The following is a 141,745-nucleotide window of genomic DNA, read 5'->3' as shown; positions in this document are numbered from 1 at the left end:
GTTATGTTTCCTGTTACTTTTACTTTTGCGTTGTTTCTTCTCTTTGTTTCATTGACATTTATTAGCTTGATCTTTCTTCTTTTTCTCTCTCCTTTTTTGGGCCATTCTCTATGCTTTTCTCCTACTATTCTTTAATATAAAAATTTTTTAAATGTATTTAAAATTATATTTCTCTCTCTCTCTCTCTTTTTTGAGAGAGAGAGAGATTGAGAGCTTGAGGGGGAGAGAGGCAGAGGGAGAGAGAATCTTAAGCTGAGCATAGAGCCCGATGCGGGGCTCAATCCCATGACCCTGAGACCATGGGAGCTGAAATCAAGAGTCTCACGCTCAACCGACTAAGTCACCCAGGTGCCCCCAAAATTATATTTCTTTAAAAAATTTTTTTTAATGTTTATTATTTTTGAGAGAGACAGAGAGAGAGAGAGAGAGAGCAAGCAGGGAAGGGGCAGAGAGAGAGGGAGACACAGAATCCGAAGCAGGCTCCAGTCTCTGAGCTGTCAGCACAGAGCCCGACACGGGGCTCGAACTCACAGACTGTGAGATCATGACCTGAGCTGTAGTCGGCCTCCCAACCGACTGAGCCACCCAGGCACCCCATATTTCTAATAAAAATGTCAAAAAACTTTAAGTATCTATAATCTCCAAGCAAGATTTGCCCTTAAGAATGATATAGTGTTCCTTAAACCCACACTTAAAAAGCACTATTAAGTAAACATATAAGATTAATTTTGCATTATTATTAATTGTCACTGTATGTATCTTATATTTCAAGAATCCTTTTTAAGAGATTGCACAATTTCACACCCACATTGCCAGCCACTGGTTAGAATTAACTATAAGCTAAACAGTTCGGAAAGAAAACCAATAAAATGTACCTGAGCTATTAAAAAAAAAAAAAAAAGCTTACCAGGTTTAAGTTCTTATAGACCACATTTTAAAAAGTTTTTGTCTTGAGTAGATACTTCTTTGAATCCCTGTTGAAAAGAATGTTTATATATTTTGAGAGAGCGCGTGCACCAGCAGGGGAAGGGCTAGAGAGAATCCCAAGCACGGATTCCACACCTAGCGTGGAGCCTGACATAGGACTCGATCTCATGAACCGTTGCGAGATCGTGACCCGAGCCAAAATCAAGAGTTGGATGCTCAACTGACTGAGTCACACTGAGTCACTTTTTCAGAAGGGATATATTGGTGGCCCAGGTCTGGAATTTTCTCTTTTCTTCTCATATGAATATTCTGCTGGGTATCCTAGCATCACTGTCCTTTCTCCTCAGACCCTTGAACGTTTTCTCACACTCAGTGTGGTAAATGAGATGTCCAATGACAAGTCGTTCTTCTTTCCCTTGTCGGTAACTTGTTTTCTCTTTCTGGAAATGTTGATCTATTTTCCCTGTAATTCTGGTTCTCAAATTCCTAGTCCAACAGCAGCGTTACCGGATGTTGAAATGGAAGTTTTGGCCACGCCCTAAGCAATAGACGTCAGGTACCCAGATACGGATGGGAAGCGGGAGACCTGCTCCCCTGCGGGATTTGCAGGGGAGTGCTTTTGCCTGGGCCAAGAGAACTCAGGGGAGCAATCCTGTGATTAAAGATCTTTGGAGAGCCCATGTAAAGACCCAAGAAAGGACGTCAGCTTGAACTCCCGCCAGGCCTGGAGAGCGTGAGGGCAGCTCCTGACGGTACGGTCAGGTAACAGCTTTCCTGCTCCCCTTACTTCTCTTTTCTCACCTCCACCCCTGGGCCCGAAGGAGCCAAAGTCAGAGTAATAAGGTTGGTAGAGAGGAGAAAACGGAGAACGCATTGGTCAGGCATCCATCTGTGGCTGTACCAAGGCATCTCTGGGCCATCCCTGTGGATGGAGGGAAGACGTGATGTCCGCACCCGTTCAGTGTTAGAGGAGAGAATCTGCCTATGTCTGCCCCCAGCAGAGGATGCTCCCCCCATTTCTCTAGGCATAGCTAGTCTTTTTTTTTTTTAATTTTTTTTAATGTTTATTTATTTTTGAGACAGAGAGAGACAGAGCATGAGCAGGGAAGGGGCAGAGAGACAGGGAGACACAGAATGTGAAGCAGGCTCCAGGCTGTCAGCACAGAGCCCGACGCGGGGCTCGAACTCACGAACTGTGAGATCATGACCTGAGCCGGAGTCAGACGCTTAATCGACTGAGCCACCCGGGCGCCCCTAGGCATAGCTAGTCTGAATTCCTGCCCTAGTAGAGCCAGGGAAACCAGTGAGTCACTTCCTGATGAGGGAGTGGGATGAGGGCTCACATGGCTGTTTTTTGGATGGTACAGGGGAGGGGGGCTCTGGAAGCTAGAGAATTTGGGGAAAGGTAATTTCACATGAAGGTTAGAAGGCATAGTTCCACTATTCGGCATTTATCCAAGAGAAATGAAAAATGTGTCCATGCAAAAACTCGTGCATGAATGTTTATAGCAGTATTCTTCTTTTTTTTTAATGTTTTATTTATGTTTCAGAGAGACAGAGACAGAGTGCAAGCAGAGGAGGGGCAGAGAGAGAGAGAGAGAGAGAGAGAGAGACAGAATCCGAAGCAGGCTCCAGGCTCTGACCTGTCAGCATAGAGCCCGATGCGGGGCTCAAACCCACGAACCGTGATAACATGACCTGAGCTGAAGTCAGACGCTAAACCCACTGAGCCACCACCCAGGTGTCCCTATAGCAGTATTATTCTTAATGCCCAAAAAGTGGGTACAGCTGAAATGTCTGTGAACTGATGAGCAGGCAAACAAGACAATATATTTATACATGAATATTACTCAGCAATAAAAAGCAACGAAGCCTGGTACATGCTACAGCATGGATGAACTATGAAAACATGCCAAATGAAAGAAGCCAGTCACAAAAGACTGGACGTTTTATGACTCCATTTATGTGAAATGTCCGTAATAGGCAAATCAGTAGCGACAAAAAGATTAGTGGCTGGGGTTTGGGGGCAAATAGGGAGTGACAGCTAATGGGTATGGAATTTCTTTAGGAATGATGCAAATGTCATGAAATCAGATACTGCCAATGGTCGTACAACTCTGTGGCTATTAAAAACCACTGCGCTGTATGCTTCAAACAGATGACTTTCAGGGTGTATGAAGTAGATCTCAATAAAGCTGTAAAAAAATCTACATATGGTGAGATGCAGAAACAAACAAACAAAACCCCCAACACAAGAAAGTGTAAGATTAAGTAAGGCATGGGGAAGGTACCAGGTAGCTTTTGGACGTGGTGGGTGTGAAGAATGGGCAGGGCAATCCTAGGTGGCATCGCCCTGCTTTCAGATGGCAGAGTTAGGGGCAGGGCCTTCCAGATGTCACGAAGGGTCTTGCCTGCCTCTCTAGGACTATGGTGGATGCCTCACAGAGAGTCCCTGACAAGGGCCTGGGGACAGGAGGTCCAGCAGATGTCCTCTGCTCTGGGGATTCCTCCTTACCACAAGGGGGAGGTTCTTGAATTGGCACTTTGAAGATTAAAGAATGAACCCAAGAAAAGAACAACAAAAGCCCCACCGAGGCGTCAATATTTTGCAGTGTCTGCCCAGCCCACAGCAATCCCCATGGCTCAGTCCTTCCCGCCCTCTACCTACCAGGAGGCCCCCAGAAGCCAGGCTTACTAATGGACCCCCCTGGCAACAGTTACCTGGCCCAGCCTGTCGCCAAAAGCTTCTCAGTGGACACGAGGAGGGAGGGAGGCGCTGGGTTGCAACACCAGATGGGTCTGGGCAACTCTCATTGATGCAGCCCGTGACTTTCCCTCCAAGAAGGGCCCAGGCCAGTCAACACCGGCTTGGGTAGGGGTCGCTTGGCAGACACAATCCTGACCCTGCAGTCTCAGCTGCCTGACGCGGTGTCTTCCCACTTCTAGGTCGGGCAAGATGACTGTAAACCCGGGAAGGTAGAACCTAAGCACGGAAATCATGAGGAACTGAGAAACCCACATTATCAACGTCAAAGAAACTTCAGTTAAAGACTAAATACAGGTGCAGTAGGGAGGTTAGGGATCATTCGGATCGGATTTGTCTGTTTTGAAGATGTTTGAAGCATTTTTTAATGAAGATTTTATTTTCAAGTAATCTCTACACCCAATGTGGGGCTCGAACTTACAACCCCGAGATCAAGAGCCACATGCCCCATTGATTGAGCCAGCCAGGTGCCCCGATGTTTGAAGCATTTAAGAGCACTGGAATATTAAGAGGGGTGTGATTTTTAACTAGATGTTTAAGAGGATTTGAGAACTATTATAATCAGCTTTTCAAAATTTTTATTTATTTTTGAGAGCAAGAGAGAGCGTGAGTGGGAGAAGGGCCGAGAGAGAGGGAGACAGAGGATCCTAAGTGGGCTCCAGGCTCTGAGCTGTCAGCACAGAGCCCGACGTGGGGCTTGAACTCACACGCGATGAGATCATGACCTGAACCAAAGTCAGATGCTTAACCGACTGAGCCACCCAGGCACCCCAAGGTCTGAGTACTTTTTTTTTTAATTTTAATTTTTTTATTAAAAATTTTTTTAACGTTTATTTATTATTGAGAGACAGAGAGAGACAGAGCATGAGCAGGGGAGGGGCAGACAGAGGAGGAGACACAGAATCCGAAACAGGCTCCAGGCTCTGAGCTGTTAGCACAGAGCCCAACGCGGGGCTCAAACCCACAAACCGCGAGATCATGACCTGAGCCAAAGTCGGATGCTTAACCGACTGAGCCACCCAGGCACCCCAAGGTCTGAGTACTTTTTTTTAATTTTAATTTTTTTTTTAAATTTTTTTTTTTCAACGTTTATTTATTTTTGGGACAGAGAGAGACAGAGCATGAACGGGGGAGGGGCAGAGAGAGAGGGAGACACAGAATCGGAAACAGGCTCCAGGCTCTGAGCCATGAGCCCAGAGCCTGACGCGGGGCTCGAACTCACGGACCGCGAGATCGTGACCTGGCTGAAGTCGGACGCTTAACCAACTGCGCCACCCAGGCGCCCCTTAATTTTAATTTTTTTATTAAAAATTTTTTTAACGTTTATTTATTATTGAGAGACAGAGAGAGACAGAGCATGAGCAGGGGAGGGGCAGACAGAGGAGGAGACACAGAATCCGAAACAGGCTCCAGGCTCTGAGCTGTTAGCACAGAGCCCAACGCGGGGCTCAAACCCACAAACCGCGAGATCATGACCTGAGCCAAAGTCGGATGCTTAACCGACTGAGCCACCCAGGCGCCCGGTCTGAGTTTTTTAAGCTGGAAACTTGAAACCTGTTTCTTCCCCAAATTAATATTTCCATGCAATTACCATAAACCAATATTGCAATAAAGGATAGTCTTTACTAAAAAGATGTATATAATTAATGAATATATATATATATATATATATATATATATAATAAATGAGTATAATCAAAGTTCAAGAGAATTTGATACATTTCCAAGTTTTGACTGAATAGTTGCATAAGGATGTTCAAATGTTTTTGGAACTTTTGGTTAAGAAATTTACAAGTTTAATGCATTTGATCATGAAATGTATAAAGAACAAAACGGCATTTATCGTCTACATCAGGCACTGTTCTAAGCATCTTAAATGTATGAATTCATTTATGCCTCACCACAAAAGGTATGAGGTAGGAGCTATTATTCTCCCCATAGTATGGATGATAAAACTGAGGCACACAGAGGTTGAGAAATCCAGCCAAGGGCCTGTGGACATACAAGTGGCAGAAACAGATACAAACCGGGCAGTCGGGTTCTGGCTGAGCCTCATGCTTAACCATGAAGCTCTGGAGGCTGCCAGATCGTGAAGATCGTGCAACACCATCGACTAACAACCTGTTCCCCTAAGCTGGTGGGAAGTGGCTACTCTTATTTACAAATGAGTCTTAACTGAGACCATTGAAGTGGGTGAATGATACACAGCAACCCTCAAAACATTCACGTCTTGTGCCCCTTCGAGAAGGCTTGGTGGGGGCTTCCAGCCTGGGTACCCGAAGTCAGGGGGAATATCTGAAATACCTCACAAGTGGTAGGTCGAAGGGCAGGCGAGGTCAGGACGCGTTGGTGGTGTCTCACTCCTGGCTGGCGGTGTCCTTTGAGGTCTTGTGCCCTAGCACTGCCCCCCTCTTCCCATTTGGCTTTTCTCTAGTTCTCTGCCCTGATTGGCCCCTCTGCAGTGTTCAGGAACCTGGTTTCTGATGGGCACGTGTCTGTGGCCAAAATGTGGCACCTGCTACTTGGCAGCTGTAACTCCTCTCGCCTTTCTCATTAAAATTCATTTCAATTACAGAGGAAATACATGCTCGGTGCAACTAAGTCAGACAATAACAGAAGTGTAAAAAAATAAAAGGTAAGACCCCAACGGAAGACCTACATCTTTAATAATCTTGTCTACACTTACAACACTCACTTGTTTTACAAAATTGGGATCATACTAATTTCATAATGTACAAATTCTTTATTTTTTAAAGTTTATTTATTTTGAGAGAGGGAGAGCGAGAGGGGAAGGGGCAGAGAGAGAGAGAGAGAGAGAGAGAATCCCAAGTAGGCTCTGTGCTGTCAGCACAGAACCCGACGTGGGGCTCGAACTCACGAACTGGTACATCATGACCTGAGTCGAAATCAAGAGTTGGATGCTTAACTGAGCCACCAAGCCACCCCCAAATTCTCTATTAACTTAATAATATATTGTGGGCATTTTTCCAAATGAGTAGTCACTTCCTCACTCTTTTACAGGCTTCATAGTATCCCATCTGTGTTTAAAACAGCAAGGTCCAAAAGAAATATAATGTGAGCCACACATGCAATTTAAAATTTTCTAGTAGCTACATTGAAATAAAGGAAATGAAACGAGTGGTATTGATTTTAATACTCTGTTGTACTTAACCCAGTAGGTCCGAAATATTTTCACTTCAACATGTAAACAATATATCATCATTGAGATTTTTTTTACATTATTTAAAAATACTCTTTGAAATACAGCGTGTATTTTACACTAACAGCATGTGTGAAAAAGTCACATTTCACGTGCCGGGTAGCCACACGTGGCCAGTGGCTATCGTACTGGATGGCATAGACTTCAACCATAATTTATTTAACTGTGTGTCTGCTGATGAAGACAGAGATTGCTTCCAATGTTTGCTATTGTAAGCAATGCTACCATGAACATTCTTATGCTTATCACGTTACACACGCATGTGATTATTTCTGGTAGGATAGATTTATAGAAGCGAGGTTTCTAGGTCAGAGAGTTTATGCATTTTATAGTATAATAGATATAGCTAAATTACTCTCTAATAAGGCTAAACTAATTTATACTTCCAGCAACAGTACATAAGAATGATCATTTCCCCACATTCCTGCCAAATTGGATGGCATTCCTTTTTTAAAAATTCTCATTTCTCTCTGCCCTTTTGCATCTGTATGCTAGCACACTGCATTGCATCATGAAGGGGAGACCATTTCAAAGCTGGATTTTTTTTTTTCTATTGGCTGCCACTATCAGCCAGATAGAAGATGTGTCTGGCTGTGTAGGTGAAAGAAAACCCAGTATACATTGGCTCAAATAAATCATCTTTTTTTTTCTCATGTAAAAAGAAGTATGGAACAAGGTGGCCGCTCATAGTGGTTGACCCAATGATCACTGAAAACTTCAAAGTTTTTTCTTCTGTCTTTCTAATTTAATATTCTTAGCTGGTGGGCTTTTCTCTCTTCGTGGTTGTCATCTTATGGTCACAAAGTGGCTGCCACCACTCCAGACGAATGTCTGTGTCCCAGGAAGGAAGGAAGGGGAGGTAGATGGCACTAGCTACTTCTTACCCAGCCACACTTGGTAGGATTCCAGACCTTCAAGAATCTGTGAGGTAAAAATGTTCTTGTTTCAAGCCCCTAAGTTTTGGGGCAACTTGTTATGCAGCAACGGATAGCTAACAGAGTGCTCTTGGAAGACCATCTCTTTCCGAGCTACCGACTCCCATCTCTGTATCATTTTCTTGCCCTTAAAAAACTCACTCCTTTTCACTCAACTATAGGGCAAGGGCAGCTGTGGTTGAAAGGGAAAGGTAATTTACAGCCATTCAGAGAGCAGAGAAGCCCTGGGCAAACGTTCCCCATCTTTTCACGCTTTCTGATGAGTTTCTTGGGATTTCATCTCAGAAGAGAGGCCAGGGAAGGAGATACTTTGATCTCCACATGGACTCAGGTTTCTGTGAAGAACACTCCTGGCCTCCCTCTGCACCCCTCACTGATTCTGCCCCAAGGGAGGTGAGACTCGATTGGTGCACCATGCCTCACCCAGCCTCCTCTGGGCTTTCTGGACTCCGTAGGCCTGCCTGCAGGGAGAGTGCAGGGGGTGGTATAGCTTCCCAAAAGCCTCTGCCCACAAACAGAAAGGGAAATTCAGATCAGAGGGAGCATATGAGACAGTCCTCTGGGTGGCTCATCTCAGCCATGCCCTCCAATTGGACTCGATGAGTAAGTAAGCTGGTTTGATCTATCTCGGTGTCTAAGTTCTCATTGGTTCCAAGTCACGAGGGAAGGAGAGGTTCTGTTTGTTGTTTCCACCTCGAATATATATATCCGAATATACACATATATACATATATATATATGTTCATACACACACATATATATATTCAAAGACACTGCACTGCACTTTTTATGAAGATATAAAACAAGTTTTATATAAGGGAAGGATCAGGCAACTGGGTCATTGTGGGTGTGTGGTGTGAGGCCAGTTGGGACAGAGGTTGCAACATGTCTTGGTTCAACCTGTGTCCCCGATATTGAGGGCAACTGAACGAGTGTGTCTGCACCCATTCGTCCCTCTGATGTATCAAGGACAGTGAATCCTGGGTCCCCCCTTCCAGCTCATCCTTCCCTTCTCTGGGCAGATCTCCCATGGGCCTGGGGGGCTGGGCTTTGACCCCACCTCCCTTCCCTGCAGGGAGGACAAGGACTCAGTGAGGCTCTGACCCCACAGGGAGGGTCTTGACTCCTGCATAGCACCTGCCGGCCACAGCCCCGCTTGGGACCTCACGTGGAGGGTGTGGAGCAGCGTCCCCCCCACCCCCGAAGCTGCACCGGCCCCTGCTGCTTCCCGGCATCCCCGATCTCTGTTCAATGCGTGATTTTTTACGATCGATCTTATATCCGGCACAATCAGATTTATGGCTCCTGCATCTTATGAAATTACACAGATGTTGCTTCTCTCCAGGACAGTAAAAGGCAATAACATTCTTGCAGATTTCGACAGCAGGCAATTCAATAAAGGGCCATGTATATTTTATAAGTACAATAAAGACAAGGCTCTCTGCCCGCACTGCGGCCCGCCAGGACCCAGAGCTGCACTGGGCGGCCTCCCGCACCCCCCCTTCCTGTCTGTTTGTCGATCAGGTCTCTCCCACTGCCACATGGGGGACCGGGGAGATTTATCCCCTTTCTGATCCATTATTTAAGTTTGGCTCCAGGGACCCTGCAATGGGGGCTGTTTAAAATTTAAAGGTGTTTGTGGAACTTAATACTTTCCTCCTCCTGATTTGCACTATAAAATTTTATCTATATTTTTGTTGCCCCATAAAACGTTTCTATCTTATCGGGATGGCTTGTCCTTTTACGGGCAAAGCCATAAATACCTGATGAGGTGAGGGTTGGTGGAAGGTCTCATAGAGGAGTCCTAGGGGGAGACAGGAGAAGACAGCCTTCCCCTGATCTGTCACAGACACCTTGGGTGGCCGGAGGCCGGGGAGGGGGCTGGGCACCATACTTTTCGGAGGCTCGATTTCTTCACCTGTACAGTAGGGAGAACCATGGCACTCACCGGATAGGGCTGTTGCAAGGATTTGGGGACACGTGGCACCAGGAGTGTTTGCTGGGTGCCGGCCACAGCATGTGCAAAGGCCCAGAGCTGTGAAGAGTGGAGGGAAGGGGCTCCATCTCCAGGGCAGGATTGCAAGGTGCCAGGCCAGGCTGGGAGCAAATACCTGTGGCCAGCTCAGCATTCACTCACCTCTCTGTGCCTCGGTGTCCTCATTTATACCATCGAGGTCCCTGCCTCACGGCAGTGCTGTGTGGATTAATGACTTAATTCCTGCAAAATGACTACCTTGGTGCCCTGCACACAGTAACCACTTGGCGAGAGTCAGGTGTGGCTTTTGGTATTTTTACAGGCAGGGCAGGCAGTGGGGCAAGGCAGGCGACGTGCCCAGGGCACAAATTGCAAGGAGGCCTCGCTCTCAGAGGTGTGCAGGTGCAGGGTTAGCACCCGAGAGCGAGGCCTCCTTACATCTTGTGCCCTACATGCCTCCCTTGCCTGCCCTAGCCCTGGCCCTGCTACCGAGGCCTCTTCCGTGGAGACAGGTATGCAGACATGGCTGAGCGAAAGCAGACCCTTGGATGACGGTGGCGGGGGAGCAGTGTTCACCGTCAGTGGGAGCAACACCTTCCAGAGCTCTAGGCCTTGCTGGAACGAGATGAACGACTTTTGGTGTTCCCCAGGCCAAGCCAGGCTGGAGCTTTCAGCTGATACTCACCGATGCCTGCTCTGTGCCAGGTACTTCCTGGGCAAGTCAGCCCTAAACTCCACCCTCAAGGAGCACCCGGACAAGTTGTAGGGACGGACACAGACAGGCGTGGGCAGGGATCAGGGGCTGCGGTGGGCACACGGGAGCGGAGGGGCTTCTTTGGGTGAGGATGTGAGATGAGTCGGTAGAGGCTTCTCAAAGGAGGTCTCCTGAGCTGGACCAAGAAGGACGAGGAGGAGTTTGCCAAAGCGAGAAGGGCACTCCTCCCAGGGAGGGCAACGCGAGCCCAGGCTCGGAGTGTGAAATGCGTGATTGAGAGGTACCAAGATGGGAGGTCAGTGTCTGGGTGGGGAACCTTGTTCCTTGAAACTTCTGGTTACAACAGAGACCTCAGCTGACATCAGCAGGAGCTCTGGAGCCGGGATGGCCCCCAGGGCCACTCCAGGAGGAGGCAAGGAGGCCAGACCTTGTACTTCTGTGCCAAGCAGTCACTGGACCGCCCTCCCAAGGCGAGGAGGAAGGTCCATCAGCCAACGGTGATTTCGGGGCATGAGTTTAGTGTGAGCCGTCAGCAGGCAACACTCCTAGCAGCTGAGGGAGTGAACGCCCTGGTCCTGGGGGGATCTCAGGAGCTCACCACAGCCTCTAGGACACCAGCCTCACCCTGTCAGGGGAAAGGGCTGGGTGCCCGTCCCAACAGAAATACAGACCTGCCACATCATATTCACTGGGATGTCTACTATCCATAAAACCAGAAAAATAGCATGCATGGCTGAGGGTGTGGAGAAGCGGTGGTAAAATACACACAGCATAGGCTTTATCATCTTAACAATTTCTAAAGCACACAGTTCAGTGACGTTAAGTACATTCATAGCGCAAACGGGTTGTAGTTGGTGGGAATGCAAAGCGCTGCGGCTCCTCAAAGAATTAGAATAGAATTACCACGTGATCCAGCCATCCCGCTTCCGGGTATACATCCAAGTGAATCGAAAGCAGAGACTCCGAGAGATAATTGTACGTCATGTTCATAGTAGCATTACTCACAGTAACCAGAAGGTGGGAGCTATCCACGTGTCTACTGATGGATGAGTGGATACATATATATAACAGGATATCATTCAACCTTAGAAAGGCAAGAAAGGGGCGCCCGGGTGGCTCAGTCGGTTAAGTGTCTGACTTCAGCTCAGGTCATGATCTTGTGGTTTGTGAGTTTGAGCCCCGTGTCGGGCTCTCTGCCATCAGCCCAGAGCCCCCTTCAGATCCTCTGTCTCCCCCGCTCTCTCTCTGCCCCTTCCCTGCTCACGTGTGTACTCTCTCTCTCTTTCAAAAACAAATAAACATTGGGGCGCCTGGGTGGCGCAGTCGGTTAAGCGTCCGACTTCAGCCAGGTCACGATCTCACGGTCTGTGAGTTCGAGCCCCGCGTCGGGCTCTGGGCTGATGGCTCGGAGCCTGGAGCCTGTTTCCGATTCTGTGTCTCCCTCTCTCTCTGCCCCTCCCCCGTTCATGCTCTGTCTCTCTCTGTCCCAAAAATAAATAAACGTTGAAAAAAAAATTAAAAAAAAAACAAATAAACATTAAAAAAATAAAATTAATAAATTTTTAAAAATCCACAGGCGTCTTGGTGGCTCAGTCAATTAAGCATCTGACTTTTGATTTCGACTCCAGTCATGATTTCACAGTTCATGGGTTCAAGCCCTGCTTTGGACTCTGCTTATGATTCTCTCTCTCTCTCTCTCTCTCTCTCTGCCCCTCCCCTGCTTATGCACACACTCTCTTTCAAAATAAATAAACTTTAAAAATTAAAAAAAAGATTCCAGAACTAGAGGTTATAGGACAAGGAGTGCTCTGGGCCATCCCTCTTCTGGGCATGTGGTCTTTGTGAGAGCTGCTATTTTGTGCAAGGTCATCCTAACCCCTGGAGCTCAGAGAATGGCCAACAGGTGGGTGCTGTGTCACTTGGGTCCTCAGGGAAGCAGGAGCTGAGAGGGTTAGGAATGCAAATGGTCCTTTGGGGAGTAAGCCCCGGGAAGGGAGCCGGGAGGAGGAAGGAGGCATGGGAAGGGGACCACTGATTGTGGTTTGGGCCTGACACAGGCTGTGTCCCCAGCCAAAAGCTCTGGGACAAAGGCTGTCAGTTGGAGGAGTCCCATGTTGGATCCTTCTACCACAATCTTGCGGGCCGCAGTCGTTGGCTGGTGCCACCTCAAGAAGAACATGACCTTGGCTCAAAAGCTGAGGCAGACTTGAAAGAATTAACAGCTGGAGGCTGGCAGCTGACTTCCTTCCCCCCAGCTGGGCAGTGAGTTCTTCCTTGAAGGGGATTTCTGAGCAGGGCATCTCCACGTCTTCACAGCTGTCTACCCACTCTGTCCTATCCTAGGACTTAGGATCTCGGATCTAGAGTCAGGCTCTCTGGACAGCCAGAGCTGTGACACGGCCAACTCTGGAGCCCTTGGTGGCCACGTTCTGTCACGCGGACGTAAGGGTTGAGGGCAGGGGAGGCAGGTTTGTGGAGGGAGAGGGGGTGAAGCAGGGGTGCAGAGAGAAGAAACAACGAGATGGAGAGAGAAGCCCACAGCACTCGTTTCCTGGTGCCAACTTTAAGGCTTAGCTGCCCTGCCCTCCCCCAGCCTGGTAGTTCACCATGTTCTTTCCCAAGATTTTGCTGTCCCTCCTTTTGTTTAAACCAGTCATTAAAATTTTTTTAAGGTTTTATTTTGTTTTTGAGAGAGAGAGAGACAGAATGTAAGCAGGGGAGGGGCAGAGAGAGAGGGAGACACAGAAGCCCAAGCACGCTCCAGGCTCTAAGCCATCCGCACAGAGCCCAATGCGGGGCTCGAACTCACAAACCGCAAGATCATGACCTGAGCCAAAGTCGGATGCTCAACCGACTGAGCCACCCAGGCGCCCCTAATGTTTATTATTTCTGAGAGAGAGAGAAAGAGCGTGAGCAGGAGAGGGGCAGAGAGAGAGGGAATCCGAAGCAGGCTCCAGGCTCCAAGCCATCAGCACAGAGCCTGACATGGGGCTCGAACTCACGAACCATGAGATCATGACCTGAGGCGAAGTCGGACGCTTAACTGACCGGGCCAACGAGGTGCCCCTAAACCAGGCATTTAAGAAAAATCACTATAACCCAGACATTTAGCCAATCCAGGGAGGATTTGCCAGGGCTGGAGGAAGGGGAGGAGGAAGAGAGTCAAGAGGAGGAAAATACGGAAGAGCTGTGGCTGATGGCTGTCCTGCCCCTCCGCAGGCATCTCTGGGGATTCATTGCGACCTTTCTCAGACTGTGGATGATCCTTCCCGGATTCTGGGTGCTGACAAGTGAAGACACAGATCGGACTGTCCCAGAGCCTTTCCAGGGCTCCCCGACTTGAGCCATTAGGGTCACATTTTTGCTGCATTCTCACTGGTCAGTGGGCCAGGAGGCCTGTTTCTCTGGCAAAAACTAACTGGGCACTGACCCTCACCATCCCTCATCAACCCCTGGAGATGACAGAATAGGATTTGTAAAACTGAAAAAGAAGAGTACTCGAAAGCAATGCAGAGAATGTTCTGAGCCATGGAACCCCAGGACGGTCACCCAGCTGGATTCCATTGGCCAGAGCCCGTCACCAGGCCAGCCCAAGACCAGCAGTCACAAGGATGGGGAATGAGGCTCCGCTTCGTGGTGGAAGGAGCTGCAGGGTCACATGCAAGAGATTTCTGCCCTCGTATTTTTTCTTTTCCATTTACCGTGCCGTGGCAGATTGCAAACACAGTAGGTTGCCCACCTTAGATGCCTGCCTCTTCTTATCCCCATGCTACAGATGAGGAAACTGAGAGTCAGAGAGTTTCAGTGATTTCCTCAGGGTCCCACTGCCAGCGAAGAAGTGAGTAAGGATGTGGGACTGGGACGTAGTCTAATTTCAAAACTCTTGTGTCCTCAATGTTAGCAAAAGGCGAGAGGTGGAGAATCACTCCGCCCCTGTGAGGTGGGTCACTCACTGGCAAAGGCTGTGGCCCTCACAGGGAGCGGGAACGCAGAATTCCAGGGGAACTTGACCCTTTCTAGGCTCCTGCGTTTTCTTAGTGGGCACTTAATTTCCAAAGGAAATCTCTTTAGGAAAACCCTAACTTTGTGTTAGATGAACTCAAAGGCAAGGAGCTTTTGCTTCATACAGAGAACATGTGGAGCTTTGAGAGGTCCAGGACAGACGAATGCAAGGGGGCAGGAGGACCAGGGTGTGTGGCACAGAGAAAAGGAAGTAGGAGGGGAGACCAAGGTGTCGGAAGAAGGGTGATTTTGAGAGAGGAAGAAAGGTAGCTTGGTGATAGACAGATAGATAGATAGATACGGATGTAGAGTCACAGAGAAGCATTTAAGTGAAGATGGAAATTGTGCAAAGGATAGAGTGTGAATTGAGAGAGAAAACAGAAAAGCAAAGTGAGAAGAGAAAATTATTAAGAAACAGAGGCACAGAAATACAGAAAACAGCAATCGATGGACGGAGAGAAGGAATTTAACATAAAGGTACAGAGCCGAATGCAAGAGAGAGACATCAAGAAAGGAGGAGAGAGAGAGAGAGATGGGGGAGAAAGAAAGAAAATGTCACAATAAGAAAGAACAGAACAGGTGGAAACCAAAAGTAATGAAGACATAGGCAGAGAGAGGGAGGGAGGAAGGGGGGGGAGAGAGAGAGAGAGAGAGAGGGAGGGAGGGACACAGAGACAGGAATGACAGGAGAGGGCAAGGAGACAGACAGGAGGGAAAGAAGGCTGCCCAAGGAGGAGGCGGATGTTGGGAATTGCCCTCCCTCTGCTGTCTGCAGGGAGGCTGACACCAAGGGGCGGCGACTCCCCCTCCACTGGGGACGACCCGCCCCTGCCACTGCAGCCCCGAAGCCCCCTACCCCCACCCCCGCGGTACCAAGAAATCAAAGACAGGAGGTATTTGGGTGCAAGTATCCCTCATTCTGAACAGAACCATTAATGTATTCTAAAAAGCTTTTTAGCTGTGGCCTGCTCTGCATGTTATTAATTTCTTTATTACAGATCTTGTTATTTTCAGAGGTCCCCGGGGACCCATTAACAACAGGTTTTTATGGGAAAGAAGTCGGTTAAAGTGGTGGGAATAACTGCTCCTCAGCCCTGAGTCAGTAATCGGAGTTGCACCGAGGATAATGTAGGCTGTTTTAATTTCCAAAATAGCAACAGTTCAGACATTTAATTGCAGTTTTATGCCCTTTTTTCATGCTGCCGAGTGTAAAATATGTGACCAGTAATATATAACGGCTAACCACTGCGCCCCAGCCTGCCCCAGCTTCCTGGTCTCTCCTGGAGAGGGACGCAGGGAGGAAGGAAAGAAAGAAGGGAAGTGGGAGGAAAGGAGGGGGAAAGAGCGAAAAAAGTCCCTCGGTGGCTTTGCCGGAGCTCGAACCACTATACGGACTCAGTTCTGCCTCTCCCCTCACATCCTCCCCGACCCTTTCTCCCTTTCTCAGTGCCCTTGATTCGAAAACTTCGTACTCCACCATCCCTCCCCCATTTTTTCTCTGCCGTTTCTACCTTCCCCACAGGTTGTGAGCACCTGGCCCAGGTGACCACAGGTGACCAAGTGCGATAGGGTGATAGGGCTGGCCTCTGTCACAAGTTCCCCTTCCCTCCCTCCCCCGACCCGTGACCTACAAACTCCCAAGGAAACGCACCAATGAAAGTGCACGGATGGCACGCACCAGTGACATCCCTTTGTGCCTTTTCCTGGGTAGGCCACCCTGACCCCCAGTAAAGGCACGGGCCACCGATCCTTGCTGTCCTGACTCCCCACCTGCTTGGTTGGGCCCGCTGCCCTGGGCTTTGTCTCTCTAGGACCCATGGGGTCCTAGTGTCTTACACTTTGTTTTCCTGAGCCTCTCCTGTGTCCCCTCTTGCGGCCACCCCCAACTGACCATCCCCTAAAAGAACACAGAACAATCTCTTAACGTGGCAACAGATGGAAGCCTTTTCTGAGTGAACCCCACGAGTCTGTCGGGGGCTGGTGTATGGAGACCAGGCAGCTGGCTCAGCGATGAGCACCCCGCTGGCCACCGTGAGGTCTGGAGAGTTGAAAAGCTGCTTGTCTGGTGGGTGACACCAGCCCGCATTTCTTCTCTGATCCCTTCCTCCCTTGGGGGCCAGGAAAACCTTGTCATGCGTGAGCTCCGGGAAAGCTGACATGGCACTAGAGGGCAAAGCCCAAAGCAGGTGGGGCACGTGGTGCAGATTTATTGAGCCAACGACCAGGATTTCCCTTTCCCCCTTTAGTTCCTGCCATCCTGGCACCCGCAAGTGGAGTGTGAGCTTCCCTCCTTGGATACCGCTTTACTCTCTCTGCGAACAAGGTGCATCACGTGAGCAACAGGCAATTCATCAAAGTTCTTGATTTTACCCAACCCCAGCTGTGGGGGTTCGTGCCTCGGCTTTGCGTTAACTCTCTTCTCTGAGAACTGCCCCTGGATTTCCAGGGGAGGGCATCCGGCTGTGTTTTACCAGGAGGCTCGTGTCCCTTGGGCATAGCTAACTGGACCAGGTATGGACACATGACCCAAGGTGAGATCTTCACAGAGCAAAGGAGTCTCAATCGATGGCTGAAATGATACCTTGCTTAAATTTTTTTAATGTTTATTTATTTTTGAGAGAGAGAAAGAGAGCGAGCGAGCAGGGGAGGGGCAGAGAGAGAGGGAGACACAGAATCAAAGCAGGCTCCAGGCTCTGAGCTGTCAGCACAGAGCCCAATGCGGGGCTCGAACTCTTAAACCGCAAGATCATGACCTGAGCCAAGGTCGGACGCTCAACTGACTGAGCCACTCAGACGCCCCTAGAATTATAACTTAGACACTGTAAACTGTAAACTTAGAAACTGTAGAACCATAATATTGCTTGTGCTGGAATGTTCTATTGTTAACTTGGGTAAGCTACGAACTACCTCTCCCAGAATCCCTTTCCAGAGTAGAGTTGTCTGAAAGAGGAATTTGGAAGTGGAAATGCAGTAGCTGCTGTTATTCTATGATGGTCTTTGTGGTCAAATATAGTGATGACAGATGCTGAGGTATCCAGGCGATCATGTTACTTTTGTCCTATATTCTCTTAACATGGAGTATAACACTGATTGATTTTCATATGTTGAACCAATCTGTATTCCTACGATAAATCCCACTTGGTCACGGCATATAATGTTTCAGTTGATGAATTTTTAAGTTGATGAATTTGGTTTCCTAGTATTTTGTTAAGGATTTTTACACATATGTGCCTAATGGATATTGGTCGATAGTTTTTCTTTTCGTGTGATGTTTGTTTGGTTTTGGTATCATGATAATTACTAGCTTCACAGAAAGAGTGAGAAACACTTTCTCCTCTTCTATTTTTTGGAAGAGTCTGTGAAGGATCTGTGTTAATTCTTTAAAAGTTCAGTAGAATTCACCGGTGAAGCCATCTGCTTCTAGGCTTTTCTTTGTGGAAAGTTTTTGATTACTAATGGTTTTTTTGATTACTAATGGTTACTGGTGACAAGTCTATCAAGTTATTCAACTTAAAAAACAAAAAAGCCAGTGTCAATAGTTCGTCTTTCTAGATGTGTGTCCATTTCATTTAGGAATTATTTAATTTGCTCATAGTATTCCTTTATAATCTTTCTTATTTCTACAAGGTCAATAGGGCTATCTCCTCTTTAACTTCTGATTTTTGTAATGTGAGTCTTCTCTGGGAATGAGACTTTGAAGGACACCAACCCATTCTGCCCCTTCTAACGGCTACCAGCTTTTTACAGTAGTCACAGTAAAAGGGCTAATGCAGAGCCAGGAAGAGGGGAGATGAGAAGAGCGAACGTTAAAATGCCATAAAGCTTGCTGTTCCTACTGAGGTGCTGCTATTGGCTTGAAAAAAATAATAATAAATGCTTCCCAGATTGCTGCAAACCTTTGGTTAATTTCCCGAGTTCTGAAAAAGTTGTTTCTGACAATTCTTGCCAGTGTTTTCATTACTTTTATGGCAGAGGGAATTTTCAGAGGTCCTTACATTGCCATTTTTGCTGACGTCATTCCTCCTTTTTCTTAGAGGTACATAAAATAATAGTGTTTCTTACAATTGTTGACATCTTAGATTTGATAAAATATGGTAAGCCTTAGCTGTAAAACACAGCTAATGAACTAATGGGAGAGTTAAGGATAAGGTGACACTAAATGCTACACAATAAAAAAAAATAGGTGATGGGGTTGATATATAAATTAAATGTCTTAGTCCTTACATTGTTGTGGAAAATGATAGAGATACTGATTATTAACCGATAAAAAGGAAAACAGAAAAAAGGCAGGAAGAAAGAACAAAGAAAAACCAGGTGAAGAAACACATACAGACACAAAATAGATGTTATAAATAATTACAAATAAAATAATAATCACAATAAATGTAAATAAATTAAATTCATCCATTAAAAGATATTTTAATTTTTCAGATTGGTTTAAAAATTCAGCTGTATACCCTATTTATAAGAGACACACCTAAAAAAGTGAAGTAGGTTGTAGTAAATGTATAGATAGAAATATACAGTAAGTTATAAGTAAATACTAACCAGAAAGGAGCTGGTATAACAATGTTGATACGAAACCAAGTAAGCTTTAAAGAACAATATTAAGAAAAGTGGGTGATATTTATAATGAAAAGAACAACTTTCTAGGAAAAGATAATACTGAACTTGATACAGCCTAGAATTCATTAAGCAAAAATTGACAAGTCCCCAGTTATAGGAGATTTAAACACATTTGAGATGGAAGAAGGAAAAAAAAAAAAACTAGTAAGAATAAAGAAGATATAGAAGGGGCACCTGGGTGGCTCAGTCGGTTGAGCATCTGACTTCAGCTCAGGTCATGTTCTCACTGTTCGTAAGTTCAATCCCCACATCGCTCACTGCTGTTGGCCTGTCAGTGAAGAGCCCACTTCAGATCCCCTGTCCCCCTTTCTCTGCGCCTCCCCCATGTGTGTTCTCCCCAAAATAAATAAATATTAAAAAAAGAAGATATAGAAAATTGGAAAATAGCATTGATAAGCTTGATATAAAGAACCCCTGTAGAATTCTGAATGTAGCAAATGGAGATATATAGTCTCTTCATGCATATGAGGAATGTTTATAAATATCAACCCATTCTAGCACATAAAATTGTTATTTCACAAAAAATAACAGAGAAACACTATCACACAGACCTCATAAAATTAGAATTTAATAATAAAGGCTAGCTAGAGTGGGGAAACATCTCTAAATAATTCTGGATTAAAGAAGAGATTATAACACCAATTACAAATATTTATAACTGAACATTTTTTAAAAAACATTTTTAATGTTTATTTCTGAGAAAGAGAGACAGACAGAGTGTGAGTGGGGGAGGGGAGGAGCAGAGAGAGAGAGAGAGAGAGAGAGAATACCTGAAGCAAGCTCCAGGCTCTGAGCTGTCAGCACAGAGCCTCACATGGGGCTTGAACCCATGAACCATGAGATCATGACATGAGCTGCAGTTGGAAGCTTAACGGACTGAGCCACCTAGACGCCCCTAACTGAGCAATTAAAACTCTACACATCAAAACTTGTAGGTTGTGTTAAAGTGGAAATTAGAAAATTATAGCCTTAAGATAACTTGAACCAAACTTTCAACGCAAGAAGATTAAAAGAAATAAACTAGAACAAAGAAGCAACAAAAGTTAGCAACAAAATCAAAAGTTGATTCTTTGAAAGGACTAATAAAATAGATAACCTCTGGTAAGGTTAATGAAGAGAAAAAAGAAATTTTTAAAAAAGGGACATAAGTACAGACACAATAGAGATGAAAAGGATCATAAGGCAATACTTTGAATAACTCTATGCTAATACATTTAAAAACTTATATGGAATAGATATGTTTTATATATCTAAAATTGATCAATATTAGCTTCAGAAAAAAAATAGAAAGAACAAATAGATCTATAACCACTTAAGAATTTGACTACAATGAACACATCAGAACTTGGACATTTTTTCAGATGAATTTTACCAAAATTTCAAGAAACAGGTAATGCCTGTCTTGAACTGTTTCATGAACAGAAAGGGAATAAAGCTTCATTTCCATCTCCTTTTCTGTGGCTGAGATGACCTTGATGTCAGAATTGGAAAAAATAGTATACAGAAAGGAAAACAATAGGCCAGTCTCACTTAAGAACATAGATGTAAAAATCCTTTAAAAAAGTTGGTAAAATGAAGGGTGCCTGGGTGGCTCAGTCAGTTAAGCCTATGACTCTTGATTTTGGTTCAAGTCATGATCTCATGGTTCGTGAGTTCAAGTCCCACATTGGGCTCTGTGCTGAAAGTGTGGATCTTGCTTGGTTCTCTCTCTCTCTCTCTCTCTCTCTCTCTCCCTCCCTCCCTCCCTCCCTCCCCCTCCCCACTTTTCTTTCTCTCTCAAAATAAATAAATTTTTTAAAAAGTTATCAAAATGAATCCTAAGTTTTACACTAAAAACACACCAAGATGACATTAAATTTATTATAGGAAGACAATGATGGTTTAGTATTAGTAAATCTATTGGTGCAGTTCACCACATTAACAGATTAAAAATAAAATCATTTTAAATTTCAATAGATGGAAACAAACCATTTGAAATAATAGTAAAATAATTAAACTCTTAGAAAGCTATTAATATAAGAAAAATTTTTTTAAATTTTTTAATGTTTATTTATTATTGAGAGACAGAGAGAGAGACAGAACATGAGCAGGGGAGGGGAAGAGAGAGGAGGAGACACAGAATCCAAAGCAGGCTCCAGGCTCCAAGCTCTCAGCACAGAGCCCAACATAGGGCTCGAACTCATGAGATTATGACCTGAGCCGAAGTCGGATGCTCAACCAACTGAGCCACCCAGGCACCCCAAGAAAAAATTTTTTAACCTACCTTTGAAATATTAGAGGCAATCCCTTTAATTTTGTACTGAAAAGAAACATGTGCAGCACCAATTATATCGTCCATAAAAAAATCATTAATAAGCTGTACTTCATTAAAATTGAAAACTGCTCTATGAAAGACAAAAATCAAGAGAATTGTAAAAACATACCACAGGTTGGGAGAAAACATTTACAAGAGAAGTATTTGATAAAGACTGTTATCCAAAATATACAAATAACTCTTAAAACTCAACAATAAGAAGACAAACATCCCAATTTAAAGAATGGGCAAAAGACCCGAAGAGATACTTCGCTAAAGAAGATACCTAGATGTCCAATCAACATGTGAAAAGATGTCCCACATTATATATCATCAGGGAAATGCAAATTCAAACAACAATGAGCTATCACTACACACCCATAAAAATGGCAAACATCCTGAACACCGACAACATAAAGTGCTGGCGAGGATATTGAGCAACAGGAACTAATTCGTTGCTGGTGGGAATGCAAAATAATACAGCAACTTTGGAAGACAGTTTGGCAGTTTCTTAAGAGAACTAAACATACTCTTACCACATGACCGAGCAATCACACTCCTTGGTATTTACTCAAAGGAGTTGAAAACTTATGTCCACACAAAAACCTGCACAGGGATGTTTGTAGCAGCTTTATTCATAATTGCTAAAACATGGAAGCAACCAAAATGTATTTCGGTAGGCGAATGGATAAATCAACTATTCCAGGCAATGGAATAGTATCCAGTGCTAAAAAGGAATGAACCATCAAACCATGAAAAGTCATGGTAGAACCCTAAGCACACATTGCTAGGTGAAAGAAGCCAATCTGAAAAGGCTACATGCTGTATGTCTTCAACCATACGATGTTCTAGAAAAGGGAAACTATGGAGACAATAAAAAGAAGAGTGGTTTCCAGGGGTGCAGAGAAGGAGAGATTTTTAGGGCAGTGAAAATAGTCTGTATGCTATTGTCATGATGATAATAGATCTGAACCCACAGAATGCCTGTATAACACCAAGAGTGAACTAGCCTAAGGTAAGCTATTGACTTTGGATGATTATGATGTGTCGATGTAGCTTCATCTTTGGTTAAAAAAAAAAAAGTTCCATTCTGGTGAATAAATGTTGACAATGGGGAGGCTATTCATGTGTGGGGACAAGGAGTATAAGGGAAATCTCTGTACCTCACTCCTAATTTTGTTGTAAAGGCAAAACTGCTCTAAAAAAATTGTCTGTTTAAAAAAATTGTTTTTTTAAAAAAAGAAATACATGGGAAAAAGAAAATAAAGAAAGACACTGAACTTGATACAGCCTAGAATGGTAAAGGTAATATAGGTAATGGTAAAGGTAATAAGAAAGGTAAGAATACATTCAACATTATTCATGAAAAAAATACATATATCTATTAAGCTAAGCACTGGACGATACAGAAGCAAGGAAAACAAAGTTCCTGTTCTTAGAGAGCCTACATTCTAGTGGAGGAGGCAGACAAAAACAAACCAATAATGTGTAATATGTTAATCCTAAAAAGAGAAATAATGTAGGGTAAAGGGGATAAAGAAAACTGTGTGTATATGCATGTGTGTGTTATTTTAATAGGGATGGAGAAGGCCTCACTGATTCCATGCTAGTTTAAAAAGACCTGAACTTCATGAAGGAGTGAACCAGGTTGGATAAAGTAGCTCTAGTCAGTGGGAATAGCAAGTAAAAACATCTTTTATATGATTTTTATGTAGAAAATTCAAAAAAATATACACCATTAGAACTAATAAGAGAATTTAGCAAGGTTGCCAGATACAAGATAAATATATTGAAAAACCACTTGGGTTTCTATGCAATAGCAGCTACCATTTAAGACACAGAATGTGAAAAAGCAAAAGACTTCATTTACAACAGCAACAAAATCAGCATAACTATGACTAAATGTAACAGAAGATGCATAAGACCTATGTAAAAAATGAATTATAGGGGCGCCTGGGTGGCGCAGTCGGTTAAGCGTCCGACTTCAGCCAGGTCACGATCTCGCGGTCCGTGAGTTCGAGCCCCGCGTCGGGCTCTGGGCTGATGGCTCAGAGCCTGGAGCCTGTTTCCGATTCTGTGTCTCCCTCTCTCTCTGCCCCTCCCCCGTTCATGCTCAGTCTCTCTCTGTCCCAAAAATAAATAAACGTTGGAAAAAAAATTTTAAAAAATGAATTATATACCTTTTTTGATCTAATAAAATTGAATCAAATAACATCTAATATCATCTAATAAATAATATCTAAATAAATGGATTATGTTTATAAATGGAAATACTCGGTATTGTAAAGATAGCAAGCTTCCATATATTGATGTTGAAATTAAATGGAATTCCAACCAAAGACACAGCAGTTTTTAAAGAAACTTGGTAAACTGAAGAGTGACAAGGGCATAGTGAGGTACTTAGCCATACTGCATTAGGGTGACAGTAGCTAAAACAAACAAACTTCAACAACTTTGTTTGTTTAAATAAATCCCAAATGGATTTTTCTGATCAGTGGATATCTCTCCTACAAGCAGCAAGTTGTGGACCCTGGCGTATTCCATTTTTGGTTCCCATCTTTCAAGGTCACCATGCATATTTGCATCAAGCTGGTGGAAAAGGAAAGAGAATGAGGGATGATGCAGCGAAGTTTTTGTAAGCAATGCCTAGAAATGGTGTACATTGTTTCCATTCACATCACTGGCCAGAACTCACTCATGTGGCCACACCTGCTGCCAGGGAGGCTGTGAGATCGAGGCCATCTGCAGTCCCAAGAACAACAGGGAACAGGTAGAGTGAAAAGCTAGCCAGTCTCTGTCATACCTGCCATATCCAAGACTTCATATACAGACAAAATCATCGAAACTATGTGGAGTGGCATAGGGATAAACAAATAGATCAATAGAACAGGAAGCAGAGCCCAGAAACTGAATTACACATGTATGGAAAATCTCTTCATGACAGTGACAGTTTCACAAATCAGTGGGAAAGTGAGGAGCCATGTAATAAATGGCGCTGGGACAACTGGCCATCTGGACAAGAGCCAATATAAAATAATATGTATGGAAGGCCAGACATAAAAACCTAGGTGACTTGAGATCCTAAACATAAAAGAGCAAAGACTTTAAAATAATTAGAAGAAAGTATCAGAGAATATCTTATGGTTTCATTTAGGTAAAGATTTCTTGAACATGGGAAAGACAGAGAGGGAGGGGAGGAAACACCGACCACGAAGGAAAAGACTGATAAATTTGACTCTCCTTTCTGCTTCATTATTTTACTTGTTTATTACTGAGCCCAGACCACTAACATCCTCAGTATAAAATTTTTCGAACCACAAGTAAGAGAAAACATTCTCAAAGTAAAAAACTGTAAAGGGTTATATTCAGGTTACATACAGAACTTCAACAAGATGAAGGCAAATGACCAGCAGAAGAGTAGAAAAAGGACAACTAATATGCAAAGGAGAAGACGGAATTTCCTATAAAAGAAAGGCACAGATGGGGGTGCCTGGGTGGCTCAGTCGGTTAAGCGTCCGACTTAAGCTCAGGTCATGATCTCACACTCCGTGAGTTCGGGCCCCGCGTCGGGCTCTGTGCTCACAGCTCAGAGCCTGGAGCCTGCTTCGGATTCTGTGACTCCTTCTCTCTCTGCCCCTCCGCCTCTCACTCTGTCTCTCTTTCAAAAATAAATAAACATTAAAAAAATTTAAAAAAAAAAGGAACAGATGCCCAACTTCACTGATAATTATGGAAACACACAAGAAAGCTCAACAATAAGATACCCAAACACATCAATCAAGTGGGCAAACATTTTAAAGTCTGGCAGTACGAAGCATTAGTAGGAAAGATGTGGGGAAATGGAGGCTCTTGTGCCCTGCTGGTGGGAAGGCAAATTAGTGCAAACACTTTGGAGAACAATTTGGAAACACAGCCTGACAATAGACACACCCTGGGGCCTGGCGATTCTTCTCTTTGGCATGTGCACCAGAGACGTTTTGCTCTTAGACACAAAGAGACACGCATGAGGATGTTCATGGGAGGACTGTCTACAATTGCAACAAAATCAAGAAACAATCTGTCTACGAATAGCGGAATAGAGAAATCACGGTGTTTTCCTACAACGGGCTTCTCTTCCTCAGGCAAAATGAACAAACAAAGGCTACGTATAACAACGTGAACAAACCTTGGGAAAATAATGCTGGATGCAGGCAAGTTGAGAATGATTCCTTCCATATAAATACGAACACAGTGGCATGTAACAGCCGATATAAAAATTAAAAATACACCAAATAATACTATGTTTTTATGGACAGCTACATAGTGAAAGTATAAAAATGTGGATGGGCAGGATACACACCAATTTAGAGTTACCTATGAGTCAGTGCCGGTGAAGAGGGTGGTGGAAAGGAATCAGGATGAGGGCAAAATCAGATAGAAGTAATATGGCAAAATGTTAATGGTTGCTAAATATGGGTGATGAACAGAAGGGTTTTGTTATATTACTCCCTATTCTTCCACGTGTGAAATATTTTGTGTTTAAAATTTTATTTAAAAAAAATTTTTAATGTTTATTTATTTTGAGGGGGGAGGTAGGCAGAGAGGGGAGAGAGAGAATCCCAAGCAGGTTCCGCGCCATCAGCTCAGAGCCCGATGTGGGGCTTAAACATACAAACTGCAAGATCATGACCCGAACTGAAATCAAGGGCCAGATGCTTAACCAACTGAGCCACTCAGGCGCCCCCTTGTGTTTAGAATTTTAATAAAATAATTTCTAAAAATCTTAGGGAAGGATTCCAGTTGGCCTATCCTGAGTCACGCCCATTTCTGAACCAATCAACTGGAAGGAAATGGCGGCTCTTGCTATAGCGATATATATGCAGGTTCTGTGGATGTGGATAGTGTTACTGAGAAGAAAGAGAGGTAGCACAGCCGGTACCGAAGTTGCCTACTCTGTGCTGGTCCCAGGACATAAACAGCAAAGATATCTTGGAAACGAACTAGGGAGCACATTGGAATCCCCAAGGAGCTTCTTTCAGGAATCAAACCCCAGCCTGCCGAGTCAGAATTTTCCAGGCATTCACATTCCAAAAAAGCCTTCCATCTGGTTCTGATGGGAAGCCCTAGTGAAAGAATAGTCACATAAGGTCTTGGGTTCAAAGCGGTGTTGAATCCCTGGCTCAGGTGAGCAGGGCCCAAGCCTTTACCCACCTGCCATGTGTCCAGGTAGGGACCCCTCCCCTTTGAGAGACAGCCTGTGGACAAAGGAGAGAGGACACACACAGGTGGACTGGTTTCTAGGAATGCCCCATTTCCAGATTTCATCCTCCAGTGATACCCTTGGCCTTAACCACCCACTCGGGTTCCTCTGGGGTTTGGCGTTAGGAGGTAGATTAGGGAGAGAGGAACTTGAGCTCCCCCTAGAGGCAAAAAGTGTTATTGTTGGAGATTCTCCAAAGCTCTTTTGCGTGGTTAAAAATAATCGTAAGTAAAACAATGGCTTCCCCCACCCTTAGTAAATGCCAGACAGTGTGCAGAAATGATGTGCCCAAAGTCCTTAAGCTAGGGCGTGGCACATCGGGGATTCAAACCCAGGTCTGTCAGACTACCCGAGCCATACCATGGGGAATCTTGGGTCTTTAAAGATCCTCCATAGCGTGGCAGCAACCGGCCACCTCTCCCTAGGCCTGCCCACGATGACACCTCAGAGTCTACTCTTCTCCAAGTACACGGAGCACCACGTGGTGGTGGTGATGCTGTTCATGCCTCCATGCCCTTCTTATTGCTGCCCTCCCTGCCTGGTGTCCCCTGTGTATCCTTTCTACCAAAACACCTATGTGGCGAGTCCTACTTGTTCCTCAAGGCTCCGCAGCATGTGCAAGAGCGATGGTTGTCCGCCTGTCTCCCCCGTTCCGCTGTGCACTCCCCCAAAGCGGGCACCGATTTACTCATCTCTGTATCGCCAGCTGATGACGGAGTGAGGGGACGAACGAACACACCAACAAGTGAACGAACGTATGGCAATGGCGATGGCAAGCAAATGGTAGCGATTGCGGAGAAGGGATGCCTGTATCCATGGCAACGGTGATGTTGCTGTGTGATAGTGCTAGGGGATGGTAACCATGGCGACACTGACGGTGAGGCCTGTTTGGACAGTCCTAGCGCTGTCCGCTGTCCACTGTCCCTGTCCATGCTAAGCCTGACCTAATCAGTGGCCAAAGGAGACGAGCGCAAGCAGCAGCTGTTGTCCTGTTCTCCAAGGCCCCAGGGCTGAGTTTCACAGTGGTCGAATCCCCTGAATGGTCTCTGAGACTCTAGGAACACTGTGTTGGGGACGAGGGGGTAGAGTCTGCCTGGACGTGTGTGTATCTGTGCAGGCAAGAGGCAGTTGGACGCGCAGACGTGTAAGGTGGAGTTTGCGCTGAGGCTAGTCTTGTGAGTGCCAGGGAAGGGTCCGTGGCCAATGTATTGGGGGGAAAGGGACAGCCCCCTATATGAGGGTGGGTACCACCAGATGCGTGGGGGCGGTGTTGCAGGGAGGGTATCAGTCTGCCACGAGAGTGGCCTCAGTGCGGTGTTTCTGGGAGGGGCGGTGTGTGTGTGTGTGTGTGTGTGTGTGTGTGTGTGTGTCCACGTGTGTGCGCGTGCGCGCTTGTGAGAGCGTGTGCGCGCGCGCCGGATCGCTGTCGTGGGGGGCGGGGTCCCAGGGCTGCGGGGCGGGGACCCTTGGCCGCACAGCTTGCGCGGCGGGGGGTGGGGGGTGCTCCTCCCCATCCATCACCCGGAGCGCAGCGAGCGAGGCGGATATCACGGTGTCACGGGCGACTCGGCTCGCAGATCTTATCCTCTTCATTTCCGCCCGAGCCCAGCCCGCCCGCGCTGGCTCCCTGAAGGCTCCATCCATCACGGGGGAACGCGGGGGGCTGCAAGGGGTGGGGGGTGGTACTCTCAGACGGCGCGGAGAGGGAGGGGCGGCAGGAACCAGAAGCACCGTCCGACACCCGAGGAAGGACAAGTGGGGGTTGGGGGGCTTCTGAGTCCCCTGTTCCACGTGGGGGAGGGGACGCTCTCTGCCCTGGAGCGGACGAGGGACAGAGGCCAGGCGCGGCCCTAGCCTGGCACACTCGGCAGGTTGCTGAGGCCCGGATCCCTGGGCGCCTGGCCTCTCTCTCTCTCCCACGCTGGGGGGCAGCTTGGGGAGCGTATCTGTGCCCCAGGCCTGGGAGGGGGTGCCGAGCGCCGGGCCCGCACCTGGACCCTGCGGGGCGACCCGGGGCCCGGGCCCGCGGCGCGGGCGGGGGCGGGCGCCCCGAAGGGAGGCCTTATTTCATTTCCCCGCGCTGCTGAGGTTTCTGCGCAGTGTCTCTCTCACCTCTTTAAATTTTACGGCGCTTGGCTTGTGGCCGCCGGGCCCCGCCCTGGGGAGGAAGCGGGTGCTGGGTCTGGGATCCTACACCGGCCGAGGGGTGGCCCCACCAGGCAGGGCGCGGGTCAGGCCCGGGGCGCCCGGACTCTGCGGGGCGCCCGGCCTGCGAACCCCTCTATGGTTCGTCCCTGGGACCTTCCAGGAAGGTGGTGTGGGCTGTCCTGGGCCAGGGGGCGGGGTTTGCCTCTGAGAGCCTCAGGTCAGGCCCCGCCCCCTTTCCCGGCTCCAAGGCTGGACGCGCCTCCCTACTCTCCCAGAGAGTATTGGGGTGTGTGTGGTGGTGGGGACCGCTGGAAGAGGGCATAAGAGGAGCAGAGATCGATGCCAGCCTTGGGTCCCCTTTGCGTTGCCAAATCCACCCCACCCCAAGCTTCCTCTGGGGCAGGATGGTACCCCCAAAGTCCAGAGGCGGGGTCAAGTACTCAGGCCAGGCAAACTCTGGTCGCTGATGGCCAGGCCCAGCACCTGCCTGGAGATCAGGTTGGGGGGCTGGAGATGAAGAGGGAGGGGTGAAGAGGCCCCTGGCCCCCACATGATTCCCTCAGGAGCCTGAGATTCCCTCAGGAGCCTACCGGGGTCAGTCTGGGGTAAGGGTAAGGGGTGTGGCCCTTCCTGGAGAGGGGTGAGGGAGAAGAGGGCAGCATGAACAACAGACACCTGTGAACATGAGAGAGGGAGTGAGGGAGGAGAGAAGTGTGAGCAGGATATGTGAGGATATGGAGTATCTGTGGATCTCATTAAGTGGGGGAGACGCTGCCCATAGACACAGCCGTTAGGGTAGAGTCAGGATTCGCACACAGTTCTGACTCCAGAGCTACCTTCTTAGATTTGCAATCATCACCTTGACTTCTCTACAATTCACTTTTTTTGTTGTTCTATTTTTGAGAGAGGGAGGGAGAGAGGGAGAGAGGGAGAGAGGGAGAGAGGGAGAGAGAGAGAGAGAGAGAGAGAGAGAGAGAGAGAACAAGCAGGGGAGGGGCAGAGAGAGAGGGAGACACAGAATCTGAAGCAGGCTCCAGGCTCTGAGCTGTCAGCACAGAGCCCGATGTGTGGCTTGAACCCACGAACGGGAGATCATGACCTGAGCCGAAGTCAGATGCTTAACCCACTGAGCCACCCAGGCGCCCCTCTACAGTTCACTTATGAATACAGCCCCAGGCTGCACAATCGAGCAGCCACCCACATCACTGTGACAAGTACGTAACCAGAAGAGAACAAGGCACGAAACAGAAATTTGGCTCCTCTGGCCTCCGAGATGGGACCATCGGCCCAGCAGTGGGAGACACCAGCCGCCCAGGATGCCCCTTGCAGGGGCTCGGGGGAACACCAGGGCTGGTGCAGTTCAGAGCAGGGGTGTGGGGGCAGTTCTGGGGGGCAAAACTGTAGCTGGAACGGCCCACCTGGTGGTTGAAGGCTGCTGGAAGCCTCTAGGCTGAAGAAGGCTCTAAAACATTTTTTTTCTCCATTGACCTGGAGAGGAAATGTCCTGGATATCACACTCTAGGGAGCTCAACCACCGGCATCTTTATGAGGAGGACTGGTCACCTCCACATGACCCAGCAAGGGCCTGATACGGCCGCCCCTCCTCTATTCCCACTCCTGCTCCTGCGGTCTGTCTCCTGGTTAATGCGCCCATCTTTTTCACGCTCCTCACGTACAATCTCTCACCGCGTCCTGTTGATTTGCTCTTCTCCACATCTCTCAAATCTGTCCCCTTCTCTCTTATCCCTGCCACTAGTCATCGTCCCCGGGTCTTATCCATCCTCCAGACTGTGATGACAGTAGGGCCGTGTCATCCCCTCGTAAAACTCTTTAAGGGCTGCCTGCTGCTCCCAGGATAAAGCCCGAGTTCACAGCATCACGTTCAAGGCCTTTAAGCTCTGGTCTGACTCCCCTCTGCGGCCGCCTTTCCTGTGTCCTTAAGTCGCTTCACTCTTGCATGCTTCTGAACCCATTGCAGATAATTTCCTCTGCCTGTAATGTCCTTCCCTCCCTTCTCTACAGGGCTCACTTCTCGTCACACTTTGAGGCCCAGCTCAAATGTATCTGTCTGCTTAGGGAAGCCTTTCTAGAGAGAAACGCTTCTCCGTACTCTCATGAACTCTCTGCTTCCTTGTCCCCTGGTTAGGAGATGTCTGGCTCTTGTACGAGACTGCCCACCGAGGGCAGGGGTCCTCGTTCATCACAGGAGCCCAGGGACCTGGTAGAAGGAGGCATGAGGGAATTGCTACTGAATGAGAAAGGGGAACCTGCTTTTGTTTGGGACCTAACACCAGGCTGCTCCCAGCCTGTTTCTAGACTTCTTGGACCTGGGACGCTGAGGCCCCCATAATTGGGGTATGGGTGAGGAAAAAGGAGCCGGTGAGTGGCTTGTTTGAACATTACCGCATCACACAAATTCTCTTTCCTCTGAGCCTCCCTCACACCGCCCCCCAAGGCTGCAGAAGACCTACCTGTAATGAGGACTCAAGATTCAGACTCACTGCCTGTGGCTTTTGCATCTCATAGGATGCCTGGTTGCCATGGAAACGTGCGTGCAGGAAGTGCCTGTTGGCTCCCTTCCCAGGGTGGGAGCAGCAGGCTGAGTGCCCTGTACAGGCTCTGGTTGAGCCAGTTTGAGATGGTGCTAGATGGCTGGGGGCCTGCCCACTCTGGGCCAGACTGGGTCTCCTCATTCTTCTCCCAAGAGAAGCTTGTGGGTTCATCCGAGTGTTGGCCTGGCCTGCACCACCTACTCTGGGGCTGCAACCCTGTAAATACGTTTCTTTTCCTTTGGGAACCAGCAACCCACGGGTTAAATACTCATGCTTGGGCTCTGGAGTCAGACCGAATGTCTTGACTCTGCCACTGGATGGCTATGTAGTCTCGAGCAAGACATTTGATTTTCTGAGCCTCAGTTTCCTCATCTATAAAATAGGGATGACAGTAGCATCATGGGGTCTCTACTTAAAAAAAAAAGTGTATTTTTGAGAGAGAGAGAGAGAGAGAGAGAGCGAGCCGGAAATTGGGCAGAGGGAGAGGGGGACAGAGGATCTGAAGCAAGCTCTGTTGACAGCAGAGAGCCTGACACAGGGCTCGAACCCACAAACTGTGAGATTGTGACCTGAGCTGCAGTTGGATGCTTAACAAACTAAGCCACCTAGTCGCCCCTGGGATTTCTACTTTTGGCAAGATGATGAACTACTGCTCTGAAAGGCCCTCCCACTAAAATTCAAGTCGATTCTGCATGAATTACAAAAACAAAACAAAACACCCAGCATTTTTATGTTTTGCTGGGGTTGTTAGAAAGTACGGGAAATCTCCAGAGCGTGTTTACTCCCTGCCAACAAAAATACAACAAGACAATGGGGAACTGAAACTGAAGCATTGGAGTGGTGAATAACAGGTTAACAGGAAAGTTAGGCTAAATGGTGAAATATGTGCTGTGATAGGCAAATTAAGTCAAGAGCAGAGGCAAGGTGAGAGAACTTAGCAGGAGACTCTGGCACTGAGCCAGGGTCTCTTAATGGTGGTTGAAGTAACTCCAGGTTAATAGCAGCCCCTGACTCTTGGCAGAAACAAATGCACCTCAGGAGGAAGGCACCGTCAGCTTAGGCCCCCAGGATTCTCACAGATTAAAATCAACAGAACATGAGCTCACAACCAGTGATCACCAAACTACAAGGAAACAAGCCACAATGAGTGAGAGTCAGCAACATAATAAACACTATACTTGGATACCTTTTCCTAAATACTTTGGCTATTGGAATGACTAAAGACCGAATGTAGAAGAATCATGTGTCAAAGGTTCAAAGAAATACAAGATGGAATACAAAACAATGATTGACCTAAGACTTATGTACTCATCTCTTTTGAAAACTATCTTTTGAAAATGATACCAAAATAAAGCCATTTTTACATGCACAAAACCTGAGGGAATTCACCACTGTTAGACTTTCAGTAAAGGAAAATAATCTCAAAAGGAAGAAGAAATCATTAGTAAAAAAGTGGTAAACATGTAGGTAAATATAAATAAAAAAAGGGAGTGCCTGAGTGTCTCGGTTAAGCATCCGATTTGATTTTGGCTCAGGTCAGGATTTCACCACTCATGGGATGGGGAGCTCTGCATCAAGATCTGTGTTGTCAGCACAGAGCCTGTTTGGGATTCTCTCTCCCTTTCTCTCTGCCCCTCCCCTGCTCACATGCTTGCTCTCTCTAAATTAAAACAGTATTTTTTCCAGTGTGATTTTTTTCTAATTTACAAACATATGGAAATTTTTTTACTCATTTTATCGTTGACTTTTTTTTTTTCAACGTTTATTTATTTTTGGGACAGAGAGAGACAGAGCATGAACGGGGGAGGGGCAGAGAGAGAGGGAGACACAGAATCGGAAACAGGCTCCAGGCTCCGAGCCATCAGCCCAGAGCCCGACGCGGGGCTCGAACTCACCGACCGCGAGCTCGTGACCTGGCTGAAGTCGGACGCTCAACCGACTGCGCCACCCAGGCGCCCCTATCGTTGACTTTTAACCTGCTTGCATTGTAGGTTACAGAAACATGATTCCTATGATATCAGTTATTATAATTTGTTGAGAATTGCAGTATATTCTAGTATGTGGTCACTTCGTATAAATTTCTCATGTGTGCATGAAAACATGTGTGTTCTCTAATGTTGGAGCTGGGATTTTATCTATAGCCACTGGTTCAGGTTTTGTTAATTGTGTCGTTTAAATTCTCTATGTCTTAATTTTTTTCTTTGCTAGACATGTCAATAATTACAAGAGATACGTTGAAATCTTTCATAATAATCATGGATTTATCAATTTTTCTCTGTAGTTCTTCCATTCTTGCTTTGTATATGTTGAGGCTGTTTTATTCATTCAATTGTTTTATCCTCTAGATGCACTAAAACCTTTATTATTATTAGAAGCTTTATCTCTTACAATAATATTTAACTTAATCTCTATTTTTTAAATATTTTAAATTTATTTTTATGTTTTTTATTTGAGAGAGACAGAGAGAGAGAGAGACAGAGAGAGAGAGAGAGAGAGAGAGAGAGAGAGAATGCCCGTGAGCAGGGGAGGGGGGAGAGAGATAATCTCAAGCAGGCTCCATGCTCAGCGTGGAGCCAGACAGGGGGCTCAATCCCATGACCTTGGGATCATGAGTGAGCTGAGATCAAGAGTCAGACACTCAACTGACTGAGCCACCCAGGTGCCCCTTACTCTCTATTTTTTTTGATACTAATAAAACCCCTGCAACTTTCCTTTGGTTAATATTTTTCTGATATATTTAACATATACCATTATTTTCAGCCTTTCGGGGTCCTTACGTTTTAGGAGTGGTTCTTACAGACCACATATGGCTGGTTTAAAAAAAAAATTGTATCTGATCATCTGTCTTTTGCCAAGAGAGTTTAGCACACTTGCATTTTTTTTTTTAAAGATTAGTGATAAATTTGGACTTGCATCTGCCATCTAATTTTGTGCTTCTTTTTGACCCACCATCTTTCCCATGGTTCTCATTTCTCCTTTTTCACTTTTTAAAAACTTGAGGGCTTGGGGGGTACCTGGGTGGCTCAGTCAGCTAAGTGCCCAATTTCAGCTCAGGTCGTGATCTCACGGCTCGTGAGTTTGAGCTCCACGTCGGGCTCTGTGCTGACAGCTCAGAGCCTGGAGCCTGCTTCGAATTCTGTGTCTCCCTCTCTCTCTGCCCCTCCCCGACTCGTGCTCTGACTGTCTCTGTCTCTCCCTCTATCTCTCTCTCTCAAAAATAAAGAAACATTAAAAAAGAATAAAAAAGAAACTTAAGGGTCTTCCATTTCTTTTGCACTGCAGTTGGTAATCGCATCCTCCTTTTCTATTCTTTTAGTAATTACCCTTAAAGTTATATCTTTCACACTTAAAAAAGTCTAAAGCTAATAATTATTTTATTTCACCACCTCCAAAATAATCCAAGGAGCTTCAACCACATTAACTCCAATCACCCCTCCAACTTGTGTACAATTGATGTCCAGTATTTGAGGTCTGCCCTTTTTCTTGCCCACAAAGTAGACATTATTACTATTGATACTATTTTATACATTTTTAAAGAGTATTTTTATTAAGTTTATTTATTTATTTTGAGAGAACAGCTCCATGCTGAGCGTGGAGCCTGACACGGGGCTTGATCCCAGAACCCTGGGATCATGACCTGAGCCGAAATCAAGAGTCAGACGCTCAATGGACTGAGCCACTTAGGCACCCCCACTGGAAAATGTTAAAGCACTTAAACTGAATGTAAATATTACATATCCAAACTTGTGGAATGCAGTAAAAATGGTAGCTGGAAGGAAATGTAGAGCCTTAAATACTTATATTAGGGGAAAAAAAAGGGCTGACAACTAATGAGCTAAGCATCCATCTCATAATATTAGGAAAAGAACAATAGAACTCAGTGAAAGTAGAAGAAAGGATACCATAAGTTAATAAAGTAGAAAAATAAAAATACATAGAATCAACGAGGACAAAACTGGTTTTTTCGAAAGTTCTGATAAAACGGATAAGTATCGGCAAAGTTTAAAGAGTAAAACGACATGGGCATAAACGAATAATATTAAGAATGAGAAAGAAAATACTGCTACAGGCAGAGAAGAGACTTAAATGATAAAAAAGAGGGGCACCTGGCCATCTCAGTGGGAAGAGCCTGCAACTCTTGCTCTCCCAGTAGTGAGTTTGAGCCCCGTGATGGGTGTGGAGATTACTTAAATAAATTAAACTTTTAAAAAAAGATAAAAAAGAGAATGTCCTATACAGCTTTGTATTAATAAATTGTAACACAAGCAAAATGCACAAATTCCTTGAAACACATGACTTCTCAAAACTGACTCAAGAAGAAATAAAAATCCCAAATAGTCTCAAAACTACTAAACATAATTGAATACATAGCTGAAATAGTTCCACATAGAAAATATCAAGCCCAAATGATTCCAAACATCCAAAGAATAGATATTACAATTTTATACAAACTCATCCAGAGGATAGAAAAGAGGAAGCCCTCATCTCATTTTGAGAAGCCAGCATAACTTTAATACCCAAACCTGGACAACCTCACGCATGTACCTGCATACAAAAATCAAGAAAGAATAGGAGAAAACCGAAGCCAACGAAATATTTAAAATCACAAATAGCTTGGGGAGCCTGGGTGGCTCAGTCAGTTAAGTGTCCGACTTCGGCTCAGGTCATGATCTCGCGGTTGGTGGGTTCGAGCCCCGAGTCAGGCTCTGGGCTGACAGCTCAGAGCCTGGAGCCTGTTTGGGATTCTGTGTCTCCCTCTCTCTCTGCCCCTCCCCCACTTGCACTCTGTCTCTCTCTTAAAAATAAATAAACATAAAAAAAATTTTTTAAAAACCCCAACATTAAAAAAAACAAAATCACAGATAGCTTTGTATAATAACAGGAATAAAGAAGAAAAACTATAGGGGCACCAGGGTGGCTCAGTCAGTTGAGCATCCGACTCTTGATTTCGGCTCGGGTCATGATCCCAGGGTTGTGGGATCAAGCCCTGTGTCAGGCTCTGCATTGAGCATGGGTTCTACTTAAGATTCCCCCCCACCCTTCTCTCTCTCTCTCTCTCTCTCTCTCTCTCTCTCTCTCTCTCAATCCTCTGTGCCTTTCCCTCACTCATGTGTGCATGCACTCTCTCTCTAAAAAAAATGAGAAAAAAATATATTTAAAATCATTACCAAGCTGGCTTTATCCCATGGGTGTAAGGGTAGTTAAACATGAAAATATATTATATATGAACATAATACAGTATAATTACTATATATTATAATACCATGCATAATAATTGTATACCTATATATTATGTCACATATTAGAATATCATATATCATATATTATACATTAGAAAGAAACAAAATGATCATTTCCAGATATGATTATCTACATTCAAAAACCAAAATAATATACTGAGAGATTATTAGAATTGATAAGAGTTTATCAAGGCGGCAGGATATATAATATTTAAAACTAAATTACATTTCATAATACTTATGAAACAGTTCAGAAAAAGACAACATTTAGGAACTTGAAAGTAAGCACTCTAAAAATAAAGCTAATAAAAGATGTATACGACCTGATGCAGAAAATCCTACAACTCTGCTGAAAGATACTAAAGAGGGAGGCTCGATCCTTCCGATCCTGTTTGAGGAGGGAAAGACTCGTCAGCCATGTTTTGTCAATTCTCCCCATATTGATCTATAGAGGGATTAGAATTCTGATCAAGATCCCCACAGGACATTGAAAAGTATTTACAAGCTGATTCTAAAGTCTATGTGGAACAGCAAAAGGCCAAGACTAGCCATACAATCCCGAAGAAGAAACGGGGGGAAACACGCCTTAAATGCAAGCAAGACTTACGTAAAGTCTTTGTAGTTAAGACAGTGCGATACTGGCACAGGCTTAGCCCAACAGACCAATGCAACAGTAGTAAATGCTCAGACGCATGAAAACCTGACATACATACATACATACGCACAGACAATAGAACCGGTTTTCCAGGGAAAGGATTAACTATTCAATGCAAGGTGCCTTAATGACTGCTTACCCATATGAAAAAATATGAAATTGGATCTTTATCTCGCCTGTGCCAATCTCTTTTTTTAGAGACTTTATTTTTAAGTAATCTCTACACCCAACATGCGGCTGAGATCAAGAGTCTTATTATGCTCCACTGACCGAGCCAGCCGGGTGCCTCCCCCCAATAAATTCTTAATGGCTTAAAAATTTTAAATGAGAAAGTCAAAACATCAAAATGTAAGAAGAAATATGTAAGAGAATATCTTTACGGCTCCGGTAAGGAAGGATTTTATAAACAAAACAAAACAAAAAAGTCAAACCATAAAATGTAGAATAAATTAGTCTACCTTAGACAGAAGAACTTCTAGGGCCACCTGGGTGGCTCAGTCAGTTAAGCAGCCGACTCTTCATGTCCACTCAGGTCTTGATCTCAAGGTTTGTGAGACTGAGCTCCATGTCCGGCTCTGGGCTGACAGTACAGAGCCTGCCTGGGATTCTCGCTCTCCCTCTCTCTCTGCCCCTCTCCCATTCTCTCTCAAAATAAATAAAACTTTTTTAAAAATTAAAAAAAAAAATTGGGGCGCCTGGGTGGCTCAGTCAGTTAAGCGGCCGACTTCGGCTCGGGTCATGATCTCAGTTTGTGAGTTCAAGCCCCACGTCGGGCCCTGTGCTGACAGCTCAGAGCCTGGAGCCTGCTTCGGATTCTGTGTCTCCCTTTCTCTCTGTCCCTCCCCCCCTCACACTCTGTCTCTCTCTCTCTCTCTCTCTCAAAAATAAATAAACATTAAAAAAAATCCATAAATAGAAGAACATCTATTCTACAAACTGGGAGAAACTCCTTACTTACAACACATATAACTAGCAAAGAATTTGTATCCAGAATATACTAAAAAAACAAACAAACGAACAACCCTAGAAGTCAATAAGAAAAAGACAAACGATCCAAAAGAAAATTGAGCAAAAGACACAAATGAGCCTTTCACAAAAGAGAAAACACAAGCGGAGGATATCCGTAGGAAAAGACGCTCAGCCTCATTAACAGTAAGGTAGTATAGGTCGCAAATTCAGATCGTTTGGGGCAGGTCAACACTGGGAAGTACTGTGAAGGATGTGGAGTGACAGGAACTCTTATTTATCGTCAAACCACTTTGGAAAACCGACTTTGTCTCACGAAGCCGACCCTGTACCTATCCTGGCAGCCCAGCAGTGCCCCTACCAGCGTCTGGTCTGGAAAGACTGTCCGGTGTACGTGCATTAAGAGCCTCGTAGCTGGAGACTCATGGCAGCATTGTTCATTCTCGTGAAAAGCTGGAAAAATCCAAATATGTGCAGTAGGAGAATTCATAAATAAATGGAATGTTATACCGAAACAAACAATGGCTGCGTGCAACAATGTGGGTGAAAGCTGGCAACAGTACTGATTTTTTACAAGGAACTAGGGGGCGCCTGGGCGGCGCAGTCGGTTAAGCGTCCGACTTCGGCCAGGAACGATCTCGCGGTCCGTGAGTTCGAGCCCCGTGTCAGGCTCTGGGCTGATGGCTCAGAGCCTGGAGCCTGTTTCCGATTCTGTGTCTCCCTCTCTCTCTGCCCCTCCCCTGTTCATGCTCTGTCTCTCTCTGTCCCAAAAATAAATAAACGTTGGAAAAAATAAATAAATAAATAAAAGGAACTAGTAGAACCTGTGATATCCTTTGTAAAAAAAAAAAAAAAAAGCTCCAAAACAAGCAAAATTGAATGATATCTAATGGGGGGGATTAGCATTTTTTCTTAAGTCAAAACAGTGATAAACACCGAATATAAGATAGTGGTTATCTTCAGGCGTGAGGGAGGGGGAGGGAGGGGGAGGGAGGGGGTGGAATACAGAGGAAGATTCAATGGTTTGGGTAATGTTTCAGTTCTTATATATGGCCCATGTTCAGAGGCGTTCTTCTTATGCTCCAAAGCTCATATCAGTTATATATTTGCCTGGCGTATGTATCAAATATAATGAAAATAAAAATGAACCCCACTGGTACACTTAAAAAAAACAAACAAACAAGAAATAACCAAAAAAGGACAAAGCGGAAAAAAAGGGTCCGGACAAAGATAAAGATAGTAGGTCAAGGCAAACAAAACAGGACGTAGGCGTGCCATTGTCGCCATCGAAGTAGAATTCAAGGCTAAGAGCATTACACGGGACAGAGAGGAACGCGATTGAACGATGGAAACGTAGAACAATCATAAACCTTTTGTGCCCAACAACAAAGCAGCCGCCCCTAATAAAGCAAAAACTCCAGGAAAAACACAATCACAGCAGCTGGCCTGAATACTCCCCCAGCGCGGTGGTCGGTGGTCGGAGAGTCCTTCCTTCCGTGGTGCTGAGAGCTGGGCCCACTCTTGAGCAGGGCCCTGGCTTGGGGGGGTGGGGGCGTCGCCACTAGGACGGGGGCCCACCCTCTCAGTGATTTGGAAATGGCTCAGGGAGTGTGGCCAGGCTCCTGGGGGGTCCCAGACTGACTGGTCCAGACTCCCAGCCCCACGTCCTGCAACTGCTCCTATATCCAGCCTCCCCGTGGACGAGCTTTTTTCGTCTCCTTCCCCGCATGCTTGTCCACCAACTTTCTAGGTTCCCGATCTACAGGATTCCTTCTCCGGGTAATTCTGGTGGTGGGTGGGTGGGTTGGGGTGGGATGTGATAGGGATGAGGGGGCTTTAACCTGTAAAATGAACCCATTCTCCTCCCTCTCCTTTCCCACGTTCCTGTTCCCATCTGTGCTGATCAGCTGTGTGAACTTAGCAAGTTGCTGACCACTCCGAGCTCTGCCTTTCCCCTCCAGACCGAGAAAGGCAATGATGTAAGGGGCACAGGTCGTTCCTGCAATAGGGCCCGGCTGGCTCAGGAGGGGGAGGGTGGCTTTCTGGCCTCCAGTCTCCCTTACTCCTCCCTGCCTCTCACGTCCTGAGAAAGGGACTTGCTGGCCTGGGAAACAGCTTAGAATGGGCCACACCCCTCAGCCCTGCCTTTGAATCTTCACCCCTGTTTCCCTGGGAAGAGGCCTCCTCGTTCGTCCCTCAGGCCATTCCAACTCACTCCTTGGCCTGGAGCCTGGTCTGGTGAAGCCCGCTCCACCCCTTGGAAGGGCAGAGTTGCAAAAAATTGGGAGCTTTACCTGTCTATTCCGGCCTTCCCTCTGGGTAGAACTGCTTGTTTACACAGGTAACCTGCTCTCAGGATCTGCCGCTCACTCAACAAGCTCCTTTACCCCTCAGAGCCTCAGCGTTCTCACCTGTAGAATGGGGATAATCGTAATACTTTGAGGAACAATGAAATAAGACCACACCTGGAGGCACCGGCCCGTGCTAAGTCCCTGGGACGTAGCAGCCGTTATTACCGTCATGGCCATCACGGCTATGACCACGTTTCTAGGCGTTGGCAGGGCATTTTATAAACAAAAAGGTCATCTGCAGTGAGTTGACCTCTTGTACAGCTGCAGCTTGACTGTTTTACAGAGAATGACTCCAGTTTTCTGCCCTCGTCACAGTCGCTCTGTTGGTGGACATTTTTGCGATGGGTGTAACCTGATTATTTGCTCATTAGCAACTCAGCACCAGTAATTCACTTTTTCAACCGAACTCTGTTGCTTATGAAGTACCCCACTGCCTGGGCCTATGGCACAGCCTCCAAGTTCCAGCTGTGGGTGAACTAGAGGGGTTCCCCCTCTGTGTGGGGGGGAGCCTGAGGGGACCCCACACCAGGCAGGTGCTCATGGCCACCAGAGCTCTGACGGCAGGCACTGCTGCTCTTGGCAGGGACGATGTATGCATTTTACTATTGTATGAAACTATTGTTTCCATTCGTTCTCAGGAATCTCTGACAATATCCGGTTGAATGGGATCCACAGGAAAAAATGTCCCCCAAACAATGTCTCTTCTTAAATGCCAGCTTGAAATCTGTGTACCTGTTAGGTAGAGCTTTCACAAACTGTATTTGTATAAACAAAGTGGGGTGATGTTGCAAAACCGGGGGTGGGGGAGGTCCATGGGTTGTTATTGTGTCCTGTTGAGAATCAGCTACTTTTTTTTTTTTTTTTTTTTTTTTTGGAGCACTGATTTTTATGTCAGTGACTTGGAAATATTATCTCATTTATTTACCCAATAATCCTGTGAGATGGGTATGGGTTGTAGTCACGACTCTTTGGTGGCAAGTGACAGAGACTTAACTCTAACTAGCTTAAGCAATAAAGGGCTTTATCAGCCATTTATTCGTTAGCTTCTTAATGGCTCTCCAAACCGAAGCCTTGGTCTGCCTCCCTGTCTGTTTGACCACGGTCTCTAGGGCTCCCCCCTGTGGTACAAAGCATAACTGCGGGCATCCCGGCGACGGGATCTCGGAAGGTGCCCTGACATCGTCCTTGGGCCAATCACAGGTAATGGAGGACTCTGGCCAGGAGGCGAAGGCCGCAAGATTCAGGCTGACTGGCAGGGACAAACTCCCACTGCCCATGCCTCGATGCCTCCTCTGGGGGCCCCTGAGGTCATGTGAGGGCCGGGAGTCTGTCAGCCTCAGAGCATAGGGAAAGGAAGGCTGGCATCTCATGAAACAGAGCTCCTGGAAGCTTCCCTGGCCTATAGGGGTGGGGGGAGCTCTGCCATTGCCAGTGTCAAGGACAACCCCAAACGCTCCGTCCCGCGCCTTTGGGCTCCTCTTGGCTCGGTGTTCTGGGCTGAGAGTTAGCTTCCCGGGTAGGCAGAAGCGAGGGGCACCCACAAATGATCTTAGCCCTGTTGTCTGAGTGGGTTTGGCAGGACCCTGTGTCTGGCTCACTTACTCATGTGACCCTCATGATGGCTCTGTGTTCACACCTCAGTTTATAGAGAAACCAAGGCTTGGGATGATTAAGTGACTTGTGCAGGGTTACATGGCCAGTGAAGGACAGAGCCAGGGCTGGAGCTTGGTAACACTGCTCTGTATATTTCCCAAAGCTGGAGGGAGGGCGGTGCAGAGTCCCCCAATCCCCAGAGTCCCCCAATCCGCAGAGGAGTCCCAGCGATGGAAATGATCAGAATGAAACACTGACCTCTGATCGGGGGCTTCCAGCTATGACTTGAATCCCCTGTTCTGGAAGCATCTATAGGGGTCTGTGCTCTATGGGGGCAGACCTAGATCTTGCTCCCGTGAGGGAGCATCCCTCCTGTGCCTGGGGAAGCTGAGGCTGCCCTGGGTCATGGGCGGGGCCTGAGCCCGCTATCCCCCTTTGAGGAGCAGGGGAAGAGAAGGGGCCAGGGTATGTATATGTGTGTTGGGGCGGGGGTGGGGGGTGGGGGGCTACTCAGCAGTTCTCTGCTCGCCCTGGTGGTCCTCCCTCTGGGTTCAGGGAGGCCTGATTCCCCAGGAGCCAGAGCACTGATAATAAGTAGCCTCTCTCTGGCTTTTAGCCTCGTCGAGCCTTAGTTTCCTTATCCATAAAATGGGGGTCGTGGCAGTACCCGGCCTCACAGGTCAGTGTGAGGAGTCAGTGAGATGGGCAGAATAAGGCTGGGGTTGCAATTTTTACTCCTCTTCCACCTCCCCTTGTTTTCCTCCTCCTGTGTCTTCGTCACTGCCCCAGCTCTGGTTCAGATCCCAGATCTGTCATTTCCTAGCTGTGTGGCCTCAGCCAGGTTACCTAACCTCTCTGAGCCCACATTCCTGTTCTGTAAGATGGGAATGCTCACACCTGCTTCTCAGGGTTGGGATGAGGAAACGGTATCATCCCTGTAAAGCGCCCACACAGGGCCTGGGGCTCAGAAGCCTCTGCGGAGGAGGATTTCTTCCCTCCTTTCTTCTCTGGCCATAATCCGAAGCCATCCCCACATCACCTCTGAGCCCAGCGGCTGCGCCGTCTCTCACCTTCCTGACTCCCGATCGCCACCTCGTGGCCTGACAGGTAACTGCAGGTACTGAAGTGAAATTCCACCTAGCTTCTGGTCTGTGTCTCCAGGATTGAGCAGCAAAGCACCCCAAGGTTTGTTAAGGGGAGCACTGCTCATAGAAGGCTCCTGGGCATTCTGCGCAGAGGATAGATGCACAAGGGGCTGCCTACCATTGAGCCCATTCCCACTAGATTCTGTGCTAAGAACTTCCTGTGCATCACTTTGTTACTGATTTGCCGCTGATTTGGATCAGAGTTTTCCAAATGAACAAATAAAAGCTCCTGGAATCATGGTGGGGCACATCAAGGGTTCCAAGGCCTTGAGATGTATGTTTTTCTTTATCTGTGGAGTGGGTCTAGGGGTTTTTGTTTATTATTCCTCTTCAGGCCACAAATAGATACATCACAATACTCTTGTGTGTTATTCAAAATCTCATAGTGTGCTGACTTTATCTCCAACTAAATCAGAGAACGGTTTGTGCCAGGTACCCTTCCAGTGCCACGGGCCTGAATGGCTCCTGGCGTGTCCAGCATGGGTACTGGCAGCACCAGGGACCTTACCTCCTGCCACCTCTGGCCTTTGGGTCCTGAATTCCACCCAGGCGCGCCCCACGCCACTGGTGCCCTGCCGCTGAGCATTTGCTCCGGCTGTTACTCCCCCAGAAGGCTTTCCCTAAATTTCCAGGCACAGCCGACGAGCTTTGCCACTTCGAGTCCTTTATGCCTCTCTCGTGGCTCCTGCTTCAGCTCCGTCAGGCGGGCATGCGTCCTGAGAGGTCTGCCGGGCAAGAGGTGAAGATCAGGGGGAATGGGCGATCGGGGGCTATCTCTGTTCTCCAGTCAAGCCCCAGGGGTTGCTCTGACGTCAAAGCCATAAATAGAGCCCCCCTGTCCGCCTGTCAGCGCCCGGGGTCAGAATCTGCCTGGTACGGGGTCCCAGGACACTAGAGGCAAAGAGGACATCTGAGGCACAGCGGCGCTGGCTGTAGGAGGGGAACTCCTGGGAGGGAAATGGGAGAGCGGGGTCTTCGCCTGCCAGGTGGACGTCACAGCCCTTCCTGCCTCACGGGGCTGCGAGGAGTAAGTGGAACGAACCGTGCAAGGCTCAGCACAGTGCGCGGGGCACGGACAGTCGCGCAGGCAGCCGCTGGAGAGCAGGCCGGCATCACTGCCTGGCCCCGGGGGCGCTGTTCCCATCATGGCAGGGGGCTGCAGGGCTGGGTGCGGTCGCCCTCCTTCTGGCCATCCTCCTAATGCCCGTGGGACCACTGTCTCCCTGGCCATCGGTCCAGGCGGATGTTCGTTCTGCGTGCCGTGCACATCCCTCACCTTCTCTGGTCCGGGGCTCCCGCTGGGCAGGTTTCTTGGGCCAAGCTGGGGGACAGCAGCACAGGGGCGTCCCGGGGGCAGGACCGCGCTGTGCCTCAGACCCCTTGAGGACCCAAGGTTTGTAGGGTAGGCTCAGAATCACATTCCTCTCCTGGGACCGCCGCCTTCTGAACTCCCACGGGATCCCCGGCCTGGACCCTCTCCAACCCCAAGTTCCCGAGAGGAATCACCCTGGAGCAAGTTACTTCTCTCCAAGCTTCGTTTGTTGTTGTTGTTGTTTGTTTGTTTGTGTTTGTGTTTGTTTTTCATCTGTGCAACGGGATAAGGAAGAGCTGTTCTGGGTTGTTGTGAAGGTCGGTGGGCTGAGGGCGTTCTGTTCCCGGCTGCCTCCGAGTGGGGGTTGGGCGGGAGGGAGACCTCCTCCCACGCCCTCTGTGTCTCCAGGGACTCAGCCTGTGTCTCCCACCCCTCCTGTGCCTTCACCTTCTGGGCTGGGGAGAGAAGACAGGCAGGAGACAGGGGAGCGCTGGATTAGCACGGCCCCTCCTCTCCACCACCCCCCCCCCACATTTTTTAGTGACAGGATTTTAAACGGTTGCTGTAGGCAAAAGAGTTTGCAGCCCACTGCTGGGGGTGGCAGGCGGAGCTTGGAGGCCCCTCTTTTTTTATTTTTAAATTTTGTAATTTTTTTTGAGGGAGAGAGAGAGAGAGTGCAAGTGGGGGAGAGGGACAGAGAGAGAGAGAGAGAGAGAGAGAGAGAGAATCCCAAGCAGGCTCCACACTCAGCATGGCCAACTCGGAACTAGATCCCGACCCTGGGATCATGACCTGAGCCGAAATCAAGAGTGGGATGTTTAACTGGCTAAGCCACCCAGGCGCCCCCTGGAGGTCCCTCTTGCAGGAACCTGGGCCTGGGGCTTGGACGTGAAGACCCGGATTAGTCCTGTCTCTGTGCTGTGCCGCTGGGCTGTGACTTAATTTCTCTGGGCCTCAGTGAGGCCACTCTGAGTGTAGGAGAGTTTCCTTGATCCCCAGGTCCCTGAGCCTGACCTTGGAGGACCACGGGCTTGAGGGGACAGCTGGGGTGCCGGTGAGGCCATGGATGTGCAGCAAACCTGATTTGGAACCCTCGTTCTGCTGCCCCTCGTTAGCTTTGTCATATCGAGCCGATCACTACCTCCTTCTGAGCCTCGGGTTCCCTTCTGAAAAAATGGGACCTTAATACTTGCTGTTCCGGGTGTTGTGGGGTGCAAAGGAGGAAATGAACCGGAGTGCCTCCACTTAATCTAGGTTTTTGGCTGTGAGAATTACCCAGAGGCTGAAGAGGGCGAGGGGGGTGGGATGTGCCCCCTAGGGGGCGCTGGTGTCCGCGGGCGGAGGGAGAGTAGTTAGAGGGGGCTTCCAGGTAACCGTGGCCACAGCAGTGGGGACGGAAGGCTGAGAAGGAGGAAGCAGAGAGGTGGGGGGAAGGGGAGAACATTAGGACATCAGATCCGTGGACGTGAGGCCCAGAGGCCTCCAGGATGCACAGATGTATGAAGACGCACAATGACACACCCACGTGTGGACACGCGAACATCTTCACCAACACACAGAAACACGGCCGAGACTCTGCCCGGATCTGGACGGCCTTGCTGGTAGACATCGCTGCACAGGATACACTGATACCTGGCGGACATGTAGCTTCATGCGCAGTATATCCAGACCAATCGACCCCCAGAGCTGTTTCCACGGACACGCACATACACCCACCTACATGCACACCGATAGTCCCCAAACTACTCTGAGGAAGTTTGAGAGTCTCTGTGCCTCTGAGTCTCTGCCCACCCTCCCATCTCTCCTGGATCCCACAGTCATGTCCCATCCCAAGTCCTCATGATTACTCCGGGATCTGGTCTCAGCTTCTTCATTCTCCCCCTGGGTGAGTTCACCCACCTTGTGCCTTGTGACCGTCTGTCTGGCTCTTGAACACCTGGGTGCTCCGCCTCTGATCTTTTCGAGGCCCCCAGCTCTGCTCCCAGACATCTCCGCTTGGATGCCCCAGAGACCCTCAGCTCCGCGTGTCCCAGGCCAGAGTGCTCCAGGAGCCCCCATCTCGGGGATCTAGCCGTTGCCTTGACTGCCCTTCTCGGTTATCTCTAGGATCTGTCCCCTTCATTCTCCCACTGTTCTCCCCCCTAGTCAAAACCATCGTCACCTGTCACCTAGGTGACCCAACCAACCTCTGTGCCCCTATCCAGTCCTCCCAACCCAATCGGATCTATTCTTCACTCGTCATCAAGACCCTGGGTGGTCTGGCCCTGCCTCCAGTCTCATCATTTCTCATTCCCCCCTGCTCCCCCCACCCCTGCAAACTTAGCTATTCTTCTAGTTTAGGAAATTTACAAGATTTTGCCTGACCCTGAGATTTTGCACAAGCCCAAAGCACTGGCAGACTCCCCACCTAGTCTCCTCCACGCTGGCTAACTTCTGCTTGCAGCTTAATATGTAGCTTCTTCCAGGAAGCCTTCCATGATGCTTCGCACCTCCAGGTGAGGTTGAGTATACTGTAACAAGGCCTCTCCATCCCTCAACTGAGCGTATGTCACAACCTACCTCCTTGAGGCACAGACTACTGATCCCTGGTTCTCAGACTGGTAGCTGGCACTTAAAGGACCCTTCACGTCGGTTGGGTGAATGAATGAATGAATGAATGAATGAAGAGTGCTGCAGAATGGGAGAGAGTGGGATGGGATGGAAGCGTTTAAGCATGGAGGTGATTCAGGGTTGGGACAGGCCCAGGATTAGGGAGACGATGATTATGGGATGGGACAAGGAATGGGTCAGGGCGAGAACAGGGCCCCGAGGCCTCCCTCCTCCTTGATCTGCTGTCCCTGGTGCCCCTGGAGAAATCCCTCACGCTCTGGACGGCCCGGCCCCACCCCACCCCTCCCCTCCCCCCAAGGAGAGGCGGCACAGGCGTGTACAGGTTGGTTTATTTACAAATATACTGATGTCTCGTCTTTTGTTGTTTCCATTTTCTGCTTTTGTGGGAAGAGGCAGAAGGTGAGCGTGGAGGGCAGGGTGGGGGTGGTGATGTGGTAAACGCTAATAAATAATTTAACAATGACAAGTTATTAAATAAAATGTGTCTGGGGATGGCGGGTGGGCAGTGAGTCTGTACAAGGAAAACAGAGGAATGGCCGGCGGCCGGTCCCCACGCCCAGCTGGGCTGGGGGCACCAGCAGACAGGCTCATTGCAAACTGCACCTTCCAAGGGCCAAATGTTGGAGGGTCTTTCCTGCTCCCCCAGCCCTCAGGCCTCGTGCACCCGGAGTGTGGGTCTGTGAGCCTCCGTGCGCGTCCGGGTGTGAGTGTGTGTCTGTGCGCGCGCGCGCGCGTGTGAGTGCGGATCCTCTCCCCCCCACCCCCACCCCCACCCCCCCCCCCCCAGGGCGGAGGGAGCCCCAGAGCTGCAGGTTCCCCGGACAGGAGGTGAAGTCCTCAGCCCAGGTGGCGCCCAGAGCTCTGGCCAGGCAGGGGTCGGCCAGTTCTCCTTCCTCCAGGCTCCCCGTGCGCGTGCGCGGAGCGCGAGGGGCCCTGGCTCCACGTGGGTGGGTGGGGCAGCCTCACTGCTAAGCGGCAGCTGAGCCCCCTAAGGGAGAAGAGGCTACCCGGACCCTGCGATGGGGGCCTGACCGTGCTCGGGCCCTGCTTGTCCAGAGGCAGTGGGCTCCTCCCCTCCCCCTCCCGGGAGGCCTACAACATGCCCAGCCCGCTTGCACGGACCGCTTCTCCTGCGGCTCTGTGGTCTGATCTTTGGAACCAGAGTGGCCCGCGTCTGTGTGGCCCCCTCCGGGAGGCTCCACGGGGCAGGCAGATGAGGCTCTGGTTGGGGGCAGGACCCCACCGTCTTGTCTCTCCTCTGCCTCTGCCTCATTTGCGGTGTCAGTTGGGGCCTATTCCTTCCTCCCTCTGAGCCTCACCTTCCCCAGCAGGGAAACGAATTCGGACTTGGTTTTATCCTGACACTCCCCCTGCCCACCTCACACTTCCTGCCTCTTCCTTGGGGCCAGACTTTTACCTCCCTCTTCTCTTGGGCTTCCCATCCCAGCCACCACTGATGGTGGGCGGGGGGGGGGGGGGAGTGCCCCTGACTACTCACTCTGCCCCCCCAAGTCAAGGCTGCACTTCCCCCCACATGAAGCAGGGAGAGCCTGTTCATGGCAGCTCACCCCAGATTCCAGCGAGCCTGTGAGCCTCTGTGTGCTTCTGCTGGGTCGCCCTGAACATTTGCTTCCTTTCTCTGAGCCTCAGGTTCCTCACTGGAGAAATGGATCCCCACTAATGTTTGGACAGGGCTAGGTCGGAGTGTGAATGGCTCTCCTTCTAGAAGAAAGCCCCTCAAGGGTGGGCCCCACATCTTGTTCATCTGTGTCTCCACACCCAGCCCAGGGCTGGGCAGAGCGGGCATCAGTGTCTGGGGGCGCCTGAGGGAACCGGGGGCAGTGAGCTGTAGCATACGGCAAGTTCCTAATCACGACTGATGGGGTTTCTCTGGCCCACGGGGCTCTCTAAGATTCCCTTGGCTGTGGCCATCCATGGGACAGGAGTGGGGGGGGGGTCTCTGTACCAGCTCCTCATAAGGAGCCACTAATGCACAGTGGGGACAGAGCCGTGGCTGGACTTGGGAGGTTGGGAGGCCCCCAAATGGGAAGAGATGCCCTCCAGGGGCTGGCAAAGCTTCCTAAGACAAGTCATGTCCCTCTGACCTGGAGGCCATTCACCAGAGGAAGAGGACGAGGAACTGACATGGTGCCCCTGCTCCCTCCCCTCTCCCAGCCCAGCTCTTCCAGCTGCAGGGTCAAGGGAGTGGACCAGATGACCGTTCCTGAGGTTCCTTCCAACCGAAAGAGTCTGGGAGAAAAGGACCAGGGCTCCTGGGGGTTGGGGGCAGGGGCTGCCCCAAGTGCCCTCAGCATGATTTGGACCACGTGAGCACAAGAGAAGGAAGAGAGCATCTCTCAAGAAACCAGCATGGCTGTCTTAAGGGACCGCTGGTGGCCCAGGACGATAGAGGACACAGCTGGACTAAGCTACAGAGAACAGAGAACAGCGGCCAAGGTCCCTGTGGCAGCCTGTGTGGAACGAGGAATGCACGGAACGGCCAGGGTGGCTGCCCGGCCCGAGGGGGGCTGCTGAGAGTCCTGCCCCCACGACAGCTCTGGTGAAAAGCACAGGACACTCCGGAGAAGCTGAGGCCTCCCCACTGGACAGAGGAGCAAAATCACAGGGCATGTTGCTGAACTTGGAGGATCCCAGAGGGAGTCAGGTGGGGGGCCCAAAGGCAGAGAGAGACACCCATCGTTCTATTAGCTCAAAGCCTGGACTGGGCAGATCTCAGGGTGGCGGCCTAGGGCTTGATGTTAGAATTAAAGGCAGGGCTGTGAGCACCTAGCCGAGGACACAGTGGCCACCAGGGGCCAGCGAGGGGGTCACTGAGCACAGGGCCCTCACGTACTCTTTCGACAGGGTCAGAGCTGAGTGGATCCGGGGTGGGGTGGGGTGGGGGTAGGGGGGTGCAGATCTGGCTTCCGGCGGGGCGTTTGACAAAACAGGGCTGGAAGCGCACTGGAAAGCATCATCCAAGGACGACTGACCGGTTCACGGCCAATGCCAGACGGGGAGGGGCCCTGAAGGTTCACATGCCTTCGGTAAGAAGCACAGGGCTGACCCCTGACACGGGCAGACGTGCTCAGGAGGGCCAGCAAACGAGTGGTCACAGAGTTGGGGGTGCAGAGAAACTCCACAGGCTGGATTGAATCAAATAAGAAGAAATGTAAGAAGTCAAAAAGTCAAGGTCCTTCACTGGATCTAAATAAGAAATGCCCCCTCCCCCACTTACACACAGAAGAGAGATGTGGCTTAGCTGCCACATGTGTGACGGCCAGGAGATTCAGTTACAGAAGGGAAGGGTGAGTTTCTAGGTTATGTGGCCTAAACTGTGCACTGGATTTTGGGCCACATTAACAGAGGCAGGGTGCCTAAAGCAGGGGAGGTGGCTGGCTGATGTCAGTGGGAAGACTGGGTTATATCTACTCCACCTTTAGAGGAAAAGCTGGAGCCCAGCTGAGGGTACAGTTTTAAGAGGAAGAGCTGGAGAAACTGGAAAAGTCTGGCTTTGAGAAGTGAAGACTCAGGGCTGAAAAAGGCAGAGGCGAAACCAGCAGAAAACGGCAGCTGACTCGGGGCCCGATGAAGTAGCGGGCTCCCTGCCACTGGAGGGATGCGAGGAGAGGCAGAGGGAGCCACACCTCAGATGATGAGCCGAGTGGGTGACTTTTGAAGTTGCTTTCCTGCCTGGACGTTCTGCCACACGTCCTCCCTGCTTCTGGGGGCTCTGTCTCTGCCCGTGGAGCCAGTCGCGTCTGGGGCCGCCCCGCCAGCTCAGGCAGCACCTATTTAGGCTGAGGCTGGGATACATCTGGGTCTGCATGTTTCAAGCCCCAAACTCTCCCCTCCCTCCCTCTCCTCCTTCCTTCTCTCCTATTGCTGTCAGAAGGGGGGGTCCCCGCCCCCGTCTGGCCTCTTTCCCCTTCCTGACACGGCCAGGCTGGCCCACAGAGCGCCTCTGTGTCTCTTGTAGCTTGTCTACATATCTGTGTGCGTATCACACGGGTGTGCCTTCGAGTGTGCGTGTTTGCAGGAGAGGCTCAGTCTACCCTCCCCAGGGACTCCCCTTCAGGGCCGTGCCTCAGTGGGCCTGGCACACCTGCCAAGCTCTTCCCCACTTCTGTTCCAGGCTCGGGCTGGGACAGGTGAACCCAGGCTGGCAGGCCTGCCCTTGGAGGTGGGGGAGGAGGTGGGCACCAGCCCAGGGTGCAGGGTCCTACGCTTCTCGCAGGTGACGGGTGCCGCGTGCAGCATCCCTGCCCCGGGGCACGCGCGGGGGCCTTGCCTTGGCCTAGGCCCGGCCTGTGGAGGTTGGCTGGACACAGAGAGGACGTTTAAAAAAATAGAGAGAATTTAAGCTTCCCAAAAAAGAGATGGGTAGGGAGAAGGAGGTGATGGAGGCCGAGGTGGGGCTGGGAGGCGAGTGGCTTTCCGAGACTCTGGGTCCCTGGGGTGACACGGTCTCTGTGGGCAGGATACAGCCCTGCCCAGGCTGCGCCCATCTGCCTGCCCGGCTGGCCCAGGAAAGGGCACCGTATGGCTGTGTGTAGAGTCTATGCGGGCGGTGGGGCTGGCTGCGGCGGCCGCAGGCCCACCCCAGGACCCTGGCCCAAGCGTCCATGCAGCCAGCTGGCTCTCAGGAGGCGAAGTAGGAACTCTGCATGGAGTAGAGCCGGTCGATGGGGTTCCCCACGCGGGCCTGCAGGGAGCCCACGTCCGAGGAGCCCAAGAAGCAGTCGCTGAGGCTGGTTAAGGAGGTATCGCTGTCGATGTCATGGAAGATGGAGTCGTTCCCTGAGGGTAGAGGGGGCGTCAGGAGCCAGTGCAGGCTGGGGCTCCTGGGGGCCCTGTTGGCCCTGCAGGCTGTGTGGCCAGAGGTGAGGAGGGACAGGATGGCCTGTGGCGGCAGCGGGGGACCAGAGGTGCTGAGGGCCATGGGTGGGGTCGCGAGGGCGCCCCTGGCGTCAGGAGGAGGCAGGTGGGCTGTGTTGGCAGGGCCTGCCCGGGCCCGGGGGTGGGAGGTGGCTGTCATGGCCCCAGGCCTGCCAGGTCAGGCAGCGGGCGGGGGCGGTGCTGGGGCGGGCAGGGGCTGGGGGCGGCTTACCATAGGGGTTCATGTGGTCACCTGGCATTTGGGGCGGCGTGAGGCCCTGCTGGAAGGGGTCGCTGCTGCCGTAGGGGCTCTGCTCCATGGCCACGATCTGCTGTTGTGGGGGGGCCAGCGGTGTGTAGGAGGCCATCATGCCCTCCATGCGACTCGACAGGACCTCTGGGGACAGAGCACACCTTCACCGACCAGCCCTGTCCACCTGATCCTGGAGGTCCCCCCACCCCGGGAGCCCTCACAGATGTACCTTGGGAGTTCCCACGGACCTCCCTCCCACACGATCCCCCAGTCCAGGGTGCCCACACCATCCCTCTGACCTCCTCCAGACTTCCCCAGGCTGCTTATGGCCTTCCAGGGCCCGTGAGCCCAGGTATCTGACCCCTGGCCCCTTCCCCAGACACACACTGTAGTTCCTCTTCAAAAGTCAGTTTATCGAAAGCCACAGACCTCCCCATCCCACCTCCTCCCTTCCTCCAGTGGCTTTGCCCTCCAGGAGCTCACCACCTGGCAGAGACAGGCATTAAGCAGCCAGTAATCATTCAACATGTGGGTGCAGTGAGCTCCCCGCATCTGGGGGCATTAAGGTGGGGCCCATGCCCGGGCCAAAGAGCTTCAGGGAAGGCTTCCTGGAGGAAGCCTACCTCCATATGACTTAAAGAACCAGCAGGGGTCCAACCATGCTAGGGGGCAGGCATGCCAGGTTGAAGGGCAGCAAAGGCAGGGAGGGGAGAAACTGCTGGGTCAGAGCAGGGAGCCTGGTGCACAGGGCTCCACTGTTGAGAACGAGAGAAGGCCGGGGTGGGGAGGAAGATGGTTCCTTCGGGGGCCCAAGCTGAGTGTGGGTTCTCCCTGAGGCTCTAGGAAGTCAGGGGAGGGTCTCAGCCAGGGAGGGGCAGGCTGGAGGCCGGAGGCAGAGACCACTGAGGAAGCGGAGGGAGGGTCTGGGGTCCCTGTAAGGTGAATGTAGGAATGACAACCCCTGGGAGGGGCATGAGGGACACGGGACAAGAAAACCACTGCCCTACTTGGCAACCGAGCAGATACAGCAAATGGAGGACAGGAAGGGTCAGAGGTGACTCCCGGTTACTGGCGTGGCCACCGGGTACGGAGTGGTGCCATTTGCTGAGATGGGGTGGGGAGGAGGAGGGGGTGTTGTGAGGATGGGGTAGCAGGGTGCTGTGTGGAGTACAGTATGGGCTGTGATGAGCTCAAGGCGGACTGTGGAACATTCTTGGGGAGGCTACATCTCAGGGGCAGCTGGGAACACTGAAAGGTGTGACATAGCTCAGGAGGTGGCTGGGAGACCAGAGACAGTGGCTATAGCCCCAGGAGGCCAGGCTGTCTTGGGAAAGGCGGCAGAGGAGGCAGAGGAATAACGGGGCTCCAAGGCTCAGATGCAGCCGGGGACACTGGCCTGGCCCCGAGTCCTGAGTAGGAGGGGCTGCCCACTAGTGCCCTAGCATCTGCCCTGGAATCCCAGTCTCACCTGGGAACAGGCAGCTCTAGGGCCGCGACTCTACTAGAGCAGTCCCAGGAAGATCTCCGTGCCCTCCCTTCAAGGCTCTGTATCCCCATGGGGCTTGGGAGGCCAGCCCCGGCCCAAGAAATGGACACGGCATTTTGGCAAAGCCCAGCGTTCAGGGGCCTGGCCACTACCCTCAAACTGGCTCCTCGTCACTCAGCAGGAGCCCACCCCCAACTCCTCAATGGCTTGCGGAAGCTCTCTGGAGATTTCTCCGGAGACTTCTGCTAAATTGTAGCATGGGCAGTGGGGTGTATGGTCATGTTAAAGGGGCCGGCTTTGCCCCTTACGAACTGAGAGAACCCAGCAAGTCCCTTGGTCTCGCTGAGCATCGGCGAGCATCGCCATGACAATGCCCTTCCCCTCGCGGGTCTGTGGGAGTGAAGTGAGGCAGAGCGTGACCAGCGGTGAGGAAGGTGCCTGGCACAGCGTGAAGGTGAGAGATGGTTGCAGATTTGTGGTTGTTTTTTTGTTTGTTTTTTTTTAAGTAAGCTCTATGCCCAACGTGGGGCTTGAACTCGCGACCCTGAGATTGAGAGTCGCGTGCTCTACCAACTGAGCCAGCCAGGCGTCTCAGATGGCTGCAGTTTTGACTTTGAAAATTCTGCCACCCCTGTGGGCCGCCCACCCTGCCATCCCTCCTCCTGCATCCTGCCCGTGGTCCCCACCGCCTCTCTTGATCTCACCAGGTTCCAAGGTAGCAGTTCCCGGAGCCCTGATCACCCCCCCCCCGCCCCCGGAAGGTGTCAGTTGGGGGGCTGGGGGGATCTCATTACCAGAGGCTGAGCCTGGGCCCCAGCGCCCTGGCCCCGGCTCACCTTGGCCCAGCCGCTGGGAGTTCTGCTGTTCCTGCTGCTGCTGGTGCCGCCGTGCCAACTTCTTCATCTGCGGGGGACACAGGTCGTGCCAGTCCCTGCCCCCCTGCCCCCCGTTCATTCCCAGCACCTCCCATCAGGACCCTGTCTTCTGCCCGCACCCCTGCTCCATCCCTGCCCAACGGGGGTAAGCGGCCTCTCACCTTGGCTCTTTGGTTCTGAAACCAGACCTGGACCACACGCACGCTGAGGCCCGTCTCCGCCGCCAGAGTCTCTCGGACCTGCCCGGATGGACGGACACAGATCAGGCCGGGGGTGGGGGTGGGGCGCATGGGGCTTGGGGGAACTGTGGGTTGGCGGGGAGGTTCAGGGAGGTCCCCGTCCCCAGCAAGAGCGGTAGGGGCATTGTCTGGGAGGGCAGCGGGTGTGGGGTGTCAGCCCCGCCCCACCCCGGGGGCCCCTCACCTTTCGGCAGGGCTTGGAGGACACCTCAAAGGAGGCCTTGAAGGCTCTTCGCTGCTGCGTGGTGAGGATGGTCCGGGGTCGCTTGGGCCTCCGGGGGTCCTTCCCGTCGTCCCCACTGCCCTTGCTCTGGCTGCCCTGCCCCTTGGCTGGCTTCATGTCTCCATCCTCGTCCTCACTCTTCACTGTGGCGGACATACCCGGCCCATCAGGTTTGTACAAGGGTCTCAGCCTTGTACCCGTAGGCAATCTGTTGCCTGGCGGGATCCCATTACTTCCAGCCAACACCCACCAGGGCTGGCTCCAGGGACTCCGGAGACCCCAGCCCAGCACGTCAGCCTTACAGAAAACTCGTTCCCACTGCCCTCGCCCAAGGCCAGCGGGCCCCAGGACCCAGGGAGAAAACTCTGGGGAACCTTCTTCCTTGAAGCTTCTAGGGACTACGAAATGTCAGGTGATGGCATACCCCAGACATTCTCACACAGGAGTATTCATGACCACAGAATACATACCCCCCCCATGGAGTTACACACTCAACCACCTGCATATGTGCACGCACACTGGCACGTGGGCCCACGGAGACCTGGGCGCACGCAACTCGAAGACATATTCATTCATTCACACACACACACACACACACACACACACACACACACACACACAGGTGCATGCTCATAGGTGGACACATACAGGCATGCACACACCTGAACAGGCACACACACACACACACGCAGAAGCACGTGTATTCACCCAGAGACACACCCACACCCACCATGCAATGCACACGTGGCCCCTTCCACGCCCCAGAGTTGTGGGCCTCGGAGATGCCAGCCCCGGATGGACACCACGTGCTTCCTGCTGCCCCTGAGTCTGAACTGGCCTCCTTTTCCCAGGCCCATCTTCCTCAGAGCATGAGCCCCTGTGGAGGGGGTGGATCTCTTCCCTCCAAGAGCCCCTCCCAGGCCTGATAGGAATGGGTCCATGGCACCCGGTCAGTGTCTGCTCTGCCATGAGTCCAGGCAGCCTCCACGGTGCCCTGCCCATGGGTGGACAGAGGGACAGACAGATAGGGGGCTCACTACTTCCTCCAAGGGCCCCCACAGTAACAAAGCTCTTCGAGATGGGCAGGTCTTGTGACCGTGGGCTCTAGGTTACCCTAGGTTGCCCCGGCTCAGCAGACCAGGGTACCTCCTCTCTGCCCCCTCTGTTCCAGTCCTCCCCCACTACCCTGGAATGACACGGCACCAGCCTTCTCCCTGGCTTTTCCCTTCCAAGACTCATTCCTCCTTTCCCGTACCTGCCCTTCTGCCAGGAGGGCTCTAAGCTGGCACAGTCCTTTTGGAGGCTGGAGCAGAGTAGAGGCGTGCCTTCATCCTGGGAAACAGGGTCTTTCCCTGCACCACCGAGGGCCCCCACCCAGCTGGGAAATGACAGCTCAGGCTGCTGCTCCCCACTGATGAAGGACGCACCAGATCCCTGCCTCTCGGCCACCACCAGCCTGCAGGCCTGGTGCTGGCAGAGACGCCTGTGGTGCTGTGCCACGGCGGAGGCCACGGCGAGGACAAGAGAGGGTGAGGGCGGTGGGCCGGAGAGCAGGGTATGTGCGGTGTGTGTGCAGGTGTGTAAACCACAGTACAGTGAGCAGGTGGATAAACGGGTGTGTGGCCACACGCAGAGCTGCTCAGTGTGCGTGTGATGTGCGTGCTGGGTCATGCGTGCGCATGTATGCATGTTTAAGTGGACGTGCACGTGTGTTCCTGAGTGTGGGCTTGTGCGTGTGTGGGCATCTAAGCACATGTGTCCATGTATGTATACTCCTGGGCCTGGGTATCCACACATGCATTTTATGTGCTTGTGTGTGTGTGTGTGTGTGTGTGTGTGTGTGTGTGTGGTCATACGCACATACACCGGTGCACAACACACGTGGTAGTGTCCATATGTGCATCTGTGCGCCCGGGGACGTGCACACACATTAGTGGCAGGTAACGGCATGCGGTCACGTCAGTGCCACGTGCACCGGATGTGGGTGCACCGTCTGTGTAGCTCAGGTCCTTTGCCGGCAGGGGCCCCTCCCTGCCGCCTGCCCCCCAGCTCCAGCCGTGGCTCACCGGAGTCGGACTCGTCGGGGCTCACGGAGCTGAGCAGGTCCTTCTCCTTCTCGTAGTCACCCTTGCACAGCAGCTGGCCCTCCTTGAGCACAAACTCGTCGCCCTTGCGGAGCTGCCGCTCACACACACAGCAGCAGAAGCAGCCCAGGTGGTACACACACTCCAGTGCCCGCATCACAAACTCCGTGGGGGCGATCTTCTCCATGCAGCCGCTGCACTTGGCTGCGAAGAGCCTGCAGGGGTACAATGTGGGCGCATTGGCTAGGCTCGGGGGTCCCTCCCGGAGGCCACTGCCCATCCGGGGCTGGCCTCTCCCTCCTGCCACCCTGGCCTTCCACCCCAGGCAGGAGAGGCCCACCCTGGGCACAGAGCCAGACAGCGGGAGGCCCTGCAGCCCTCCTCCACTGGCTCCCAGGGCCCTGGTGGCCCCAGGGTGGGCGCTGGGCATCCTGCCCAGAGATGCGCTCCCTAGGTGTGTCAGCTCAGGGTCTTTCCTGCTCGGAGACACAGTGGCCACTAGAGGGCAGAGCACAAGGTCGGCCTTCACCTTCTCTGAGAGCCAGGTGGTTCCTGCCCTGAAAAGGGCAGGCTGGTCTACCCTCACCCCAGAACCTGCTCCGCTTCCTCCTTGCTTGCCCCTCTCTCCCGCATCCAAGCAATCCTTGGCCTCGTCCAACTCACCACCCAAGTGCGGCCCCTCCTCTCCTGCCTGAGCAGCTGCCCTAGTCCCCATCCTGGGCTCCTGGCCCCTCTGACCCTTCAAACTCACCCCCCAGGATGAGAGCCAGAGGGAGCTGTCTGCAACACACATCTGCTCGTGCTGTTTCCCTGCTCCACGCTCTTCCGTGACTCCCTGGTGCCTCAAGGCCCTTTACATCCTGCCTCTTTCTCTGTCTTTGCTCCCCCAGGCCATGGCCCCGTGCAACAGCCTGCAGTTTCTCCAGGCCACCTTCACACTGGCCTTTCAACATGTTCCTTCTCTGCCCCTCAGCTGAGCTGACCCCTGCTTATGCCTCATTTCAGCTTAAGTATCTTTATCACACGCAGAAATTCACTGAGCATGTACAGTGTGCCAGCCGCTGTTCTCAGCACTCTGTAGGCAGAAATGCATTTAATCTTTGCAACAACGCTGTGAGACAGGAGCGAACACGGATCCCATCTTAGGGATAGGGAAACTGAGGTGCCGAGAAGCGGAGTCACTTGCTCAGGGTCACATGGTAATAAGTGATGGGGCCGACTCGGAGCCTGGGCTTGATCCAGCCCCTCCACGACGAAGCGGACCCAGCTTCCATCTCTGGAGACAAAGCCAGGCGGGGGTCTCCATGCCTCCAGCCAGCGTGGGCAGAAAGGTCTGAGCAGCACGGCCCCTCCCCTGCCCTCACCTACTGACCGCTCCTCCCGGCTCCCCCCTCCCCGTCACGTGCCCTGCTCTGTGGGAACTCAGCCTCAACAACACTTTGATGGAAAAATTTATGAAGAATCAAATTATTGCTGCTGGGAGGGAATTAAAACCATTTTTCATTCCCCACGTCCCTGGGCCACGTCTGCGGGCGCCACCCTGGGAGCGCTGTGCACATCCCATCCCTCTTTATGGCCCGCCATCACAGGCACGGATTACAGCTGCAATTCTCTACTAATCGGTTCTGGAACAGAAACGGCCATAAATGCAAGGCACTCGGCCTGCCTCCCTTCCCGGGGCTGCCATCAGCACCGCCCACGACGAGCGAGTGGGGCGCGGTGGACGGGGCCAATCCGAGGTCTGCCTGCTGCCCTGGCGCTGGCCAGGGCACTCAAATTGGGGGCATCCCCAGCAACCCCGTGCCACCCGCCTCTGTGCTACTGAGCGGGCTCCTACTCATCCTGCAGTGCCCAACTCCAAGGCCACCTCCTCTGGGAAGCCTTCTTTGATGTCCCAGTCAGGGAAAGTAGCCTCCTATGTGCTCACCTGAGATTCCCTCAGGCCTCGGTTCCCTCTACTGTGAAACAGAGATGTCAACAGGACCTCCCTCAAAGGGCTGTTGTCAGGAGTCAATGATACTGAGCATGTAACTTGGTAAATGAATATCACATCACGGTGACTGCACATGTCAGCTTCCAACTCTTATGGGGTTCCAAAGGCAGGACCTGGTTCTACATGATCCTCAAGAAGGGCTCGGTGAGTGTTTGCAAAGCAGGTGAGTGAAGGCTTGGGGTGGGCTGAGGCTCAGGCCAGGCTGTCAGCTGCAGGCAGCTGGGGCCCCACTAGCCCACATAGTACGTGGCTTTGCAAGGGGAACATGAGCTGGATTTCAGCTCCGGTTTGGCTCTTTGGCTGGATTCCTTTGTTCAGGGTACAACCTACCCAACTGTCCATGGCAGCCTCAAGCAGAGGCCCCTAGTAATCTGGCTGGGTGTCCAGCTCTGCCAAGGTGCTGGGGAAGGAGCCACGTTTCCACAACTTGATGCTCTGACGTGGAGGATGCTTCTGCCCTGCCCCCCTCACTGTCCCTCTGTCCCCTCCCCACACTTCGACCTCCTGATCTAGGTGCCATGCTAAGTTCTGCAGCCTGGCCCCAGTGGCCTATGAGCAGACAGGCACCGGCTGCATCTCTGTGCCGGCATGGCAGGGCCGGGGTCCCAGGCCAGGGTCGGCACACCTTGGGCGTCTCCCAGACGGGAGGCCCGCTTAGGTAGGGGAGGAGGGCAGCAGGAGAGGTGACCCGCATTTGCAGGCACTGCCACCATGCAAGCTGCATTCAGAACATCCGTGCTAATGCCTTGGCAGCAGGGGGTCGATTGCTACTTTCTCCAAACTCATCAACACGATCTATTATTAATACTTCTCCAAAGGCTCAGTGCCGCCATTACGGAGGCAGCGCCAGCCACTCGGGGCATCATCTGTTATCTAGATTGCAAAAACTCGGGATATAAAACAAACTGCGCACACTTTATAAACGGAATGTGCCATCCTTTTGGTCTCCAAGCATCTCTCCACCCAATAAAACATCAGGGGGGGATGCATGAAATACTCGCTCCCAATTATGGGGCTGCCTTTGTCTACGGGAGCCGGAGTGAGCGCTACGAACGCATGTGTGGGAGGGGTTGGGGGCACCAGTGGGGTCCCCTCCTCTCTGTGAGCCTCCCTCCTGCCCTCGACCCCTCCCGTCACGAAGGGCCGGTGGAACGGGCCATTGAGAAGCAGTCCCAGCCACAGGCCGGTGGCAGTGGCATTGGATGGACTTGGTTTCAACGCTCAGTTCCACCACTTCCTGGCTAGTGACTGCACGAGTAATTTCTGCTCTCTGAGCCTCAGTTTACTGATCTGTATAATGGGCTCAACAACACTGACCGCTTCCCCATGTGAAGATGCAGCGAGTTTTCAGTGTAAAAGCCGTGAACATAGAGGGAGAGGTCAGTGAGCTGAGCAGGCCTTTTGAGGCCAGGAGTGGGCCTCTCCAGGAAGGCCGAACAGAGGCTGCAAATACCGACAGAGATAGAGTTGCTCTGGCTGAGAAGCTCTGAGCCTTCCTGCCCCACAGGGGCCCTGAAGCCTGACGCAAAAGAAAGGCCCTGCCAGCACCCAAGGCACTAGATCTGGAGCCCAGGTCATGATCTCAATCCCGACTCAGCCACTCACCGTCTCTGTGACCTGGGGCAAGTCTGGGTCTGTGTCCTCACCTGCAAGACGGGGATAATAGTTCTCACTCCCCAGAACTGTGCAGGGGGGTTCCAGATGGGTGTACTTCTGTTACCACACTTGGGCCAACAGGCTAGGATGGGGCAGGCCTGGGGGTGTGAGGGGATGGTGGGGGTGCCATGGAGAGGCTCTGAAGCTCTGGTTCCACCTGTGGCTTCCCCTCCAGCTGTCTGGCCCTCTTGGTGCCAATCCCCTGGCCCAGGCTCCTCCCCCAGTCTAGGAGCTCCAAATCCAGAGGGCACCTTTATGACCACACCACAGACACACAGGCTCACTGGCAACCCACAATCCCACTGTCCATGTAAACTGCCAATCCTTCCCTCCTGCTGTCCCTAGTGTCCAGGACACCATTCCTCCCACTCCCAACCTCTGACAACCCAACACCTGTGTATTCTGAAGGATTTAGCTTAGATATCCCTTCCTCCAGGAAGCCCCCCTTCTTCTCTCCAGTCTCAGATACCCACCTCACTGAGTTGCTCATCCTCACACCCCCTCCCCATTGTAGTATTTATCCTGAGGACTCCACTTGATCAGTTTCCCGGTCCACTTTCCCCAGGATCACCTGTCTTCCGGGCTGAGCACAAGGCCCCGTGTACACGAAGGTGAGCAATAAATGTTTGTGGAATGAACACTGAACCAACCAATACAGTCTGGTCCCGCCTGTGAGGTAGGGCAACTTGGTCCCCAGCCCCAACCCAGTCCGATGGGGGCACCCACCACCTGCCCTGAGAAGACAGTGTTTGTGCTGGGGGGCGGGGAGGGCACTGCTGGGGCAGGCAGCCCAGGGTTCTACCCTGGCTCCGTAACTTCTTCCCAGTGTGAATTTGATCAAGACATTTAACCTCTCTGAGCCTCAGTTTCTTCATTTAGGAAACGGGAATGGTGGTACCTACCTACAGGGTTGTGAGAAGGCCCTATTGCATGTAAAGCCCTTGGCCCTATGCCAGCATGAAGAAGGCACCCCACAGAACTGCCATCTGCCTTTCTCTTGTTCCTTACTGTCCTTATTGTCGCCCTCACCGGGTCTCCGCCACTCCTGGGAGCAGCTTTCCTGACACCAGGTTTACAGGTCCCAACCAAACCTCCCTGTCATGACCACCCTGGGTTCTGGGTCCTTCTAGCTTCTGTCTGGCCTGAGCTGGACAGAGCACTCCCGGCTCAGTTCTCTGTGTGCCTGTCTCACCAATGTGAATGAACTCAATTACCATCACCTGCATCACCTCATTAAGTCCTTGAAGAACCCTAAAAGGAAGACACTGTTTCCATTCCCATTTTACAGAAGAGCACACGAAAGTGCAGAGGGCAGGTTCAAGGTCACATGAGTCACAAGGTCACAAGCACCACCATATACTCCCTTCATGCTTTGTGCGTTCAAGTATACTCAAGTGCATTCAAGTGCATTCTGCCCATCATTCACCCTTGTCCTTTGCTGGGGGTGCCATTCCCATGTCTGTCTGCCCTCAGGGCTCTGAATGCCCCAAGTTCTTATTACTCAGCATTGGCCCAGCACCCAGCAGGTGCAGCTGAGTGGGTTTCTCTTAAACCAAACTGAACATCTCCCCGTCACAAACACATCCTCCCTCCGCCAGGATCATCTGTGATTTCGGAGTAAGAAATTCCCTTTTTAGGGACGTCCTTCCCTTGAAGAGTCCCTGGCTATGAGAACACATCTCCATCTCCTCTGAGTTTTTATTGGTTTATTTGTTTAATGCTCAATTTATTAAATTCATGAAGCTAATAAAACTCTGAAAACCAATTTTTTTCTGGAGCATTTAAACATGGATTACAAATCTGATTAATTAATTTCTCTTAAGCCACTGACAACTGCAGAGAGGCAATGCAGTATATCTGATTCTTTTACCTCCAATAAAACTGGCTTCCTAACGTCCTGGGGACCCTCCAGCCTCTCCTTGCAGGTTTTCAGCCCCAGGTCTCAGACTCCAGAAGCATGTGCATTAGGCTTGGAATCTTGGCTCTGTCACTTCCCAGCACAGGAACCACACACAAGCCTCTTCTCTCTGAGCCTCAGTGGCCCCATCTGTTCAATGGGGATAATGGCTGGGCACCGTGAGGCAGGCACCTCATCATTTCTTCAAGACTTCTGGCATCTGCTCACCACCCTCGAGGAATGGAGGCCCCTCTGTCTCCTCCTCACTATTCTGCCATTCCCATACCCCACCGCTGCATTCTACAGTTTATGCAGCCCCTCACTGGGTCCTCAGTCTCAGAGTGCCCAACAATTTCAGGGTAAGTCCAAAGGCCTCATCATGGCACTCAAGGCCCTACTCCAGCCCCGTCACACCTGCCTTCAGATCCTCTGCTCCAGCTGTCAGGGTTCTCGTTGCTCCCTGAAAACAACAAGTCCTTCCTGCCTCCATAACACTTAAAATTCCATCTGCCCTCAAAGCCTGTCTTCTTTCTGCCTTTTGCTTCTTGTTGAACTTCTCTTCATCCTTCAAGACCCAATTCCAGGCTGGAAGACCCATCCTTCCTCTGTGAAGCCTTCCCTGAGACCCAGATATTTGTGTGTCTGAAGCCCTCACTGACCCAGAAATCAGACACTGGGTCTAATTCACATGCACCCATCCCACACTGGGTTCTGGCATTGAGGACGTGACTAGGGAGTGTTTGTTGAATGAATGAATAACCTTATGAGAAATGAAATGGGCAGCGCAGGTAGGACATGAGAACATTGGATACTCTGCTTCCAGAAGTTTGAGAATGCCACCAGGTAGCAAGACAAGTGAACTCACTGCTCTCGTCCCATGACCCCCTATACAGCCCAGAGTCCAAAATCCGAACTTCTATGTTGGTTAAGTTTTTTACACACCTCCTGTTGGGCTGGAGTCCAACTGTGCCCTCGTCCCTAGTATACAGGGAAAGCCCTGGGGTGGGAGGGCCATGCCAATATTAAATGACTCCCTGACCATAAGTGACCGGGCAAGGCCTGGACACCTAGCTCAAGGTGGGCCAATCCATTCTCTGTCCCGCGTCCCTATCTCCTGCTCACCAAGAGCTTTCTGGCTGCCCCCCTGGGCTTAGAGGTGCACTTCCCACATCTCTGGCACCAGCTAAGCGGCCCGGGGCCACTCTTCATCCCTTTTTTGAGATTCAGTTTCCTCTTCTGTGAAAAGGGGGTATTGATCCTTCCCTCACCCGGTGATTGAGAAACGGTGAGTTTTAACCTGTGTGAGAGGGTCTAGCCCAGTGCCTGGCACAGAGGGCATCTTGGCAAGTGTGCCTCTCACTCCTTCCCCAGTCTGAGTCTCACGATGGTGCTGGACACGGGCTCTGGAACCTTCTCTTCCTCACCTCCAATTTCATCACGAAGCCCTCAATCACATCATCGGGTCCGTGCTCTCCCCATCTGTCTGTGCCTCTGAGGTGTATAGGCTTCTGTCAGGTCCTTACCGAGGGCCACACTGGGGACCAGGCAGATTTGGGCCTGGTTTGCCTTAGGGTCTCTCCAGGCCCAAATCCCACAGTGCCTGGAAACTCTCCCTCCACGGGGAGGGAACCATAGCCCTCTGGCCCACTGGCTATACCTTCTCACGTTCACCCAGCAAACACCCAGGGAGGCTGACTTTGAAGCTCTGAGCTCTCAAGCTCATGCAAGATGCTCGAGGAAAGAGGCCAAATCTGGTCCCATGGGGGCTGACACAGCATGACAAGTGCCTTGACAGGGTACACGTGGCAAGCTGGGGGGCACAGAAAGTCATGACGGTTAACCTGGAAGAGGTCTGAGGACTTTCCGGAAAAGCTGGCATGACACACTGGCTCTGAAGGCAGCAGGAATAGTCTGAAGAGTTTGAATCCCAGCTCTGTCACTTACTGTCTGACCTTGGGGCAAGGACCACGGTCCCCACCTTACAGGCAATCGCTAGGATGTGTTGAGCCTCTAGGTGCCACAGGTCCTTCAGAGGCTCGTGGGGAGGATCCCAGGATGGAGTGGTCGCAGAGCGCTTAGGGCAGGCTCGTCTACAGTAAGCGTTCCAATAGGGGGCCGACATCATTATTGCTCTAGGGCTGTGATGTCTATGATGATGCCCGTTAAGAGATGAGCTGGAGTTCGGGGGGCAGTGCCCAGGGGACAGGACCCTCGACACCCTTGGGGGCCCAGCCGCGGCGGCCAGAGTTTGCCTGTCACTTGGAGGAGCCGATGGGGTGAGAGCAGGCAGAGGGAGCCGCCTGGCCTCCTCCCTCCCGACTCGTTGACATCTCCCCCACGTGCCTGCCGCGTCCTTATCATTCCGGGCGTAGCTGTTTTTTATTTTGAGACAAAAAGGGGCCTGTTGATGGGGATCCAACTCAAACCAGCTGCAAACATCTGCTTTGATGCGGCGGCGGCGGCGGGCCAGGCGGGCGGCGGGAGCCGCAGGCAGGGGCCCCGGTGCGCGCGTCAATCACGCGGCTGGAATGCGCGGCGTGGCCGGGCGCTCGGACCGACGGCCGCCGGAGCGCGGGCCTCGCAGGGCCTCTCCGTAGCCTCGCCGCGCCGGGGCCGGGCCTGCAGCGAGGGCTGCCCCGGAGCTTCCTGCGGGCGCGCAGACCCAGCTGTGCCGGCCGCCGGCTCTGAGGCCCTTTGATCCGGGCCTCGGGCACTGTCGGGAGCACACCCCCTCCCCCGCCCCCCTCCCTGGCCGGGGCTGGAGGTCACGGGCCAGGGGCAGGGAGGGACGCGGGCCCAGCCGGGAGCCCCCAGGTACCATCCAGGGGCCAGCCTGGCCAGGCAGACACACATTCGGTGAGTGCACACACATTTATTAGTGCCTACTGTGTGCCAGGGACTGTCTAGAGGCTGGAGATAGAGCAGTGAGCCAAATGCACTGTCCTTCCCACCCCCATCCCCACTCCCAGCTTCTATTCTAATGGGTGAGGGGACAGGCAACAGATAAACCCGTAGCACTCAGAGTGTAATAACTGGTGACAATATGATGAAGAAAAATGAGCGGGGAGCGCAAAGAGGATGGCCAGGGCTTTTAGGAAGGACAGTCAGAGGCCTTGCTGAGATACCTGGGCCGGGATGGGGGTGGGGGGAGTTTCGCGACAGAGGAAACAGCAAATGCAAAGGCCCTGAGGCTGAGTGTATCAGGTGTTGGAGAAGTGACAAGAAGGCCCTCATGGCTAAAGCAGGTGAGTGACAGGAATGGGGGGGGGGCGGGGGGGCACTAAGATGTGCGGGAAGAAGCAGGGGGCATATCTTATGGGCCTTTGACTTTGTGGGAGGGTTCTGAGCAGAGGGGGTATGAGATCTGGCTGACATTTGAACCAGATTCCTCAGGCAGCTGTGTGGAGGAGGGGGTGGGAGCAGGGGGATGAGTTGGGAGGTTATCTCAATAATCTGGGCAAGAGATATTGTCTGCTCAGACCCAGGGAGGTGCTGAGAAGCAGTCCGACGTGGGATGCGTTTTGCAGGTAGACAGGGACACCAGAGGATGGGCAGAGAAAGGATGGACACATGACCTGGGGGCCTGTACAATGGGGAAGGATGGAGTTGCCATTAAATGAAATGGAGACGGAGACCAGGTGGAGGAGGGGAGAATGAGGAGGGTAGTTTCGGACACATTGTGTGTGAGCTGCCTTCTAACAGCCACGTGGATGCATCTAGGGGGCAGCTGCATATATGAGTCTGGAGTTCAGAGAGAGGCCCCGGCTGGAGATACTGTTTGAGAGTTGCCAAGACAGACAGACAGACACACACACACACACACACACACACACACACACTCCTAAGAGTCAGTTGCTGTGTGCACACGTCTTGGCATCTGATAACTGGCCTCACCTTTGGGGCTATGACCCCTGCAGTGGGTAGAAGCAAGACCTAGCCTCTGCCTCAGGAGGCTATTTTCCATCGGGGGTACTGGAGCTTCTCTGGGGATCAGACCTCTCCTAGTGACTTCAGGGAGAGACAACGTTGCCGGACAGGGCAGGTGGAAGGCAGGGCGTCATCCCATCCCTCTGGCCATCCTTCCACATGCCCCTTCCTACCCTGTAGCCTGGGCCAACAGTAGTCAGAGGGTCTGTGGGCTCCAGGCCAGGCCCCAAGCTGAGGGCTTTACCTGTGTTACTTTTATTAACCTTTGAGTTGAAGGAGTTGAAGCTCCTCCCTCTTTTTGCTGCCCTTCGCTGATGAATTCAATTCACTGATGATTCTCTTCATCATTCTTCCACCTAACATTCGTTGAGCACCTACTATGAGCCAGGCCCTGTGCTGAGCTCACAGTAGGAGGCTTCTCCTCCCACTGGCTCATCAGACCCCTCTGAGCTGATCTCGGGTTCCCTTCACCGAGTCAACGGCTCCGGGGTGCCAAACCCAGCAGTCATAGTTACTGTTATTACTTACTAAAATGTGCTATTTCCTACATGCCAGGCCCTGTGCCTTATTTGCACTGACCCCTCCCCCATTAGACCCCTTACAGGCAGGCACTGCCACTCTCTTTCCACAAAGGAGGAAAGTAGTGCTCAGAGAGGGTAACACAGCCGCTCAGCATCAGAGCTGGGATCGAAGCTGGGCAGTGGGGCTCAGGGCTCTTGCTCTTTCTCCCTGCATCATTGCATGGCTTCCTGGACCTCCCTGTGCTTGAGTCCCTATCCTGCCTCAGCCTCCACCTCCCTGCCCACCACTCGGAATGGCTGCGCACTTGCTCTGTTAGCTCAGAGCTGCTGGGCCCATGACCTGGGCTGGGAGGTTACAGAGGCCAGGGGCTCACATGCAGGCGGAAGAGGAGAGACTACACCACGGGACGCAGAGGCCTTTGGATTTCTCTCCGGGGTCCCGAGTGGTCAGAATAGACCAGGCCCATAGCCATGTACCCAGCCATGTACCCATGTACCCAGGGCTGCCAGGTCCAGGGCAGGGCCTGATGGAAGTGCAACACTGAGGGAGTGGTGGGGGTGGAGAGAGGGAGGGGGCAGGGCTGGAGTCATGGAAGGCTTCCTGGAGGAAGTGGCAATAAGGAATGCAAAGGATCGAAAGGGAGAAGTGGTCAGGCTGGGTTGGGAACAGCAGTGTGCCTGATTCCAGAGTCTGAACTCTGCCCCCTAAACAGGGGCAGAGAAGCAGGGAGACAATTCTGCAAAGGAGAGGTTGAAAAAAAGCAAAGGTATGAAGAAAATGGAGGCCATTTCCAGGGTTAAGGAGACAGTGGGTCAGCCATGTTGGAAGCGAGAAGGGTCAGGCTGCTGGCCTTAAATGTTGGGCTAAAGAGAACAGGTCAGGTTTCTTTTGTTCCCACTTACTCATCCATCCATCCACCCACTCACTCACATAGTCACTCAGCCTGCTATCCATCCATCTATCCAAGCATTCATCCATCCATCCATCCATCCATCCATCCACCCACCCACCTGCCCAACTATCCACCCATCTCCCACCCAGCCACCCTCTCAGTCCATCCAGCCACTGCACCCATGTACGCAATCAACCAGCCAACACATATCCGGGCCCTTGCTCTGTGCCAAATCTCTTCTTGAGAGCAGAAACTGCCTTCTAAGGCTTTCGCTGTAAGACTCGATTCTGTAAGCACTGACCAGACACGCTGTGCTAGGTGATGAGGAATCAGTGGGGAACAAGACACAGGGGCACTTTTCCTCAGTGAGCTCTTGGTGTAACGGGGAAGAGGGCTTTCCAAGGGAAAGGAGGTCTCAGAAGGAGAAGCCCAAGGAACCACTGGACAGCCTAACGCTGACTAGCTGACGTTTTGGCCCCATCATTCTGACCCCAAGGATTTGGACCTTCTAGATGCAGCCCACAGCATTTTAATTAGGATTATAACGACATTGATAAACTTCCTTTGAGAAAGTGTTTTCTGGAACGAACTCCATTAAGACAATTTAATTTTTTGATCAATTTTCTTTCCAGTGCCGTTAAATAATTTACAACTTTTTCCTTTACCATTTTTATTTTCCCGAACTTATTTTCATTGAGATAAATTATTTCCCATGAAGAATTTTCAATAAAGTTTTGCTCTACCATCAGGTCTGTGCTACAATTGCATCTTCCTGATTAGCAAGATCTGACTCTGGTGAATCTGTAGCCGGTGACGCGGATTACCATGGGTGGTGTCACCGTTGCCAGCTGTATTTAGTGCTGGTTAATTTACCTAGTCAACACATCCCTCAGGCTCAGGTAGGGTGGTTTTCCACGTTACCAACAAAATGACCAAAGTTTACGACCACACGTTTTATCAGGCCGTCAATGAAAACACACTCAGGGTCAAAACCATGGGGTCAAGACAGACTTGTGGGTGTCAGTGTTGGGTGCAAATGTCCAGCTTCAGCTGGGACCCCATAGAATAAGCGTGCTCCTTCTTGCCCTTCAGAGACTCAAAGACAGTGACCCTTCCCTTGACATCTCCTTCTTCAGGTTAACCCCCCTGCCCACGTTCCACACTCTGGTCATGAGCTGGAGTTTGTCCAAATAGCCCTTAAAGCCTAGCAGCCAGCTACTTGGTCCTCCAGGGGCAAGAAGAACCATAGCCTCCCTTGTTCCCCACCCTATACTCCTCTTAATGTAGCCAGAGATATAACATTAACTTTGTCAGCCCAGTCAATGAGGGCCTCACTGCCCAGTCTCTCTCATGAGCTCTGGACTAAGTCCTGCCACACCCCACAACCAACCTGTCCTCTTGCAGTCAAGTTTTTGACCCCTACCCTAGCTAGCTCTACCCTAGCTACTAAATGTCAAACTCACAGGAACCAGACCAGCCCTGTGCTCAGAGCTTCACATGTAGCCCACCCCCTAATGTAGGGGCCTCCCATGTAGGTGGACCTCATGGCCACCCTGGCAGGTAAGAGTCCCTTGCTTACACAGGTCACCCAGCTGATCAGGTAGAGCCAGGGCCTCATCCCAGGTTAGCCTGGCTGGTAACCACCACATTGGTACCTTCCTGGAGGCTGGGAAGGTGGTTGGGGACAGGGGAGCAAATGCCCCAGCGGGTTGGGAGCCTGAGACCTGTGTGTGCCAGGACAGAATCACAGTGTGTGGGCAGAACATGTTCCCCAGTTGAGGGCCCTGGGAGATTAATCTGAGAAGTGGGTGCCCCAAGGCAGCAGGACTCAAGGCTGGTGGGAGGCAGGAGGAGAAATTCTTCTGTAAGAGGAAGCCCTTGGAGGTGTGGCTGGCGTTATTTCGTACCCACAGCCCGACGCTTCGATAGGGAGTAAGAAGAGGTTCTGGGAGAACGCCTCCTTGGGTCTCTGAGCTCCGGCGCTCCCGGCGGGTCAGGGCCGAGCGCCTGGGCTGGGCACCGCCAAGCACGGCCGCTTGCGGGGTGCCCGCCCGCCCGTCCGTTTAGTGGGTAACTGATCGCCCTGCGCCCCGCCCCAGCCGCCCGCCGCCCGCCCGAGCTGCTTAATCACCGCCCGCCCGGCCGCATTAGCATAGTAATGGCCTTTAAATTGAGCCTCTTTGTTTTTTAATTAAGCTCCCAGCAGGTACAGAGAAGAGCGATTATTGAGGAAGCTGCCAGCGCTAATCGCCCGCAGTCATTTGACAATTAAAAAGCGCCCGGCTTTAACCCTTTCCCCGCGCCCGCAGCAGTTCCCCCGGCATTTATCCGGCACCGACTGTGTGCGCGCCTTCCCGGTGGGATTCGGGGACCCCGCCCCTAGTAACTCCGAGAGGTCTCTGCCAATGACTCCATTTTTCTGAGAAGCAAACCGAGGCGCAGAGAAGAGAGGTAATTTGCCCAAGACCGCAGCTAGAGCAGGGGGCAGGAGGGATTGGCAGACAGATTGCTGGAGAAATACAGCTGCTTGGGCTCGTTTGGAGCACCGTCCACCTTGTGAATCTGGCAAAAGCCTTCTTGCTCTTCAAGGCCTGGGTGGGCACTCCCCACCCCATGGCAACAGCCCCCTCCTCGGAGTTCTCAGGGCAGCCTCTCCTCCCTGCTGGTTCACCCATTCCCCAGACACCGTGTGTCAGGCTCAGTGCTGGGCACTGGGGACAGCTATGACCATGAGGAGGGAGACAGGAAACAGGAAAGAAAGGCACACCCAAGCCTGGGTGGCTCAGTCGGTTGAGCGTCCGACTTCAGCTCGGGCCATGATCTCTCAGTCCGTGGGTTCAAGCCCCGCGTCGGGCACTGTGCTGACAGAGCCTGGAGCCTGCTTCGGATTCTGTGTCTCCCCCTCTCTCTCTCTGCCCCTTCCCTGCTCCCGTTCTGTCCCTCCTTCTCAAAAAGAAATAAACATTAAAAAAATTTTAAAGAAAAAGAGACAATTGCTCCTGATCCAGTCCAGCCTGGGAGGCGGGGGCGCATCAGAGAAGACTTTCCTGAAGACAGGTTTGGGCATAGACAGAGGAGGGAGAGAGAAGCAGCCAGACCAGGATGGGAAGCGATGGACAGACCGGGTAGCAGAGGAAACAGTGAATGCGAGGGCCCAGAGACACGACCAGAATTAACCAGAAATAAACAGTGCAGAGGGTGCGTGTGGAACCCGAGGAAGCTGAAGAGTGGCAGGAGCCAGTCTGGGGTGCAGGCCTTCTTACACCACTTACAAAACGTGTTCTTTAAAGAAACAATTGAATTTATTTTTGAATAGGTAACGCATCGCATGGTTTAATATTCAAATGTACGAAAACGTGTTGGCTGAGGTCTCCTCCACCCCGTCACTAGCCATTCAGGTCTCCTACCCAGAGGCAACCAAAGTCTACCATTCAAGTCCCCTTCTAAAAATATGCAAGAATAGGTAACACATACATAAACCTGTGTGTATACGGTGTTCCCCTCCCTCAACTTTTTTTAGTGAGGACTGGTTGGGGGTTTGCCCACTTTTCTTTTCCTTCCTTCCTTCCTTCCTTCCTTCCCTCCCTCCCTCCCTCCCTCCTTCCTTCCTTCCTTCCTTCCTTTCCTTCCTTCCCTCCCTCCCTTCTTCCTTCCTTCCTTCCTTCCTTCCCTTCCTTCCTTCCTTCCTTCCTTCCTTCCTTCCTTCCTTCCTTCCCTCCCCCTTCCTTCCTTCCTTCCTTCCTTCCTTCCCTTCCTTCCCTCCCTCCCTCCTTCCTTCCTTCCTTCCTTCCTTCCTTCCTTCCTTCCTTCCTTCCCTCCTTCCTTCCTTCCTTCCTTCCTTCCTTCCTTCCTTCCTTCTTTCCTTCCCTCCTTCCTTCCTTCTTTCTTTCCCTCCCTCCTTCCTTCCTTCCTTCCTCTCTTCTTTCCTCCCTTCCTTCCTTCCCTCCTTCCTTCCTCCCTTCCTTCCCTCCTTCCTTCCTTCTTTCTTTCCCTCCCTCCTTCCTTCCTTCCTTCCTCTCTTCTTTCCTCCCTTCCTTCCTTCCCTCCTTCCTTCCTCCCTTCCTTCCCTCCTTCCTTCCCTCCCTCCCTCCCTCCCCCCTTCCTTCCTTCCTTCCTTCCCTCCCTCCCTCCCTCCTTCCTTCCTTCCCATAAACACCAATTAAAACTGTTCCTCATGCACCCACCCTCCCACTCACATGGTTGGTGAGGATTCCATGTCTGGCCTGGAGCACCTCCTTTTACAGCATCTGGCAGTTCTATTGTATGGGCAAACCCTAATTTATTTAACCCCTGTCCTGTTGATGGCCTTGTGGGCCATTTAAAGGATTTTTGTCTTAATCTCAAGAGCCACGGGAAGCCATTGAAACGTTTTAAGTGGGGAGTAGCTTGAGCGATTTACATTTTTAAAAGATCACTTTGGCTGCGGAGCAGGGACCAAGGGTGGGGGAAGCGCAGAGTGGAATCGGGAAGAGCAGCCAAGAGGATCGCTGTCGGTGCCCTGCAGGTGAGAGGCGCAGGGGGGCCCGGGCGGGGCTGCAGGAGTGGGAGAAGAGGTAGTTTATCGGAGCGCGATGCCACATGTAAAAGGGACTGGGCATTGGGGTGGGTGGGAGGAGCCGTGGGTGGCTCCCTCAACCCTGTCACCCTGGTGTGTGCTGGACGGATGAGCAGTGACTGAGATGGGGACACGAGGTAGCGGACGGGGGACCACGTGAAGACTCCAGGTCCAAAGTCACTGGGTCTCACCGCGCTTCAGCCTCCGCAGTGTCCAATTCGTCACTGGGGCTGGGATCTCCCTGCCCCCCCCCTCCCCCCCCCCCCCCCGCCAAGTCAGGCTCTCTGGATCTGAGCCTTGTTCTGCCCCAGCCAGCCCCAAGCCCCGTCTCTGCCTGTTCACTCTTCAGAGGGGCCTGCTGCTAGTGGCCCTGAGCCCCCCTTCCTCCACTCCAGGCTGAGCTGGCGTTTGTGAAGAGGGGGCAGCCCAGAGAAACACTGGCAGCTGGCCTTTTAAAACACGTAGACGAGGCTCCCTGGGGCGTGGGTGTGGCAGTGAGGAGGAGGGCTCTGGACAGAGGGTCAGATTTTGCTCCTGGTCACCACAGGAAGAGATGCCCTTCCTGGCTCTTGGCTCCCTGGTGGGGCTGGGGGGCAGACTGTCCGTTCCCTGGAGCTCCCCTCACCTTGTCGCTTTGCCACCATCCCTGGCTCAGAGCTAAAGGTGTCCCCCAAGAGAGGAGCTGGGGTGGGGGCAGCCAGGACCACCCTCCGACTCCGCTGCAGGCCAGAGGAGGCAGTGCACATGGGGCAATGCAGGCAGTGAGGGGTTAACAGCCCGCGCACCCCCATCTATCAGCCAGCATCTCCCAAACAGACGGACAGACAAGGCAGCTGTCCAAACAGGCCTGTGTACCTGGCCACAGCCGCAGAGAGGACAGGGCAGTGGCTGTTTACTTTGCTCCCCTCCCCCACAGTCACACACTCACACGCACTGGCGGGGCATTTCCATGCAATCTCGCCTTGGGGATGCACCCGCCACTCCTGAGCGAGAAGGTTCCTAAATGCTCCTCTCTGAGGTTAGGAAATGTCCTTGCTCAGGGCTCCAGGCTGGGAAGGGGGGCGGTGTCTCTAAGAGTTGGTGGCTGAGATGGCTGGTTGGCCCAACTGGGCCAGAGTCACCCTGTGCTGCGGGTAATGCCTCCCAAAGCGCGCACTTTCTGCCAAGAGCAAAAACGGAGTGTCTTGAAGCCTGGGGACCTGGTGAAATTGGGGTGCCTGGAGCATCGCCATCTCAGATCACTTCTGGCGAGTATGTCTGCTCCGGGCGGACATGGCTCTCAATAGGGACTATCCAGGCTTCTAGGGCCCCATGTCAGGCCCCCCTGGACAGCTCCATTCCGCTGTCCCAGGACTCCTCACTCAGGAGAAGCTGACCTCACTGACTGTCCTCCAGACCGGTGTCCTCTCCTTGGTCTCCATCTGCCTGAGGCCACCAATAGCCACCCTCACCTCTGCCTGAGTGACACCTGGGTGGGTCCTCCCTCTCCCTCAACAGCTGTCCCCACATTTGACCCATCGTCAGGCCCCTAAGTGGCTCTCAGATCTGCCCCTCCCCACCGGTGCTGAGCTGTCTGTGGGTCTGGGGTGTGTTAGGTGTCCACAGTGCCCAGAGACCAGCATGCCACGCCCTCCCCCTTTATCCGCTTCCCCAGTTACTTCCCCAGCTTCCTTCAAATGCCCCTTCCCTTGAGAGATCCCCCTGCGATGCCAGGCTCCCCACCTGCCCCAGCACTGTGTATTGAGCGCGTGCTGTGCGCCTGGCTCTGGGGGGAGCTTATACACTATTTATCCCTTTTCCCTTCAGCCCTGTAAAGCAGGGGAAATGACCAGCCACTTCACAGATGAGAAAACTGAGGCTCAGAGAGACACCAGGCCTTGTACCATGCCTTACAACTACAAAGTGTCAGAACCTCAAATAAGAGAGAAGGGCAGTGTGATTTGGTAAAGGAAAAGAGCCTCTTGCTTATATGTGAGCTGAGTTCCTAGTGCGGTGCCTGGCACAGGTGGGCAGTGAGAGGGGCACAATTTTGACCAAGTCTCTGTGGCAAAGTGCTCATGGATCTCTGGACCTCACCACTACCAGGCCATCACCTGTCTCACAGCTGGTAGTGGGGACTCCCGCATCCCTGGAGCTTTCTGTGTCCGGCTTTACCGAGGGGCACTGAGGCTCAGAGAGGGAAGCTCTTGTCCACACTCATCCGGCTGGGACACAGTGCAGCCAGGATTCTGTCCCAGGCTGCGTATCACTCCCCCCACCCCCCGCCCCCAGGGAGGCCAGGTCCTGGACCTCTCCTCAGCAACCCCCACCCAATGTGACATCTTTACGGCACATGCTGGGTCTGCGAAGGCCTGGATGGGGTGAGGGGGAGGCAGGACACCTCTCAAGTAACGGATTGTAAATTCCTGGGCCCCGGCTTTCCATCCCTAACAACCTCCTCCAGGGGCTCACAGCGCCTGTCCCTTCGCAGCCAATTTAAATGAGGGGTCCCAGACCCTGGGCGTAAAGCATTCCAGACTTGGGAGAGGGGGCAACTATTGTTTCTCTGGGAAAAAATAAAATAAAATAAAATAAACCGGGTCTCTGCAGCTTCTAATCACTCTCACATGTGCTGTGTGGTTCCCACTGAGGACAGCCCTCTACAGTGTAGGAGCCCCTTGTGGGCACAAACCCTGCTTCTCCCCACAGCCTGGGAAGGAGGTCCTGGACCCCCATTATACAGTGAAAGAAACTGAGGCTGGGGCGGGGAGAGAATACAGAGCTACACGTGCTGGGCCCCCATCCATTTCGTGCCAGACTCAGGGTCTCATTTAATCCCCCAATAATCTCACACTGACTGACGGTCCCCATTTCACAGAGGAGACAAGTGAGCACCTTGCTCGTGGTCCTCGGCCAGGATCTCCTTGGGCAGACAGGCCCCTTGGAATCTGAACCTCGGCCCTTCTGACTCCAGAGCAGGAGACCTTTGCCCTATGCAGTGTGGCCTCCCCAGGTGAGGAGCATCCGATGCTCCTTGGAAGGTCCCAGCAGCCCTGCCCTGGGCAGGTCCCCCCACAGCCACAGCTGGGGCCCGAGAGCACCAAGGCTGGTTTTTAATAAGGAAGATGAATTTTCTTGGAAGCCCCAGGTTTGGGGCGGGGGAAGGGCAGCAGAGGCTGGCGACTGAGGCTCTCTCTGCCCTTCTGGTGGGAGGGGAGTAGAGGCCTGGCCCAGTGGCCTCTCTGCTGGCTGCTGGGGGCCTGGGCTGTGGGGGGCCACCGCCCGGGGCCTGGAGGGAGCTGGCTCTGCACGGCCCGCGCTCTCTCCCCGCGTAAGCCCACAGGATATTACACTGCCTTTGTGTGCCTGGTGACCCAGCTGCTGGTTATTGAAAAATTCCACCGCTCGGTGCAGGGCAGGCCCGCTGACCCCTCATCCCGGGACGCGCCTATCTTTCAAAAGATACGGGATTAGAGAGCCAGACCCGACCTGGAGCAAAGCCCCGTCTGGGGTGTCTGTGTTTTCCTGGCCTCTCGGGATACTGGCTGGAGTGGGCTCTTGGCGCAGGATTTAATTAGTTGGAATCAGCCTGTGATTACCGCGACGACTATTTACCCAGCCACTCTGCAGTCTGAGCCCTGCTTGGAACAAAGATGGGCCCCTCGGCCCCACTGGCCAGGCCAGGGGCCCCAGCTGAGCCTGGGCCCAGCTGCTGGGAGGGGAGGGCGGCGGGCCTGGCCAGGCCTTCTGCTGGCGCACCTCATTTAACCAATATTTGTGGGTTTTTGCAATGCAAAGCATCTACGTGGGGCTTTTAAAAAATTAAAGCATCTCAAGAAATTTATGGCCGATTTCCGAGCCGGGGCCCCTCCCCCCAGCTCACGGCTGGCGGTGGTGGCCAAGCAGAGCTGGGTTTACTGGGAGGAACTGAATCCCGAGGACAGGCGTGGGTGAACCGGGTGTGGGGGCTGTGCCTGGGATGCCAAGCTCTGAGACAGTGGAGGAGGTACCCTCGCCCCATGCTTCCCTTGCCCCCTGCCACCTCCCATGCCCTCTGGCTGTAGTCTGTCTGTCCTGCGCGCCCCTCCAGGAAACCACGGTGGCAGCAGCTAGCTTGGTTAGTGAGAAGAGGTCTGTGTGTGTGCCAGCCTCCTGCTCCTCATGCCTACTCACCACCCACGTGAGTTCGCTTGTGACACAGACTTCCACCACGGTTCACAGGACTCCACACGTACACATACCTCTCTGTACACACGCATATGCGCGCACCTGGACTGCACACGCCAGTGGTCTATAGGCTCCACCCATATCCACCTACACGCGCCTGCCAACACTTGTGTGCGGTTCGGCACTATACGTGCACGTCCCCGTACACACACACGTATAGCCACTCACACCTACCTAAATGTCTGTTGCTGCCCTACTTCGCTGCTGACACATATACAAACACGAGGGTCTGCACCCATGTGCACACACATACTCACATGTGCGCACTAACACGTGCACATACGTACAACTATATCTACAGGCTAATTTCGAGCAAGCTCCCACGTAAAGGCACAGGTACAACTGTTTATATGCCTGTGGGCACACGCAGATGCACATACGCTTCCATTTGTGGGGAGATCCATTGCCTCTACTCACGTAGGCATGGGTCTGGCCATGGGAGGCTGCTGGGGCCATTTCAGGGACTGCCCCTTAGAGGGGTGTCACCTAGATCCGGGGTCAGGTGACTGCTCTAGGAACCCAGTCCTGCTGGCCTACATTATGGAACGTTGAGGCACAGGCCATAGATACTCTTGGGAATTCAGATTTGGGAGAGCTCTCAGGGCCCAGTTTCTAGAAGAGCCACCAGGCTGAGGTCCAGGGCAGGGCTGGCCTGGCCCCTGTTCCTCAGGCAGGTCCTGCCCACAGATGTCATCAATCCCTGGCCCAGGAGCCCTGCCTTCAGCTTCCTCTGAAGGTGCCATCCCTCCCCCAACCTCGGCCATGGTCACAGTGGTTCTTGTCCTGCTTTGTGGTCTGGGATGCTTGGGGGTCATCCCGGGGCGGGGGGGGCGGGGAGCAAGGACAGGGAAGTGGGATGCCTAGATTTGAAGGGACTTTGGGTTCCTATGACCTCCCTTTTCCACCCTGCCCTAAATACAACTGACCCCCAGCCCCAGAGCCACGTGGCCTCACAAGTACATAGACACGCCTGTAACATATGTATATACCTATGGACACAGGTATATACACCAAGGTGACCGGAATGCCATCTACTTACCCAGGGCACATACAGGCACATACACTGTCATGTATCCACCCTTTACTCCTTGGCTCTGCAGCCTGGAATGCCCTCCGATCTTCTCTGCCAGTGCAAACCAGACTCCTCCTCCCTGCCTGCCCTTCTTCTTCTCTCGTTGTTGGGGCCAGGGCTGCTCAGAGCTCAAGTGCCCAGAGAGCCCCTCGACTGGGCTGCACCCAGGCCTGTCACAGTCTCCGCGTCCGTTTCTAAATGGCAAATAAGTCTGACAGCAATCTGGGTGTCTTTACCCAGTAAAGCATCTGTGGTGGTTTAACAAAGGAAGAAAACAAGCAAATGCTTTCCCCACATTGTGAGCAAAAGGAACTAGCAACCTGGGGGCTTTTTTCTCCCTGTTTAGGAGCCCCAAGAGGACCACCCCAAGAGGGCCCGGGCGGCGTGAGAGCTGGGGCACAGCGTCGTGGGGCTTCTCTGGAGTCTGGAAGAAGTGAATTCATCTCAGAGTTGTGACCTTGGGTGGGCCTGTGACTTCACCTCCAGAGCCTGAGTTTCCTCATCTATAAAATGGGAGCTTATAATCTGCCTTTGCAGGGTTCTGGTGAAGATACAGTGAGATGGTGAACGCTGAGAGCCCAGGATAGTACCCAGGAGGTGACTCCCATACCCCTTCCAAAGCCTGACCATCTCCCAATACTGAGGTCCCTGCAGGCCCCTGGCCTCAGTAAGAGTTCCTGTCCCTGAACCTCAAACACGAAAGTATTCCCTCAGTGTCCCTTACTCGCCCTCTGTCCCCTATCCTGCCAGGACACTAAGCTCCCTTTCACCTCTCCAACCAGCCCACCTCCTACCTCTTGGCCAGCCATGCTCTGAGGAGACTCTGTCCTTACCCACTGATGCCAAGTGTCCACCTGTGTTTCCTTCCTCAGTAACTTGGTTGCAGCTTCCTTCGCTTTCCCAAACCATCTTTCAGCTGAAAGTACCCACCTTCCAGACCCAAGGGTCCCCTCTCTCCCTCCCTCCCTCCCTCCCTTCCTTCCTTCCTTCCTTCCTTCCTTCCTTCCTTCCTTCCTTCCACCAGTCAATGTTTATCAAGCAGCTACTATGTACCATGACTGTTTAAGGGGCTGGGCATTGAAGCTTATACCCTCCTCTGCCATTTGCTACATTTAGCCATCCCTTCTGGAAACTATGCAGGTATATGGCCTTGGCCTCTCCCCTGACACATTTGCGAGTTCCTGGTTCTCCATGTCTGTCTCTCTTTTTAAAAATGTTTACTTAATTTTGAGAGAGAGAGAGAGAAAGCACCAGCAGGGGAGGGTCAGAGAGAGAGGAAGACAGAGGATCCAAAGCAGACTGTGTTGACAGCAGAGAGCCCGATGCGGAGCTCGAACTCACAAACTGTGAGACCATGACCCGAGCCAAAGTCAGACACTTAACCAGCTGAGCCACCCAGGCGCCCCTGGTTCTCCATCTCTTAAATGCCAGGACCCCCAGGGCTCTGTCTTCTTCTGGCTTTGATTACCACTTTGATGCCAAAAGCTCTCAAGCCACCACCTCCAGTTCTGTAGCATCAACCCATCCTTCAAGCCCCCCTCTTCTTCCCCTGGGCTCCAGACCCCCTTTACCCACCTGCTTCCTGGGCTGCTCTGAGTGAGTGCCCCCAGGGCACCAATGTGCTTACACACAGCCCAATGTGTTTACATCCTAGTTCCCGTCACGCAGCACATGTGCACAAAGATATATGTACGAGGACGTCTGCTGATATATTGTGTGTGTGTGACAGCGAGGCACTGGCTATAGCCCAAAGGCCTGTCAATGGTGGGGGGGAGGGTGGGTTGGGGCGGAAGGGTTAATAAATCACAGCTCACCCATTCCCTGGACTGTTACATCGTGGTTGCAGAGACAGAGGTAAATCTACGTGCACTGACATGGGCAGATGTCCTCAGCATGTGGCTAAGTGAGCAAGTGCAGGGCAGGGCAGTGCTGAGAAAATACGGATCCCGTAAAAAGGAAAACCAAGTGCATGTGCACAGAACATGCTCGCACACATGTAGGAAAGGCCTGGAATGTTACCCATCAGTCAACTGACTGCCTCTGGGAAGGAGTTAGGGGAAGGGGTGAGGACGGTCCCATTTTGCTTGCCTTACTTCTGCTTTTCTGAAAAAAAAATTTTTTTTAAGCTTATTTATTTATTTTGAGAGAGAGAGAGAGAGAGAGAGAGAGAGATAGCGAGCAGGGGAGGGGCAGAGAGAGAGAGGGAGAGAAACACAAGCAGGCTCTGAATCGCCAGCACAGAGCCCAATGCGGGTGGAACTCATGAACTGCGAGATCATGACCTGAGCTGAAACCAGGAATCAGATGCTCAACGGACTGAGCCACCCCGGTGCCTCTGCTTTGTCTGAATTAATTTTACAATGAGCAGCAGTGACTTCTATAATACAAAAAAGAGAGAAAATGCCCCACCCTGGTTTCTCACTTCCCCTGGGCTCTGCTCCTTCTGACCAGCTCTTCTGGAGGTGACATCCCCATCTGTGCTCCCAGGTTAAGGTGCAGGCCTGCTCACACACGACTCCTCTTCCCCAGTGGCACCCCTCGTCCCTGTACACCCACCCTGCTGGCCCTTACTCTGGCCTCCTGGCCCTTCTGCCTGCCTCCTGGCTCTCTGGGAATGAAAATCAAACCACGTCACAACCCGCTCAGAAGTCTTCACGGCATCTCCACTCGGCAACAGAGCAGAGCATCCCTGACATCCACGTCTGCGTCTAGGTGCGTCCTCACAGTCCTCCTCAGCCAGCCAGAGCCTCCCGTCCACATCTCATGCCCAAAGCTTCGAGCTGGTGCCAGCCAGGGGAGGGACCGCAGACACATCAGGCCGTCATCACTGCTGGTACCTTGGCAACTCCCTCCCGCCTCCCGACTTCCTCTTACCCTTTCTTTCTTTGCCCTCGATTCCCCCCACCTACCCTCTCTTGCTGCCTCCCCTTCGTCCTTCCAGAGGTGGATTTGAGGCTCCAGCCACACAAAGGCAGGCTCCCCCTGATCTGCCCCCCCCCCCCCCCGCTTGATCGGTCTCACGCAAGGGCTCAGCTACTCTGCGAGCTGAAACCCTCGCCCCTACCCCCACCCCACCCCTCCTCCTGGCCTGCCTGCTGCTCCCTCAGGGCTGTCTGTGAATGCTTTCCCTCCTTCAAGAGCTAGATTCAACGTGTGCCTCCTCCACAGAGGCCGCCTATGCCCGGCATCCTCCTGTGGGCTGACATTTGTGACGCCCTGGGCCCCTGGAAGGTGGGGAGCTGAGCAGCCAGACCTGGGTTCAGATCAAGTCCGTCAAACCTCAGTTTTCCCATCTGTAAAGCAGAGCAAATATGGTTGCTGCCTCATAGGTTGTTACAGGATTGCTGAGCTCTGAAGCACAGCACCTCAGCACAGAGACAGGCATGGGTGCCCTGAAAATGACTCCTCCTCTCTTTGTTTCAGGGGCACACTGCAGCCTCTCAGTGCAAGTTCTTCCCGGGTTTTGGTCAGCTTTTGCATTAACCCTGGAGACAATGGTGCAGCCTTCAGGGAGGGCCTGTACTGCCGTCCTTGGTGGTGGTGATAGCGGGAGGGGGTCTCTGTGCGGGGGGACACAGCTGAGATGCCCCAGGCTGGCATCCCGGGGGCGGGGGGCAGCTGGTGCCTGTTCTGTTCAAAGGCCAGCAATTCTCCACGGCTGGCGAAGGGCGGGTGGGGTTGGTCAAACGGGGGCCCCTCCTCCTGAACACTCCCCAACCCAGGGGAGGGAGGTGGTCCGATCAGAGACTCAGTGACCCCACCCCCGCAGCCCAGCACCGGGGTCGCTGGAGGGGCCTTTGTTTCTCCGGAAAAGAGGGGCTGCCTGTCTTTGCCAGAGGAACCCTCCTGGAGCAGCCCCGCTGGCCGCCGGCCACCGCGAGCCCCACGCTGGACGAGCCTTTTCGCCAACACTCAGTAAATACGCAATACTGCATTAAAGCAATAAATAGTCATTTTAAGGAAACCGAGACTCAATTTAGCCACCAGAGTCAGGAGCAGTGGTTAGCAGGGCTGCGGAATGTCACCGCACAGCTGGCAGCCCCGCCCCCACGGCCCCAGCCCCAGCTCCAAGGGGGAGGCCGAACAAAGGGCCATGCCAGGCTGTACCACCCCTCCCCCCAAATCAGGTTACCGGTTTGGGGGCGGGTAGCTGGGCTCAGCCAGCAGCTCCCTGGAGCTAGAGGAAGCCAGAGAGACAGGCAGGCATGGTGGGAACACCCCACCCCCACCTGGGGACAATGACAACAATGACAACCATAACAATAGCAACCCTAGCAGGAAGGAGGACGAAATCCCCACTGAATGGGCACTTGCTTGGTGCCTAACACTGGGCCAAGTACTGGACGCGCGTGGTTGTACCGAACGCTTCGCCCCCTCTCGTGAGGTACAGCCCTTAAACCCCATTTGCAGGCGGAGAAGCTGAGGATCAGGAGGGCGTTACTTTGGTCAAGGACAGGGAAGATTTTGTGCAACTTGGGCATTTACTAAGCACCTAGCACAAGGCCGCATCACCGTTCCAGCTCGGCTCCTTGACGACGGCCCCTCCACCTGGTCCTGACAAGGGCGAGTATGTCGCTCCCTGCCCTGAGCCTGTCCATCTGATCGGGTCGGGGAGTGGGCTGGGCTGCGTGGGGGGTTTGGGGGGCCGGGGGCCTGTGACTTGGTCTCCGGAGTTATGCGGGCAAAACAAACAAGGCTCCTCTGTGAAGGGCTGGGGGATTTGTGCTCATTGCCATGGAAACCACACAGAGCGTGGGGGGGGGGAGGGAGGGAGGCTGGCGCTAGGCTCCCCTTCACAGATGTAAGACCCCCTCAGCCTCAGACCTGGGGCCGGCTGTGGGTGGCCTGGAGGCCGCTGGAGGCAAATGAGGGGTGGCTGAACTGCTGTCTCCCTAGGCTGGGGTGGGAGATAAGACCCTGGTGCAGAACTCAGGCCAGGCTCCGTGGGCTGCCGGCACGGGACAGCAGAGGAGCCTGTCAGTCAGGATATGCCAAAAATACCAGGCAGAGATAAGAGCGTAGCTAGCTCGTATCCACCAGGCTAAAAATAGCCCCACGCTGGGAGGCAGAGAGGCCAGGGAGGGGGATTCCCCACGGACGGCCTGGCCCACTGCCCCCGCGCCATGGGTGGCCTTGTCTGGGATGAGCCCATTTCACCGGCAGGGCAACCGAGGCCAAGGGCAGGGCGAGGGCCTTGACATGCTGTCTCAGAAAAGGCACTCTCGAGTAGGAGGGCCGGCTCCATGCCAGGTGCTGCTTGGCACGTGATCAGCAGCTTCCGTTTCTTCCACAACAGATCAGGATGGTGATGATGACAGCAACAAGGGCTGTAGTCGTTAACGGTTATTGCAACTCGTCATCTGCCGGGTACCACTCCGAACACCTATGTGTTTCACCTCATTTCAGAAATGAGGAAAAAATCATTCTTGTCCCCACTTCAAAGATGAGGAAACTGAGGCTCACAGAGGTCCCTTGCCGAAGTTACACAGCTGTGGGAAAGTGGCAGAGCTGGGATTTGAACTCAAGTCTCTTCGACTCCAGAGTTTTTAAACCTTAGACTGTTTAGCTGAGATCAGCAAGGCCCAGAGAGGCATATTCACCTGCCCCAGGTCACACAGCAACAGAGCTAGGACTAGAACCCAGGGTTTCCTGGCTTCCGGGTCCTAGGTGAGTCATCACCGCCAAGGCCATCCTCCTTGCCAGCAGTGTCTGGACTGTGCCCTTTTGTTCCTTCCACTTGGTAGCCCTGCCCCCACTCCCGCCTCGTCTGTCTGTCTGAGCTGAGGGTACCAGCCTCCCTGCCTGTCCCCTGTGGCACAGCCCCACCCAGAGGAAGGCCAGGCCAGGGCCCGGGGCTGCCCTGTCTAGACACTTCTCGAAACTCGGCAGCAGTGGCCGCTCTCAAGGGCCCGGCCTGGCTGGGCCCAGCAACAATGGGCCCTCTGTGCCCAGCTCGGGGCCTGCTTCAACAGGCCGCCCACCGGTTCCCAGCCCAGCCCCACACACTTCCGCCATACCTCCCCAGGCCCCTGTGCCCACCCTGGGAGCAGGCATCCTTCCCCTTGAGGGCAGGGCGTGGGAGTCGCACGCGGCTAGACCAGGGAACTGGTTCTGCCGAATTCCCTGGGCTGCGCTCCCAGGCTGGGAGCCAAGAGGTCTCCAGGGGCAGGAACCGGGCCGGACGCCACTCACAGGCTGTGACATTTCAGTCTCCACCACCACCCTCAAGTAAAGAGGCTCCTGGCCCCATTTTACAGCGAGGGCAACTGAGGCTGAAAGGGAATTCCCAGGCTTCCATGTACTGAGCGGTCACTTGTGCCAGGCCCACGCTAAGCACTGCACGTGGGCCATGTCTCAGTCCGCACAACCTCCAGACCCCCCATTTGTTCAGATGAGAAGAACACAAGCTGAGGGAGGTCAAGGGACTTTCGTAAGGCCACGCCGCTGGTAAGTGGCAAAGCAGGGGCTGGCAGTGGCGGTCAGGTCCATCTGACTCCAGGTTTCTTGAACCCTCAGGGTGCTAGGGGTGTGAACCTGTGGGAGGAGGAGGGGGGGGCAGGGGGCTCTGCTGCTCCGCAGGTGCCCTCTGTGCCCGGTGGGCCCAGCGCTGGGAGAAAGGCCCACTCCGGAGCCATTCCGCCTCCACAATCCCCGCATTGTTGATTCATTAGGTAATTTCCCTGGAAGCACCAGCTGTTCGGAGGGTGGGGAGATGACTGATTGAGGCGGCCAGGGGCTGTGGGGGCCACTGGGCGGGGTGGGGGGGGGTGGGCTGCAGCCAGCCCGGGCTGGGGCAAAGGTCATGCCTGGCCAGGTGTCCTCCCTTCCCACTGTGGCGGCCACACCTTGCAGGGACCCCTGGGGGCTCCGAGGACAGTGAGGGGCAGGCCCAGCCCTTCCACCAGGGCCTGGCATTTCCAGGTGCCTGCCCGATGCCGGGCCATGGCCCCACCGCAGGCTGGTGGGCGGGGAGCAGCAGGCGGGGACCCCGCCAGGCCCCACAGAGCCCCAGGCTCCCGGCTTGCCCAGCTGAGCTGCGGCAGTTGGGAGGTGTGGGAGGGGCCTCCCTCATCTACGGCTCCTCTGAGCCTCTCCATGGCCTCGGGCTGGCCCATTAAACCTGCTCCGCTGCCCAATAAACAGACAGCAACCATGTGCTTCGGCTCAGCTTCAGTGCCCCCCGCGCGCGCCCGCCCTCCGCCCACCATGCCGTGCAGCTGCCCTGGGGAGGTCTGCCTGCCCTGCCCAGGAGCCTTCCCTGGCCCGACTGCAGTTCCTGGTGAGGGACCAATGGGGCCTTGAAGGCACTGCTGCAACCGGGTGTCACACTGGCCCCAGAGGTCGCCCTGCATCAGGGTGTGCACACCGGCTTCAGAGGTCACTCTGCATGGGGTGTCCACACTGGCCTCAGATCACCTTGCATGGGATGTCCACACTGGCTTCAGGGGTGGCCCTGCGTGGGGTGTCCACCACTGTGTCAGGGTATCTATAATGGCCTCAGAGGGTCTGTGTGCAGAAGTTCTTCCACTCTTCTTCCCCAGGCTACCCCTTTCCCATCCCAGATCTAAGATCTTGCTGTTCTGGGGCCACCTTCTGTGGGTTAAGCGCTCTGGCTCTGACTCTCCAGCAGCTGCCTGCGCATGTGCCTCATTGTGACAAAGGCCCTGACACTGTCCGTTTCGCCGTTTGTGTCCTCAGTCCATGCAAAGGACCACGGCAGCCACGGCCTGGGGCTGGCTCAGGTACAGGTGCTCGGGGAACAATGGTGTTAGATGAAGGAAGGGACAGACAGATACAATTAAGGGATCATCACCCAAAAAGTCTCACTGCAGCCCTGCAAGCAAGCTGACCCACTGTATTCGAGTGCTTCTACGGCTCTTAGTGTGTTCTAGGCTTTGACACCTGTGCTTTGCCCCTACCACCTCAGTTACCCTTCACAGCGTTGTGTGAAGGTAGCTATTGTCCCCACCCCTAGCTTCCAGATGAGAAAATTGAGGTACAGAGAGGTTACATAACTTGCCCAAAGTCTCGGTGGTCAAGCTGGGGTTTGACTCAGGCCACCTGTCTCCAATGTCCACACTAATTGCTACACTATTACGCTGGCCTCAGAAATTACTTCTTGGGCAATGCCAAGAGCACTTTCACTGACCACAGAAAGCTTATATTGCCTTGGCCACACCAGGACAACCTCTAAGAATAGTGTAGACACACAAAGGACAGCCTCTGAAGCTAGCGTAGACGACCCCACATAGGATAACCTCTGCAGCCAATATAAATAGCCCCTGGCCACACCAGGCAACCTCTAAGGTCAGCGTAGACATACGGGACAATCTCTGAAACCAGGCCAGTGTCCACAGCCAGGAGACGGAGCAGGTCCCTGCCCTGACCTGAATGCGGAGGAGGCTGGATGAGCCTGGGGCCAGCCCTGCTGGGTGAGGGGGGGTGGGGTGGTAAGCGCCTGCAGGGCTGGCCCATCCCTGGCCCAGCTGGGACACAGGAGGGCCTCCTGGGGGTGGCGTGAAATTGTCATTCTCTACTGAAGGGCTGCTGGAAGGAGGCTTCCGGGCCCAGCTGGGGGGGGGGGGTCAGTGAGCGCCCCTGGACACGTTCCGCCCAGGCCCAGGACCCTCCTCACCACCTGCCCAGCACTGGTGGCCAGGACAGGAACCAGACAAGCCTGGGGCATGAGTTGCCTGAAGCTGTCATGCTCTGTGGGGCAGGGGGTCCATTCAGGCCTGTGACAGGGCCCTTCTGGAGCCAGACAAAAGGCACCAGCTCCCAGCAACAGAGGAAGTAGTGTGCCTGTGTGTGTGTGTGTGTGTGTGTGTGTGCATGTGTTTGCATGATCTCTGTGTGTCTGTCTGCCTTTATGTGTATCTGTGTGTACATGAGGCCCTAGCAAACCCACCCCCAAACATGCTGGCCCCGGCCCTGGAAAAGCACAGCCTCTTAGCCCCTGGAAAGGTCTTCCTCATCCTGCACCCTAGCCCCAGGTCTGGCCTGGCCCATCCCATGGTGAGGCTTTTGAATGTCTTCAGCCCCCAGTACAGACTTCCTGCCTCCACCAAGAAGTCCTCCTCACCCACCAAACTAGACCTGAGATAGGAAAGGGGCTCTCTGGTTTGGGATGCCTGGCCTCTCCTGCTGCAATTAATGCAAATGACTTTCCAAGGTTTTGGCTTGATAATTTGATTATTTGTTCTGCATTTATCTCAAGCAAAGTGGATGACAAATAACTGCAAACTAATGTGATAAAAACCATTTATAAAGCTGCCTCGTTCGGGGGCCTTCTCCTAACTATTTATGACAAGGTAATAATGCTGCCGTGTGCGTCCGCCTGACTTTAAATTGGTTACTTAGAGGCATGATGGATGAGGGGCGAGGCCACCTTCTTCTGAGGAGAGCTCCTGATTTCTGATCTCATTTTTGAGGATAATGAATTATATCTAATTAGACCTTCCCAAATCTAATCAGGAGGTGGGAATGTGGACCAGAGGGAGGGGCTGGCAGGCGGCAGGGAGGGCAGAGGGTCAGAAGGTGGGGTGCCCCCAGACCCCTGGAGGCCTGGCTGCCTGGGGGAGGGAGCAGCCCAAACTGAAAGACTGGCTTGCTTCCAGCCCACTCCCTGTGCTCTGGCCAAAGAGATCTAGAGCTGACAGGTCCCTCCCTGGCTCTGGGCCCTTCCTGACTCTCTTCCCCCCAACTCCAAACCTAGCATTTGGCACCCTTTGCAGGCTCAACCTCTCCTGCCCCGCTGGCCTCATCTCTTAACCTTCCCCCAGTGCCTACAACCCAGCCACCACTCTCCCCAAACACGGTGTCCTTATTCATGCCTCCTTGAGAGTTCCCTCTCTGTCCTCCACATCCAGGAATCTCCAACTTGACTATCATGTTCCTTAGCCCCTCTTTTGAGAAGATTTCTCCCATATTACTGCTACTTCCCCCAAGCGAAGCCCCACGGCCCCTTGTTTATCCCCTCACCAGACTGCTAGCCCATGCTGGCCCTTGATGCTAAAAATGAAGACAGCACCCCTTCTTCTGGCTAGACATAGCTCTGTACCAAGTGAACAAAGTACAAGATGGATTTCAGTCTCCTACTCACTTTCTTGGCTGGGTGCCCTTGTGCAGTGAACAACCTGAACAATAATACACAAACAGTCTTAGGTGCCCTCACCAAACTGGGAGCTCCCTGGGGGTTCCCTTACTCATCTTTGTATGTTCCATGCCCGATATGGTGGCTGGCACACAGCACATCGTCACTATTTGCTTCCTGAATTGAATGGACAAAAGCATCAAGATCGTCCCACTTTAAAACCTCCGGCCCAGGAGCTGCCAAGACTATCCATGTCCCTGTACAGGTGGCAAGGTCTCTGCAGTGAGGATGCCCTGCCATCCTCCCTCTGAGGCCTCTGGGATCCAAAGCCCATGGGTCTTGCCCTCTCCCCTACTCCCAGTGCAGGTGGGCAGCCCTGCTTCTATGCATAAGGTGAACCTGGAAATAAGTCACTTTTGGGTAGCAATTTACACGTTATAAGCGGAGTTCTGTTTGCAGAGAACTAAAAGTATGCTCAGATTCCCAAGTGCACTTTGCCTGTTCTGTGTATTTTGTGGGTCACAGAAAACACCTTCCCCGTTTTTAAAAATGCTCTCTGGTGCTTTCTGTGCACTATCATGTTCCTTACTCTCCTTCCCAGAGACGGTCACATGTCCACTTTGTCAAGCTGGCGAAGCCTACCTCTGTGAGAAGCCTCTTTCATTCTAGAGCCTTTATTGTGTCGATTTCCCACTTGCTTTACTTTTTTAAGAGCTCAGAATAAAATGTAATAAGACACTGAGAAAAATACATGTATGTTGCTTACAAGGTAGCAAAGGGGCCAGGTGAGTGGCTGGGAGGTACCAGTGCCAACTCAGAAGTGTGGGATTCCTCCTTTCACTGGGTGATGGGCAAATGCTGGCTCCAGGATGGAGGGCAGTCTGGGGGTATTGGTGCACAACATCTCCAAATACGGCTACACTAAGTGTAACATCAGAATACCTGGTGTTCCCCTCAGTGCACTGGTTCTCATCCAGGGATGATTCTGCAGATTCTGCAATCCCCCTACTACCCCCCTCTCTGCCCAGGGAATTTCCGCAGTATCTGAAGGCATTTTTGAGTGTCATGACTGCAGGTGTGGTGCTATGGCATTTGTAGGTAGAGGCTGAGATGTTCTCAGTGCGTAGGCCAGCCCCCCCCCCCCCCGCCCCTGCCACCAGGAAAGGATGACCTGGGCCAGGTCAAGAGCGCCTGGACTGAACAACACTGCCATCTCACTGTGGTGCAGACTCTCACCAGGGCTCAGTTCTAACCAGACGAAGGCACAGAGACCTGAGGGATGGACAGCAGCAATGTGCCACCTCCCTCCTGTTGGGCTCCCAAGTACTACCTGCTCCTGTGTCCCTCAAGTTCCCTGGAGCATCACATCCTTCCTTCCTTGGCATATTACCCTAGAAATGCCTTCTCCGAGCCGCTTCTGAGCCCTTCGTCCTTGTCTTTTTGAAACCATGAGCTAGGGGATGCAGCCTCTGTTGATGATACACTATTTGACTTCATGGAAAGGTTTAATGAGAGCCTCTGATGGGCAGGCACCACGCAAGGGTTTGGGATTGGACACCCGTCCATTTCCCATTCCTCACATAAGACACCTGCAAAAAATGAATCTGGTAACAGGAAAAAAAAAAAATATCTCTGCCGCTGCAGTCAACAGCCTCCTGTGGTCAGACAATGGGAATTTTCTGCTCCGTCCTATTTCCTCTTCTGTCTTGGCTGCCGGGATGCTCAGAGCTTTTAATCCCCATTCTAGTAAGATGTCAGCTTGGGTACTTGATTTACTTCCCCTGTACCCTCCACAAATTTGACCCACTGTTTTTATTTGAAGAATCTTGGGAGCTGCTAATGCCCTTTCGGGAAGTAGCAGGTATATACCATACACGGAGAACACATCACCATCCCCCGAGCAGCGTGAGCCAGTCCCTTTGAGAATCGCTTGCCCCACGCTGTCACTTTCAATGACCAAAACAGCGGCATTCCACCTTGGGAACATGCTGAAAACCACTGGACCGTGCACTTTGAAACAGTGAATTTTACATGACGTTTTGTTATGTGAATTATAGCTACAACAACACAACAACATTATATTCCCATTTCCAACTGAGGCTTAAGTAGTGAAAGGACCTGTCCAAGGTTGATTGGGTCATTCAACAAATATTTCTTGGGCAGCAACTGTGTGCCAAACACTGCCCTGCCCAAGATACACGGGTAAACAAAACAGCAAAGACCTCTGGCTGCCTATGCTTATGCTGTGGGGAGCTTCTCAGCAGGCAGGAGGCAGAGCCAGGATTCCACCTGGGGGTGCCAGTCAACCTGGCTCCCCTTTCCGTCTGCCTGCCTGTCTTCCCTCTTGGGAGAGAGCAACTCTGTGCTGGGCAGGACCCCCAACTTCTCACGCTCTGGCCGGCTCCCTCAGCCTCACCCATTGGGCTTGTCCCCACTCTCTTGCACAGGGAGGGCACTTAGATGTTCTCATCAAAGGGCACTGCCACAGGAGAGCTGAAAGGCAGAGCCAGCAGGCCTTCCTGGCTTCAGCCCCCGGCCAGGGCACCTTTGAGGGCCTCCCCCAAAGTGAATTATCCCACAACAAAAGCATGGTTTTACGACTCTCACACCTCCTGCTTCCCTGTCTCCTCTTAGGAAATGCACGTGGAAGACACGGTCATCACCTCCCCATTTCACAGGGTAAAGGGACTTGTCCAAGGTCACACACCTGCCAAAAGCAGCATTGTGTCACAACCGTCCCTACTCTTCCCATTGGCCTACCCTGTTCCCTGTGGCAAGCCCTAGGCCTCGCATTCAGAAGGCACTCAATAGTTGTTCCTTTATTTCCTTCTCTAGAGTCAGCTGCTCCGCCTTTGGCACTCAGGTCACAGGGGAGAAGGCAGAGGTCACGGGGGGAAGGCTCTATTCTGGGACATGTGGCTGCAGTTTGGCAAGAGCGAAGGATATCTCTTCCTCCACTGGCCCTAACCCCTGACCGGCTGTCCCCACCCCAAGTGGCTACACCAGGCCAACCTGCGTACCTAGCGCCCCGCCCACCCATGTGTTCATCATTCATGCAAACTGGATTTGGGCGCCTACTCCCTGCCATGTAGACACAAGGCTCACAGTGCTGAACCAGACACAGTCCCTGCCTTCGAGTTATTTGCTGTCTCTGGGGAAGACTAGCGAGTAAACAGACCATGACAATACACGGGATCGGGGCTGGGATGGGGGAAGCACGGCGGGCTGTGGGAGCCCAGCCAAGGGGCGGCAAATGCAGACAGAGTGTTGGGGAAGGCTCCCTGGATATTGTAGTCCAGCTGAGACTGGCAAGAGGGGCAGGAGTTACCCAAGAGAAAGAGGCAGGGGTGCGTGCTGCACGCCAGCAGCGGGGACACATCCCAGGGCCGGCACGTAGCCCAGAATGGCTGGAACGCAGAGTGGAAGCAGGTGGAGGCTGAGGAGGTGGGCACGGCAGAGCTTACAGTGTGTCCCTGTCTTAACACTGGAGCTGGGAAACATCTGGGGTCTGCAGTGATGTGGCTAATGCTGCATTTGAGAAGGTTCCAGCACCTTCTCAACCCTGGGTGGGTTGGCCGGGCCAAGCCTGGAAGGGGAGAGCCCAGGTAAAATGGACACATGAGCCAGGGCAGTGATGGGCGGGTAGAGAGGAGACAGTTCCAGAAATGATTCGGTAGGTGAATGGCCAGGCATTGAAGACTTGATGCATGTGGGCGAGAAATAGAGGTGGGATTTTCAGCTTGGGAGCCTGGCAGATAGAGGTGCCATTCACTAAAATTAAAACAAAAAACCCAGGGGGTTAGGGATGGGGAGTGAGGGGGAGAGGGGTGTGGCTATAACAGCACAACAGGAGGAATCTTTGTAAGAGAACTAACTGTTCTGTATCACATCTGTGGTGGTGGATACAGGAACCTACGTGAGATAAAATCACACAGACCTCCAGGCACACACAGAAACATGAATGCATATGTGTAAAGCAGAAGAAATCTGCATAAGATGGGTGCATTGGATTGATGTCAATGTCCTAATTGTGATATCATACTATAGTTCATACAAGACATTTCCATTGGGAGAAACTGGGTAAAAGGTACAGGGGCATCTTTTTGTATTTTCCCTTACAATCGCACGTGAATCTATAATTATCTCAAAATAAAAAGATTAGGGGTGCCTGGGTGGCTCAGTTAGTTGAGAGTCTGATTCTTGATTTTGGCTCACGTCATGATCCCAGGGTCATGGGACTGAGCCTCAAGTCGGGCTCCACACTGAGCAAAGAGCCTGCTGAGATTCTCTCTCTGCCCCCTCCCCTGCTTGCACATGCGTGCACTCACTCGCTAAAGAAAAAAAAAAAAAGTTTAATTAAGAAACACGTACTTGAAAAAACAGCGCAGAGGAGCATGGGTTTGGGGTGGGGGGGAGGGTTTCAAGCTAAGTCAACTCCTAGAACAAAAAGAGCCAGGCCCCACGGCTCTGTCCCTGCCTTTGGGCACCCTGGCCCTCTAGCTGGTGTCCCTCTTCAGCTTGCCCGGCCCTGGGCTGCACCAGCCCTGCTCACCTGATTTGGCCTCTCCCAAGGGTTCTTTCTTCCCTATTAACATCACCAGGGCCACGCCTCAGCATCGTGTCCCTCTCTCCTCCCCTGTCCCTGCTATACCCACGAGTGACCTGTGACACCCTTGGTCCCACAGGGAAGTGCTGGATTCAGGGACCAGCATCACCAGGCCAGGTCTGGGCCCCTTCCTCTTGTCCCCTGCACAGAGCATGTCTGTTTTGTGCTCACCCAAAAGCACAGAGTCGTGCACGTGTAAGAGATGCATGTGGACTGGCACAGTGTCGTGCACACGTGGACAGACACACACGGCACACAGGCCATGGATGTGAGTAAAGATGCGTGCACACTAACAGATCTGGAGCCCCAGACCTGCCCTGGCTGCCTCCCCCGCCCCCCACCTGCAGGAAGGCTTCCCCGCCAGGTGCAGCTATCACGCCCCAAACAAATCCCAGCTGATAAGGACACTGCCTTTGAACCGGAGCCCTTCCCTCTGCTGTGATCAGATAAGCAGGCAGGGAAGAAAGAGAAAATCCCCGCTTTTTCTCCTCCTCAGACTCCTGCTGTGCTGCTGCTCCACGCAGAGGGGCTGCCTGGGGGCCTGCACCCCGCCCCGCCCCACCGCGCCCCCTTTCAATCATGCCGCGGATCACAGGCACAGTGACAGGCCGCTCCTCCGGTTTGAGTTTCAACCCGGGGGAGCTGCAGCCGCGGGCAGCAAGCTGGGGCCCCTACACCTGGGTCTGATGGGCCACTGGGGGGCCTCTGTTGTGGGGACCCTGCCTCAAAGATCCCTGAGCCTCATGGGGTATCTACCTAAGGGACCACCCCCTCCCACCTCAGGCACCCTGGCTTGTGGTTTTTCGTCTCAATAGCCCTGGCATGTAGGGCCACCTACCTCAAGAACCCCAATTTATAGGATTCCCCTATTTTTTGGGATGACCTAAGCACAAACCTTGATTGTGAGGCTCCCATTTGAACCAGTATGTCGGAAACTCCATCTAAGATTCCGGCTTGTAGGTCCCCATCCCCCTCAAGGGCATTGGTTTATTGGATCCGTGAGTGCACATCCCTGCTTGTTAAACCCCCAGCTCAGGGCTTGGCTTCTGGGGATCCTCATCCCCAGACCCTGATGACCTGGGTCCTATTTTCAGAGGTTCTAATCTCTGATCCCTCTATATTTCAGAATCCAGGTCTTCAGGATTCCTTTCCTCCCTGAAGAGCCAGGCGCTGAGACCCAGGAGGCCTCAGGAGAGGGACCTGGGACCTGGGGGAGAGGGGTCAGGCGGGTAGGTTAAAGGGGCAGCGTTCCCACGGCCCTGCCTGGGGCTGAGGCATAATTAGAGGTCTCAGGTGTGTGTGTTGTGGGGTGGGGGTGGGCTCAGAGGGCCTTCGTTTTGTTTATCCTTCACAAAGACCCCCAACAGGAGGCCACCACCGTCTCCCCCCTTGAGAGAGCTCTGCATCTCAGCTCTAGGCTGCCCCAGTTCCCTGCACCCTGCCCCCGCCTTGCACCTGCCAGCTGCCTGCCAGGAGGACAGCAGCCCTCAGGGGTCTAGAGACCTGCATGGGGTCTGTAGCCGACAGGCCAGGCCGCCCTGGAGCCTAGTGCGGGTCGGAACCCCCTCCAGCTCCTCCCGGCCCTCCTTCCAGGTGCCTCCCCCCACTCAGCTGACTCGACAGAAAACCCCATGATTTATTTATGCCCAGGAGCAGACGGAGGAGGATCCATTCAGCCCCAGAGAAGAGAGGGAGGTGAGGGAGAGGGGAGAGAGACGAACACGCAGAGTGAGAGGGAAGCCCATCTCCACCCTGGAGCCCCATGCAGGCCCCTGTCCCCACATCCCCACATCCAACTGCATCTTTCCCCATCACTGCCTCATCTGGGCCTTAGCAGACCCAATTACTTATAATAAACAATTCCGTTTATCTTTATCAGAATCATTATCTAAATTGGCTACATGACACATACTGTTCTCTAAGTGCGCCCCGGGGAGGAGGGGCCATAAAAGCCGGGTTCTGCACTCCGTAATTATCCCTCTATGGGCCATAAACCATTACACTGGTGTTTAAAATAGGTATGGCGAGCAGTTTCCCCGGCCTGCCGAGGGCCGCCCAGGGCACCCACGGAAAGGATGCGCTGGAAGTTTTGCTGTGGCCAACAACTTCCAGCTGCACGGCGACTCCTAACGGGGCTCCTGCGAGGCCCTGGCCCCGAAGAAGGGCAGCGCAGGGCGTGTGGGGCCAGGCCTGAGAGCGGACAGCCAGAGAGGAGGCCGCGGGGCCATCACGGGGCTCTCTCCACCGCCTGTCCTGGCATAAGGAATGTTCTCTTTCCAGGACCGCTGCCCCCCGCACCCCCCCCCCCACCCCCCAGCCGCTGCTGACTTGGGCTTTCCTCACTGTTTGCAGAAACGCCTCCACCGCCCGTGGGGCTGGTCTCCCCCTCGTCATCCCCGGGGAGGCCCACGTCAGCATCTCACTCGTGATTAAAACAAAACACCCAGCTGCCCCCTCGGAGCCCCGCCTTTCTTTCAGCTGACCGCTCAGAGCTGCCCTGCTCTTGTCTTCCCAGAGGCCTCTGCTCCCTCTGGCCTCCAGGAAGGCTGACCGAGTCTGCATCCCTACAAACGGCCCATGCCCCTGGCAGTCAGACCCCATGCTTGATGGGCCAGGACAAGCTGCCCAGACACTTGGGCAGGGCAGAAAGCCCTCTATCTGAGGCTTGCCTGAGCAGCCTTCAGTGGCTGGGCATGGAGACTCGGAGGTGGTCACACAAGAGTTCTCACCTGTGCAGAATGAACAGGGACAAAAGGGCACTGTAACAGAGGGGCTCCTGGTGAGCCTCCGCCTGGGGATACGGGGAGACAATGAACAGGAGTTCACCAGGTTGAGAAAAGAAAGGAAGAACACATTCTTAGCAGATACAGCAGGTGCAAAGCTTTGGAGACAGGGGTAAAACTGATGTTTGAGAACAGTAAGACATTTTGTGTGCTTAGAATAATGGTTCTCAAAGTGAGGTTCCCCAGAATAGTGGCTTCAGCATCAACTAGATGTCTTCCTAGAAATGCAGATTCTCAGGCCCTACCCCAGGTTTACTCTGGGCAAGTGGAAGTAGCAATCTGTAGTTTAATAAGCCCTCTAGAGATTCCAGTGGCTGCTTGGGTTTGAGAACTCTGGTGCTAGAGCATACACGAGGTGGGGAGGCTTTTTTTTTTTTTTCCAACGTTTTTGTTTTTGGGACAGAGAGAGACAGAGCATGAGCGGGGGAGGGGCAGAGAGAGAGGGGGACACAGAATCAGAAACAGGCTCCAGGCTCCGAGCCATCAGCCCAGAGCCTGACGCGGGGCTCAAACTCACGGACCTCGAGATCGTGACCTGGCTGAAGTCGGACGCTTAACCGACTGCGCCACCCAGGCGCCCCGAGGTGGGGAGGCTTTGAAGATGCAGGGAATTCAGTAAGGGAGCTGCCTCTGGGAAGCTCCTAGAAGGTCTTGGATTCCTGGAAGGGTGCTGAAGAGCATGGAAGGCTTTTTTTTTTTTTTTTTAAGTTTATTTATTTATTTTCAGAGACAGAAGAGTGTGAGCAGGGGAGGGGCAGAGAGAGAGAGTCCCAAGCAGGTTCTGCAGGGTCAGCACAGAGCCAGATGTGGGGCTCCAACTCACGGAACTGTGAGATCATGACCTGAGCCGAAATCAAGAGTAGGATGCTTAACTGACCGAGCCACTCAGGCGCCCCCATGGAAAGCTTTTAAGCAAGAAAGTGACGAGGTCAGATTGACATTTTAAGAAGTGCACTCTGACTTTAGGGTGTACTGGTGGCTGGCAGGCAGGGAGGCTGAGAAGATGCCCTTGCAGTTGTTCAGGGGAAGGATGGGAAGGCCTGGGCTGGGGGATGGCTGAAGGTACAGAAAGAAGGGGACACAAGATTTGAGTGTCAGTCAAGGGGTCAAACGGCCAGGATGTAGGTAGGAGGTGAGGGAGTGACAGGCATCAGGAATCTGACCTAAACACCCAGGAGGATGATGGGTGCTTCTCACCAAGTAAGAACCAGGGATCTGGATGGGTGAGGACCAGGACTTCAGGTCAGCAGAGCCCTTGCAGCGGCCAAGTCAAGACGTACAGCAGTTGATGCCCCATCCAGGGGGAGCTCTGAGTCTGGAAGCTGCTCATGTGTACACAGGGCTGGAATCATCGCCTCCCTCCACCCAGTTACTTGGCCCCAATTTGGGGTCCCTACAGTGGCGGCCTCCAATAAGTGGTGGTGACCCTTATTGTCCTGGGCAGCCTGTTACTCATTCCTAATGCCTCCAACTGGTAGCCCAGCATCAATCTGCCTGAATCCAGCCACCATCCATCCACTCAGGTGTCTGTGTGTTCACCTATCCCTCTGGCTTGCTGAGTCACCACTGTGCCGACCCCTGTGCTCCTTGCTTTATATTCATTCTTTCTTCCAGTATTTCCACACTCCCTAGGCAAGGGATGGTTAGCACCATTGTACAGATGAGAAAGCTAAGACTGAGAGAGGCCAAGTCACCTGCCCAAGGTAACACAGCACAGCAAGTGGGAGGGGCTGAGATCCGAACCCTAGTCCTGCCCCCCACCACTCTGCCAGGATGGCACCTGTGTTTTCCTCCAGCTGCAGGGCTCCAGCCCAGCCGGGTTCTCCCAGGGCAGGAAGGGGCTTGTGCCCCTGGCAGGCAGACCCAAGGGGCTGGGAACCTGCCTCGAGGCCTCCTTAATGTGCCCATAACTCATTCCCTGGGTTCACTAATGTTCCCTGCTATTAGTGCCGAGCACAGCTAAGCAAACTACAAAATATTCCTCCGACTCAACAATCAATTTCCATATTGTTACAAATGGAGTCCACGCCCGCCAGGGTTCATTTTTCTTCAAAGACCTTTTTTTTTTTTTTCTTTCCTTCTCTTTCCCCACTACAGTGAGGAAGTCATTACTGAGTGTTATGAATTTCACAACGTGCTGAAAAAATATAAAGGCGTACCACATAGAGTCAGGGCCACATGCTGGAGAGCTGCCTTTTCCCCCTCCCCCTAGAGCTGTGAGCCTCCCCACAGCGTGCCTTCCCACAAGGGCCGCCCGGAGCCACTGACCATTCCCAGGCAGAGGCTGGGCATTCGCATCTGCTGTCTTCTGCCAGTGCCTTTCCCCTCAGGTCCATCCAGCGGGCTCCCAATCCACATCCTAACCCAGTTCTTGCATGTGTGTGCAAAGCCGTTGTGCAAGGCTGTTCACCGTGGAAGTAGGTGTGATACTCAAAATCAGATCAACCCCCCACCCCCACCCCTGTCCATCGCTCGGGAACTGGGCCAGCTGACGCGCTGACATGGAGGGCAGTGCCCTGGAACTACAAGTCGCCAAATGGCCTGTGCAGCATCATCCTGTTCTGTACAAAAGTTATGCGCATGGAACAGAAAGTAAATGTGTAGAACAATGTCTGCAGGGATGTATCCCACCTTCTTCAGGAGTCTATCTCCAGAGACTGGTCCTGGTTGGGGGAGGGGGAGGAAATTATTTCCCATCAAAAAAAATTTTTTTTTATGTTTATTTTTGAGACAGAGCGTGAGTAGGGAAGAGGCAGAGAAAGAGAGGGAGACATAGAATCTGAAGCAGGCTCCACGCTCTGAGCTGTCAGCACAGAGCCTGACGCGGGGCTCAAGCCGATAAGCAGCGAGATCATGACCTGAGCCAAAGTTGGTTGCCTACCCGACTGAGCCACCCAGGTGCCCCTCCCATTTTTGTTTATATATTTTATATTCTATATTATCTGAATTTTCCTAGCATGTATTGCATTGGTAATAATAAGAAAAGGATATTTATTTAAAATAGTTTATTTGTTGCCTCTTACCTAAAGAAGACCTTCCCTGATCCACCAAAGCAAAATGTATTAGTCCTTCCTTTTAGCAAACTCCTGAACCTTGACGCTAGAGCGTTTAGGGCACATATCAAGTTCTGACTGTATCTCTTCCCTCCCTTCCTTTTAGGCCATGACTTTGCTCAGTTCACCTCAGCAACTCTAAAGCCAACACACAGTGTGAGCCACACCCTGCCCCTCCCCCCCCCCCACAACCCCTCCCCGGTCCAGGGCAAGGACCTTGCCTCAGTGGCCCAACACTAGAACAGGGTCTGGCATGGGGAGAAGCTCAAGAAAGACATGTGAACTGGACCAAGAGTCTGGTTCCGGGAACACTGTCTCTAAGAGCTAGACTCTGCTCATCTCCCAGAAATGGAACCCAGGGGCTTGTCTTACAGATGTACAAACTGGCCCTGGTGTCACTGGAGTGAAGTGTGCTGCACCTGGATATCTGACTACTTGTCTGTCTCCTGCGCTGTGAGCCCACGAGGACAGGCTACATCTGTATGTTTCACTGTTATGTCTTCATTTGTCTGACACGGGGTCTGGTATGGAGTAGACCCTGGTGACTGGTGACGATGGGTGGGTGGGTGGGTAGACAGACGGACAGATGGATGGGTGGATAAATGGATGGGCAAATGAAGGACAGATGGGTTAGATGGATAGGTGGTAGAGAGATGGATGGATGGGCGGATGGATGAGTAGATGAACAGATGGACGGGTGGATAAATGAGTGGGTGGACCAACGGATGGCTAGATAAGTGGATAGGTGGATGGAAAGGGTGAGGTAGATGGAGAAACAAGGTAAGAGGGATCAGCACACCTTCCTGCTTTTCTAGGCACTCAGACATTCCTTTTGTCATTCACATTCTACTTTGGGGCATTATCTCATGTCACAGGGGAGCAACCTGAGGGTCTCTTTCTCTTCTCAAAAAGAAGAACCGAGTTTAGCCCAATGTTTTGCCCCTGGTTAAGAAGCCACGGATCTCGGGTCTCAAATGAGGAGAACTGAGCTAAAATTCTAACCTTCCCGCCCCCCGGGTTAATAATCAACACAGGAACTACGTATTGAGCGTCTATTGGGCACCTGGTACTGTACTAAGCATGCTGAACAAGCCGGGGCAGGCACTACCTTCACTGGTCTTCCATCCCAGAGTACAGTGGGGCTGTTTCCCTAAACCTCCTCCCTCATCAGCCTCTCCCCACCAACCGACCCTCCAAGCAGCAGCTGGGTGCCATTGCTCCCTTGCTAAAAGCCCCTCTGTGGCTCCCTTTGGACACTAGCGTCGCCTCAAAACTCTTAAACATGGAATCTGGGAATTCTGAGGACAAGCCCCACTTCCTTTCTAGCTCTGCTTAGAGTCATTCTCCAGTGACATCATCCCCGGCCCTCTCTCCTTCCTTGTGTGCTCACGGGCCCCTGCAGGGCGGATCTCCCACCTGCAGCCTTGTGAGCACCAACTCTGACTTAGAGGGTCTACATAATTGTCTTCTCCTCCATGGATCTTGCCTCCTTCCAGGCTGCCCTATATGGTTGTGTAGATTTTTCACTGAACAAGATGCTTCTCAGAGGGATAAGTAGGTTGAAATTCAGTCCATGCTCAGCTTGCCAAGCCATGCACCCTGTCGGGAGGGCTGAGTTAGAGGTGGTTCTGCTCCCTGCCTGGCCCAAGGACATCCCTCAAGCACAGTAGGGATCACCCTGGGTTTGGTATGGCTGGTGTCCGTATCTGTCTCCCCTATCAGACTGAGTGCTCAGTAAGGGCGGGGTCCAGGTATGAATCCTCCCTGTGCCCTTCCCCAGGACTGACTGACCAAGAGGAGGTGTCAAGAAGGATCTGCTGAGAGTCAAGTGCAGAGTTCTGGGGAAAGGGGCCCACTTGATGTGGTGGAAGGAGGTCTATTTGAGAAGTGGGCTTCCTGGTCTAAGGAAGGCTCCTCACCGGTGACCTCCCACAGGGTACAGGCACCCCAGCCAGATGAACACGAATGAGGAGCTGGAAGAACGCAGAGACGTAGGATGCCTGCTGCTGCTGAGACCAGGTGGGAGAGGGGAGCAGAGGGCCTCTCTGGGGTAAGACTGACAGCAGGCGGGCTGGGAGGGCAGGAGAAGCCCTCAGGGCCCCCCGGAGCCTGTCAGCTCTTGGCAGGGATTCTGAGGAACTCGGCATAATCGCTGAGAGGGCCTGTCTTGCTCCAGAGAATCCCAAGTGAAACATGCCCGTCTCCATCCGCACCTGACTCAGAAAGGAGCACCCCGAACTTCTCTGTGTCAAGACCAGCCAAGCGGAAATCTGAGTCTCCTTGAACCCTGCAAAGTGTTTCGAAGGCCCCTTTTACAGAGCTAAGCTCAGGGAGGGGCAGTCACTGGCCCAAGCTGCCATGGCTAGGAAGTGGCAGGGTAAACGTCTGGCTCCGTTCTGCTGGGGGAGCAAGGCTGCTGTCCTCCCCCCACCGCTTCTTCAAGGGCACCACACTGCATTTCAGACCACAATCTCACCATGCAGGAGGTGGAGACTGGGAGCTTCAGATTTAGGGAACAGCTGATCCCCAAAGAATTGTCCTAAGGCTGCAGGGGCAGTGCTCTCAGGGAAGGGGAGGGGACTGCCATGGGAGGCCCAAGCAAGTTATTCTGGGAGGGCAATAGGCTGGAGGTGGTGTGTGTGTGTGTGTGTGTGTGTGTGTGTGTGTGTGTGTGTGACATTTTCCCTCTCCCTTTTCTGTGCCTGACCTCCCAATCCTCTGTTGGCCATTAAGCTTAAATGGTGATTTGGGAGAAGCCTTCCAGTCAATCAATAGCTCACCCAACAAACAGGTTTTTCAAAACCGCAGTTTATGGATTTCTCTCCCCATCTCATTCTTTAATACTGACAGCTGCTGAGCTGATCGGGGAGACTCTCCATCCTGGGAGACCAACTCTGCAGATGGCCTGCTGGTGGGATGCAGGACACCAGAGGCCCAGGGCCTGAATGCCCAAGAGCCAGCAGCCCCGTTACCTGGCAGGGAGGTGGCTCCCACCTGGCCTCCTCTCCTCCGTACGGCTGGGACAGAAGGCCTGGCCTGCTCTGGTGGGGAAGTGGGCAGTGCGGTCCAGCAGGTACATCTCCTGCTTTCGGGCCTCAGTTCTGCCCCTTCCTGGTTGTGAGATCTTGGCAAGTCCCCTGTCCCCTGTGAGCCTGGGTCCTCATCTGTGAAGTGGGTGTAAAAGCTATTGTACAATTCCATGAGGAGACAAGGTGCCTGGTGTGCAGCGAAAGTGCTCTATAAATGTTACACCGTATTGTTCCCGGTCAATCCCTTTTTAAGGCCCCAGAAGCCCTTGTCTACCAACAAGCACTGCGGAAAGATAACGGGGCACCCATGACACGCCTTGTCATACCTGTCCATGACCTGCAGACAGGTGACTGTAGATCCCAGGATGCCTTGGACAGTCCTGGTTTATACCTGTGGTCCCAGACTAATTATTAATAACATCCCCTTTCACTCTGAAACCATCCTGGTTTGGACAGTGAATAACACAGTCACCTAATTTGCTGAGCTGCCCGGCTGTGTTAGGGACAAATGAGATGTCACTAAACCTTGTCAACACTCCAGGAGTAGGGGTTATGCTCCCCACTTACAGAGTAGGCAACTGAGGTTCAGAGAGGGTATGTGACTTGCCCAAGGGCACACAGCAGGCAAGTGACTGAGTGAGATGCAGGCTAATCCCAGGTCTGCGTGGCCCCGCTGTACTGCCCACATTATCCGTTCTCCTGAGCTCTACTGGGACATGTAGGAGAAAGCTCAAGGATTGAAAGTTGGTGCTCCTGGGGGCAGACAGAGGCCTTGGGACAAAAGTCCCTCCTGCAGCTGTCTATACATGTACACACAGCCCCTCACCTCTCCACAGGGAGGTTACAGAGAGCAGACCCAGCTACCTGGAGAGCTTCCCCCAGCCATGCACACAAGTCAGCCTGACCCAGGATAACAAGCTGTGAAGATCTTATCAGGCCCCTGATGGCTGATGCTGATGTTAGCAGGCTGTCCCCTGCCCACCATGGCCTCCTCCTCCTCCTCCCAGGCTGGGGGATCCTGTTTTCTTTCCTAAGTGGAACATCAGATTACTCAGGTCTGATTTCACTGCTGATTGTGGGTGGGAGGAATGGGGGGGGGTGGTGGTGGGAGGAACACTTAACACCCAGACAGTTCTCAGGACAGGGTGAGGCCGCCGGAGGGGGCTGCCTATCCATCACCTGTTGACAGTGGCCCGTCCACACTTGGGACCATGGTTTCACTCCATTGTCCCTTCCACCCCAGGGAGGGAGTTTCTGAGTAAGCAAAAGACCAATTTGTCTCCAACTTTCAGGATGGACAGGGGAGTTACCTGAGAGGACCAAGAGAAATATTCTCCTTGTTTCCTTCTTTCACTCATTCACCCATTCAACAGATCCACCCCAGCGTCTGTCTATGATGGGATAGACTCGCCTCCAGGTATTGCCAGGGCAGTGGCAGGGATGGTGACAAATCAGTGTGATGAGGGCTGGGGCATATGGGGAGTACCTGGAGGAGACAGGGCGGGCCCTGCAGAGGTCAACAGTCCAGGAGTAGGGGTTATGCTCCCCACTTACGGGGCAGGGCAATGGCAGAGGCTTCCAGGGGGATGACCACAGAGCTGGGTCTTATAGGATGAGCACAGTTTTTCTGACAAAGGGGAGGGAAAGCTATTCTTTCTTGGTGGAGGGGACCGTGTGGACAGAGGCATAGAGGCAAGAGTGAGAGTTGAGTGTCCAGGGAAAGTGAGAATTGGGAGAACCGGGCATCTGGGGATGGTGCCTGAGGGGTATGTGGGAAGAAAGCCGTGAACAACCTTGGCACCTGGCATCCAGACTGGCATCTCTCCTGAAGGTGCCAGGAGATCTTAGAATGGCTGTGAGGAGAGGTCTGAGCATGGCCTTTGGGGCTTCACTCACTCATGCACTCATTTGTTCAATAGTCTCTCTGGGATCCAGGGTGTTCCAGGCCCCGTTGCAGCAGGAGACAGACTATGAGCAGGACAGTCGTAGTCCCTGCACTGTCGGGCCCTCTGGGCTGGCTGGGGACACACATATGAACATAAACTGCCATGGCATTAGGTGGCATGAGGGGTAATACAACTGTTCTAGTTGCGGGAGAATGTCAAGGGGAAGCTTTGAGTGTCACCATGACCCTAGCAGGAATGTGTGCGCTGAGTCTCAGCTTCCACATCTGGAAAATGGGGATGGCCGAGCTCCCTACCTCATGGAGTTGTTGAGAGCATGTGTGTAAAGTGCTCGCCCACGGCCTGGCCTGGGAGCGTGAGCCGTTACCACAACTACTCATGTTTGAGTGGGTAAGGAGCTGCTGGGACAGGTCCTGAGAACAGCAGCCATGTGGAAAGTGGATTGGACACAGCAGAAACCTGGGAAACATGGCGGGGTGAGAATCCCCCAGAAGATGGAAAGGCTGGCCATTCCTTTCCAAAAGATGCAAAATTCCCTTCAAAACAGAAGCCAGCCACTGCGGGTAAGCCAGCAGCCTGGTAGGTTATGTGGTGGACTGGCCCGGGGACAGAAACTGGGGCCAATGACACCGAGGAAGGGGAGGGCAACGGAAGGAGAGGGTGTCCCGGCTCAGGATTGACTGTCTCTCCCTGGGCAGGCAAGCCCAGCCCCGCCCTGGGAAGACCATACTGTCAGGCACCACGGTTAAGAGCAGGGCCTCTGAAGCTATACACACCTTCATTCAAGGCCTGGCCCTCCGTTAACCATGACCCGAGGCAACTGTTGTGAAACTCTCAGAGCCTCAGTCTGTGACACAGGGATGATGATGTACCTATGCTTCCTGACGATGCAACAAGATAAAGTGTACAAGGCGTTTAGCATGCTGCTGAGCTCAGGGTGAGCGTCCAGCAAAGGGCACTTTGAATTACCTCTGCATCCCCAGAGTCCTGGACTCCAGGCTCCATTGTGTTCAGGAGGGGCGAACTTCCAAACCAGAACTCGGCGCCTGTAGGCCCTGGGGAGCCTGGACAGACCCTCCCCGGAAGGCCTGAAGAGAAGCTCCCTCTTGCACCCCACGCCAGGCTGTCTGGGGGAGCCCTGGGATTCAGGACAGCGGGATCCAGTCTGCCTGCCTTAAACCATTTTCCCTGCTCACTTCCAGGTAGGCCACTTGGAAGAGTTTCCTGAGTCTTTCCGGACTCCTCTCCCCAGAAGATGTTTTAGAAAATCCACAACAACTGCTGGTAGTTGGGCCCAACTGCCTTGCCGTGGGCGGGCAGGTCCTGAGAGCAGGCTCTCCAAGTGTCCCCTGTGTCCCCACCCTGCTAACCAAGGGTGGAGACCACTCCCGATTGGCTGCCTGGCCTGTGCTTCCACGCTCAGGGAAGAAGGTGGCCCAGCTCGGCGGAGCTGCCCTAAGGAGGTGGGGGACCTCCACCTTGCTCTGTGGACTTTGGCTCCCTCTCTGCTCTAGTCTAGCCTAGAAAAGCACCAGCACAGCCTCTAGAAATCCAGGTCTGGGATACAGAGCAGCCAAGGCCTGTCCTGGTCATGCCCCCACACTTAGGCTTTCCAAGTAGGCCAGAAAGGGCAGGAGAGGTACAGGCAGAGGAGCAGTGGGGACATCCCCGACCTGAGAGTGCACACATTTGGTGAATGCGGCGGAGGCCCCACAAGGACTTGTCACAGATGACAGGCATGTCACCCCCGGTCTCAAAGGCCCAAAACTGATGTGGCCCCTGCCCTCAGATGCAGGCAACGAAACCCAGTGGCAGTGCAAATGCTGGCCTCCCTGATTCTGCAGCTGCTCAAAACAGGACAGGGCAGTGACCTAAAAGCCACTTGAAGACGTCCTGTGACAAGGCCTACAGGCCACAGAGCTCAAGACTGTGGGAGGAAAGGACTGTCTGCTGGCTTCTCTGCCTAGTGCCCTGGCTCCCACAATCGGCTTCCCCACACCTCGGCCCTAGCTGCTACCCCAACCCGGAGGCGGGAAGGCAGGCACCTGGGCTCCACAGCTCAGAGGAAGATCTCCCTTCAACGGACATCTCCTTAAATTTGTACAAGGGTGTGTTCTTTTTCCTCCCTTCTTCTTTCTATACATTGGGTTCTAAAATCTGGGCCATCCCACCACCCACATTAACTGCGTTAAGGAGGAATTATAAAAAGAAATCAAATTTCCCATAGCATTTGAACGCCATTAAAATGCCAAACAATAAACTACCAGGCTGCAAATTAGATCAGTGGAAATATCAAACACATTGAGGTATAAAATCCATAATTGCATTTAGTGGCAGCCGTCCCTGGAGAGGCCCTGCTAAAGATCATCACAGCCCCACATATGAGAAGCTATTGACAGAGGAATAAAAATCGACAGGCCAACCAAATAAACCGTGCAGGCTTCATTAAATATTCAGCAACGGAAATTTGACTATCCCAGGCCTCTCCCCTTGGTCCCATCCTGAGCCCTTCTCTGCCCAGCTGGGGGCTCAGTCCCTGGCCCTCCCCAGCCACCGACAGCTTGCATAGGCAGGACCAGAGGAGAGGGTCAGGCAAGGGTGGTGGGAATGGGGGGGACAAGGCTGCCGCAATAACAGGGGGGCTCCACTGGGTTATTATTGTTGGGCGGGTGTTATTAGCTTTCACCCTGGAGTAGGTGGCCCTGAAGTCTTTAATTAGGTCATTACGGGGGTAATTTCCAGGGAGGTTTTAACTCCTTAACAGCTGAAGAGCCTCCAGCCAGAGCCCAGATGCCCGGTGGGGCTAGGGCCTGGCCTGGTGGGTGGATAAAGGGGCCAGGAATGGTCCCTAAGCAGGGGGAGGGGGGCAAGGCTTTGTTGGAGACCCCCGCCCACCCCACAACCCCCCCCCCCCCCCCGCCCAAGGATCAGGCATCAGGCTCACCTGCCCCAGGACGATGATGACAATGATGGAGGGGCAGGCTGGCCCCCATTCAGTGCAACCCCAGCCCATGGGTATCTCACTCTATGCAGGGTAGCTGCTGGCTCTGGTCCCTTGCCCCACCCAGCTGGCCCCCTGCTCATCCCTAAGCTCCTTTCCTTGCCCCCCCCATTCCTTTCCTCTCCAGTTCTCCTTCCCACCTCTTCCCCTCCCTTCCCTCCCCTCCCTCCTCACCTAGGAGCCCCGCTGCCATGTATAATGCATGCAGTGGAAGCACCCAATAGGATTAGGCACCTCCGCCCGTCTTTGCGAGAGAAAGTTTATGTAAATGACTGATGACAGCACTATTGTGTGAGGAATATCAATGGAGTAATTACAGTTACATCGGGCGCCCGCGCCGCCGGCCCGTGTTAATTTTTCACCGGCTCCCCCGGGAGAGATCGGAGCGCGCTCCGAAGAGCACAGCTAATAATGGGAGCTCGGAGCCGCCGCTGCGCCACGCGCCCCGAGGTCTTTCTGAGCAGACTGCTAAGCACTGGCTGTCTCCCCGGAGAGCCGAGAACAGAGATAAAATGATTAAAAACTGCCAAGCGGGCCTGGCAATCACTCGCTCCGCTGTCAGCCCGAGACAAGACAAATCTCTGCGATTTTTCTCTTCCCTCCTCTCTCTTTGTGAGCCCCCAAGCTGGGACGTAGGGGGCCAGGTGGGGTCAAGGTCAGCTCCCCAGGGTGGCAGGGCCCCCTGGCAGGGCAGCAGTGGTGGAGGGAGGGCACTGGCCTCCGGGCTGGGGGGTGAGTGCAGTCTGCAGGGAGCCCTCAGAAACCCTGGAGGCCCAGCCACTCACCCCTGTTGGGCCCAGCGAGCCAGCTCTGTTCATTCCTCCCAGAAAAACTGGCACACCTGTTGGGGGCTGTGGGTTGGGGCACACCTGTGAGGTCGTACCAGCCGGGGCACACCCACTGGAGCACACCTGTCCTGACCCACCTGCCAGGGACACCAGCAGGGGCTCACCTGGGCTGTGGCCTCCTCGGGCTTCCAGGAACCTGCCCCCTGACCCAGCAATGTGCCCTCTTGGCCCCTCTCCGTGAGCTTTCAGGCCCTGAGACCCCAGCCTGGGCACCCTGGTGAGGCTCCTGGACCACAGGCCCGAAGTAGACCCCCTTCGTAGCGGTCACGGAAGAGGAGGGGGAGTGTCTGTCTCCTCCCAGGGTCTGGATGCAAGCTGGGGGGGGGGGGGACAGCATCCCAAGTATACACACCTTTGGCCTTAAAACTAAGCCCGGGCCCAGCACCTTGGAAGACAGAGAGGAAGAAGAGGAGGGGGTAGAGAAGGGAAGAGGGGAAGGGAGGGACAGGGAGGGGAGGGGAGCAGCTGTCGCCTGCTCCTACCTCTGAGAGAGGATGGGGAGGGGGCTGGCCTGCCTGCTGCCGCCCCACCCCAGAGCAGCCATCCTTCATGCCACCCCACCCTCCATCTACCCCTCCAAGAAAGGTGAGAGGAAATTCCTGCTGGGTTCTTGGAGCTGTGGCCACAGACGTCACAGTCCAGGGAGAGCCATGTGCAGCTGCACTCGTCCTACCCAACCCCACGTCCACACACACGTAGCATGCCTTCCCACGCTGACACGCACAGATCCAGGCAGACAGGTACAAACATGCGTGTGCGCCGAGACACAAACTCACTGACAAGCAGGTGCACTCTGTCTTAGGCACGGGGGACGCTGTGTGGACAAAGACGCACCCACAGTGCAGCACGCCCAGGCACGCAGCAGCACATGCAGGGACACACGCACGGACACAGGCACCGTCCCTCCCCACCACCAGCCCTCTAACGTCTGCACTGGCATTCAAATGCACGAGGATGAGCCATGGTCCCCCAAGGAGGCGCCAAACCTGCCTCTCCAGATGCTGCCTGTTCCACAGCGCTGTGCCGACCACCCGCCTGCCATCAGCTCAGCCGCAGTGAGCTGGGCAGGTACCGCGGCGATTAAAGTGTTGGGGACGATTTACAGCAGTGATAACCCCCTGACAGCATGGCACGAAAGCTAGGCAGAGGCGGGGATGGCAGCCTCCGGCTGTGGATGGGGTGTCAGGACCAGGTGGTATCTACACCAGATTGGGCTGGTCCAGCTGAGGCCAGAGGCTTCCTGCCCTCTTGCCCAAGGCTCCCTGGGCTTCTCCTGGGCAGCACAGCTGTGGACAGAGAGCTGTCATCTCGTACCTTGCCGTGTGCACACGTGCGCGCATGCACACACACACACACACACACACACCCTTGAAAACACAGAGGCACATAGGGACACAGCACCATCACTGATGGACACACACAAAGATGCGTGCTCACGTGCTCACACAGAGACACAGACGTGGACGCCTGGTGAGCACTGACATGAGACCCATACATATTCACCGAGTCCCCACATTTGTTGGGCCCTCGCAGAGCTCAGGTCTGTTGACACTCACCCCCGATACGCATGTACTTATAGATATCTGCCCTCGGATGCACACACCTCAACATGGCCTCGCAGGACCCCTTCCTCTCTGGTCCTGTCCTGCTTCCCCTGCAATCTGCCCAGCTAAGTGAATTTCATGCTCGAAACTGACCTTAACAGTCTCCTCCTTAGAATCTTTCCATGGCTTCCAGTGGCCTCTAGAATAAAGGCCAGACTCCCCAGCACAGCCTTCAAGGCCCTGTATGATCTGCCCTCTCCTCGCACCCCCCCACAGCCCACTTCCAGGCCTTGCACATGCCAGTCCCTCTGCCCAAAAGCTGCTCCACTCCCTTTTCACCGGGATAATCCCTCTGTCCTCAGCGTGGACAGCTCTTCCTCCAGGAAGTCCTCCTCCATACCACTCAGTCTGGGAGAGGGGCCCCGTTCCTGGGGTCTACAATGCTCCATGCTTCCTCCATCAGAGCCTTTACCAAATACTGACAGGCACACGCCTCTCTGGACACTGAGCGCTTTGGGGACAGGGCTTGTCTGACTTGTGTCCTTAGTACCTGAGACAAGGACACAGTGGTCTCACAGTAAACACCAGAAAGAAGGGAGGAACCCCCAAGTGTGATCCTAGCTTCTATGTGAGACCGAGGCCTGAGAAGGGCTGGGGGGTGAAAGGAGTGCTGGAGAAAGTGCTGGCAAGAAGGACACCCAGAGACTCCTGCGGCCGTCATCAGGCTGCCCCCACTGTCCACCATTGAAGAGCTAGCAGCCCACAGGGCAGGCTCTGGCTCAGACTCCCTGGGTTCAGATCAGGTCTCGGGCTCTCCCCTCCTTTCCCCTAGGAGGCAGCAGCCCACGACACCAAATGATTCAGCCCCTGAGCAGTGGGGCCTGAGTCTAAACCTGCCACTTCCCAGCTGAGTGACCTCAGAGGAGCCTCTCTGTGCTCCAGTGTCCTCAGACACAATCTCATTAGACTTTAATAACAGTGACAGCAAAAATAACAAATGGCAGCTTCCATTTCTTCATTTGCTGGCAATCTTGATTTGGGTTTTTAGGCCGCCCAATTTATAGGTGAAGAAATCGAGGTTAAGTGGCAGAAAGTGACAGAGGCAAGTTTGGGACCACCAGCCTCTGAATTACACACTTATTCCTTTGAACCTCCAAGGTCATGGGCGTGACTGCGGTTTGTCGCCAGTCACGTGTAGAGAATTACTAGGACTGCTGGGCTCGTCAGCCTCTAGGCCTGAGCATCCAAAATCTCCTCACGCCCACCTCCTCTTTGTATGCGTGCCCAGTCTCCCCAGGCCCCAGCAGTCCATCCCTCTTGCCTGTGTGTGAGCCCCAGGATGCTCTGCCCGCTCCCCGTGTGACATGTGGGCAATGGGCTAGGGGGTGACAAGCAGTTGCCTGGAAGGGGAGTGTGGGGGCACTGGAGAGGGGCCGGGGCTACAGTCAGACCTGGCTGTGATGTGCCGTGTGGCCTTGGGCAAGTTGCCTCCCACTTCTGAGCCTCAGTCTCGTTACCTGTAAATGGGAATGATAATCACATCTACCTCTCAGGCTTGTCATGGGGCTTCACACGGTGCGGTGCGTGTGACAAGCTTAGCCAGAGCCTGGCATGTAGCAGGTGCCAGGACTCTGAATAAGTCTGCTGAACTGCAGTGGCCTGAGGAGAGTAGAGCCGGGGCCAGAGCTGGGAGGGGAGGGAATACTGTTCCTCTGAGCAGGCCACTGTCTTCCATGTCTCTGGGCCTAGTCTACACCCTCCTGATCTCACCTTCCCCAACTCTGTCCAAACATCCCCTACCTGGTGGAAGCTTTTCTGCCTTCCCAGGCAGCCTTCATTACCCCTTCCTCCAGGAAGCCCTCCCTAAGACTCTTCCCTCCATCACAGCCCTCCACCCACAGGATTATCCCCACCACTCCTGCCTTTCCCTGCTTCTGTTCACTGTGAGGCTAGAGCTCCAGCAAGATAGGACCAGCTGCATCACCTCCGTTCCCTGCTCCCTGTAAAGTGAGTGGAGGAGGGGGCAGAGGTGGGGGCTGGCTCCAAGGAGGTGGGTGAGAGGGGAGAGAAGGGGGCAAGTCAGGCTGTGGAGGCCCAGAGGGGGTCGACTGGCCTTCCTAGGGTTTATTCTGTTAGAATTCTTTTCGATAACAAAAATACTAATGACCGCTACAGTAACGATAGCTGTATAGGACACATTTCTTTCCCTTGCTTTCTCTCTGTATTCTGAGCAACGAGCTTTGTGCTAAATGCTTTACGCCCTCCTACCGGTAATCCTTCCAATGACCTGGAGAGGAGAAATAGTTGTACCCATTTTACAGATGAGGAAACTGAGAATCAGAGAGGTCAAGGGACTCATCCAAGACAGCAGCTCACAGACATGGCATTAGGGTGGGATGAGCCCGCACTCTGGGGTGCTGATGAACAAGGGACTGCTACAGTAGGTAGGCAACTGGAGATTGTGATGGGGATAGTCCCCGACCCCTACTAGGTGCCTGCTCCTGGCATCTGTCTTCCCTTGGCTAGACCCCATGCAGCTCAGCACCCCGGGGCCCATGTGGTTGCGTCTCCTCCACACCGCCTGCCCCCTTCATCATGAGCTCCAAGGGTAAGGCCCAATCCACCTTGTTCCCCAGGCCTCCCTAATGCCCGCACAGGACCCAACATGCAGGGGGCTCCACACATAACTCTGGAACGTCACCTTCAGAGACTGGCTCATCTAGGCTTCTCGACAGAACTCCATCACCACTGGGCAAGGAGGCATTCCTGGACTCCACCATGGAACTTTCTGGATGCCCCTTCACAGTCCATTCTGCCAGGGTCAGCAGCTTCTCCTCTGAGGTCCCCTGCCTGCTCTTCATCCCCAGACACACAGGGCTGTGACAGTCCTGTTCACTTTGGCCTCTCAGTGGCAGCCCAACACTGCTTGGAGAAGGGGTCCTTCTGGTTGCATGGGTGGGCTGGGCTTCCTTCTTCCCTCCCTCCCTGCCTTCAGCACATATTGAACACTTACTTACTTACCTGCGGCATTGTGAGCAGGAGCCACGGGAGGATAAGCATCTCGGAGGCCAGGGAGTGGAGTGGTCGAGCTAAGCTATGTGACCTTGGACAGCTGATTTCCCTTTCTGTGCCTCACTTTCCACATCTCTGAAACGGGGATAATAACAGAGCCTGCCTGGCCGACTTGTATGGGCTTAATGAGATCATTCCAGTCCTTAACTCAGTGCCTACACAGTACAAAGAAATACAAAATAAAACCCTTTACTTCCATCATGCTGCTGTAATTGTGTGCAGGGAGGACCACATCGGGAGCAGGCAGCCCTTTAGGAGGAGAGGGAACGAGGGAAAGCACTGGAGAGAAAATGTGCCGGTGGACCCCCACGACCTTTGCCCACTTCCTGCTTCCCAGAGGGTACTAATTTTGCCCCCCATCCCAACCCATTCTGGCCCCCATCGTAGACAGCCCAACCCCTACATCCTGGGGGTTCAGGGAGTGAAGAATCCTGGTCCAGCCACAGTCCACGCATGATGTAATCCTGCCATCCATCCAGTAACCTCCCCCCCTCCCCCTGATGCCACTCCATGCCAGACAAAGTGCCAGGCTGCAGGAAGGCTGCGTGCGTCAAGACCGACAGACAGACAACCACAGCTCATTCATTCATTCATTCATTCATTCATTCAGTACGTGCATGCCGAGCACCGACCAAGTACGAGGGCCTGTTCCAGTCCTGGGTGTACCTTGGGCAGAAGTTCTCAGACCTCAGTGTACACAGATACCCCTGGAGGGGGGCAGCTAGGAATGAGGATTCATAGGCTTCACCCTAAGAGTTTGAGTCCTTCCACAGAGCTAGGAATCTGCATGTTTAATAAGCATTGCAAGACAGACTCAGGCTGGGAGGGGTGTGTAGTGGGGGAATACAGAACCAGAGAGATTTCATGAAACTGATGACTCTTATGCCAAACTTCAGAGGAAGAAGACTTTTCCAGAAGAAAGGATGATGGCATCCTGCGAATACATCCTGCACAACTGCCACGGCCTGAATAAGACCCAGACGTGGACAAATGTCTGCGCGTGTGGGGAACAGCAGATGAGCTGGCGTCTGAGCACAGAGGACAAGGAGGCAGGGCCTGACTGAGGAAGCCCTGGAAGGCTAAGCTGAGAGCCAGGAGAAAGAAGCCATTTGAGAACAAGCCTCAGGCTGATGGTAGAGGGGGGAGGTCTCCTTAGCCCAGCAGGCCTGGTTCTAGCTTAAGGCACCCAGGCCTCCATTCCAAGCCCAGGCCCAGAGCCAGAGACTCAGGGACTGGAGATGGCTACATGATTTGCAGGGCCCAACACAAAATGAAAATGCAGGGTACTTGTTCAGACCATATTAAGAATTTCAAGAGGACAACAGCAGAGTATTAAACGAAGCACAGGGCCCTCCTGAGTGTGCAGTCCTCTGGGACTGCACAGGTCTCATGCCCATGAAACGAGACCTGTCAACCATCCAGCCAAGGGGATCACCTTTGCTGGGACCAGCCCAGAGTGCTCAGGACCCCAAGGCCTTAGCCAGTCACCCCAGCTCCAATCCCCAGGTCTCTTGGACTCTCCCTTTGCCCCATCCCCTCCCCTCAACGCTCAGAGAACTGCTTCCTGACATTGCCTTGAGCCTGTCCCCTCCCAGCCCCTCCACTGCCCTCACCTCTGAGGAGGCAGCAGGAGGACCCTCCTGCCAGTCTCCAGTCCCCAATCCCACACATGTGCTGCCACTTTCAGTTCCATAAAGTGCTTCTCCTGTCCTGTCACCCACCTGTACAATAATCTTCGATGGCTCCCTTCTGCCCACAGGATAAAAGCCAAACCCTGTTGCATAGCTACCAGCCCCTGCCCCCCTCTGCAACCCTGTATCCCAGCAGCCCCTAGGCAGCCTCTCCAGCCAGAATCACTGTCCCAGCCCACTTTCTCAGCCCACCAATTTAACCCCTAATATTCCTGCTTCCTGTGCCCCTACCTGGAATGCCCTCCCAAATCCTCTCAGCTCCCACCTCCCATCTCACAGACACCTGCCCAGGGAAACCCAGCACAGATTCTTGCTGTTCTGTGTTATTAACCAGATCCCTACCCACTGCCCTTCCCGCTAACAACAACAGCTCACAGCGACTGGTATGGCCCTTGTTCATGCACTGTTTCATTTAATCCTCAGGACAACCCTAGAAGCTAGGTTCTTTGAGTACCTCTGTTTTACCAATGAGGGAACAGAGGCTCAGAGAGGCCGAGGAACTTGCAAAGGGTTGCCCAGCTAGACAGAGGCTGAACCTGGTGTCTAGCCCAGCCAGTTGAGCCCCTCAGCTATTTCTCTACACTTTTCTTTCAATACTAAGCAAGCACCTATGAGGTATCATGCCCTGTCCTGGCCAAGGCATCGCTCAAACACAGAACTCTAGCAAAGGTTCTGCCTGGCACATGTAACCAAAGCCAGACACAGGCTCAGGCCCAACACAAAGGACTACGGGAGCATCCACAACAACATCAGCAAGAACCAAATACCTAATCTGAAGACATTGCATCTGCTTTCTCTTTTCAATTCCATCATTGCCCTGAGGCTGTTGTTGGTCGTCAACAGCCTTTGAGAGAAGTGTGGCACAGAGAGGTAAAGCATCAAACCCAGGGTCACACAGCCAGATCAAACTCTGAACCCTGAGGTTCCAAAGCACCGGCATCTTTTCTCTGTCTACCTGGCTAAGAATCTTGGCCTCCCAAGCGAGCAGTTCTTGGGCCACAAAATCAGAAAAGAGGTCAACATATTCCAGGCATGGGGACTGAGCTGGCTGGATTTCTATTTAACTGTGCCCCCTCCCCCCACCTGCTTCGCCCAGGGGCTCTCTGAGGACAGGGGGGGCCTACCCCTTCCTAGCCCAGCTTAGCCAGGACCTGGCTGAGCAACTCCAAGTTCCCCAGCTGGGTTTCTGGTAATTAGCTGCTCAGAGATGCACCAGTCTCTTACCCAACACCCCTGGTGACCCCCTGCCATGAGCACTCACCAAGTAGAGCACAGGCTTGGTTCCATGGTACTCCCTACGCCCCAGGGCAAGTTGTTTCCATTTACAAGTTCTTGTTATTACTATCATTGCTATCATTACTGTTATTTTAATTTAAATCTTCCACATTCAGGGAGATGTTTCTCTGCAGCCACGAGGGCATGTCTGTGGGAGGCTGGCACTTTGGTGACAGGCCTGAACTCTTGCCACGTGGGACAGCAGGACCAGTGGGCGGCCAGCTCCATCCTCCTTCAGGGTTCTGCCGCTGCTCACTTATCAGGCTGACATCCCACAGGGGGGCCGCCGCCCTGCCCGCCCCTCCGGCTCCAGGCCTGCCGACTGGAACCAGACCTGGACGGGTGGGCGGGCAGGGGCCTGTGGGAGGGGGCCAAGCCCTCACCACAGGCCCCTTTGCAGTTCAAAGTGACACACTGAGGCGCTGTCCCCTTCAAAGGGCAGACAGCGCCTGCCCTGAGCTGCTGTACCCGCAGGGCAGGGGTAAAGGTGGCCCTGTGAGGGCTGGTGAACTCCCATTTACGGGTTGGGTCTGCTTCCCTGTGCCCTGTCCTGAGTAGGACACATACCAGCAGTATGCAATTGGGGGCGGGGGGAATCTCGTTCCCTCTCTGAACTTCCCTGCTGTCACTGTGTATTTGCAAAGCACTCAGAAGGCACTTGGGGACGGTCATGCATGATGCTGACAATGCTGACGATAGAGATGATGATTCAGTCTGAGAAACAACACCCCAAAGCCAGAACACCTGAGCGTGATTCCCATCAGCTGCTCGCTAGCTGTGTGACCCAGGGCAAGTCACTTAAGTTCTCTGTGCTTTGGTTTCCCTACCTATAAAACAGGGTTAGGAGGGGAGGCTGCCTCGTGCCAAGTAGCCACAGGCACACTCATCCCCTCAATGCCACAGTATGCCCACCTGCTGTCAGGATAGTTGTTCGTTGTTCGGCCCAAGCGAGAGCCACGGAGAAGGTGATGGCATGGTTCAGGTGCTCCCCACCACCACCCCCGCTCCCAGGCTGAGGCTGAGAAGTCCTCAAGAGGACAAGTCTTCCCACCTACAGATGACAGCTCCGTGCTGGAGCAGCTCCCCCCACTAGCTGTGTGACTCTGGGTGTGTGGCTTTACCTCTCTGAGCCCCAGTTCTGTCACCTGGAAACCTAGGTAAACAATGGTCCTTTTGGGAGCACTCACTGCGATCTGGAGTGCCAAGGGCTTAGCCCCGAGCCTAGCCAAACATGTGCCCAATAGATGGTAGCTCTTATCATTGCTATCTTAAGCTATGTGACCTTGGGGAAATCAGGGCACGTCTCAGGTCAAGTTTCAATGCTGCAAAATGGGAAATGATACTAATAATGCCTGCCCCAGGGCAGTGAGAAAATTCAATGAGATAATTCCCATCAAACCCATAGGCAGTGTGCAATAAACACTGGCCATGAATTATGAGGCATTCATTCAACAAATAACATTCAGCTCTGGTGCCTGGCCACCACAGGACCCCGAACCCAGAAAGGGGCTAAAATCTGCCCTCTTAAAGGATTGCTGGAAGTTTTCTCCTGACAGAATGCCTGGGCCCCAACTCTGGTTCCACTTACTAGCTGTGTGCCCTTGGGCAAGTCACTCAACTTCTCTGTGCCTCTGCTTCTCATCTAAGTAAATAATCACAACATCCATGTCACAGCGCCTTTAAAACCTGTGAAGTGCTGGGGATGCCTGGGTGGCTCAAGTCGGTTAAGCATCGGACTTCTGCTCAGGTCAAGATCTCGGGGTTGGTGGGTTCGAGCCCGGCATCGGGCTCTGTGCTGACGGTGTGGAGCCTGCTTCGGATTCTGTGTCTCCCTCTCTCTGCCCCTCTACCTCTTGCGCTCTGCCTCTCCCTCTCAAAAATAAATAAACATTAAAAAAAAACACATTAAAAAAATTGTGAAGTGCTTAGAGCGGTGCCTGACAAACCATGAGCACTCAACGAGCATCAGCTGTGGTTATTATTGCCGCTGCTGCTGTTGTGTGCTCTCTGGGCCAGGCCTGCCCATCAGCAAGCCCCCTGCAGCCGGGCCCCCTTCTGCAGCTCAGAAACTCGGGAAGTGTTAGCTCCTGCGAGGCCGCCCGAGTATCCTGCAGAACGGAGGCTTCTGTGGGCTTCCTCTCTGGTCTGTTTCCCCAGCAGCTGGAACACTCAGAAAAAAGCTTCCAGCCTGCTGGGCTTGTCAAAGCAGGGCCAGCTTTACTAGAACCAGCTTTGGACGGTAATTTTGCGGTCATAACAACTATTTTCTTTACATACTGCTATAGAAAGGGGAACCCCCTGCTTTTTTTTTTTTTTTAACCTAATTGAAGACACCATCAAGCGTAAATATGCTGGAGTTTTTAATAAAAAACATGATGGAGGAAAACATTCAAAGCTCAATAATCAGAAGCCAGTCGAGTAGAGATGTCGCTCCCTCTCCCTACCCCCTTGGCTGTGCTCTGTGCGGGACTGGCTTTGGGGCTGGCAACTTTTAGACCTATGGCAAAAATAATGAACAGCAGTGAGGCTTGGAGATAGCCTGAAAAATATCCTGGAAAAGAAAAACATATGCCAAAGAGTGTGGTGTAAAAGTCATATTTCATGCCTGACTTTAGAGAATGTTAATAAGGATTAGAACCATACTCCAACAGAGCAACTATCAGTCAAGGCGGGGTAATTAATTTTGCTTCAGATCTCTGCTTGGGAAAATGAAAGCAGTAAGTGTTGTTTCACAGCACAGAGATTCCATCACACTAGAACAACCCAAAGAACTTCCAGAGCTGTGTCCTGATCCCAGCTGAAAGAAACCTGGCTGTTGCTGGCAGCCTCTGCTGGTCTGTCGCCGTGTAGATTTGGGGATCTTTTCCCAATGTTGACAATATCAAACTCTTTTTTTTTTTTTTAAATTTCAGGATTGGCTAATAAATATGATTAAGATAACACATCCCAAACCACATGTCCTCTGCTCAGCCTCCAACATGTGCAGTACAGATGTGTCTTCCGTGTACAGATGACCCAGCCAGTTGCTCCCCTGAGGCAGGGACCCTGGGAGACAGAACCCCGAGGGGTCCTGGCAGCCCACTGGCCCTCTCTGGCCCTGGCCAGGCTGCTGGCCTCCCCGTGACCCACTTTAGAGAGGAAGGGCTGAGCCCAGGGTGTCTGGAAGTCAGACACTAGAAGGACAGAGGAATGGATGGTGGGATGTGGCACTGTGCTCACCTGGCTCTTGTCCCTGCATGTCCCAATTTAGAAGATAAAATTCCCAAATTCTGCTATCCAGAAAGCTTCCCAACTCATTCCATCATGGAGACATGCCTGTTACCCCCCTCAGGAACCAGGGTTGAAGGGCCTTCCCCTCCCAGTGACCTCAGACTAGGGAAAAAAGAGTAAGCCAGTGGCAAAGCCAGAGTCTGGCAGAGGGTTCTAGAAAGAATTGTGGAGTTGCCACACAGACCCCCTAACTTGGCAGTGGGCAGACTGGGGTTCCCGTCCCCCATTGTGCCACAACTGTGTGAGCTTTGAGGCAAATACTAGCCACACCTGGGCCTCAGTTTTCCCCTTTCTACAAGGATCCTGAAGAGCTCTTCATCTGGCACATGCTAAAGCAGTGCAAGGTATGGGTGGTGGGTATGTTCCTGGTGCGCCCACTCTGTGGTCACTGAGGAGGGCTCTTGGAGGTGGCAGAGAAAGCCAGGCCCTTGAAACAGGGCAGGGAAGCCTGGGCCTGTTTGTGTCGACAGCCAGCCAGTCTCCACCTCTCGGGAGAGGGGGCAGCAGTCTCAGACACAAGAGCCCCTCCCAGCCTGACCAAGTAGGGCCCTGGGTTAAGTAGGAGTGAGCCTCCTTCTTAGCTTTCCCCTGGGGCTAGGAGGAAGAAAGGAGTCCCTCAGAGTTAGCCAGGCCAGGCAGAAGGGCTCAAGTGGGCGGAGAAGGGAAGGGCATTCTACCACAGTGGTAGAATGAATGAATGAATGAATGAATGAATGAATGTAAGAGGGAGGTAGGGGTCTCCCACTTCCCTTACAGCAGGCAGGCTAGGGGTAGGACACATCCCTGAGAAGAAGGTCACTAGGGGTCCCTGGAAGAGGGGTACTATGACCTGGCTGAGCCCCAGCTGCCTGCAGGGCAGAGGCTGGAGGGTCTCCTTTCTGGACCAGAGGCTACTCAGGGTAGACACGGAGGGTCAGGCTCCTCCTAAGCTGGGTGGGGTCAGGACCACCTAGTGGAGGAACTCTGTCACCGGCCCCTCACCTCCTTTCAGCTGGGATCGGCTGAGCATTGACTGCCGCGTTTCTGGCCCCCTGTTAAAGCTCAGGCACTGGTCTCCCCGGAATACCCCAGGCGTCTTCCCTGCCTAGCAGCCCAGGCCGGCGGGCCCAGGGCTCGGCCAGGCCGGGCTGATATGAACCATCTGCGTTGTCTTAGGCCGCCCCTCTGCCCACTGTCCCTCTGAACTCGGCCGGTTCCCGCGGGCCGTTTGATGCCTCGTAGGGTCACAGACCCCCGCACACAAATCACCGCCGAGGGGCTGGGGGTGGGGTGGAGGCGCTGAAACCTAATCCGCAAAGTTTGCTCTGCCGCCGGCTCGCTCCTTCCCTCGCTCACTCGACCACCCCCCCTTTCCAAACAAGGCTTATTTTTCTTGCCAAAAAACCGAAGTTGGTATCAAGTGTTTCGAGGGAGAAAGTGTCTCCCCCGCCCCAGCTCGGGAGGAAGGGCCGGAGCTGATGGCTGAGCACGGGATTGCAGAGAGGGCTTCGGGAGGGAACCCTCAGGAGGTGAGGTCCCAGCTCCCGGGTCTGTCAGTCCCCATGCTTAATGGTCACAGACCCCACTGTCTCTGACCCTGCCCTGTCCCCTTGGTCCCCCGCCCAGATACTACTCTCTCCTTCGTGGCTCTCCATCCCTGCGCGGCCAGAGATGGAAGCATCACTTCCTGCCCCTTCTCCCTCCCCATAAAACAGCCCTTGCCTGTCGCTTTTACGAGGTGACACCCTGCTTTCAGCCCGATCCTCCCGCACCGGAGCCTGGGCTCGGGAGGGAGGAGGCTGTGAGCAGTCAGGCGTCTCCAGAGAGCTCCCAGGGCACACTGGGGTCCTTGCGTGACTGCCCCAGAGCACAGACTAAGAGCTTTAAAAGGAGGCCAAGGAGCTGGGTATGTTAGAGACAAATTCCTCCAAAGTCTCCTCTCCAGCTCCATTGACTCTGGGGCCTTCGACCTGAGATGCTAGAAAACTGGCCAGGAGGTAGCCGGCCTGGTCCTCTGGAGGGGTGCAGAGCGGAGCCCCGGGAGCACACAGGTTTCGTTTGCTGGGTGTTGGTTTTGCTTTTGGTTTTTTCAGCCGGTGCAGCGACCCGGAACCACGCCCGGGCCGTTTCTCCGACGCCCGCAGCTTCCGACTGTGCCCGGAGGTGGATGCCGGCGGCTAAAGTCCGCGCCCCGTGGCGCCCGCTGTGCGGACTGGAGTTCTAGTTGTCGGAGCAGGCAGCCCGGTCGGGGCAAGGCAGAGACGTCGAGGGGGCCGGTCGGCACACCCGACTGGGTCTGTGCGGCCGGGGCCGGGGGTGGGGGTGGGGGGCACAGGAAAGGTCTGTACACTGTGGGACAGGGGTGGCGGCAGCAGCGGTGGCGAGAATAAAGGCGCCACGGGCCCGGCGGAGAAGCGGGTTTCCGCGGGGGTCGAACAAAGGAATTCGCCCTCAGAAGAAAGGGGCCGAGCGAGCAGCCGGGAATGGTCAACCCTGGATACTCTCGCAGGAGTAAGAGCGTCTCGACATCAGTCCCAGGGATCCAACGAAATCCGCCCCGCGCAGGACCCCAGCCTGGCATCTCCATTCGGCCTCTCCCTTCTTGTCAATCCCGCTTTCATGGGGATGGTGGGTGTGCACCCCCCAGCGCCACCTTTCCTGGGAAGAGGGGACAGAGTGGCCCGTGCTTTCCGTCAGTGGAGGCAAAAAGTCTCTCCCCTCCCAATCGGCATCTTCTGGTCGTGGCGCCGTTGCCCCCATTTTCCAGAAGCTGACAATTGAGGCTCCCAAAAAGCAACCCCTTCCCCCACCCCTATTGCAACGCCTGGCCGGCTCGGGAGACCCAAGCGCCCTCGGAAACGAAAGTCGCCCCAGGGGCGACAGGCCAGAGCTCCCCTCCTCCCGCAGCCCTCGGAAGGGGTGGAGGGCACACGGTTGTAAGGTGCTCGGCTTCTTTTCTCTGCTTGACATGAATAAGGGGATTAGGACGGCAAGTTTCCGTCGTTCACTCCGTCGGACAAAGGGCCCCGCGGTTAGAGCGGCGCAGCCTCTGATTAAACAGACAGAGCCCTGTCACTCAGCACCAACCTAGGTACTTGTGTTCGTGACATAATCTTATTAGAAGATAAAACCAGCGAAATCCTTTTCATAATGAAAAGTTACATTTAATGGCTGGACTCACCCCCCAACCCCTCCCGACCCTTCCCCCCTCTTCCCGTTGCTGTTGGATATGGCTCGCCTGTAATTGGCATTTAAAGCACCAAGTCCGAGAGAAAAACGGGGTTTAGGGTTTTTGTAATCCCCCTAAACTGTCTTTGTTCGAAATCTCCACAGATACAAGTCTGTTAAGAGTAAATATTTGTGGATTGATACAACCACATTTCCCCCCTACAAACCAAATCTGAAAAACCTCTGCCCTCCCGCCGCGCACGAAGGCCAGGGCGCAGGAGGGAGGGGGCTGGGCTCGGCCGGAGCGTCTGTATCGGGAACTCTGCGTTTGGGGTCGCCTCGTTGCCTCCAGGAGCTGAGGGACTTTGCACATTTCTCAGGCGGGAGAAAGGTCTTAGATTCTTTTTTCAATTTTCTGTGCTCTCGATAAACAAACCTCCCGAACCCGCTGCTTTTGGGCCTGCCCGAGGGGGTCGGCGGGAGGGCTTGGGGAGGGGCGAGGGCTTTGCTCAAATCCGAAAGAAAATGGAAACTCTCTCCACCGGCCTCTCTCCCTTCCAGCGGGTTTAAGTGGCTCCGAGAGGACTCGCTCCTCCTGGGTTGTGGAAGACCCCACCCGGCACGGCGCCCCAAGTCCAGCCTAGGAAAGCACCGGGAGCCACCAAGGGCCCCCGAAACACGAAGGAGTCCGAAGGTTGCAGCAGGGGCCCGGGTTCCCGGCTCCAGCCCAGCCCGTCCCAGGATCGGATTCCTTCATAAATCAGCGGCTGGGTGAAAGGGCTGCGCTTTAGAAAGGGCAGGACCGTGTGCGCGTATTAGAGCGCGCGGTTCCCAAATCCGGGCTAAACCCCTGGTGACACCGAAATTCATCAACCGCTGCTGGCGCCCGCGGCTCAGCTGAGGAGCCCCAGAGCCTAGGAGCTTGTGCACCGCGCTGCCCGACTTGGGGAATGAGAAGAACGAGGGGCAGGAACCCTCCAAGAGGTGGGCCTGGAGGAGGGCACGGGTGGAGACCTCGGGGAGCCGCCCCGCCCGTGCGCGCCTCTGGCGGGGAAGGAAGCTCACCACCGGGGAAAGGCAGTTATTCTAACCTTTTTCCTTCTCTGGCAAGGGCTGGCCCTACACGGACATTCTAGTGCGAAGAGGGCAGTGACCCCCAACCCCAAGCCCTTCCAACCCTGCGGCAGTAACCGCCCCCACCCCCACACCTTTCAGGCTGGGTGCTCTAAGGAGAATCACAGTTGCCCAGAGCAGAATCTGGGGCTTCAGGGAGAGTAGAACTTGAGGACTTAGGGATGCCATCAGCTTTGGGAGTTAGACCCACCTGGGAAAATTGTGCTACAGAGAAACCCTGGACCTGAGAGAAGTTACAACTCTCTCCACCTCGGTTTTCTCACCTATCCAGGGACCTAGAGCAATAAAGGTCAGTACACATCGCGGCACTCAAGAAATGTCCGTTCCTTTTCTTTCTAGATGTACTGCTTCAGCCTGCCCCTCTGAGGTCAAGAAGGCTCTGCTCCTGGGAGTTCACAGCTACACTGGCCATGTTCAAGAGAAGGCTGGCTAAAGGCAGGACCTATGTGCCTCAGTAGCAATGGGGAGTCATCCAGAGGCTGCTGCCTGCCTGCCTGCCTCCAAGGACCAGTTTCTGACAGCCAGACCTGTCCCATTACCTTTTCAAGGGAAAAATTCAAACCACAGGCCACAGACCTGGGTAAGGAGCAGGAGGAGGGTGGGCTAGGCCACTCTGGGAGGCCTGTTTAGGAGGCTACACTCTCTGGGCCTGCTCTGAAAGGCAGACAATGCATTCCTGCCAGGCAGGGCGTCTCCAGCTCACTTCCCAGGCAGGCAGGCAGGCAGGCAGGAAGGAAATATACATTGACTGAGTGCCCAATGCAGGCTGGCACCTTTGGGTTTGTTTCACTTTATCCCCAGAGGTTGATTCCCTTTATCCTGTGAGATTGTAATTATCACCCCTGTTTCACAGAGGAGGAAACTGAGGCTCAAGAAGAGCCTTACCTAAAGGTCTTTGGCTTGTGTCACAAGAACCAGAGACATTCTGGATCCCCGCCTGGATCCCCGACCTGGACTTGCAATTTTGTACTTTCCTTTGAGAAAGTGTGAGAAAATGTGCCCCACCCAGGAGGCTCTCCATTCTCAGGAGGTGGCTCCCAGAGCACCTTGGTCCTCTCCATCTCCACAGGCTCGGGCAGCTCCAGGCCTGGGCAGGCGCCCAGACCCCGACAGCCCCGTAACTATGGCGATTCAGGAATCACATGACAACAGTCACGGAGTCCCGGAGGAAACCAGGAGGTGGGAGAAGGGGGAAGAGCAGTCACACCCAGCTTGTCCTGACCCACGGCTCCTGCTTCTCTCCCGTCACTGCTTCGCCAGCACCCAACAGAGGTGCCCGGGGGTTGGGGTAAGGGGAATCCTGGGCATCCGGCGGTCCAGCATGCTATCTCAGCTTTCTGCATCTAGCTGGCAGCTCGGGGGTCTCCTCACGCCTGCCAGCCCCGGTGGGCACCTCTGTTGCTCCCAGCAGCCCTCAGAACCCTCCCCGGCTGGCAGCCACCTCACAGTTCCCAGGGAAACCTCTTAAGCACGGGCCGCCAGGAAGCAAACATCTTTGTTTCTTCTGGAACCAAACTCCAGGAACTAGGTTTTTCCTTCAGCAACACTTCCCCCAGTTCACCAAGTGCAGGGCCAGCCAGGTGCTCCTGCCATCAGCCAGCACACTCGGTCCGGGGGCCAGTCTGAGCCAGGCTCCCGATGGAGACAAAGCCCCCCCCCCACCCGCCGCCCCATGTACTCACATATCCCCCGGACCCCTGTACTCCCCACAACCCCCCTTCAGGGCCCCAGGGTTGACAGGGCAGGTCCAGTGGCTGCCAGTCAAGAAGTTGAACAGAAATGGATACAATATTGCCCCGGGAATAACAAAGGAAGGGCCCTCGCAGAAATTTATTTGTTCTGATCAGGCGAAGCAAAGGTAAAGGGCAGTGAGGAAGTGCTGTCAGCCAGGCCTGAAACCCAAGAAAGTTGCCATTCGGAGCACAGTGGCCCCTTATACCCCACTACTCCACAAGGCAGCAGTAGTTAAAGCAAACACAGGCCCTTCACTGCCCCGTCAGTTACACCTTCCCCCCAAAATTACACAAACCTTGAAAGATTTTTCTGAGAGAAGATGGATGCTTCGGGAGACTTGAGGTCAAGGCTAGGCTGTTTAAAGTATATTATTAACAAATAAACATTTACTGCAAAAAAAAGAGAAAAACCCTATAGGCCACCGGGGAACCAAATCATGTTGCTTTTGGCTTCAAATGACAGGAGACATTTATGACATGAATGGAGAACACCAGCCGGTCGATGAAATGGCAAACGTCTGCCACTTTGCTTCCTCTGCCTTCGTGAATCAACTTTTTCAAATATGGTTTTCAGCCTTACCCTCCCCTCACTACCACCGCCTCCCCACTTCTGACTGCAGTAGCAATAAATATATATAATTTTGGTTTTGCTCTCTGCTGCCATCAGCACAGAATCTGGGAGATGGAGAGGGCTGGGTCGGCCAGAAAGCCAAGAGTTTTGGGTCCTCCTGCACCCCCAACTGACTGACAGCTCACACGGGCTCCTTGGATGAGTGGACCATCCCTTTCTTCCTCCCTCCCTTGAAGCTGAGGCCTGATTGCGGTGTCCAACGAATTGGAAGTTACAACTCATGTCGCTGAGTGTATCCTCCAGTCCTCAGCCTAACTAATGCCATAGTAGGACTGGGACTCCCCCCCCCCCATTCTGTTTTAAAACCCTCATGGCCACAGGACAGAGGAAATTCCCTGGGCAAGAACTGCGCCAGCCCATCATGGACAGAACAGACCTCTGTGGGCTGGAGGATCCTTCTGACCACCTGAGCTGGTGTTTCTCTACCTTTTAAACCTCATCTTCTGAGAAAGGTACAGATCCCTAGATCTCTTCCCCTCACGTTCCCCCCCCCACCCTGCCTTTGAATCTCCCCCTCATCCTCAGAGATGTCAGCACCCCCCCCCCCCGCGCCATTTGAATCACAAAAAAACAGCAAGCACGAAGGGTTTTCCAAATATGAAATTATACTTCTGTGTAGGATTTTCCAAGCTGTACTCAGACTCCAGAGATTCCAGTTGCTCCCCAGTGGAAAGATCTTCGCTCTGGACCAACTTCCACTCCCTCTCACGCACCCCTGCCCCAAAGAGAAACAGGCCAGAACACCAGGCTCATCCTGATACCTGCCCTTCCCGATCATGCACAGGTGGCATTTGTCCTGACCTCTACAATCAGTTTTCCTGCCTCTCTGGAGGTCGTGAGGACGATACTGGATCCCATGGAGTCTGGAACACTTACTGCAGCCTCACCAGATACCTCGTGCTGTCCTTCCACCCACCCCGGGATGTTGTATCATCACTCCTAATTTGCTGATGGAGAACCTGGGGCTCAGAGACAGGTCGTCACTTGGCTAAGATCACACGGCTGCTGAATGGTGGGGCTGGGAGGTGAATCCAGTTCTGTCTCAGAACCTAGAGTTCTTTTCATCACTGAAGGAGCGTTGGCCCTCACAGTGCCCCACTCAGGCAAAGGCGGCGATTTTCCCAGGGGCGCTCCTCATCTTCCCTGCACAGAGAGGTTCACGGCAAGCCTACCATGCCAGCTGCACCTTGCTCTGGCATGGAACACAGAGGCAGTTTGGTATGTCTTCGGCGACAAGACATTCTTGCCACACTGATGGTGATAATAGCGACAACAATAATTTCCAGAGTATTAACAACATGCTAGGCAAGATGCCAGGTCCTTTGGGGCATGTTATCTCGAATCCTTATTAGAATCCTTTCTCCCAGGTGGATATGTCCCCATTTTACAGAAGCGGCTCAGGTAGATGCCAGAACTGTGTGGCCCTAAGCCTGGCTCCAAGGGGCAGGACGGGAGGGAGCTGAGGGTCGACAGTCACATACCCCAGAGGAAATCCTCACAGCCTTCTTCTCCTACTCAAGAAAAATCCTGCAAATAAATTAGGCTGCGTTAGCCCAGAGCCTGGGGAATACAGGGTGAGCCAGGAGTCAGCTATGAATAATGCCTCCGTTCAGCAGCAGATGACCGCAGCTTCAGGAAGCCCTTTGCTTACTCTTCTACCTGCAATCAGGGTGCTGGCGGGGGGGGGGTTAAGTGGGGGGTGCCTTCCCAAGGGCCAGAGGGTCCCCACACTCGGGCTGACACAGTGAGCCCTTCGGCCCTTGAAGCCCCAGGAAGGACACTACGGAGGCCTTTTTATACGGCAAAGCGCTGGCTTTGCCTTCCGAGCAGACCCATTTCCAGGACAGGCCCTCTACCTCAGGGTGTGGGCCGGGATGTCTGCCGCTCCGGGTTAGATGCATGGGGGCCATGCCAGCTGGGATGCCTACTGGTAGAGGATGCCTACTGGTAACTGGCACCCCGCAGTAAGGCCTATAGGAGTCCTTCCAAGCTGGGAGGAAGAGCAGGCAGAAAAGGCTGGAGCCTGACTTTGCTCTCCCTGGGCTGTGCCACACCCCTGCTGTGCCAGTGCTGGGGCTCTGAGGAGAGGTGAGCCTCCCTGGAAGGCCTTTCCCGGTGTAAACACTTCCAAGGAGAGGAATGCGCTGCGAAGAGCCAGGTTGGGCCACGGGAGCTGCAGCCAGCTGGGGTGGATTTACCAAAAAACAAAACAAAACAAAACAACCCACCCCAGGACTCAGTTTTTTCTGAAACTCCAAGTCTCGCTGCTCCCCCTTCCGCGGGTGGGCGCATCCTACCTGGGCAGGGGAGCCCAAGGGGACCCTCGCAGGCTCAGCGGAGCCCTGTAACTCTGCGCGCCGAGAGGCGAGGCCGCCCGGGCAGGCCCGGCCGGCGGAAGGGCGCCGCCAGCCCAGGACGCCGAGGTGGGAGCGTGGCCCGAGCAGGAGCACCGCGTCCTCCGGCGCGCGCAGGGTCCCGCTCGCACACCAACGAATCTCGGGTCGCCCGGCCTGGGAGCTGTCTTACAAGCGATTAGACTCCATTTTGTGACAGATTTTTGGACTCTCCCACCGACCCTCCCCCCTTCCGGAGCCTCCTCCAGGAATTCGCCACCTCCTCAGGATAGAAACGCTTTCCAGACGAGCGACAGACGGCAAGAAAGGGGACTTACATAATTCTACTTGGCCAAAGCCACCAAGAAAAAAAATGGGGCGCGGGGGGGCATTATGTTGTCATTAAAAAAAAATTTTTTTTTTCATGTGTTCCCAGGAGGAGGAAGGAGAGCGAGGTGTCCGTGATTTTGCGTTTGGAGGCCCCGTTTCCTCCCGGCTTCTAACCTGGTTTTCTGTCGGAGAAGGAGCTCCGGCTGCCGAGGGGCCAGAGCCTCGGGCGCAAAACGATCCGACGCCCCCCCCCCCGCCTTTTTAAAGAAAGAGCCCTCCAGAAAACACGTACGGAGAAAAAGTAAACTTTTCGAGTTACGCGTGAAATTGCCCAAATGCCGTGGCCCGCGCGCTCTGTTGCATCCGTCCAGGACGTGCGGGTGCATTTTAGCAAATAGTATTAAATGTGCCCGAACGTCAATTAATCACCCCCGTGGTGCGTAAAATAACGTTGCGCTTCTGGGTGTCCCGGATCTTGAAAACAAATCGAAAGGAAGAAGAGACGCTTAATAAAAATAGCAACCTCTTTCTAAGGACCGAACCCCGCAGCTCCTCACCGGGCGAGGACATATTTTTCAAAAGTTACTGGGGGGCGGGGGATGGTGTGTTAACTTCCCTATACCACTGACACACAGGCTGCACAAAATCGAGAAGGCACGTTTCTGCGCCCCCTTGCCTGGATTCTCGTCTTAAAAGCATTTACGCACAGATGCAATAAATACGCATCTGCGATCCTCAAAGGAAAAAAATAAATCGTGAAACACACTTTTATTGTGCAAAGAACATCGCTTCCCCAGTGAGCCCCTGCCTGCCTCGCTGCACTGGCTCTCCCTGAGAAACGCTGAGGCGAGACCCGCCCGGGGTATTTGTCCACGGGATTGTCTTGATAACAACCCCTCCTCAGCCCCCAACTGGCCGGCCTAGTGCAGATACCTAATTGGCCTTATTGGAAGAAAGAGGGGGCGAGGGAGGAGGAGGGCACCGTGAGGGGCGTGAATAATGCCCGCCTGGAGGCTGCCGCCTAGCTGGACCCAGGCTCGGAACTCCAGACCTGAGATTCGCCCAGCACCAAAATTCCCCCGCAAACACATCCCGACTGCATTGAAGCATCCAGCTCTCCGGCGCCTTGTTTCTTTTTTAAACAAATATACTTTCAACAAAGCCATTGCAACTGTTTAATTGTTTTGTAAAATTAGGAGGTGGACCGCTCTGCTCTAAGGGAACATCCTGCTCAAATCTTGTGACTTTAGAGTTCTGTGCTCCGAAAAACCAGGGGGCATCATCTCCTTGTTTTAAACACAAGTTCCATAAAGGATTGAGGGGGAGCGGAAGAGACCTGGCAGATATGTATAAGCGGCTGGAAAGGGTCCTTCCAGTATGTTTAAAAAAAAAAAAATCCCCCAAATCTGCACAAATGCCTTGGAGGGCCATTTCCAGTTTCCTCGGCCTCCTGCCCCCACATGTTGAGTCATCCAGGCCGGTGGCGGAGCTGGAAGAAGCACTGCTAGAGCTGAGCTAAGGGTCAGGTAGGAAGAGGTGCAGGCCAGCAGGACATGGGTAGGCTGGAGGCTGGTGAGCCCTGCCCCTCGCCCAGACCAAAGCCCCCAACCATATCCACCTCAAACTACTTTCCCCATTTTATTTGTGCTGGTCTATGCCTGCCTGTGGTAGAGCTGACTGGCGGCCACACTTTCTCCCGGAACTGGAATCCTATCAGTCCAGGCACAGCACAAACCCGACCAACGGCAATGTGCCTGATTTGGGGTGCTCCAGACAGAGAGAGAGAGAGAGAGAGGTCTCGGCTGGATTCTGGGATCAGCAAAAAAAGTCGCCTCTCTGAAATGTACCCCAATTCCTGTCGGCAGAGCCCCCAGTGGACAAGAAGAGCAAGGTGCAAAGAGCAGGTCCTCTTGGACCTCCAGACCAGGGGAGCACAGCCAGGTTAGGCACTGCCGTGGGACTCAGCCAGAACCTTTCAGAGTAAGAACCTAATACCTTCTTCAGGGGTCTGGCTTGCAGCCCGCTATTTCTAGGTCTCAGCCAAGCAGCTAGAGAGATGGAGAAGGGGCACCCCAGCCTCTCCACTTCCCATCGGGGCCTGGAATTAGGAACAGTCCTTGGGCAGCTAGGGAGGCTGCAATCATCACAGGCATTGGTTAGCCTAACCTTTTCCTGGAAGCTTGGGCACACACAGCCCCTTCTGAGCCCCGAACCATCTGAGAGCCTACCCATCCTGCACGCCCATCTAAAAGGGTCTTCCAGACCTCACTAGAAAGTTCTCGAAGGCACCCACACTGGTCTCCACAATGCCTCCCTGGGGATCCCCACACCCCCTTTTCGTCTGTTGCTCCTCTCTGCCTCCCTCCTAATCACACTGCCAGGCACAAAAACCAGAGGGTCAAAAGAAAAAACCTGCTTTTACTCTTAACTGTCCCAGCACCTTGCAAGCCAAATCCATAGTCTCAGCTAAAAACAAAAGTCAGTAGGTAGGGCTCAACCCATAGTCTCTGGACTCAACCCCGAGGCTTAGGCTATGCCAGGGCAGAGCAGACCACCCCCCTTCTCCAACACAAACACTCTGCAAGAAAGAAGGCCTGCTGGGGAAGGCTGACTTGGGCAGTCCTTCACCATCTGCCCCCCCCATCCCCGACCTTCCAGGAGCCCCAGATTGTGGTTTGCCACCTCTTGAGGTCCTCTTCCCAGACAGCTTCTTCAGCCAGCAGGAATTTTAAGTGAAAAATTCCCGCATGGAACGGTTTGAAGAGAATGGACACCCTTTTCTATCAGGGACTAAAAGTACAACAGGCAGCAAGGTAGGAAGGAGGCATCCCCAGCTGCTCGGGGAGTTCAGCACCCCCCCCTTCCCAACTCCACTTGCTTGCTCCAGGAATCCGAACCCCCCATAAAACCCTACTTTTGGGAAGCATACCGCCAAGGCCTGGCTCCCTAAAGCACTGTTTTCGTTTGGAAATCAATTCTTGGTCCCCAATTTAGGCCTTGGTGGGGTCAGGCCCTGTCCCTGGACGGAGGGATGGTATCCCCTAGTTGGCCAAGGGCCTTGTCCTGTACCCCAACCAGTACAGGTTTCCGGACAAAAGATGGCAACTAGGGACCGCCGCAAGCTCCCGGCCACCCCACCAGTGGCGGCCAGGCTGGGACCGTTCGTCCCTGCCGGGAGACGCGCAGCCTGCGCAGCCCTCGGAGCTGACGGGCCCAGCGGCGCGCAGAGCCAGCGGTTGGGCTGACACGGGCCGGGCCTGGCCTGGCAGTGGGGGCGGCCGGGCTCGAGTGCCGGGCGGCGGCGGGGAATGAGGAGGACGAGAGGCGCTTACTGTTGGTAGTCTTGTTTGCAGTACAGTTTCCGATCCCGGAAGTAGCAGCTGGTGGTGAGGGCTTGCTGACACGCCGCGCACTGCAAACACTCCTCGTGCCAGGACGATTCGTTGACTCGCATCAGGAAGCGGTCGGAGATGGGCCGCTGGCAGCCCTCGCAGACGGCGGGATGCGGGCAGTCGGAGCCTGCAGCGCACAGGGCAAGAGCCGGGCCGTCAGCGCCGACCAGCCTGGCGTCCGGGCCGCGCGGTGCCCACAGCCAGGGCCCCAAGCGCGAAGGCAACCCGGGAGCGCCGCCCGCCGCCTGCGCTCCCCCGGCCGCCGCACCGGGGACCGGGCAGCCTCCGCTGGTTCGTCCCAGCCCGCGGACTCCCTCGCGGAGAGGCCGCGGGTCTCGAGCCTTGGCTCGGCGCTGCAACTCTCCCTTCCTCCGGAGATCCAGCGCTTGGTGTTACTACATACGAGAACCCGGCAAGGCGCGGGGTAGCCGGCTGGGACCGAGGCAGGCGAAGTGAGGTTGGGGCGCTTGCTGGCTGACACGCCCCACGGTGGCATTCATGGTCTTCTGCCCCCAACCTCCCCAAAACCCAGGTGGCCCAAGGGACATTTTTCTTTTAGAGGCGCCTTCCATCAAGCAGCCTGGCACCACTCCCAAGCTTGCTAAGGTGACTACTTGGGTCTTCCATCACCCTTGCCGACCGCCTCCTGCCCCCTCGGGAGTGGCAGCTCCAGCACCAAGGCCCAGTGAGGATGGTGGGTGGCAGCTGGAGCTGTCCTGGCCTCCCTCCTCCTAGGTGGTGCTCCTGCAAATCTCTGTCCCTCCAGCATGCCTGTTTAGGGGTGCCTGTTGCCCCTCTAGCGATCACTGCAGGAGTCTAGTCTGTGTCCCCCGCACCCCCATGTCCTGCAAAACATTTCCTTATTCCGTTGGTCTAGACGCCTGTGTCCACCTCAGGAGGATGCCCCTGTCCCCTGCCCATGACCACTCGGGCGTTCTGACCCCGCACTCACCCAGCAGCACCCCCAGAGTGGCGGGCCCGGGGCGCAGGGCGTGCTCCTCCATCTTGATGCCGTCCAGCATCTTGGCGCAGTCCGTCTGCCCGCGGGGGAAGCACCTCTCCAGCGACTCGGGACCTGTTGCTATATCCATGGGACGCGGGGCGCGCCGCGGGCCCCGCCGGCCAGGGTGCTCGCCGGCCCGCCCGCCTGCCCGCTCGCCGCCGCCGCGGCCCCGGAGCCGGGGAGGCGCGGCCCCCGCGGGGTTGGGGCTGCGGCTGGGGCCACCGGCCGCCCCCGGCGAGCGTGGAGCGCCGACGCGCTGGCCCCGGGCCCCGGCGTCGTGCGGGCGGGCCCGGGCGGCTGCAGTCCGCGCCGCGTTCTCCCGGGCACTCGCAGCCACGCGCGCCGGCTCCTCTGTCACCTGCTTGTCAGCCCCGGAGCCGGGCTGCGGCGGCGGCGGCAGACGGAGCCGCGGGGAGGAGACGGCGGCGGCGGCGGCGGCGGCGGCGGAGGCGGCGGGCGGGGGAGGGGGCGGGGGTGCAGGGGCGGCCCCGCGGGCTGGGGGGGCGCGGGCGGCGCAGCGGGGTCCCGGGCGGGGCGCAGCGGGCCGCGGGGCTCCAGGCGCGCTCCCCGCACTACTCCAGTGCCATGGTGCGCCCGAGGAGCCGCTGGGTTTAGAGCTGGGGCAGGCGGCGGAGGGATACTACGGCCGGGAGCCGCCTCACCCCTCCTCAAACTTCCTGACATTTGAACTCATTGGTGCGCCTCGTATCCCTGCGCCGGGATGAGCCGGCGGCTCCACGTCAAATAGTGCCGTCGCCGCCCCCCCACCCCCCGCGGGAGGGCTCCCCGCGCCCCCAGCTTGCGCCCCGCTCCGCGCCTGGCCTGGAGCGCGGGCCCCCGGCGCCCCAGCCAGGCCGAGCGCCCGCTGGCCTTTTGCAGAAGTTTGGGTCACCTTCGAAACGAATCCTTCTGCCCCACCCCTTTGAAAAATTGATTTGGGAGTTGGGGAATGAAGGCTTTCTTTTTTTCTTTCTCGCTTTCTTTATTATTAATATTTTGTAAAGCTTCAGCGCTAAGCGGAGTGGCCCCATGCGAGGCCAGACTGCGCGGACGGCGGGGAGCGCAGCGGCTCCACCAGGGGAAGGCGCCGGCCGGGAGTGGCCGCCTGGGGACCCCGTCTGTCGGCCGAGGTAGGTCGCTCCGGGCTGAGTTGGCGTCCCCTGGGCGGCGGCGCCTTCCCAGGGCCGTTTTGGTCCGCGGAGGGGCTGGCTGCAGGATTGAGGGACGGAGACCGACAGGAGGGAAGGGCTGCTGGCCCAGGACTGACCAAATGGGGAGTCCTGGCCCAGGGAGAGGGGGACTGGGTCCCGGATTGGGGGTTGGGGGTGAGGGGTCCGGAAAAGATTCAGGCGTGGCAGGGATTGGGTGGAGGGGTAAGCGAAGGTCCTGAAAGTGTCCCGGAATCAAGGATGGGGAACACTGGGCAGGCGAGGAGGGTCAGGCCCGGGTTCAGGCAGGGAGAGTTTAGAGGACGATTAGGTCTGAGAGAGGGGTCCCGGGCAGAGGCGGGGGCATTGAATGAGAACCTGGCCTCGCGGGATTTCTAGTTGCACGGGTAGAGGGTGGTGGCCCGGAGGTCGGTAACTGAAGGCCCAGGACGATGTGTGTTCGGTTGCTCGATGGAAACGGGATTGGCCGCTGGGATAGGCTACTTTTGGTGACGGAGGGGCCGGGCTAGGGGTCTGTAGGCCGCACCTGACAGGGACAGCGCCCTGGTCATATTGGGCAAAGTGGGCTTTGGCGCTGAGGAGTAAAAGGCCGGTAAGACCGAGCAGCCGACTCCCGCGCACGCTGGGCCTGGCACCCACCCCGCCTGGCACCGCGCTCGGTGCGCGGGCCGCTGCGTTTGGCTGCAGTGCATCGCGCCTGGGCTGGCCGTGTCTTCGGCTCCTGGGTCTCCACCAGAGGCGCGGCGCGCCCAGGAGCAAGGGGGGCAGGCGCGGACTGACCCCTCGAGCCGCTGCGGGGCGGCCCCCGGCCCCTCCCGGAACGGAGCAGCGGTGCGGAGCGGGGCGGGGGCGGAGGGCATGGGAGGCGGGTCCCCTGACCCCGCTGGAGGCGAGAGGGCGGATCGGATTTGGAGCCTGCCAGAGGCTTGGTCAGAAGTGGCCCCCTATGCCGCGGGGCCCCGCGGAAGGGCCCGGCTTTGTGGAGGATTAGATAGCTCCCGCCCCACCCCAGTACCTGCGTGTGTGTCGGTGGGTATCTGTGTGTGTCTGTGCGTGTCGATGCTCCCGCCTCGGAGTCTGTTGCATGCCTGTGCACCGTGTCTCTGTGCAATGCAATATTTATGTGTGCCCGAGACTTTGTGGGTTTGGAGTGTGTGAATCTGTGCATCTGGGTGTGATTCCCACGTGTGTGTGTCTGTGTGTGTGCGCGCGCGCGCATCTGCAGTTCCTAACATGCTTCTGTATCTTCTGTGTTTTTGTAGGTCTTTGTGTGTGTCCCCGGGTCCTTGTATGTGGGTGCCGACGTCTTTGTGTGTCTCTCAACCTCTGTATTGTGTCTGTGGGATACTTTTCTTTTGTGTCTTCCGGTCACCTTTGTGTGTCTGAGTGTATCTACGAGTTTCTGGATGATTCTGTGTGTTTGCTTGTATCTCAGAGTTTTGGGGTTTTTTGCGGGGGGGGGGCGGTGGTTGTGTCCGTCTGTGTTTGCGAGCGCGGTTTCGTGTCTCCGTGTATTTCTCCGCGTCTTTGTGTGTCTCTATCCAGCACGGTGGATGAGTGGATGTGTAGCATCTTCCGCGCTCCCTTGGTCCCTTGTTCTTGAGCAGCCCGTAAGGCCCTGCGCTCCCGAGTTTGGGCCTGGGCCTGGGCCGCCTTCCTCGGGCATCGGGGGGGGGGGGGGGCGCGGCAGCTGCCGGAGAAGCCTGGCAGGCAAAACTCGGGCGCGCAGAGCCTGGTGCAGGACAAGCAGACCGACCGGGCGCATTCTGCCCTCTGCTGGCAGCGTTACGTCCCTGCACCCGATGCCTGTAGGCGAAAAGGGTCCTGGTTCCGGGCCCAGACCCTTGCCTTCTCCTTCAGAGCACACTTGGGAATACTTTCCGGTCTCAGGCCTGGCACACTCACCCCGGAACCACACTCTGGGAGCAGTGTTCCATCCTCCTCTCCCTGTCTCCCCACCTTCCCTGTGACGGCCTCTTCCTCTGCACAGTTCTCCCCTTAGGCCAAATGGGGGCCCTTGTGGCCCCACCTCAGAGGCTTCTCTGACCCTGAGGCTGGTTCAGGAAGAGTCAGAGCCCCCGACTGCGGGGGGTGGCATTCCCGGGGCCACCCAAAAGCCACGTCTCAGTGTAGGAGGACGCGCCAGTCGCCCAGCTCTGGCACCCCGGCTGGTCTGTCCCGGGGCGCACAGAATCTTGGCACATCACGCTGGCACGCCCGCCTGAGTCACAGCCCACACCACCGGGGCCGACGTCGGAAAGGCCAGGGATTGTGCTTAGAGCCACTCTCGGCTGCCAGGGTGCAGGCCAGACCCAGGCATGGGCTGCTCTTCCCGCTGTGGCAGTGGGGCTGCTCGGTCCACAAACTGGGGTCCCTCTCCATGTCCTCCCTGCCCAGTGACTATTCATCCCCTCGCCACACCCCCACAGTCTGGATCACCATGTAAGTCCTTTTCTTTGCCCTTTGTCCCTGCTCCCAGCGTCCTTCTTTCCCCCAGCTGAGTCTGCGGTCCCAGGTCCCTGGCACACAGATGCGCAGAGCACCCAGGTCTCTCTCAAGCACAATCTCGGGGCCTGCCCTTCCCACTGCTTGCCCTGTGGAAGTGGCTAGCTGGAAGGGAGTGGCCTAGGCCCTGAGGCCGGTACTGCCCTTAGGCAGTGAGCAGCACCTCGCTCAGAGCAATGGAGCCCACTCCTTCTGGCACCCACTGACACCCCCCTAGGCGGTTCAGTACTCACAACGCCCGAGGCCGCCCGCACCCAGGCGCTCCGGCTGATCCGGGATTCTCTGTGGCTTGGACTTCAGCCGTAGAAACAGCTTCGGATTTTCTCCACCTAAGGAAAGACCCAGCCGGCTGTTTGGAATCCCTTGGAAGGAAGCAAGAACCAAGAAGGAAGCTCTAGGTGGGAGTCCCAACTCCCCCAACCCTGCGGATGCTTCATCTCCACGGAGCCCTTCCTTACACCCCCTTGCTCCTCTCTTTAGGGGACTTGCACTTTCTGCGCCTGCCTGTGCTACTGGCCGTCCCCAACGCGGCCCTCTGGCCACCCCCTCCCTCCCCACGGTGGAATTCTGTCTGTCCTCCTTGGACTGTGCTTCTGACCAGAACTGAGTGGAGGGAGAGGTCCCTTCCCAGTTTACAAACCCAGCCAGAAGCAAGGGCTGGGACTCAGTACAGGGCAAAGCCGGCGGAGTGCCGCGGAGCAGGAAGGCGCGCGGAGGGGGGAGCTGCACGGGATGCAGGATTCCAGCGTGCCAGGAGAGTCAGGGCTGTCCGGGAGGCCAGAGTGCTCAGACCTGTCCCACGCTGCCCCGGCACCACTGGCCCCAGCGATCCTCAGATATCCGGGAAGCACACTGGACCAGAGCCACCCCAAGACTCAGCCTGGGTTGGGGGCCGCTATTCCCTGGCGGCAGCTGGGATCCGGAGATCCGGGAGCTCTGGAAGTGGAGCAGGACAGCAACATCAGAGGTGGAGTGGCCTGGCCTTTGGAGCCAGTGCTAACCACGCTCTCTTCTGAGCTCTCTTCCGAGCACCGCAGCATGTTTGACCCTAGGACACGTGTGGCAAAGGCTCAGGCACTTCTCGGCTAGCAGAGAGAAGAATGCGTGTAATGGGCAACCCGGTCACCTTCCCACAGCCCAGAGGAAAGTGTCTATGATCTTCCTGTGCCCGCGGAGGGCTCACGGAGCCCCTGAGCCAGGTGGAAGGCCAAAAAGAGGAATGACTGGGGGCAGGGTCAAACTGGGGTCCCCCAGACTCAGGGCTGAGAATGGGTTCTCACTCTCCCATCTGGGGTTTTCTAGGCTAGTGAGAGGGAGGTGGCAGGGGACAGGATTTTAGGCAGAGTTTGCTGGTGAGACACAGGGTGTGTGGCTCTGAGACTGTGTGCTGGTACATGCCTGCATGCAACGTAGAGGACTGTCCGAGCCCCAGCAAAGTCTTTCTGTCCTCCTGCAGCCCAGCCCCTCCTCAACCAGCTGGTGGGGCCTCTGGCCACAGACCCACGACTTTTCAGTGCAAAGTCTGGGTCATTAGTCCTGGGATTCCTCCCGGAGGGTTAGGAGATCAGGCTCAGATCTAGAGGCTTCTGTCTGTCCTCAGGGCTTGGAGAAGGACAGTGCCCTGGCCAGGTGGTCCACAGCTAAGGTCTTCTACCTGCGGGCAGTGCTTCGGAGCGGTCAGAAGCAGGTCTCGGAGTTACGAAGGTCTGGTTCAGGATCTGGCTGTGGGACTCCGGAAAGTCCTGCCTTTTGTTTGCACCTCAGCTTCCTCATCTGTAAAGGGGGCATAGTAATAGCCTCTGTCCCACAGGAGTGTTGAGAGGATGAAATGTTAAGTTCTTACCACGGTGCCTGGCACATCGTAGGCCTCTAGAAGTATTTGGTGAATAATTGGATAAAAGGGAGTCCATGGGACTTGGGGAAATCACAGCTGTCTCCTCTCCCAACCAGGACCTGAGGGGGAAACAGACATGCTGAGGTCAGCCATTTATCTTCCTTTGGGGCAGGTGAAACTCCCATCTAGGCAGCTGTGGGCGGGGCACAGGAGATTCCCCAGGCGGTGCCCAGATGCCCAGGACAGACAGCCTTCTCCAATTGCCCTGGCTGTGGGGCCTGGGCCTGAAGTGCCTTTGGAAGGCAACAGAATGAGGGGGTTCAGCCTAGTGCATCAAAACTGACCTGTAGGACTCTCGAGGTGCCATTTATATTTATTTTTTAAAAGGCACTTTCCTCAAGAATCTTTGCATTTCTTGCCAAATGGATGGGCTGAGTTATTTCAGCAGTCCATCTAGAACCAGGGGCTTCCCCTACCAAGGACCTGAGCCAGAACAAAGGAAAAGCCAAGGACTGAATTTGGAGCCATAAAAGCCCCATTAGGACACTAAGAATAACTTGCAGAGAAACATTTTATATGAATTGGACACAAATTCACAAAAGCAAGAAAGTTCATTGGTCTCCACCCTGAGGGTCCGCGGCTGGGGAAGGGGGCTGGGTGTGATGCCGAGGCCAGCGCCCATCCTATTTGATCTTTATCTCAAATCCACTTCAAAACGCTGGGGATTGGCGGAGTTGGAGGTTTGCCCCTTCCTGTAATTATTTGGTGTCTAGTAAAGTTTTTATGAGTGTCTGTGCAAATAAATGCATTTGATGTGCATTTGTTTTGGCTAGTGCCGCTTTATATAGGAGGCGTGTGCGTCTTCTGTTGGCCCTCAGAAAAGAAAAGAATGAGAGTGAAAATAAAAATAAAGCCAAGATATCCGGACCAGGCAGAGGGGGCGGAGCGGGGGGCAGTCCCACGGCCAGCCACCGGCCCTCTCACGCAGGGGCTCGTGGGCACTGGGGCTGCTGCTTATTGGGTTTCTAGCCGTTGGGTTCGCTGCTGCTCCGGACTAGGAGCCGCTCAGGGCTGGGGGGAAGGCTCGGTGAAGTCCAGATTCTAGAAAGGTTTTTTTGGAAACAGAACTCTGCCTGCCTTTTGATTACTGTCCTCTGGGTATTCTTGGTGAAATAAAATGAATAATAAATCAGGGTGTTTGGCGGGGGGCATTGCCTGATCATTTAAGTGGCAGAGTATGCCTATTTCTCTAGAATTTGAGCTCAGCAGAATCTGGCTGAAAGGCAGGATGAACAGGGATGTGGCTTCCTGCTCTCTCCAGACAGGGCAGCTGGGCTGGGGCAGGATGGGTGTTCTCCTGGGTGGCTGGGAAAGCAGGGGTTCTCTGTCAGGGTGAGGAACCAGTTCAGGGTTTTCAGGTGCCCTTGTTCAGCTGGTGCCTGGGACGCAGCCTGCAGGTGCATCCAGTTTGGCCCCCCCCGTCTCTCCGCCCAAAACCACAGCCTTGATTTATTTGTTCTAAAATTGTTTTAGCGTTTTTATTGAAGTGCAATATACATATAAAGAAGCGCACAAAGCATGAGAATAGAAAGCGGACACACTTGTGTCCCCAGCACCCAGATCAAGAGATTATTTCCAGCTCTCCAGAGTCTCTCCTTCTGCTCCCTCCCAGGAATGCCACACCCTTCTTCCCAAGGAAACCACTATCTGGGTTTCCATCACCGTATGTGAGTTTTGCCACTTTTTGAATTTTGCATAAATGGAATCGTACAGCAATGTATCCCTTACCATACTCTAATCCTGAGATTTTAGATGAAAATACAGGTTTTTTTCTCCTGAAAAACCAGAGGTCTGATCATCTTGGGTGATTATTCCATTCCAGCAGGGTGACGACAATGTGGGGCTGAATTGTGTCTTTCCCCCTCCCCCTTCCCCCGGACACTTGCCCTCTTCTGTTTACCAGGGGGCATTCGTGTTGTAACCTCCGATGTAAGCCTATATAGCTCCTTTCCCATCTTCAATTTCTCCTCAAAAGGAATCGTTTTATGTATGCTGGGGAAGTGCATTTAGAATCTTCTCCCGTCCCAGTCCCCCCATCTGCATCCAATACTCTCTGAGGTAGAAATCCTGAGACCTCTTAACAGGTGAGGAAATCAGCACTGCAGAGAGGTGAAGTCACTTACCCGGGGTCACACAGCATTGAAGTGTCAGATTCTGGATTCAAACCTGGACTGGCCGGACTCCAAACCCCGGGCTCTTGTCACCTCCCCACACAGCTCCCCTGGGCATCCAGGCCCAGGCGTGAACAATCCCCTCCTGCCTCCTTCCAGCAGGGAGGAAGCTGGACTTTTTCCAAAGGAAACGCTGGGAAACACAAAACCCAAAACAGAAAACAGGGCAGGGATGGTTCCCAGGCCCCAGCAGCCTAACCTCGGGTGATGCAAGTCTAGTCTGGGATGAGCTGGTCTGGACTGGTGCGGCCTCCCCAGATGCATCAAGGGAGGGCGGTGTCATGCCATCTGCTGGGAATCTACTACATGCCGGGCACTTCCTTTGTGTTGTTCCTGAATACTCACAACGCGCCCCACTTCACAGATGAGAAAACTGAGCTTCAGAGAGGTCAAATGTCTTGCCTGAAACCACAGGTGTACAAGTGGCCATGTTGGGTTTTGAATGCATTAATTGTGACTTCAGTGTCTTTGTTCTCCCCCATTGGTCTCACTCTGCTCCTTGACTCAGGCCTCTTATCTGAGCCACCTTTACTTTGCTGTTATGATGGAGGTATAACCTGGTGCTTCCTCTTGGGTGAGCAAAGATTCTGGAGTCTGGCTAGCATGGTTTGGGGCTTAGTTTCAGGAGCCACAGGGTGGTTCTCAGGGCCTCAGTTTCTTCAAATGGAAAGTGGGGAATGATATTACTACTTTCCATTATGATTTGGAGGTTCAACAAGATCTGTGGGCCTTTGAATCTGGAAGAATTGGCAGTGGCCTGGTAGAGAGGGCAAGAGGGTCATTGGGGTGCAAAGATCCTGAGGTAGGAAAGAACTTGGTCCATTGGAAGCCTGTGTGACTGGGTGGGAATAAGGACGTGGTAGCGGGTGCGGGCAGGAGTCTGACCACATGGCATTGTTGGTCATGATGAGGAGTATAAACTTGAACCGAGGGCAGTGGGGAGACATGGGAGGGTTAAAACAGCATGGTACCACGGTCAAGTTTGATTTCTTTTAGGAAGGTCTCTCTGGCTGTGATGAGGGGTGAGACCGTAGGCAGGAGGCCGAATGACGAGGCCTTTGGGTCTCAATATCCCTTTTGTGTGGAATGAGGTTGGGCGGTCCACAGAGCAGACCTTATCCTCTGATTTCCCATAGAGGTTGTGTTTCCAGATTCAGGGTTTCATGTTACACAGTTATTCTTTCTGGAATGTGTCCCCCAAGCAACCCCGCTGGACCCTCCGTGGAAGGAGGGGCTCTCCTCAGTGCAATTTGCACATTTATGCAAAAAGGAGAGCATATCAGTCCCAGGGCTTGGCAGTATTCGGTCTGAGACAGTCCAGCAACCGACAGACAGAACAGCTTTTCAGGAATTGGGACAGGCCGCGAACATCGCTCATAACACTCATAGCAGTGACGATAGCAATTCACCCTTATCGGTGACTCACTGTACCGGGCCCTTGGTGAAGCCTGCCACACCTGTGATCTCATGGAAGCCTAAAACAAGCCTGTGAGGCAGCTGGTATTGGTGCCCATTGTGCGGATGGGGAAAGCGAGGCTCAGAGTGGGGGAAATGCCTTGCTCAAGGTCATTGAGCGGCCGAGCCAGGCCAGTAGCCACTGCCCTTATGCCCAGCAGGCGCTGGGCAGCCTTAGAAGTGTGGTGAGCTTGGCATGCTGTTGAGTTCTGTTCCAGACAGCCCTAAAACTGTTCCCAGTGTACAGAAAAGCCCGAAAATTCCATCCCTGCGTCCTGGTTTCCGCCTACACTTCAGCCCACGCAATCTGCCTGGCAGAGCTATTCTCCCTGGAAGAGGTTTTCCAAACCCAGGAAAAGCTTCCAAGTCTAGAATCCTCCCAGGGGCCTCCAAGGCCTCCTGGCCTGTGTCCACTTCCCTGGCTTCATCTCTACCTCCTTCCCTGTTACTCTCTGTTACTCACCAAGCACATTGTCCTTGTTTTAGCTTCTCAAACAGCACACACCCTCTCCTGCCTGCAGGGTCTGAACAGGCTGTTCCTTTTGTCTGGAAGGCTCTCTCTGCTCCCTTTTCCTAGCTTCCTCCTGTTCACCCTTCCTGCCTCGGTGTAGACATCACCAGAAACCTTCTTTTGCTTCCTGGACCAGCTTGGG

The 141,745-nt window shown here is 53.6% G+C and overlaps 1 protein-coding gene and 1 non-coding gene across 4 annotated transcripts; both read right to left on the bottom strand.

Moving 5' to 3' along the window:
- Window positions 1-51,910: 51,910 nt before the first annotated feature.
- Window positions 51,911-131,986, bottom strand: LMX1B (LIM homeobox transcription factor 1 beta). 3 transcript variants are annotated; one of them, XM_047099979.1, is made up of 8 exons: window positions 131,848-131,986; window positions 130,836-131,022; window positions 57,289-57,521; window positions 55,184-55,365; window positions 54,922-54,999; window positions 54,706-54,788; window positions 52,400-52,560; window positions 51,911-52,068 (listed from the first exon to the last, which is right to left on the bottom strand). In XM_047099979.1, the coding sequence occupies exons 1-8, from the start codon at window positions 131,984-131,986 to the stop codon at window positions 51,911-51,913; spliced, it is 1,221 nt and encodes a 406-aa protein (XP_046955935.1). The 3 variants fall into 3 exon arrangements, with proteins under 3 accessions (XP_046955935.1, XP_046955942.1, XP_046955951.1); XM_047099986.1 differs by having other exon boundaries at window positions 52,379-52,543; window positions 54,722-54,788; XM_047099995.1 differs by having other exon boundaries at window positions 52,400-52,543; window positions 54,722-54,788.
- Window positions 54,401-54,473, bottom strand: TRNAE-CUC (transfer RNA glutamic acid (anticodon CUC)). The gene has a single exon. It is a non-coding gene; the product is annotated as a tRNA-Glu (tRNA).
- Window positions 131,987-141,745: the final 9,759 nt, after the last annotated feature.

The sequence above is a fragment of the Lynx rufus genome, unplaced genomic scaffold (assembly GCF_022079265.1).
Source record: "Lynx rufus isolate CCGP_SWC_20201006 ecotype Redwood Valley unplaced genomic scaffold, mLynRuf1.p SCAF_10, whole genome shotgun sequence".
In the NCBI taxonomy this organism is placed as follows: domain Eukaryota; kingdom Metazoa; phylum Chordata; class Mammalia; order Carnivora; family Felidae; genus Lynx; species Lynx rufus.
Note: the sequence above shows the minus strand (reverse complement) of the source record. Positions and strands in the feature narration are given on the sequence as shown.

Bases quoted from the DNA above. Each gene is read 5' to 3' on its own strand.
- LMX1B (XM_047099979.1), bottom strand. From the start codon at position 131,986: ATGGATATAGCAACAGGTCCCGAGTCGCTGGAGAGGTGCTTCCCCCGC. The intron at 131,023-131,847 runs GTGAGTGCGGGG...TGTGCGCTGCAG, and splicing joins CACTCTGGGGGTGCTGCTGG to GCTCCGACTGCCCGCATCCC. The intron at 55,000-55,183 runs GTGAGGGGCCCC...CCATCCGGGCAG, and splicing joins CCTCCAAGCCCTGCCGAAAG to GTCCGAGAGACTCTGGCGGC.